The 144,179-nt window shown below is 47.5% G+C and overlaps 1 protein-coding gene across 1 annotated transcript; it reads left to right on the top strand.

The window, feature by feature from the left end:
• Window positions 1-38,896: 38,896 nt before the first annotated feature.
• Window positions 38,897-143,912, top strand: LOC147736556 (N-acyl-aromatic-L-amino acid amidohydrolase (carboxylate-forming)-like). Its single transcript, XM_086953302.1, has 7 exons — window positions 38,897-39,002; window positions 61,285-61,537; window positions 61,998-62,193; window positions 65,567-65,660; window positions 71,786-71,893; window positions 95,642-95,751; window positions 143,357-143,912. Exons 2-7 carry the CDS (start codon window positions 61,305-61,307, stop codon window positions 143,552-143,554), a joined length of 939 nt encoding a protein of 312 aa, XP_086809428.1. The 5' UTR covers window positions 38,897-39,002; window positions 61,285-61,304; the 3' UTR covers window positions 143,555-143,912.
• The last annotated feature ends 267 nt before the right edge of the window (window positions 143,913-144,179 follow it).

The raw sequence follows: 144,179 nt of genomic DNA, 5'->3' as shown, positions 1-144,179 counted from the left end.
GTTTGCGGGTGGCGTTCTTGAGGGCGGTCATGTGTTCTGCTGTCTGGTCGTGGCGGCAGGCTTTCTCGAGGGTGCGGCAGGTTTTCTTGGAGTTTTTGAGTTTGTTGGTAAACCACAAGGCTTTCCTGCTGCCGGGTCTGCTGGGAGGATTCTTCAGTGGTGCGAGTTCGTCGGCGCAGTTGATGAGCCACTGTGTGAGGTTGCGGGCTGCTTCGTTGGGGTCCGTCGTGTTGGTGGGCGGGTTCTGTCTGAAGGCGGTGGTGAGCTGGTCGGCAGTGATCTTACTCCAGCTTCTGCGGGGAGCCTGTTGAGGGTGGTGGTGAGTCGTGGTTCTCCTGAAGCTGAAGTGGACGCAGCTGTGGTCTGTCCAGTGTAGTCCGGTTGAGTGGCTGAAGGAGATGTGCTTGCTGGAGGAGAAGATGGGGTCGAGCGTGTGGCCGGCGTAGTGGATGGGGGTGTTCACCAGTTGCTTGAGTCCGAGGTTGGCGAGGTTATCCAGCAGGGGGGTGGTGTTGCAGTCCTTGTTGTTCAAAGCAAAACCAAAGGGGATGATGGACAAAGCGTTGACAATACAAGCACTCACCCCCAGTCAACTGATCTGGGTTTAATCCATCATCATTCTCTAGTTCACTCCGCCACCCCAGTTCTGACATGGCCATATGCAAATCAGTCTGACCGTGTGCCTCATGGGAACAGTCCAGCCCGAAGTGCTAGGCTATGTCTTCTCTGGACCGGAAACAAGCATCCTGGGACCTTTTTCGGGTTCATAACCCTCATCAGCCAGGCTATCTTGAATCCAGTGGCTAAGTGAGCAAGGGACCCACGTCTGGGCAAACCATGCCAACTTAGGGCAAACAAAGCAAACCTAAAGGGGATGTTGGACGGAGCGTTGGCAATACAAATAAAAAGACAGGCCAATTGCGGGTAATAAAAAAAAAAAGCACACGCACAAGTGTGTGTTCAGAGCTCAAAAGGCCATACTAAATGCCTCGCAGGTCAGCGCATGCGCTGGCTCAGGTGAGACCTAAAAAAAAATACCCCTGGTTCTAGTGGCGTCTGCCACCCTTGGGGACAGATGGGTCTAAGACTTAAGGCTGATCTGCTCCCAAGGGGGGCAGAAATGGGCAACATAATTGCTCCCCAAAGGGGAGCGAAGCTTCCCGAAGAGGCCGCTCCCCACATTGCAGCTGTTGAGAAATCCCTAGTGTGTAGTGGCTTCTTCCCCTCTTGGGCAAAGATGCGCCTAAAACATATGGTCAATCTGCAAACGGCCAACATAAATGATCCCCCAAAGGAGAGGGGGGTGAGTGACCCTTCCCAAGGGGCCGCTCCCTGCAAAGACAAACCCGGTGTCTAGTGGGCATTCCTGCTGCATGATAACTCCCCATGCGCAATAGAGCAGCAGGAATGCCCCAATAGACTTTGGAGGAAAGGAAAACCCTTTCCTTGCCCCCAATGCCTCTTTGTTTGAAACCTCTACCCTCCCTAGGGAGAAACGGACCTTCTCCCGTCGATGCGCTGGAAGCAAATGGCTTCCAGCGCATCCAGTTGCATCTAATGACACTGTGTGCGATGCATTCTGACGACATTAAATGACAGTTCTGATTCTGTCTGCCGACACAAAATTGCTGTCAGAATCTGTCTTTTGCGGGCCTGTTGCAGGCCCCCCTTCACCCGGAGGCATCCGATTGTGATTCGTGGAGGCGCACAAGGGACCCCTCTTTCCAACCATGCACAATGTGGCAGACACCTTGGGGTACCCAGCACAGGGTGCAAGGTTTTCCACAACCCCCCCTTTTTTTTTAGTAGAAGCCTGTGTTCTCGTGGGAGCCTGTGTTCTATTTCGGAACACAGGCTCCCATTGAAGTCTATGTTAGTCTGATCAAACGATGTTGGGAAGCATCATAATCGGTTTTTCTGGCTTGCAGGACCCAATTTGTTCGAGACTAATTTGTTGCCAACAGTTTCTGAAATGCATCGTAATCGGCCCCTTAATGTGTCCCCAGGGTCTTCTTTGGGGAACTTTTGTATTCTAACTGCCATGGCTCACTGGTTAGAGGCGGCAGACCCGGAAGCAGAGGACGGCCCGGGACAAGGGTTCAATTCCCGACGCGGCAGGGTCGTGGACCAGGGTCAGCGGACTCGACAATTCTCGCCTCGGTGCCTACTCTAACCAGGGATCACACTCGGCAATTCTGGGCATTAGCTTGCCTCATCTCTACAACGGCCCCCCACATTCGCCGGGGATGCCTGGCTTCACCTTGGAGACACCCAGTATGGACCATCTCACAGTGATAGCCAGGATGGGTTCCCCAGCGGTCTACAGCGCCACGACGCCTCAGGGCAGCAGTGCGCTTTACAAGAACACATACATTACATTACATTACAGGAAGGAGATCTTTCCCCTGATGAACAGACTCTGCCTTCAGAATTTGAGAACTCCATTTCTAGCGCAGTTAATGAGGCTCTCAAACATATTGATAAACAGCTATTGGTGTTAGCGGCCGGTATCCTGTAACCCCTGGGAGGGAGAGAGATCGTCCATGACTTGGAGAACCCAGATAATATAGGTCCCATGGGGCCTCCACAGCTAAGAAGCTGCTTTAATTCTAATGGCAAGTATATTAAAAAGCCGTACCAACATATTTAATAATAGCCAACATGAAATGTGCTTTAATTACTGTTACATCATTCAAAAAGCCAGTAGCATCTGGCACGATAAAGCGGTCTCTAACACTTTTTACATCTACTAATTTCAAATACTCCCCATATCATAGCTTAAAAGTTGGAGCCCGTTAACCATCACAATTTATTCAGGGAAGCATTCTCTCTTAAAAATGTTTACTATAGGCTCAAATACACTGCTAATAGAGACACGATTCACAAACCTAACGTCTTTTATCAGAGCGCTGTACATATGATTGAATAAAAATAAATAAGCATAGACAAGTATATCAAGAATGAAAGAAACAATGGACTCTTTGAACAGATCTCAACATACACATCCGTCATTTCAATTACTAGGCACTGGTCTAGATTCTTCATGGAGAATTTTTTAATGCAACTCTTAAACCGTTCAGTTCCAGGAGCAATGTTTGAGTGGGGCTCTTCTGTGCTTGTTATGGTCAGCACACATGGTGTGGGTGTGTGTTCACATATATATGTACTATCTTTCCATACTCATGCTTCCCATCAGGTACATTCATGCCTACCTGTCTGTATGTGTTGATTGTGTTTGCATAGTTTAGTGGCTTGTGTGAGCGGAGGTGCAGAAGCTGTAACTAGCAAGGGTGAACCCTTCTCACGCTGAAGCAATGTTTTAGCCTTGTTAAACTGTTTTTAACACCATCGCTGATAGAGAGATTTTCCGCCGGTGCTGAATTGTTGGAAATCCCATTGTTCTAGACGAGCTCAGCTCGTCATCAGCACAGCTCCACTGTGCCTCATGACGAGCTGAGCTCGTCATGAGCATCGAAGGGGTTAAAACGTATTGGTGTGTTTTTAGTCTGCGTTTAACTGCGCTGACACGTACGTACTTCAAAGCGTGTACTGCTGTGTTCTTGTTTGCTGATAACAACACAGAGACGTATTTCTGCGCTGCAGCTCCACGCATATTTTACTGCTGCTGGTACTATTAGCCTAATCACCACACCGCTGCGTTGAAGGTATGTCTCCTCCGGCACGATCCCCGGTCCGCCACGGTAATTAATCACTGATTGAGTAGAGGGACGTGACTTCGCCCCTTATCATTCCACACTTTTGGTGAGGATTATGGACACTTACAATATCGCTATGGTGTCGTACGTGGACGACACACAGCTTGTGGTGACCCTTGCACAAGACTCCGGTGAGTCAGCTTTACAGTTCTTATCCTGTCTCAAAGATCTAGCAGCTTGGATTTCGAACCACTGCCTTAAACTGAATGGGAGCAAGACAGAGGTCATGATTGTTGGGAAATAACCCTCTATCTTGGACACAGCCTGGTGGCCCCAGGTACTGGGGCCTATCCCAGAGCCCAAAACTGAAGTAAAAAACATGGGTGTGTGGCTAGATCCTAAACTCTCCTTTGAGTCCCAAACTAGAAAGGTGGCAGAAAGATGCTTTAGCACTCCGAAGAGGCTAAAAAAAAAACCTAGATATTCTTCATGTATCAGCTAGGAAAACCATAGTCCACACCATGGTGACCTCGCAACTTGATTATGGGAACGTCATGTATCTGGGTGCATCTAAAGTCTACATGAAACGACTCCGCCTTGTTCTTAATCTACCGAGGCGAGCATCATCCAAACAAGCTCTGGACGCCCTTAATTGGCTGCCAACTGAGAAAAGAATTCTTTTTAAGGCCATGCGTTTCTGTCATAAGAGCCTGCAGGGGCTAGACCCAACTTCCTCACCCCTTACAATCCTGGTCGACAGCTAAGATCTACAGGAGTACAGTTACTCAAGATTTCCAGGATAAGGAAAGCGAGGATGGGTGCTCGATCCTTTGGCTATCTAGCGGCCAAGAACCAGGGACTCTATAAATGTATTATTATTATTATTATTATTATTATTATTATTATGCAGCTTGTTTGATTTATTCATGTACCCTACCTGGATGTGCATATGTACCTCTATATGCAGTTTAGTTGTATTTGATACCTTTTGAGTTGCATTTAGTGCATTCGTAACTAGATGTAGGTTGTCTAGGTCCACATGTGTGCCTGCAGTATTACCCTGTATGTCATAGCACTCTACTTTTTCTGGCCATTTTGTTTAAATTTCTTTCTGTCTTTATTTTTTTACCTTTGTCCTATGCTATTTAGCATCAGCAACAAGCATTGGCAAAGCCTCAAGGTCAGCTATTATCTTTCAAAGGTACTGTCTACTGGCTTTGCCAATGTTTGTTACAGAAAGACATCCAAAATGGTCCTCTCCAGGATTCTGGTATCTCATTTGTTGATGCTGCAGCATTCATAGAAGGGAACAATACAGAAAGCCAACTAGCCTTGATTCAGGGTATTTTGTTTACGAGCAGTTGCAGGACATCCACTGCCAAAACATGGTAGCATGAATTATCCATGTTTGCAGCTCCCCCTTCTCACCCACGCAGCATCCAGACAATATACATTCCACATGCTGAAACTATTCTATAAGAACGCACTCCCAATCTCCATCGAAGCTAGCTTCTCCTTAGAGGAGTTCAAAATAACCTTTGAGTCTGTCACTCGGGACCAGAAATGGCACACATTATCACTGTGGCTAACTGTGGAATGTAAATATGTAACCATAACTCTAGCCAAAGTTGATCATTATATCCATTAAATAACATAGGGCCTGCGGCGATGGTTCAAAGTACTCCGTCGAGCTGATGGCGTTTCGCCCGCCGTATTTAGATGTTGCGGTAATAGACAGGAGACCGCAGCAGTATGTTCCCATTGTGCCGGCTGTGTCCATGGTGGTTTGGAGATAGATAAGTACTACTTATTTTCATCTCAATACACATATATGTTGTGAATCTGTAAAGATTTATATGTAGGTAATGTGTAATGGCCATTTGGTAACATATAGCATTGCACACCAACAACATACACACCCTATTAAATGTACACCCACACCCACCACAAAAGCCTACCTTATATACCAGCGACAACGGGGAGGGGGGCTGAGCGCCATGGTCATGTAGCAGCAATTTTGGGATCGGCCAGGAGGCAAGGAGATCGGCCAATAGTTCGCAAGATAGGCGTATCTGCTGCAGGCTTTTTCACAGGTGGCAGTACCTTTGCTTGCTTCCACATGTTGGGAACTGTGGCAGTTTTTATTGATGCATTAAGAATCAAGTTAGCCACAGAATTAATGAAGTCAGTTCCTGGCACAAGTAAATAAGGGAGGCAGGGATCCAAAGGAGAGCCAGATTTAATGGCTTTCGATGCCGCAGAGATAGTGAAATAAGCTTTGTTACTCCGCTTTGCCTCAGAAAGAGGAAACGTGCCGTCTTGCTGGTTATGACACAAAATGGGTATTTTATTCCAGATCACTCTTTTCCAAGTTGGTCTATGTAAACCTCTTAGTGTCTGAGTTTGGCAGAGATGGTACTGCACCGCAACAGTGGCATAGTACCCTCTTTACCAAAGTGAGGATCTGTTCGTCTCACTATGGGTCGGGCAACACATTATTATTTCAATGGTGGAGACTACTCTGCCTCTGAAATACACCCCCAAAGACCCAACAGAGTAATTGTCATCCGATGTTTGCCTTTAGTCCGCCCACTCTATATAGGGTAGGTGGACAAATTATCAGATTTTCACTATTTATCCGTGTCCGTTAAAACCTAGTGATAAGGGGCAATAAAAACTGCAAAGTGGATCCCTAACCATGGGAGAAAACTTAAATGGTGAGGGGGTTATTGCTGAATTTATTTCCAAAAACAAAATCCCGTTTTGGAATTTTGTTCGAAAATAAAATAAAAATTGTAGAAAGTTTGATGTGTGGCCCTGTAATGCTGAAATCCAAGAGATGTTCACTGGGCGGCAGACATATCCAAATTTGGTAGGCAGAGTACCATTGCCAAGGCAGAAGTAAAGTACTCTGCCATGGTACATAATCCGCCCGCCGAAGTCTAAATCGGGCCCTTAGTCTGTTTACTGCCCTAGGCAAAGACAATATCTTCTTGTACAATGTTCTAATAGGCTTACATCGAGGCCTATTAATTTAACACAATTAATCAGTCTCTGGTCAAATGAAACAGCAAGGTGAAAGGCTGTAGAGGTCAGTTACAGAGACTAGAGGTAAGCCACAAGGAGTTGCATAAGCTGAGGCTAAGTCTAGAAAGAGTGACATACCTCCCTGGCTGAGGAGGTGCCTCTCAGGCGGGTGAGAATGGATAATCAATTGAAGGCTTACCTGCAGGCCTGGGAAGCACTGAGCTAGTGCTTCATAGGGAATGAGGTGAGTGAGTAAGACCACTGTGGCCCTGAAGAGAGAGCGCGCGGTCTCTATTGGGCGGAGGGAGGGGGGATGTAGGTTGAATGGTGTGAGGACAAGCCGTGTGAGGGACTCTGTTTTAAGCTGAGTAAGGTGGCACCTCGCTGTGCTTCATTGTATGATTCCTTGCATTTATTACGTTGTACACCTGTAATCCACCAGAGATTCACATGTAGTACTGATGCACCATGTACATGGTCGTTGTGCTGATTTGGGAGAAAATAACAACTTTTTTTTTTTTAGGTCTTGCCTAGGCAGCGCATTCGCTGTCTCTCCGAGACATCAAGTAATTAGTATATGTGGTGAAACTCCACCGATTGGCTTTTTATTGGTTTGTTATCTTGTCTGCTTCAATCTCTTTATTACAATAGGCTAAGGTGGTTTTTAGTTCCTCCTTTATTTGTTTGGGACCGCCTATGCAGCACCGCCTAACTCCTGTAAACATGCTGCTAGTGGAATGAAGTATTTGTCTTGGAACTCTTGTGTTTTTTTTTTGTTCCTTGCTTATTCTGCTAATGCACGTTTTCTTTGCATTGGTGACCTGTGAGCGTTAATGTTTTTGTGTGGCGATGGAATGGCAGCACATAATCTGTGTATATTGGGAGGGGATGTGCTTTAAAGGACAAATCTTTTAATGTAGGAGCTCGGCAACCAGGCTTTAGTGTCCGATTTTGTGCAACGGAAACTTAGTTGATATTTCGGTTTTACTATTTTATATTCTTTGTACTTTGTTTGTAGTACTTGATTTATATGGTAAATTGCTTTAAGTGTGCGCAAATGGGTTTTCTAAATGTGTGCCTTTTATCTGTATTATAGCGTATTTTGATATATATGCTGTGCGGTCGGCTTCCGAACTGTTTCTGTTTAAACTCGAAGTTCAGCTCCAAATTTATTGTAGTTGCATGACAAACACCAGAACATATGTAAATATATTTAAAGCATAAAAAGCTGGAGCTGCATTTAGGCAGCAGCCTTAGCCATGTACTTTTTTTAGGTCTCAACTATGCATCGCTCATGCGCTGCATAGGAGGACCTTTAGCCATCACTCTGCTCTTTTTGGAAGCACATACTCTTGCTTGTGACGGCATCCACCTTGCAGGAGCGATCAGGGAGGCACCACATGTGACAAGCACGAGTATGTGCTACCAAAAAAAAGCAGACTGCGTGCGCACGCACTCATGCACCACTCCCGGGCTTGTCTGCATGTTGGAATAACAGCTGCTTTGCCGCTTGCGGATTCCTACTTTGACGCCTCTCATTCAATTTCTCTTTCCGCCATAGCTCTGCTTCTGAATGCCCATAACGCGATCCTCCGTAAGGGTCAATCTGCACTCTCGAATTACCATAATTGTTTTTGGAGTGAACGTCGCTTTCTAACCATAAGCGGCACGTTATTCGGGTCATATTTTTATGTCCGAGTTTTATTGTGACTCAGTAACTCTTCAGTATCAATGATACTGACCCGTGCCCTCTCCAGTATCAGTTTACACAGACAACAGCGTTTAGCTGCTGTCACGGGCCGCGCACGCTTTCAGCGTGGAAACCGTGACGTAAACCATTCATGGTATTTTTACAGTGGGCTGACCACTTCATTCAAGACAGCAGCTGACTACTGTTACATCGAGGGAAACTATTCAGGTAAGCTGGTTCCCTGGCACTTACATTCTACCATCGTAGAGTGTTTAATTCCCTATGTGCACTTGCAATGCTTGCATTCTTTTTTAAAAAAAATAAAATTGTAATCTAACTTCATGGCGGCTCTCTCTCTAACTCTCTCCCTCTACCTCTCTCTCTCTCTCTCTACCTCCCTCTACCTCTCTTTACATCTCTCTCTACCTCTCCCCCTCTACCTCTCTCTCTACCTATCTCCCTCTACCTCTCTCCCTCTACCTTTACCCCTCTCTCTCCCTCTCTCTATACCCCTCTTTCTCTACCCCTCTCTCGCTACCTCTCTCACTACTTCTATCTACTTCTCTCTCTCTTTCTCTCTCTCTCTCTCTCTCTCTCTCTCTCTCTCTCTCTCTATCTGCCTCTCTCTAATTCTCTCTACCTCTCCCTCTCTCTCTCTGCCTCTCTCTAATTCTCTCTACCTCTTTCTCTCTCTCTCTCTCTCTCTCTCTCTCTCTCTCTCTCTCTCTCTACCTCCCTCTCTACCTCTCTCTCTCTCTCTCTCTACCTCCCTCTCTCTCTACCCCTCTCTCTCTCTCTCTCTCTCTCTCTACCTATACCTCTCTCAAAGAAGGCTGCAGTGTCTACGTGGGATGCGATGGACTAAGTAGCAGCCGGAGCCTGATAGCACTGCATGTCCTTTAAAAAATAAAAAAAACAAGCATTGGCATAGCCAATAGGTCTCCCCTTTGGGACCTCATAAGTGTTTAGTTCTGCAGCACAATATCCTTGGTACAACAACATCAAGTGTTGCATGGCTAAACACTTTTAAGGTCCCAAAGGCGAGACCTACTGGCTATGCCAATGCTTGTTTTCCCTGAGTTTTATCATCCTGTTGTTTTCTGTAGGCTACTGATCTGCATTCCACAGATGCTGTACATGAAAAGATTACGATCTGTACAACAAGGCTTCTTTTCAGTTCATTAGCTCGTCCTAGTTTCCTTTCGCAGCTGTAGGACACATGCTAAGTTTTCACCCAACTGCAGACTTTTAGGCTCCTTTTTTTTCCAGAACAAATGCCAAAACACTAGGATTTATTCAAACCGCTACACAAGTCAGCGTAAAAACAACATTTTTGAGCTGCACCTATGCAACTTTAAGCTTATACTCCAACTTTATGGCACATTTATAGCTTTTATTTAAATTAGGCAGATACATTGCTTTGGCTCAACTCAACATATTTTAATGTCCTTCAGTAAAATAAACAAGCATTTCGAATGCAATAGGTCTCACATTTACATGAGTCTGAGCTATTGACATTGCATATAACAATGCCTTTTAGTTTTGCTTTCGTTTTTAAAACATAAATAAAAGGCATTGTCATGACAATGCCAATAGCATAAACTCGCGTAAACGTGAGACCTATTGCATTACAAATGCTTGTTTTTTTAAAGAAACCGTGGCATAGCTTAATCTGAATTTTACAAGTAGCGATGCAGCTGAGAAATGTGGACTTCTAACTAGAAAGTGGGGGTTTGTTTCAGCAATTGACAGAGCAAAATGAAATTGAAAATCCCTTTATTATTTATTTTTTGCAAAGTTATTTGATATTTTCTAAATAACATTTAATTCACTATTCATTGAAAGCGACATTATGGCTTTTCTTATGATAAAGTCTCAGTCAAAGCGTCACACATAGTCACTGAAGTAGAATAAACAGGCCCACTGAAATCATGGAAATGTTGCATATTACCAAAATGAACTTGGCAGCTAATATGTGCGTTACCTGTTCATTTGTCTATTCCTAGTCCGCATGTGGCTGCCTGCTTGTTTTATATATTTTAGTTGGTGTTTTTACTTTTGCTCTTATTTGATCTTATTGATTTATTTGCATTATCCACAAATTCTTCTGTTTTGCTCCTATTGGTGACTTGTTTGGTCCTTGGATTGAAGAGCATCCCCATCCGCCCTTCATCTTACAGAATACTTATGCGCGTTTAATAGTAGTGTATGTTGTTTATATTACAATACCTTCTGTTAATTTGATTGCTTCATATTGTTCAGTATGCCTATTGGTTTATTGTTGTGCACCTGTCGTTATAGTCTGTTTAACATGCTAAATGTCTGTGCTTTAATGTGTTGGTCAGAATTTGTCTCTCAGCGTCTGATGACAACCCGACCACTCCCCAGCTCACATCTACTACCACTCAGTCAAATGCTAAGAGCATAATTAAATAAAGGAGGGAAGGGGGAATGAACATGAGCGAGTACAGCGAGAGGAAGGACTTTATAGTTTATCAAGATGAGGCCTCTCTGAGTTCAGGTTTTGGAACAGGGTTTTCCCAAACTGGTATTTTTAAAGTTTGGAAGGTGCACCATAGTATAGTAGATAAAGCACAACTGTATATATTAACTCAATTAATCAATCAACTTATGCACGTAAATAATTAGTCTGAAATAATCATGGGCCACTTGAAGCCTAAGTCAGTATGGGAAAGGAAGCCTTTCCGACTGACAGTACAAGCCCAGGTTGGTGGCCACGGTGAAAGCAAGGTGAACGAACTGCAAGTGGTAATGTCAGCTTAATAATGGAAGGTGCCAGATACTACACAGTGATACATGGGTTAGGGAAAAACTGTCTGAGGAAAAGGGGCTGTCACTGAAGTTATGACTAATTATGGTTTAAACCAAGGATGCCTTCTTGCATCGCTGCTCTTTCCCATTCGCATATCTGACCTAGCTGCAATGGTCCAACACAACCATGGAGATATCCCCAAAATAGCCAACATAAAGATACCTTTTCTAGCCTTCTCAGATGACCGAGTCATCCTCACCATTACACACTTGGGTTTACAGCTACAACTGTCACAACTTCATATCTGCTACATTGACAACCTTCAACTAAACAACATGGCAACAAAGGTTATGTCAATTGGCCTAGCTTAAATTGGGTCACAGGTACATCAAAAATTGAGCACACATATATAATTAACTTGGAATCATTGTGAATAAAAACCTTAACTGGAACCAGTAACATCTGCGCCATAAAATGTCTAAAGCAACAGGAGCAATAAAAAATATTTCAGATAACGTATTTACGGAGGAGATGAATTTCCCATTTTTTTTGGAAATCTAATACTATAGGTAAATTTGAGTTCTGCCCAAAATCTTCAATCTAAGATCGGCTTTATAGTTACACTGCTATCATTGAGACCAAAAGTATCAATCAATCAAAGTAATAACTGGGTAGTCATTCAGCTGCTATCAATATTTTAAAATCAATAACTAACAACAAATTGGTGATACAAAATTCGTAAGTAGTACTGTCTGAAAGTAACCTAAGCACAGTTTCATCATCTTACAACATACCTGATTTGAAGGAACTAATAAACATGTGTGAATAGCTTGCGAACAGTTTTTGAAACCGGAAATGAAACACTTTTTTCACGTTGGATTCCGAGAAATCTTTAACATACGAAAACAGTAATTACACATCTGGAACCTACCTTTGTCAGCACCAACCATAGTTGTTCTTCAATATTTAGACAAATGCAAAGAAAGCCTTTTTAGGTCTCGCCTAGAGCGCAGCGAGCAAGCGCTGCTCTAGGAGAGGGCCTCTTGTCATCGCTACAGCTTTTCTTGAAGCTCCTGCGGGTGGTGCTCACATGCTTTTGGGCTTTGCCTGCGTCTTTATAAAAAGACAACACGCAATTGGACAAAGGTGGGTGCATGTCCCACCTTTGTATCCGCCCATGGCCTACGGCTTGCGAGAGTGAGTAGTAGCGCCATCTGTTTTCAATTATCGCGGCCACGTCTTGCGCTCGGGTTAATCGTAAACAGATGGCAATCACGCTTTCACTTTTGCCGCCCGCGGCCACGCTTGTCCCTCTCTCTGTGACCCCACTCCCTATTACCTTCGCTCGCTCTGCATTCTCGTGTCTATTTCTCACCCCCATCTCTACCTTCCTCACTTGTGACCGCTCTCTTTAACCTTGTATTATGTATTCCTCTTTTGGTTTCAATAGCACTTGCTCTTCACTCGCCCTCCACCTATGCTGCTCGCATCTCTCTCTTACCCTTGACCCCCTCATCTCTGTCTGCCTCCCCCTGTCCTTTCACAGCAGCTCTCCCCTCACCCACCACCTCTCCCTTTTATGTTCTTTGAAGGCCAAAGTCACCGTATGCGTTCCTTGTAGTCATGCTCTCGCACCCCAGCTCCCAGCACACCCACCTTCATTGTACCTTCTACTTCCGTGCTATCCTTCTGTATGGTTTACACTTCGATGCCCTCCCTTCTTAATTTTATTTATATATATATATATATATATATATATATATTGCATACAACTTGTCCTGTCGCAGCGGGAGCGCAGTTACAGCCGGTGCTTGCGATGGGACCAGGGCAGTGTCCCAGATTTGTATTATAACCAAAGAATCGCCGCACTCGCCTTGGTTTTCAGTTTGCAGTTTTATTATTCAAAACGTGACAAAACACCTACGCGTTTCGAACCGTAGTTCGTGTTCACGGTAGCCAATTTATGTAGTCCCTTCATTGTTTTAATACAAATGTGCCTTCGTAGTGTACATGATCCAATGTTTCTGTGGAAAATCCTATATTGGCAGCACCACTTGTTCCCTGAAAATACGGATTTTGCAGCACATCCGTGCAATCCAGAATCATGACAATTCATATGCCATCGCGAAACATCTTGCCCATCATGACAACAGAACATGGCAGGATGTGAGATACTTTGGTTTAGCCATGATCGCACCAAATGAAAGAGGTGGCAACCGTATTCAACAACTGAGAAGACTTGAATCAAAGTTGATCATGAGGTTTAAGACCAAACAACCTGGAGGCCTCAATGGCGATGAGGAACTTTATGTACACATATGAAGGACATTATTTAGGATCCTTATGATCAGCCAAATTGGGACTCTCCTTTTTCACCTCCCTATAATATGTAATTTGTATGTTTATTTAGACTTATCACTGACACTGTAACAGAGTTGCATTATGTTATTCGTTAAGTATTCATTTGATCCTTTAACTTTGCCAAATTAATTTTTCACAAAGACAGTCATGGGTGGACGCTAACATTGGGGACGTAGGGCACTCAGCCCTTTATTCAATATGGAGCATCTCCATAGAAGCTACACATCATGTGAGCCAGCCCCCCGTAAATCGGGTGGCCGACTCAATACGCACGTGTCATCATGTGCGTCACTAAGCGTAATTTGCCCTGGCTAACAGAGGGCCCGCTTTGAGATGTTGTAGCACCAAAAGTCGCCCCAATGCAGCGAATCCTCATGACTAACACTGTAAATTGTGTTGGCTTAAACAAAGAAGAACTACATGTCCCAGCATGCCCCAAAACTTAGGGGCGTGCCTTATAGGCACATTTGTATTAAAACAATGAAGGGACTACATAAATTGGCTACCGTGAACACGAACTACGGTTCGAAACGCGTAGGTGTTTTGTCACGTTTTGAATAATAAAACTGCAAACTGAAAACCAAGGCGAGTGCGGCGATTCTTTGGTTATAATATATATATATATATATATATATATATATATATATATATACATATATATATATATATATATATATATATATGTATATATATATTACCTACTGGCGGTCGCCAGTAGGTATATATAGTTAGGATTTTTTCTCTATGGGATTTTTGAAAATTCTATGTCTAATAACTTTGGCGTTTGTGGACGGAATTGGCTGAAATTTTCAGGAAAATGGAACATTTTGTTTCTGAGCAGCCCCTGACAATTTGGGGGGGTTTCATCAAGGGGGGGCCAAGAAAAAAGGGGGGTCCCAAAACGCGTTTTTCCCATGTTAATTTCCATAGGGCGGTTGGCCTCACTTTTAGCTCGAACGGCTGAATGGATTTGCACGAAACTTGGCAAAATTGTAGGGACTGTTAGCCCGATGTGCCTTTGCTAGGTCTCAATATATGTGCTCCAGTGGATTTTGAGTAATTTAGGTTCAAAAAAAGATATATATCTGGGCGGAGCCTAACCACACATCTGATCTGATTGGCTGTCAGCACTTCATCCAAGAAGTGTTGGCAGCCATCTTGGGACCAATATACATGATAGCACCTCATTAAAAAGCATTGTAGTTAATAGAGGGTTTTAGGACTTTAGTTACATTATAAATCATTTGTTGATGGTACCATACTCGTTTTAGGAATTGTGGTGGGTTCTAAGGTGATTTTACCATGTGAAAAAACCTTCTGCTGTGATATCATGAATATTGTTTGAAAGAAAACTAATATCTCATGATTTACCCACAGTGGTTTGGAAGGGGATCTATTCGCTAAACTGAAAGCATATTTTCTGTAAATTCACATTATCTTTCTCAGTCATGTGAAAATGAAGTCTGACATTCTCAGTAAAACATGTACATCCAACAAGGACAGAGACTGTCAGTTAATTCCTTTGTGTTCTACTGCAGCCTCCTAGAGTGTTCTAAAGAACAACTAGAGCGCTAACAGTCCTACTTATTACAAAGGTATGGCACACCTGAAGCCATCTTGATTGGAATAAAGTGGTAACTCTTAAAACATTTAATTTAAAAAGAAACAACATGAGGGGGTATATTTTGCCATAGAAAGTATGATTAGTGCTGCAGAATGAAAAATTAGGGCACATTTTGAGTGACTTCTCAAATCCTTTTCTATTTCATTAAAACATTCTGACATGCAGTCTCCCAAAATGGCCACCAGAGACAAAAGAGCCCAAATGTAGCCCAAATATCACCCAGATGTAGCCCAAGTATAGCCCAATGACAGAATGTCCCAGAGTGTTCTAAAGAACAACTAGAGCGCTAACAGTCCTACTTATTACAAAGGTATGGCACACCTGAAGCCATCTTGATTGGAATAAAGTGGTAACTCTTAAAACATTTAATTTAAAAAGAAACAACATGAGGGGGTATATTTTACCATAGAAAGTATGATTAGTGCTGCAGAATGAAAAATTAGGGCACATTTTGAGTGACTTCTCAAATCCTTTTCTATTTCATTAAAACATTCTGACATGCAGTCTCCCAAAATGGCCACCAGAGACAAAAGAGCCCAAATGTAGCCCAAATATCACCCAGATGTAGCCCAAGTATAGCCCAATGACAGAATGTCCCAGAGTGTTCTAAAGAACAACTAGAGCGCTAACAGTCCTACTTATTACAAAGGTATAGCACACCTGGAGCCATCGTGATGGGAATAAAGTGGTAACTCTTAAAACATTTAATTTAAAAAGGAACAAAATGAGGGGGTATATTATGCAATAGAAGGTATTATTAGTGCTGCAGAAAGAAAAATTAGGGCACATTTTGAGTGACTTTTCAAATCCTCTTCTATTTCATTAAAAAATTCTGACATGCAGTCTCCCAAAATGGCCACCAGAGACAAAAGAGCCCAAATGTAGCCCAAATATCACCCAGATGTAGCCCAAGTATAGCCCAATGACAGAATGTCCCAGAGTGTTCTAAAGAACAACTAGAGCGCTAACAGTCCTACTTATTACAAAGGTATGGCACACCTGAAGCCATCTTGATTGGAATAAAGTGGTAACTCTTACAACATTTAATTTAAAAAGGAACAAAATGAGGGGGTATATTTTGCCATATGAATTATGATTAGTGCTGCAGAAAGAAAAATTAGGGCACATTTTGAGTGACTTCTCAAACCCTCTTCAATTTCATTAAAAAATTCTGACATACAGTCTCCCAAGATGGCCACCAGAGACAAAAGAGCCTAAATGTAGCCCAAATATCACCCAGATGTACCCCAAGTATACAAGTAATCAAAAGAAGAGTGACCAATACAGGTAAGGAGTATAAAAAGAGGTGGGTGTCGCACGTGAAGTCTGAGGCCAGTTGTTAGTGGTCCGATGGTAGGACCAAATTTCAAGAAAAAATGCACTGTTTTTTCAGGAAACCCTCACTCACCCTAGTGGTGACATGCTTCATCATCGGGTCCACCGGGAGAGATCGAGTACCTCCCCGGTGTGCTGCGACGCCAGGAGACTGCGGAGCAGGTTTTTTTGTGTGAAGATGAAGTGTGAAAAATTATAAGGTTTAAAAATGTCAGAGGTTGTACCAAAAAAACTTTATTCACTGGTCAACCTGACATATTAAAAATAAGATATGTGAAGGGAAACTAGCCAATTACTTTATACTGGTGTTTACCCTGTAAAGAAGGTCAACATGTTTCTGCCCATTTATGTGTGTAAATTTACTGGGCTTTCATCAGGACCGGTAAGAGAGTGTGCCAATGACAGGAGGGGCACGCTAAGGCCCGCCCTGCCAATGGTCGTGAAAGTTAAAAATAGCACTATGTGTAAAATTGGTGCACAAAGAAAAAGAAAACAAACTCATAAGTAGTGGGGTTTTACCTCTTTTGTGAGGAACCTAGGAGTCTGTAGGAAAAAATTGACAGACAGACAAATACAAACATAAACACAGAGATATCGAGTCATTGGATTGTGCATATGTACAGTGGCCATAAAGGGTGACTTTGTGGCTTGACACGTGCTAGCATACATATCAAGGGCCGTGGCCGGTATGCCTTGGTTGCGTAGTTGAAATCATGCCAAAATCCGAGGTGGAGGGACCTCAACTAACGCCGATTGAAACTGTTCAGCGCAGACTGTTGCATATATGTGGTATAGCAGCAGTGGCTAAAAGAGCAGACTAGACAATTATAAGTCTGTTTGTGAGGAAATACAAGATATATCTTGCTACCTATAGTGGGGTGTCAGGGATTGAACCCCGAAGGAAAACAATGCGAGAAACAGCGTCCCGGTGCAAAAGCGCCGTGACACTGCTGGCCGTGGTATATACATTACCCAAGCACACAACATTCAATACAGAGTATAGGATAAATGTCCTCACTTGTAAAGAAATAGATCCACGCCCCATAGAACACAGGAGGGGGGTGGGAGCGACAATGGCACACCCTGTAATTGAGGGAGAAAGGGAAACAAATACACACAGAGGAGGATTTTAGAACTGGCAGGATTCCAAGCATTCAACTTATCTGGTTAGAAAGGAGTCTTCAGAGTAAGGTCTCTTACGCCCGCAACGCTCGGCACCCGCTCGGCACCTAGCTTCACCCTCGCTGGATCTCGTGGATCCATTGCGGTGGGCGAGCGAGGCGTATGAAGGGCGGTGGCCGAGAGCGGACCAATCAGGCGCCTGGGTCGGAAACGAGGCTTGGAGCGCAAAGGACGCTGAGCCAATGAGGGAGTAAGGGGCTCGCGTCGTCTCGCGAGAGAATTCGGAAGCGAGGCTTGCAATGACACGCAAGCCTCGAGTTTGAGAAGGGCGGGACCCGCCTGGTTTGAGCCAATAAGGGCGTCGGGTAGACTCGCGAGTGATTTTGAAAGCGAGGCTTGTATATGATACGCAAGCCTCGAGTTGGAAAAGGGCGAAATACGCCTTGTTTGCACCGGAGGTTGGAAAAAGTGATAGCTTAATCGCGTCTGGATTGGCTGGGGTGACAGAGAGGCTTGAAACTCAAGCTCAGGTGGAACACAAGCTTAAATTACAGCGTGGCTGGGATATGTATAATGCGGTATGCGCAATGCCCAGCCAAAGTTACCAAATTTCCGATGAAGATGACTAAAACCACATAAGTCTAGTCAGAAAAGCTGAATTGAGTAGGTAACATGGTTATTGACATGAGGGTGTATTCAAGTAAATCCAAAAGGCGTAGGTGTGAATAAACCACTTGACATGTGTGGTCATGGTATCTGCATTCAAGAAGAAAGGGAAAAGTTTAATGTTTCAGGACACTGGTCCACGGAATTTGGTCATTAAGCCCATTTATATGGGTGCTGAGTCGATAGACCCAGCGTTGCTCTTTTTCGAATAGAATATTTTCTCTGTTTTTCATACAGTTGACCTGTTCGATCACTGTCCAGGTCATGTCATTTGGAGTGTGGTTGGTTTGCAGGAAGTGCTCACTGAGTTTAGTGGTGATTTTTTTGCATCTAATGTTGCTGCGATGTTCGCCGATGCGTGTCTTGACTTTCCTGGTGGTCATCCCTACGTAACGTTTCGCGCAGGGACATGTGATCAAGTAAATCACGTTTGTTGAATTACAGTTAGTGTGGGATTTTTGTGTCCACACTTTTCCTGGTTCCAAGTTGAGTTGTTTTGAGTGAGTGGTCAGATGACAGACACTACAGTCTGTACATGGAAAATGGCCTGTGATTGGGGGAAGGTGCCAAGCGTCAGTGACAGACCTGGTTGCTGTGTTTGCACTGGGGGTTGTTAATGGTCTTGTATGCACCAAGGCATCTTTGATGCTTCTGCCTTTTTTAAAAGAAAAAAGCGGTTTTTCCCAGTTGCTGAAATTGCTGCTGATAGTTCTCCAATTTCTATTGATGGATTTTTTCACTGAGTCTGAGAGGGTGCTGTAGGTGGTTACACACGTCAGTGGTATTTCCGTGGTTGTTCTTACATTGTCCTCTAGTAATCCCTCTCGAGGTTGGTTTCGTGCTCTGGTTTGGCTTTTTTTCAATATTCCTTTAGGATACCCTCTTTGTGTTAGTTTGTCTGTTAATTCCTTGGCCTGTTCCTTGTAGTCGGTAATTTTACTACAATTTCTTCTCAGTCGAAGGAATTGGCCATAGGGCAAGTTTTCCCTTAGAGGTCTTGGATGGAAACTCCTAAAGTCAAGGAGATTGTTTTTTGCCGTTGGTTTGTGGTGAGTCAAAGTCGTAAAAGTAGTGCCCTCTATTTTGATTACCACATCAAGGAAGACGATCGATTCCCTACTGAAGTTGCTAGTGAACTTTAAGAAAGGATCCAGAGTATTGACCCATTCCAGGAACTGTATAAGACTGGCTTCTGTTCCTGTCCATAATAAGAGGATATCATCAATATACCTCCTCCATAATCCAATGGAGGAGGCATAGGGGTTAGTGGGTGGTAAGATATGTTTTGTTTCATAGTCATAGACATACAACCCCGCTACGCTAGGAGCGAAGGTACTCCCCATAGAGGTCCCTGTGCATTGTAAGTACAATTGGCCTTTGTACTCAAAGTAATTTTCTTTGAGTGCCATCCGTGCACATTTCAGGATGAATTCTTTGGGGGTGGTGTAATCCCAAGTCTCTTTGTCTAGTGCTTCCCCTAGTACCCGTAGTGTGTCTTCCTGTGGGATACTGGTGTACAGACTCTCTATGTCCATTGTTACCAATATTACTGTGCTTTCGGGTAGACTGGTATCGTTCAGTAATTTAAGTAAGCTTTTGGTATCTTTTAAGTAGGTGCTGGAGTTCTGTACTAATGGTTTCAAGTAGTGGTCACAAAAGGTGGATAAGGGTTCTAGAACTGACCCGATCCCTGATACAATCGGTCTGCCAGGAGGAGGGTCCACATTTTTATGTGTTTTGGGCAGGGTGTAAAAATAGGGTATAGTTTGTCCCCCTGCCATGAGGAATGCTGCTTCATGCGGGGAGACCTGACCTTCAGTCTCCGCCACCTGTACTAGGGCCCGAATTCGTTCCTTCATTTCTGTGGTAGGGTCTGTGTTGAGGAGCAAGTAATTTGTTCTGTTATTCAGAAGTGTCATGCAGGCCTTATCATATTCAGTGGTGTCCTGAATCACTATCCCTCCGCCTTTGTCGGCGGGTTTAATGGTTATTTCCTTGTTGTTTCTCAGGTTGTCCAAGGCTTTGTATTCCACAGCGGAAAAATTGTGGAATCGTTTGGGTTCTTCACAATTTTCCAGGTCTTGTATTACTGCCTGTTCAAAGGCGGTAATTGCCGCGGGAGTCGTATGCGGAGGTGGCATAAATGTAGATTTGAGTCTGAAGTTTGTGTCAAACTCTTCTTCTTCCGTCAATGGCTGATCCTTAGATTCAAAGAAGGCCTTTAATTTTAATTTCCGAAAGAAATGTGAAAGTTCACAATGCAAGAGGAATTTGTCGGGACGACTGGTAGGGACAAATCCCAAGCCTTTTTCCAAAACTTTAGTTTCCTCTTGGGTTAGGACTTTTTTAGAGAGGTTAGTGACCAAGCTTACACTGCGCTGGTGCTGGCTGTCGCTGTTCTGCTGCGGGTGTGTTTCCCCACTGCGTCCTCGTCTTCCCAGGTCACTTGTGTGTTGCCTCTGTTGCCTCTGTTCCGTCCGCGTCCTCTCCCGCCCCTCCCTAAAAAAGGCATCGGTGGGTGGTTGAGGGGAAACTGGGGGTGCATGTACGGATTCCAGTTCATCATGGGGAACTGGGGTTGTTGGTAAAACAACGGTACAGGACCGTTGTTAGGCTGGCCATAGTTCTGCCATCTAGGTTGTTGGTTTGGGAAGTTAGATCTACCCCTTCCTCCTCTCCGTCCTCTTTGTCTTGGACTCTGATTGCTATCTGTACTCCCTCTTGAGGAGTTGCTATCGGAGTCATCTGATTTATTTGTGTCCTTTTTTGGAACACTGTAGTTTGGATCGGAGTAGGGATATACGTTCTCAAATTTAAATTTTTTGAGGTCTTTTTGAAATTTTGTGAGTTTCGCCTGCATCAGGTTGTCCTTGTACTCCGTAAGATCTTTATTAATTTCATCCAACTTCTTTTTATAACCCGTTATTGTAGTTTTATATTGGGCTTCTGTTTGTTGGATTTCAATTAGCAGAGTTTCGGATAGGCGTAGTGCTGTCTTGATAATAAGTACCAGCCAGTCTCTGGTGCAGTGCCAGGCAATCATGGCCCAATCTCTTCTAAATGTGGCGTCATTGAGAAAAATCCTCGGGGCATTCGTAACTAGTAGCCCTTTGGGCGCTGAATTAGAGGTGAGATACTGTTTCAGGATAGTACCATGAAGTATAGTCCTTATTCGGTCGCGCTTTAGTTCAGTGAGTTGTTCCCATTCCGCTGTATGTGAAATAGCCTGAGCTATTGCTGGATCAGCGAACATGTTAGGATCTGCCAAAAGTTCGTCTATCTCCTCCGTAGAGAAAGTGAGTCCCAAATTTGCTGCCATTATTAGTACAAAATATAAAGAATTTTTATATTTGTAAGAAAGAGAGGTGTATGTAACAAGAGAAAACTCTCACTGCTGTGCGCAGCTAAATATGTTTCAACAAAAGGAGAGAAAGGGTATTTAGGGCACTCTTAGTCCCCAAGCAATATACAAGTAATCAAAAGAAGAGTGACCAATACAGGTAAGGAGTATAAAAAGAGGTGGGTGTCGCACGTGAAGTCTGAGGCCAGTTGTTAGTGGTCCGATGGTAGGACCAAATTTCAAGAAAAAATGCACTGTTTTTTCAGGAAACCCTCACTCACCCTAGTGGTGACATGCTTCATCATCGGGTCCACCGGGAGAGATCGAGTACCTCCCCGGTGTGCTGCGACGCCAGGAGACTGCGGAGCAGGTTTTTTTGTGTGAAGATGAAGTGTGAAAAATTATAAGGTTTAAAAATGTCAGAGGTTGTACCAAAAAAACTTTATTCACTGGTCAACCTGACATATTAAAAATAAGATATGTGAAAGGAAACTAGCCAATTACTTTATACTGGTGTTTACCCTGTAAAGAAGGTCAACATGTTTCTGCCCATTTATGTGTGTAAATTTACTGGGCTTTCATCAGGACCGGTAAGAGAGTGTGCCAATGACAGGAGGGGCACGCTAAGGCCCGCCCTGCCAATGGTCGTGAAAGTTAAAAATAGCACTATGTGTAAAATTGGTGCACAAAGAAAAAGAAAACAAACTCATAAGTAGTGGGGTTTTACCTCTTTTGTGAGGAACCTAGGAGTCTGTAGGAAAAAATTGACAGACAGACAAATACAAACATAAACACAGAGATATCGAGTCATTGGATTGTGCATATGTACAGTGGCCATAAAGGGTGACTTTGTGGCTTGACACGTGCTAGCATACATATCAAGGGCCGTGGCCGGTATGCCTTGGTTGCGTAGTTGAAATCATGCCAAAATCCGAGGTGGAGGGACCTCAACTAACGCCGATTGAAACTGTTCAGCGCAGACTGTTGCATATATGTGGTATAGCAGCAGTGGCTAAAAGAGCAGACTAGACAATTATAAGTCTGTTTGTGAGGAAATACAAGATATATCTTGCTACCTATAGTGGGGTGTCAGGGATTGAACCCCGAAGGAAAACAATGCGAGAAACAGCGTCCCGGTGCAAAAGCGCCGTGACACTGCTGGCCGTGGTATATACATTACCCAAGCACACAACATTCAATACAGAGTATAGGATAAATGTCCTCACTTGTAAAGAAATAGATCCACGCCCCATAGAACACAGGAGGGGGGTGGGAGCGACAATGGCACACCCTGTAATTGAGGGAGAAAGGGAAACAAATACACACAGAGGAGGATTTTAGAACTGGCAGGATTCCAAGCATTCAACTTATCTGGTTAGAAAGGAGTCTTCAGAGTAAGGTCTCTTACGCCCGCAACGCTCGGCACCCGCTCGGCACCTAGCTTCACCCTCGCTGGATCTCGTGGATCCATTGCGGTGGGCGAGCGAGGCGTATGAAGGGCGGTGGCCGAGAGCGGACCAATCAGGCGCCTGGGTCGGAAACGAGGCTTGGAGCGCAAAGGACGCTGAGCCAATGAGGGAGTAAGGGGCTCGCGTCGTCTCGCGAGAGAATTCGGAAGCGAGGCTTGCAATGACACGCAAGCCTCGAGTTTGAGAAGGGCGGGACCCGCCTGGTTTGAGCCAATAAGGGCGTCGGGTAGACTCGCGAGTGATTTTGAAAGCGAGGCTTGTATATGATACGCAAGCCTCGAGTTGGAAAAGGGCGAAATACGCCTTGTTTGCACCGGAGGTTGGAAAAAGTGATAGCTTAATCGCGTCTGGATTGGCTGGGGTGACAGAGAGGCTTGAAACTCAAGCTCAGGTGGAACACAAGCTTAAATTACAGCGTGGCTGGGATATGTATAATGCGGTATGCGCAATGCCCAGCCAAAGTTACCAAATTTCCGATGAAGATGACTAAAACCACATAAGTCTAGTCAGAAAAGCTGAATTGGGGTATATTTTACCATAGAAAGTATGATTAGTGCTGCAGAATGAAAAATTAGGGCACATTTTGAGTGACTTCTCAAATCCTTTTCTATTTCATTAAAACATTCTGACATGCAGTCTCCCAAAATGGCCACCAGAGACAAAAGAGCCCAAATGTAGCCCAAATATCACCCAGATGTAGCCCAAGTATAGCCCAATGACAGAATGTCCCAGAGTGTTCTAAAGAACAACTAGAGCGCTAACAGTCCTACTTATTACAAAGGTATAGCACACCTGGAGCCATCGTGATGGGAATAAAGTGGTAACTCTTAAAACATTTAATTTAAAAAGGAACAAAATGAGGGGGTATATTATGCAATAGAAGGTATTATTAGTGCTGCAGAAAGAAAAATTAGGGCACATTTTGAGTGACAAAAGAGCCCAAATGTAGCCCAAATATCACCCAGATGTAGCCCAAGTATAGCCCAATGACAGAATGTCCCAGAGTGTTCTAAAGAACAACTAGAGCGCTAACAGTCTTACTTATGACAAAAGTATGGCACACCAGAAGCCATCTTGATTGGAATGAAGTGGTAAGTCTGAAAACACTCAATTTAAAAAGGAACAACATGAGGGGGTTAATTTTGCCACAGAAAGTATGATTAGTGCTTCAGAAAGAAAAATTAGGGATCATTTTGAGTGACTTCTCAAATCCTCTTCTATTTCATTAAAAAAATTCTGACATGCAGACTGAAACATGCACTTTGAATACCAGCAGCAGACGTCCCTGGTGAGCAGTAGCTTTACTACAGTGATCTAATGTGCAACTAGAGTGCTAACATTCAGAATTTATGGCAAATGTGTGACACATCTGAATGCCTTCTTGATGGAACCAAAGTAAACAAGCATTGAAAATGCAATAGATCTCGCCCTCGTTTAAGTTAAAGCCATTCTGTTTGTAATGAGGTGGCTTTTTAGCTTTGCTTTTATTAGTGTTTTTTCAACTTTCATGTAAATAACATGCATCTGTATGCATATAAGTATATGTATGCATGCATTTATGTTTGTATTTATATAGATATACAGATGATATATGTTTATATATGTATGTATATATATATATTCACTGAAAAAACCATAGGCTATAGACCATATATAGTTAGGAATTAGCATTTACAAAACCTTGAAAATTCACTGAAAAAAACATAGGTTATAGACCATATATAGTTAGGAATTAGCATTTACAAAACCTTGAAAATTCACAGAAAAAACCATAGGTTATAGACCATATATAGTTAGGAATTCGCATTTACAAAACCTTATTTTACTCACACAAAGCCATTGAAATTCCATATATAGTTAGTTGCACTAACTATATATCGCGCACCCGCAATCCACTGCTGATGATGTCACATATTACATCATTCATGACATGGTCAGTGACATCACTGATGACATCACTGATGACATCTCAAATGACATCACTGATGACATCACTGATGACAACATCCAGTGACTATGTTTCTGTAAAGTTAAAATATGTCTTACATATTGAAGAATGAGTGGATGTATAAGTGTCTGGATGAAGGATTTAGTAGGTGCATGACTGACTGTATGAGTGAGTGATTAAATGTGTCTCACTGAGTGCATGGGTTAGTGACTAAACTGTCTTAATTTGTGCATCATTATGTCTGTTGTTCTGTAAACTGTTGCATGTGTTGATAAGTAGCTATATGAGTAACTATATGGGTTATTGATTGGTTGCCCAAGTATTTGTATGGGAGACTGAGTGTGTGTGTGGGTGGCTGGGAGGTGTATGACTGTGCATAGATGTGTGAGCAGTTGATTCACTAGATGTATGGTTTCAAAAGTGCATGTGGAAACAGCTGTATGGGCGGTTGACTGTGTGCATGAGTGTATTGGTGAGTGAATGGATATCTCAGTGCTACATGTCAAAGTAAGTACATATGTAAAACACAGTACATGTGAGAGTTGACATATATAAATAACTGTGCATAAGAGCCAGTGAATGTGTGAGTGGCTGTATGGATCATTGTGAACTTGTATCAGGGATTGTATAAGAGAGTAAATATGTGTTAGTATGTGTTTGAATAAGTAAAGTTTGTATAACTGTATAGTTGAGGAAATGGAGGTGTGATTGATTCTTTGCATGACTGACTAGGTGTGTGAGTAACTCCATGGATGAGTGACAGTCTGTGAGTGTCTGTTTACACTGATTGTATCTAAGGTTATATTAGAGTCTGAAGAGGTTCATCGTATTATCACATGAATGATATCATCAGTGATGTGATCAGTAATGTCAAATGAGATGTCATCAGTGATGTCATCAGTGATGTCATTTGAGATGTCATCAGTGATGTCATCAGTGATGTCACTGACCATGTCATGAATGATGTAATATGTGACATCATCAGCAGTGGATTGCGGGTGCGCGATATATAGTTAGTGCAACTAACTATATATGGAATTTCAATGGCTTTGTGTGAGTAAAATAAGGTTTTGTAAATGCGAATTCCTAACTATATATGGTCTATAACCTATGGTTTTTTCAGTGAATTTTCAAGGTTTTGTAAATGCTAATTCCTAACTATATATGGTCTATAACCTATGGTTTTTTCAGTGAATATATATATATTTATATTATGTATGTATGTGCACAAAGTAGCCAGACTGCAACTCCAGTTCCCAAGAACGGAACAGACGACCAAAACGAATCCAATATAAGGCAAGAAAGATTTTAATGAGGCAAACTTAGCAGCAAAGCGAACTGACGCGTTTCGGGCGGATGCTCTTGATCACAGTCAAAATGTGTGTGTATATATATATATATGTGTGTATATATATATGTGTGTGTATATATATGTATGTATATGTGTATATATATATATATATATATATATATATATATATATATATATATATATATATATATATATATATATATAATACTCCTACTCCCTCTCCCTCTCCCTCCTTCCCCTCGGGCCTCGGTTCTCCCTTCACCGTAGTGCCCCACCCTCTCCCTCATCTCACAGCCTTGCTCCGGTCTGTCACTCGCGCTCTCTTCTCTTGGTGTTTCTGCACATCTCTCGACTCTCCTCAGTAACTTCCACCAATCCTCCTCTCCCTCCTTCTGCTCTCTCCCACTCCTGTATCTACATCTCTGCTCCTTCGCACCAGCCCCCACTCTTCACCTCAGCTTAGTGCTCCCCTCTGCCTGTCACCCTCCACCGTCCCCCAATCACATAGCCTCTTCTTTCTGCCTACCCCCTTCCCATCCGTCCTTCTGTATTGCACATTTGGCTGTATTTTCAATATAAGATTCGTACATACATTTCCGTGGTATACTGTACATTTTGAAATGTTAATGCTAATCATATAAGGGCTCCGGTGGCCGGCCTATCAGTGGCAGCACCAGTTAATCTCTGGTAAGGCCGGCTCTGACCTAGGGCAGAAGCTGGCCGCAGCCGAGCGATGCTTATGTAATTACACCGCGAAGTGTGTAATCACCGCCCTCATCCCCGAGGCCTCCAAATTAGCCGGCCTCTGTGCCGGGCTGCCAAGTGCTCGCCACCCCACGCTGCCGCCGTAAATGGAGAGACACCTATTAACGCCAGCACGGCGCCAACTGTTGCATGCCTAAACACTTATAAGGTCACAAAGGCTAGACCTATTGGCTATGCCAATGCTTGTTGCTTTTCAGATTCTTGAATCTCCCCTTCAACCAATTTGATTGTTCCTAGAATTAAATGCCAAATGGAAATGTTACTTGTTGCCTACGTAATTTGGCATGGGATTAAATTGAACATCCATTTTGGTTTCGCCCAGCAGTCCTCGAGATACGCAGGAAATTCAGAAGGACGATTTTCTGTGCGGAAGAAATCAGAGCTATACCCGAAGCAATTTCTTTCGGCTTTAGGGCCACATCAGACAATCATTTTAGGCATACTACAATTTTTTTTAGAATTGGCGATGACATTTTATGAGATCAAAGTGGATGGATATTTTCCACCTGGTATATACTTAATTGTACTCTCTTTTACTTAATTTTGTATGTGTTGATAGGTATTCTCCTTTTGAATAAGTTTCTGTTTGTTTTATGTATGGTTTAAAAAAATAGCTTTAACAGTAAAAAAATTTTCACCATCACCTTCTCAATGCAAAGTCATGTCTTTAGTAAAACCGCTGTCTACAATGCCCTGGAAGTCCCACTCGCTGATCTCCATTCTGCATATCTTTTTAGAAGCCATAGTCATCATAGGCTGGTCCGTGGAGAAGTGTGGCTCAATGGTTAGAGCGACAGACCTTGATGCAGAGCACTGGCCAGGGACCAGGGTTCGATTCCCGCCTCGGCGGGATCGGGCTTAAATTCCTCTGAGCGGATATTCTCGCCCCAGTGCCAAATCTAAGCATGGGCCCCACGCTGCAATAAGGGGCAATAGCATGCTTAGTCTCCACAACGGCCCCCGATACACAAGGGATGCCTGGTTTCACCATGGGATGCCCAGGAGTGGACACCTCACAAGGAAAAGCCAGGAGGGGTTCCCTTGTGGTAGGAGTACAAGCGCCGGAATGCTTACGGGTTACTGTTCGCGCTATACGAATACAACACATTACATAACTAGCAGAAGTACACCTTCAATGCTGTAAATCAGAATAGAACCATTGTCTCAAGAACCTTGCTCATTCCAGTCAATGAGTTGGCTTTGAAAATGCTTGTTGTTACTGGCCACCTTGGTATTTTCATTTGATTTATTTTGTTTAACATACATATCCCTTCACTAAAGGAGGCCACCCAGCTGCTTTGCTACATTCTACAGGGTTTTCGTCAGAATGTATCAGCAGAATAAATTAGATTGTTTTTTGCCTGATATTTTTTTCATCTGGTTTTGTATTCCCCGTTTCTCTTTGGAACGGTTTGGAATAGTGTTTGAAGATGCAGTTTTCTGTTCTCGTCTGTTTTTCTTCATACCGATTTATTCTGTTTGACTTAAAATCTCTTCTTCTTCCAAAATGGTGCAACAGTTGTTTTATTTTTACTTTGTCTGTGGTCTGTTTGCATGCAAGGAGAACTTCTACAGCTACCTGTATACTAATGGAGCACACTACAGCTGAGGGGAAGCGGCTGGGTTTGAACTAGGTCAAGGAGCCACACTACAGCGGAGTGGAACCGACTGGAGTTGAACTAGGTCAAGGAGCCACACTACAGCTGAGTGGAAGCGGCTGGGGTTGAACTAGGTCAAGGAGCCACACTACAGCGGAGTGGAACCGACTGGAGTTGAACTAGGTCAAGGAGCCACACTACAGCTGAGTGGAAGCGGCTGGGGTTGAACTAGGTCAAGGAGCCACACTACAGCTGAGTGGAAGCGGCTGGGGTTGAACTAGGTCAAGGAGCCACACTACAGCTGAGTGGAAGCGGCTGGGGTTGAACTAGGTCCAGGAGCCACACTACAGCTGAGTGGAAGCGGCTGGGTTTGAACTAGGTCCAGGAGCCACACTACAGCTGAGTGGAAGCGGCTGGGGTTGAACTAGGCTAAGGGACCAGGAGCTACACTACAGCTGAGTGGAAGCGACTGGAGTTGGACTAGGCTAAGGGACCAGGAGCTACACTACAGCTGAGTGGAAGCGACTGGAGTTGGACTAGGCTAAGGGACCAGGAGCTACACTACAGCTGAGTGGAAGCGGCTGGAGTTGGACTAGGCTAAGGGACCAGGAGCTACACTACAGCTGAGTGGAAGCGGCTGGGGTTGAGCTAGGTCAAGGAGCCACACTACAGCTGAGTGGAAGCGGCTGGGGTTGAACTAGGTCCAGGAGCCACACTACAGCTGAGTGGAAGCGGCTGGGTTTGAACTAGGTCAAGGAGCCACACTACAGCTGATTGGAAGCGGCTGGGGTTGAACTAGGTCCAGGAGCCACACTACAGCTGAGTGGAAGCGGCTGGGTTTGAACTAGGTCCAGGAGCCACACTACAGCTGAGTGGAAGCGACTGGAGTTGGACTAGGCTAAGGGACCAGGAGCTACACTACAGCTGAGTGGAAGCGGCTGGAGTTGGACTAGGCTAAGGGACCAGGAGCTACACTACAGCCGAGTGGAAGCGACTGGAGTTGGACTAGGCTAAGGGACCAGGAGCTACACTACAGCCGAGTGGAAGCGACTGGAGTTGGACTAGGCTAAGGGACCAGGAGCTACACTACAGCTGAGTGGAAGCGACTGGGTTTGAAGTAGGTCAAGGAGCCACACTACAGCTGAGTGGAAGCGAATGGGTTTGAAGTAGGTCAAGGAGCCACACTACAGCTGAGTGGAAGCGACTGGGTTTGAAGTAGGTCAAGGAGCCACACTACAGCTGAGTGGAAGCGACTGGAGTTGGACTAGGCTAAGGGACCAGGAGCTACACTACAGCTGAATGAAAGTGTCTAGGGTTGGAGCAGGTCAAGGGATCAGGAGCTACACTGCAGCTGAGTGGAAGCAGGGTGGGGTTGGATCAGGTCTTTGGACCAGGAGCTACACTACAGCTGATTGGAAGTGGCTGGAGTTGGACCAGGTCAAGGATCAGGAGCTACACTACAGCTGAGTGGAAGCAGGGTGGGATTGGACCAGGTCAAGGGATCAGGAGCTACACTGCAGCGGAGTGGAAGCAGGGTGGGGTTGGACCAGGTCAAGGGATCAGGAGCTACACTGCAGCGGAGTGGAAGCAGGGTGGGGGTTGGACCAGGTCAAGGGATCAGGAGCTACTCTGCAGCTGAATGGAATCAGGGTTGGGTTGGATCAGGTCAAGGGATCAGGAGCTACACTGCAGCTGAGTGGAAGCAGGGTTGGGTTGGAGCAGGTCAAGGGACCAGGAGCTACACTGCAGCTGAGTGGAAGCATGCTGCTGTTGGTGCAGGTTTAGGGACCAGGAGCTACACTATAGCTGAGTGGAAGCGGCTGGGGTTGGACCAGGTCAGGAGACCAGGAGCTAAACTACAGCTGAGTGGAAGGGGCTGAGGTTGGACCAGGTCAAGGGGCCAGGAGCTACACTGCAGCTGAATGGAAGTGGCTTGAGTTGTATCAGGTCATGGTATCAGGAGCTACACTGCAGCTGAGTGGAAGCAGGGTGGGGTTGGACCAGGTCAAGGGATCAGGAGCTACTCTGCAGCTGAGTGGAAGCAGGGTGGGGTTGGACCAGGTCAAGGGATCAGGAGCTACTCTGCAGCTGAGTGGAAGCAGGGTGGGGTTGGACCAGGTCAAGGGATCAGGAGCTACACAGCAGCTGAGTGGAAGCAGGGTGGGGTTGGACCAGGTCAAGGGATCAGGAGCTACACTGCAGCGGAGTGGAAGCAGGGTGGGGTTGGACCAGGTCAAGGGATCAGGAGCTACTCTGCAGCTGAGTGGAAGCAGGGTGGGGTTGGACCAGGTCAAGGGATCAGGAGCTACTCTGCAGCTGAGTGGAAGCAGGGTGGGGGTTGGACCAGGTCAAGGGATCAGGAGCTACTCTGCAGCTGAGTGGAAGCAGGGTGGGGTTGGACCCGGTCAAGGGATCAGGAGCTACTCTGCAGCTGAGTGGAAGCAGGGTGGGGTTGGACCAGGTCAAGGGATCAGGAGCTACTCTGCAGCTGAGTGGAAGCAGGGTGGGGTTGGACCAGGTCAAGGGATCAGGAGCTACTCTGCAGCTGGGAGACGCAGACTGAGATGGTCTATGATTACCCCAGATCTGCAGTATAAAGACATCAAAGTAATATGTGCAGATAAAATTAACACCTGTATTCAAGAAGGGTCACAACCTAGAAAGGTGCTTGGGGCGTACCAGTCACTTTCAGATAATGTCTCTAAGCTGCTGTCGGTACCAGCTAAAAATGAAGCTAATGTGGGCCCAAAGGGGTTTAACCATGATTGCACCAAAGCAGCAAGCAACCTTAGGTTGGCATTAGTAGCTAAACCAAGAGAACAGGTGACTGTCCAACTTTGCCGGAAAGAATATAAGTCTACTATAGCCAAATGCAAGGAATCCCTAAGGGATGAAGCCTGGAACGAGATTCTGGATCATACTACCCTAAAGAGTATCTCCAGATTTTGGGCTGTAATGAAAAAGCCTTTTCTTGTCCAGGAGATCGGCGATGGCCTTGAATGCCATATACCAAAGGGGACTGGGAAGTGTACTTCAAGCAATTATATTGTAGTTCGATGGAAGAAATCCCTAGCCTGGCACCTTGCACTAATGGAAAGAAGATTAGCATTGAGAGGGATGAAGTTCTTGAGGGTATTTTGGGACTAGCAGTCGGGAAAGCACCCGGACCCGATGGAATTCCTCCGGATTTATTTAAGTCTGAGCCTTCTTTTTGGGCTCCTATTCTAGAGTCTGTATTTAATGCCGCGGTGCAAAGTGGTTGCCCACAATCCTGGGGGGGTCTCCACAATTGTCCCGGTTTTCAAAAAGGGAGACCAATGCAGTCCACACTGTTATAGACCCATTTCGCTCATCGATTCTATGGTAAAAATAATAGGAAGGATACGACTGCAGAGACTTTCAGACTGGGTGGTGGAAAACAACATCATGTCCATCTCCCAGTATGGATTCTGCAGTGGTCGCTCTGCAATAACCCAATGCCTCAACCTATTCTTAATCCTAAGTAAATACACAGTGGCTCATAGGGGTACCATCCACCTCGCCTTCATGGACTTGTCCTCAGCCTTCGACTGTGTGAACAGGCGGAAGCTGTGGCAGTCCATGAGCGCGAAGGGGGTACACAGTGGTATTGTTGACTTTTTGTTAGATCGCCACAGCAATACCAAAGCTAATGTAAGATACTTGCAAGACCTGAGTGTCACAAACAATTTTGATATAAGAAAGGGTGTCCGTCAAGGATGCATTTTGGCTCCCTTTCTTTTTAACTTTTATATTAATGATCTGGATAGCGTTCTACAGGAGGTGCCGGCTGACTGCAATAGAGTCGGTCGGCGGGGTATTCCAGTTCTTTTATATGCAGATGATGCAGTTTTAATATCTAGGACTGAAAGGGGCCTTCAAGCTCTTTTACATGCTTTAAGTCCTTCATGACAGATAGAGACCTAATGATTATTAATTATAAATCATTTATCATGCAAGTAGGTCAACAACCCAGAAGAAATTTTCTATTCAAAATAGATGAAGCAGTAATCCCGATATCAAAAACATTCTTCTATCTTGTGGTCCTTTTTGATAATAAATTAAATTGGGGCCCGCATCTACTTAAAAAGAAAGGAGAACTGGTCAGCGTGAATGCCTCTATTTTTAATTTTGCCTCGAAATTGGGGAAAAAAACCTATTGGCGCCATGCTGCAACTTTATAATGCTAAATCAGTGGCAACGGCCATTTATGGTAGTGAAATATGGGGGTATGTCGGTGATGAAAACTCCTTTATGAAGCGTCTTTTGTGCGTTCCCTCTGGCACATCCAACCTTGCAGTGCACGAAGAATTGGGGACACAATATATATGTGATATCTTTGCGCTACGCCCACTGATTTGCTGGATAAAACTATGGCTGAACCCTGATATCCCATTGAAACACCTGATAGTGAGGGACTGCTTGTCTCAGGACATGGCACCGGCAATCCCATAGGTAAAATATCTGAAATCCAGTTTTTCTAGACTGGGGCTCCTCGATTTGCTTGAAAATCCCAGTCAGATTGTCAAGGGGGACCTGGAGGTAACTAAACAGGCCTTCCTCATGGTCAGGAAGACACAGGTACCCCAGAAGCTGAGTGTTAGAAAATATGTTATGTTGAAAACGTGTGTAACTACTGAGCCGTATCTATTGGGTTCCCTGTCTTCTCATGAAAACTTTTTATTAACCAGGTTCAGGTTGAATCTTTTTCATCACCTGCTTGTTAGGCCAAAAACTGCTAATTTATTTTAATAAGACTGCAGCTCCCTGCGGCTGCGACGGAGAGTCTCCGCAGGATATGCTGCATTTTATATTTTTATGTAGTTTTTATGATTACCCCCGTAAGCGCTATCCTGACTCTTTTAAGAAAGCCTAATTTTACTCAGATCAGACCGGCCTTGATGTATTTACAACTTTTGCACAATGATAGTATTCTCCAAGTGACTGAATTTTTAAAATTAACTGTTAAATTTAGAAAATGTATGGATCTGTAGTGGCCCTCATGTAATGAATGTATCCAATCTCCTGTATTTTATGTAATGAAGAAACTATACCCTTGCACCTTTTGCACTTTATCATGATATGTGATTTTAACAAAAGTATTATGAATTGTGAGTATTACTGTATATGCACTTTTTATGGTTTTGAACAAAAAACAAAATAAAGTTTATTTGATTGATTGATTGATACTCTGCAGCTGATTGAAAGCAGGCTGCTGTTGAACCAGGTCAAGGGAGCAGGAGCTATACTGCAGCTGAGTGGAAGTAGGGTTGGGTTGGAGCAGGTCTTGGGACCAGGAGCTACACTACAGCAGAGTGGATGTAGGCTGCAGTTAGAACAGCTCAAGCGACCAGGAGGAAGTCGATCATGTCCCGCCTTCAGCTGGGATGCCACGGAGGGGCAGAGGAACAGAAGCGAAAATGTAATGTATTATTCTTGAGAAGTAGATAAGGTAGATGCCATTGCTTGATGACATGTTGGTTGAAGGGCAGGTCTTCAGATTATTGCCTTATTTGAAATCCCCAAACTACGTTATGTGAATCTATTAATATCCTTTTGGTAATATCTCTCTATGATAGAACTCTATATACGTTTTCATTTCAGTGTAGTCTAAAAGTTCTTTCACTATTTCCTTTTTTTCCAAGTCTTCACAGTTGTGTTATTTTGGAAGTCTGGATCGGCCAGGATATTTTTTTAGGTTCTTGATGTTCACTTCATTCCAATTGGTTGGGGAAGGCTGCACAGGATCTTCTGTGCTCTCTTCCTCTGCTTTGAAAACTTAAATTGTGCATTCTTTGTTGATTTTCATCAGGCTGAATGTTCTAGTTTAGTTCTATTCTGTGAAACTGTTGTGGTCTAGTGTTCCTCTTATATTTTAGTGACCTCCTGCACCTCAACATTTTTAAAAATAAAATGTCAACATACATTCCAATTTAGTTTGTTTATATCATTTATCTCTACTAACCTCTCACCATATGTGATGCTGCAATTGCTCTGATATTTGTTATATTACGTTTGTTTTGGCGTGTTTGTGAGTAGGATTTTGTATTTTCTCAGTTTGTAGTCACTTTCACTGTTCTTTTTCTTTTTTTATGCCAGTGAATGCACATTAGCAAGATTTGTTTTGCAGTTTTTTGTAGCACAAACCCAATCCAACGACATTTGAGCACCTTACAACAGAACCAGACTGCTTACACATATTTTAAGGCCAAGGAGATTAAGTTAATTACACAGAATCACAAAATGCTGTGCGGAGACCAAGATTGGATCCCTGACGTAATATCGATGCACACAATATCAAAACTCAAAAATATTGGAAAATAAATACCATTAGCAAAAATATTGCCTTCCCATACTCAACTAATAAAACCACAAATGATGAGAACAGAAATATCAATGTTACAAATATTGATTTTTTATTTATATCAAAAATGCAAATATCAGAAAAACCTTTCTAAAAATATCTTCTCGCACAATATTGACTACAATATTATCATCAAAATCATTAACAAATATAAATAAACTACTTTTTTCCGTTAAATAAATAATTACAATAAACATTGTACAACATGTTTAAAATAAAAATGTATTACATCACCAAAATAATTATAATCCACCACAATGAAATAAAGAACCAAATCCATAACAAAATAAGCAAAAACAAATCTTTGCATAAACTACATTTGTGTGTGTGTGTGTGTATAAGTGTGTGTATGTATGTTTAAGTATGTGTATGTAAGTATATGTGTGTGTGTATGTATATTATTATTAGTATTATAACTTGTATAGCGCAAAGAATCATCCCCAGGGGGATCTCTCGGCGCCTTGGGGGCACAGTCCTGGACACTCCAGCCACTAAAGCCATTAAAACATCCATGTTTTCAACTGTTTCTTAAACTGCCCCAACGTCGTGCATGCTCGGATCTCCTCCAGTAATCTATTCCAATGGAAGGGGGCGAGATGAGAGAAAGCACGCCCACCCATTTTAGATTTACTGATCTTGCACGGGCATAGTAATTTCTGATTGCTCGATCTGAGCTGGCGACCCGGGACATAGGGAATTTCCTTCTTCCTTAAGTATGTATATCTGCTCTAAGGGGGCCTCTCAAGCCGGATGCCATTGCGGCAGTGGTGTGTTTTCGAGAGAGGCAGCCCACAAGTATCCAACGCACATTGGTCTTGCTCACTGGCGAGAGATCATTCTCTCCTTGAGTAGATAAAGGTGTGACAATTTTGTATATATAAAAATAAAAGTAGGACTTGCAGGTTAAATGCACATGACATTTTACATAGCGGCCATATTAGGATGGTCATTTTAACATCCAAAGTATAATCAGTAATTGCAATAGAGCAGTGCACCCAGCTTGAGTTGCTGCTAACATCATAAAGCATGCAAAGTAGAACATATTGGTGTTTAGCACAAAGTTCATACCCTCACATAATCAGATACAGCCCAGTGGGCAATATTGTCACCTAATAGTCGTGCCTGATTGTCATCACTTCAACACATAAGGTGCTGAGTGATATTAATATCATCTATGAAACCTCGTTTAAACCTTGTTTGATAGCACAAATTGTATAGGCTTCAGTTTATAAATTGAATCCATAAAATAGACACACGTAATTTCCAAATTAAATCACGAAAATGCAAATATGTATACATAAGTGTGATAAGCCTATCCAAGGTTGGAAATGTGTCCATGTTGATAATTAGCTCACCAATAAGACAATAAAAATAGTACATACATTTTTCAATAATAATACTGGTAAATGTAAACTGCATACTCCGGATCAAGCCCAGGTGGGCAAAATACCTAGGGCCCGATTCACAGAATGAATGTAAGACTCAATCCTAAACTTACTACTATTTTGGTATTCACAGAATGCACTTACTACTTTTGGCATTCACAGAATGCACTTACTACTTTTGGCATTCACAGAATGAACTTACTACTTTTGGTATTCACAGAAGTTAGGATTTTTTCTTAAGACAGACTTAAGACAAAATCCTAACTTCTGTGAATACCAAAAGTAGTAAGTCTTCTGCCTTGTGGCTCACTACTAGTTGGGGATAAAGTCTGTTTTGCTCCAGAGTGTCCATGGGGGCTAACTACCTCTCCTGTTACCTCCAGTAAGTCCCACACTATGGGAATGCTGAGGGGTCTTTGGAGGCCACACACCCTTTCTCCACCACTTTGTAAACACACCTCCTGGTGCACTGCTGGTTGGGGGATGAAGTCCCCCTGGCAGCTAAGGTTCCTTGGGAACCAACTTCCCCTCCTGTTACCTCCAATAAGTGCCACAGAGCGGGAATGCTGGGAGGTTGTCAGACGCCACTCGCCCTTTCTCCGCCATTCTGCAAGTGCACCTCAATGCGCAGCTGGTTGGGTGATGAAGTCTTCTTGGATGCTGAGAATGCTTGGGAGCCAGGAACCCCTTCTATTACCTTGAGTCTCAAACAGCAGGATTGCTGAGAACTGGTTGTAGGCCCGCCCCCTTTCTCCACCACTCTGCAAACACAGCTACTAGTTAAAAAACCATAGTAATTCACTCAAAAAAACAAAGGTTATACAGATGTTAAAGTTCGGCCCAGGTTTCACTTGTAGAAAACGAGTCAAATTCAGCAGTTCTAGTTAACTATAGCACTCTCACAATGCACTGCTTATGGCCTCACATATTATATCACTTGAGACATGGTCAGTGACATCACTGATGACATCACTGATGACTTCTAGAATGACATCACAGATGATGTCGCTAATGATATCATCCACAGAATCACTGATGCACCGTTTCATACCCCCATAGAACCTTTCATACTTCCACTCCCACACAACCAATTACAGACCAGTACCAGTAGTTACACACCCACTCACTGATTCATAGATCTACATACACACACGCCCACACATCCACTCATTGACCGACCCATATTGCCACTCAATCACCCACTCACTCACTAATACTGCCACTGACATATCCACTCATACAGCCACTCACACAATGAGTCAGTCACCCACAGAGCTACTAACACACCTAGTCACTCACCCATGCAATCACACAGCCACTTTCTCACCTGTACAGATACACACCCACTCACTTGCTCATACAGATACTAACATGTACTCACTCACCTATAGAGTTACTGACACAACCACACACTCCCCCATACTGCCACTCTCACATTCACTCACCCATACAGTCACTCATAAACCTTATCACTCACCTATACTGCCTTTCACATACCCAGGTACTCACCCATTTACCACTGGCACATCCACTCACTCAACCACAGCTATGCAAACACTCACTCACTCTTCTGACCATCACACACGTACATACTAACCCATGCACCCACTGACTCACTCACTCACTCATCAGAACAGGCAGTCACACACCCCCAAACCGCCCCAGACAGACAACCATGCAAGTAAGAGTGAGGAAGGAGAGAGAGAGAGAAGTGTGAGATGGAGAGAGAAGCGTGAGATGGAGATAGAAGGGTAAAGTGGAGTGAGAGAAAAGTGACGCATTGTGAAGGATGATGTCAAGAGAGAGGGACACTAAGATTAGGTAGAAAGGGAGGAGGGTGAGGTGAGAAAAATCTACCATGAAGTGGAGAAAGAGAATGGTGCAGCAGGGAATCATTTGGATAAGATGGATAGAGGCCAGCATGAGGTGAAGAGAGTGAGGTGGGTGGAGGTAGAGGGTGAGGTGAGCAGGACAACAGAGTGAAGTTAGGAGAGAGGAGGGAGAGACACCGAGAAACGAGGGTGAGGTGGAGAGAGCAGAAGGGATCAAGACTGTAGGCACAAACTGCTAGAAATACACAATTAAGCGAAAAGACAGACCCCGGCAGCAGGTGGTATGCAGCTCACATCCATGCAAGGCCATCCCACACGCTCAGCCCCTGCACTCACACACCAGGAGTCCCTGGCCCGCCCATGCCTCTTCGTGGCCCTCCCAGATCGACCCTCCTGGCGCTGCCTGGTTCCAGGTGCGTTTTGTGGTGATCTGGGTGTATCCAAGCCATCCGAAGCAGCTTCCCTTCGAGTGCCTGCCTGGGCCCAGCTGTGTTTGCTTTTGTGGTGTTAAATGTTAAGCAGTCACAAACAAGCCCGAGGCAGGCACAGAGCAGCCGGACTTTGGGCACAGAAAGAGGCGGGTTCACTCCAGACGGGGCGGATCTCTGCTCTCCTGTGGGGGCGGGTCTGTCCCTCTGGGGGGGGGGGCGGGAGCTGCCCGAGCCGGCACATCGCACCAGAGCGAGGGCACCTCCTGCTGAATCACGAGAGACGAAGGTAAGTTAATGAACTTATGCAAATATCTCATACCACGGTGTTGAACCTGTGTACCAGTACCTGTCACCCAGGTGTCGTCATGCGCTAGAACTGGCGTCAGCTGCACACATCACAGACAGGGCTGCACCACATGGGCGTAGAAAGCGTGGGGGTGCGGGGGATATATCCCTAGATTTTGTAGTGGGGTGGCACGGGGGACGAGGGTGGAGGAGACAAGTGGACTAAAAAGACGTTGCCATCTTTCTTAGTGCTTTGAGGTGCAGAATTCTGTTATCAAAGTCTTTGACGTGCCTATGGCCCTGCACTTGACCTTTGACCTTCCCTTTTGTTGTGCTTTGAAACTCCGGATTTTTTTCTCACCTCGCCCTGGAAGCCCGGGCTGCCTGCAGTCTGCACCTCCAGGACAAAGGGACAGTCTAAAGGAAGTTTGTCGATTGCTCTCGGCATCCTGCCCCTCCACAGCCAGACCCTACATTTAATTGACTGGTTCACACTGCAATTCAGCCACTCAAAGGCTAATGTTTTGTTAAATGTTTCTTTGAACAGTTGAACCTCAAGTTAGCATCAGACATAGTCTAAGCACACATCTTGGGTTATGGTGTGTCAGATGTGCTGGTCTGTCCTAATATTTACACAAATATTAATTTAAATATCACTAGTTTGTCTTATTTCTTTCATAGCACAACTCAACCCAATCCAGGGTGTGGGAGAGCTTTACATCACACATACACATAATACATTTACAATAAATCAGGTGTGTATATCAATTTACAGGATGTGTTGCATAAGATAGTGAGGGTTGCAAGGTGTAGGAGTCGCATGTCCTTTCCTTCATAGTTCACTGTGCTTTATGAGAAGTATTACAATTTATGAACTGCAAGTAACGAAAATATCTCTGTGTTAAAAGCAATAACCCACTTACCCATCCACACAAAATATAAATCCGTCATCTGTGTGTCACATGATGTGCTTTGGTGGGGATATGGTAATAGGGTGACCAGAATTTTAATGCCCAAAACAGGGACATTTCACAAAAATAGAAGAAGGACTACAATTTTACTTCAAGCGATGAGAGCGCTCCTCACCAGAGAATTACAGAACAGGCTGTAAGAACATACAGAAAATGCAATTTTTACGCACATTAGCTTGCCTGTTAATTAAATTGCTTTCTTCAAACAACTGCTAACTATCCCTGCTTTGTAAAACTTAAAAAACACCTCCCACTGTTTTCAGTCGACCCTCGCCAAAAACGGGGACATGAGCTAAATTTCTTGAAATTGGCTGAGACAGCTGGTTAAAAACAGGGACCGTCCTGGCAAAACAGCGACGCCTGGGCACCCTAATAGTAACTCTCTATGATACTTTAATTCAAAACTGGGACTATCAAAACAACTGTCTCTCCAGCAAGTGCATTAACCTCCAGAGTTATCATACCATCATTATTGTTTCCTGAGATTTACTGGGTACATAAATGTCTATGCAGCAGGGGCCTTTTAGATATTTTAAAATGCAGACTTTGAACCAATTAAGCAGAACAGATTTACTGCCACGTTTCTCTTTGTTGTCAATTTCTTCCTGGCATAGTTTTAATAAGTAAATATGTGTAACTAGAGGCCTAGGTCTTGCTCCGATGTGGCATCACTTTTTTTTAGCACAACTGTGACCAAAATCGAATTTGTTAAATATTGGAATACACTCAAATGTACGCATAATAGCCCTGCTTAACATATGTGAGGTCTTTGTTTACATTTTTAAAATATTTTTTTATAGCGCAAACTCTACCCAAAGGTATCAGAGCGCTCTACATAAGCACCCGTTACACTACAGACACATGCATTAATTATTGGTAGGCATGGGGAAGATTAAGTGATTTGTCCAGATTCACTGGATGTTGAGCGTCCCTGCCGAGAACCAAACCCGGTTCCCCAGTTTCGAGGTTGGCTGCTCTAGCCGTTAGGCCACCTCCTCTCCCTTAGAATATGGTGTCATTTTTCATGATATCACTTCCTGTGGGGTCATGGGTTGTGATGTCATGCACTGTGATGTCACTTACATACCGCCTAGCTTGGTAAGTGCCCCACTTCTTTTAGAACTTGTGCCCTGGTAGGAGAAGTATAATGGAGAACGCTTCCCAGCCGAGTGGTCGCTCCCTTTGGCTCCGGTATCGTTTCCTAACGCTTTGTGCTGATATCTGTGCTCATTCAATTGCCTGCTGTGCGCTGTGTATGCCGCTTTGCATATTGTTTCATTATTGTGTCATTTCACATTGCCAGCGCGACTTTGCTGCTCTTTTTGACTTTTCCCCCAAGCGCCCTCCATTTTGTTGTTGTTGTCCTGTTACCTAGCCCGCCCCGCCTCCCAGCTGAGACGCCCTCCCACAAAGTTAAAGAGCGCTCCGTTACCTAGAAGCGCCGTGACTCACTCTACGCTTCCCAGCCGAGTGGTCGCTCCCCTCCGGTATCGTTTCCTAACGCTTTGTGCTGATATCTGTGCTCATTCAATTGCCTGCTGTGCGCTGTGTATGCCGCTTTGCATATTGTTTCATTATTGTGTCATTTCACATTGCCAGCGCGACTTTGCTGCTCTTTTCGACTTTTCCCCCAAGCGCCCTCCATTTTGTTGTTGTTGTCCTGTTACCTAGCCCGCCCCGCCTCCCAGCTGAGACGCCCTCCCACAAATTTAAAGTGCGCTCCGTTACCTAGAAGCGCCGTGACTCACTCTACGCTTCCCAGCCGAGTGGTCGCTCCCTTTGGCTCCGGTATCGTTTCCTAACGCTTTGTTCTGATATCTGTGCTCATTCAATTGCCTGCTGTGCGCTGTGTATGCCGCTTTGCATATTGTTTCATTATTGTGTCATTTCACATTGCCAGCGCGACTTTGCTGCTCTTTTCGACTTTTCCCCCAAGCGCCCTCCATTTTGTTGTTGTTGTCCTGTTACCTAGCCCGCCCGCCTCCCAGCTGTGACGCCCTCCCACAAAGTTAAAGAGCGCTCCGTTACCTAGAAGCGCCGTGACTCACTCTACGCTTCCCAGCCGAGTGGTCGCTCCCTTTGGCTCCGGTATCGTTTCCTAACGCTTTGTGCTGATATCTGTGCTCATTCAATTGCCTGCTGTGCGCTGTGTATGCCGCTTTGCATATTGTTTCATTATTGTGTCATTTCACATTGCCAGCGCGACTTTGCTGCTCTTTTCGACTTTTCCCCCAAGCGCCCTCCATTTTGTTGTTGTTGTCCTGTTACCTAGCCCGCCCCGCCTCCCAGCTGAGACGCCCTCCCACAAAGTTAAAGAGCGCTCCGTTACCTAGAAGCGCCGTGACTCACTCTACGCTTCCCAGCCGAGTGGTCGCTCCCTTTGGCTCCGGTATCGTTTCCTAACGCTTTGTGCTGATATCTGTGCTCATTCAATTGCCTGCTGTGCGCTGTGTATGCCGCTTTGCATATTGTTTCATTATTGTGTCATTTCACATTGCCAGCGCGACTTTGCTGCTCTTTTCGACTTTTCCCCCAAGCACCCTCCATTTTGTTGTTGTTGTCCTGTTACCTAGCCCGCCCCGCCTCCCAGCTGAGACGCCCTCCCACAAAGTTAAAGAGCGCTCCGTTACCTAGAAGCGCCGTGACTCACTCTACGCTTCCCAGCCGAGTGGTCGCTCCCTTTGGCTCCGGTATCGTTTCCTAACGCTTTGTGCTGATATCTGTGCTCATTCAATTGCCTGCTGTGCGCTGTGTATGCCGCTTTGCATATTGTTTCATTATTGTGTCATTTCACATTGCCAGCGCGACTTTGCTGCTCTTTTCGACTTTTCCCCCAAGCGCCCTCCATTTTGTTGTTGTTGTCCTGTTACCTAGCCCGCCCCGCCTCCCAGCTGAGACGCCCTCCCACAAAGTTAAAGAGCGCTCCGTTACCTAGAAGCGCCGTGACTCACTCTACGCTTCCCAGCCGAGTGGTCGCTCCCTTTGGCTCCGGTATCGTTTCCTAACGCTTTGTGCTGATATCTGTGCTCATTCAATTGCCTGCTGTGCGCTGTGTATGCCGCTTTGCATATTGTTTCATTATTGTGTCATTTCACATTGCCAGCGCGACTTTGCTGCTCTTTTCGACTTTTCCCCCAAGCGCCCTCCATTTTGTTGTTGTTGTCCTGTTACCTAGCCCGCCCGCCTCCCAGCTGAGACGCCCTCCCACAAAGTTAAAGAGCGCTCCGTTACCTAGAAGCGCCGTGACTCACTCTACGCTTCCCAGCCGAGTGGTCGCTCCCTTTGGCTCCGGTATCGTTTCCTAACGCTTTGTGCTGATATCTGTGCTCATTCAATTGCCTGCTGTGCGCTGTGTATGCCGCTTTGCATATTGTTTCATTATTGTGTCATTTCACATTGCCAGCGCGACTTTGCTGCTCTTTTCGACTTTTCCCCCAAGCGCCCTCCATTTTGTTGTTGTTGTCCTGTTACCTAGCCCGCCCCGTCTCCCAGCTGAGACGCCCTCCCACAAAGTTAAAGAGCGCTCCGTTACCTAGAAGCGCCGTGACTCACTCTAAGCTTCCCAGCCGAGTGGTCGCTCCCTTTGGCTCCGGTATCGTTTCCTAACGCTTTGTGCTGATATCTGTGCTCATTCAATTGCCTGCTGTGCGCTGTGTATGCCGCTTTGCATATTGTTTCATTATTGTGTCATTTCACATTGCCAGCGCGACTTTGCTGCTCTTTTCGACTTTTCCCCCAAGCGCCCTCCATTTTGTTGTTGTTGTCCTGTTACCTAGCCCGCCCCGCCTCCCAGCTGAGACGCCCTCCCACAAAGTTAAATAGCGCTCCGTTACCTAGAAGCGCCGTGACTCACTCTACGCTTCCCAGCCGAGTGCTCGCTCCCTTTGGCTCCGGTATCGTTTCCTAACGCTTTGTGCTGATATCTGTGCTCATTCAATTGCCTGCTGTGCGCTGTGTATGCCGCTTTGCATATTGTTTCATTATTGTGTCATTTCACATTGCCAGCGCGACTTTGCTGCTGTTTTCGACTTTTCCCCCAAGCGCCCTCCATTTTGTTGTTGTTGTCCTGTTACCTAGCCCGCCCCGCCTCCCAGCTGAGACGCCCTCGCCCCTCCCCCTCCACCATCCATATATGACAGGAGTTCCCGCGTGCAGCGTCCACGCGCAGCGTCCGCGCCCAACCCGCGCCGAAGGTGCGCCAAAGGTAAGCCCGTCTACGCCCGTCCGCGCCTGGACCGTGCCCAGCGCCAGACCCCCTGCCCCTCGCGCCGCCCAGCCCTCCCGCATCACCTACGATGCCGCCTCCCTCCTAGCCCTTAACCCCGGCCGCGCTCCCAACTGCGCCCAAGCCGCCCCTGGACAAACCCATGGACCTTTCTCCTGCGTCACCTGCAAATTCAGCGGCACTGTCAACATCTCCGCTACGCCCACAGCACAGATCCCCCGACCCCAATCACCTTCAATGCATCCTTCTCAACACCCGCTCCGTCCACAGACATGCCATTGACCTTTGGAATCTACTAGACACCATTTCTCCGGACATCGCCTTCCTGACAGAAACATGGATGAATGCTTCCTCCGCACCCGACATCACCATTGCCATCCCTGAAGACTATAAGATCACTCGCAAAGACCGTACCAGCCACACAGGAGGAGGAATCGCGATCGTCCATAAGAAATCAATCCGCATCTCTACCAGCTCTGACGCCAACCTCGCCAACTCCGAACACCTCCACTTCCAGATCCACATCGACCCCAAGACCACACTTAGAGGCACCCTCCTCTACAGACCACCAGGACCCCGCGCAAAATTCAGTGAAGACATCACAGACTTCATCACCCCACACGCGCTCCCCTCCAAAGAATACATCCTTTTGGGAGACCTCAACTTTCACCTTGAAAAGATCAACGACCGCAACACCACCACCCTCTTGGACAACCTCGCCAACCTCGGACTTAAACAACTAGTCACTTCCCCCACCCACATCGCAGGTCACACTCTCGACCCCATCTTCACCTCCAGCAATCATGTCTCCTTCAGCCACACTATGGAGCTCCTCTGGACTGACCACAGCTGCGTTCACTTCACCTACAACAAACCAAAACCCAACATCCACCTCCAACCTACCCTGCAAAGAAACTGGAACAAAATCACCACGGACCAAATCTCCGCATCGCTCCTTCAAAACACCCCAGCCCTCTCCTCTAACGCTAACGAAGCCGCCGCCAACCTCACCCTATGGTTATCCAACACCGCCGACACCTTAGCTCCACTGAAAAAACGTCAAAGTAAACCTGGCAGCAAGAAAGCCTCATGGTTCAACGATGATCTCAAGAAGTCCAAGAAACTCTGCCGTTCCCTTGAAAAGGCCTGGAAAAAAGACCCAACCACCAGCACTAAGGACGCCTTCAAAAGCGCCACCTGCACTCACCACCAACTGATCCGAAAAGCCAAGAAAACAGCATTCAAGGATCGACTTGACAACAACGCCCACAACAGCAAGGAACTGTTCAACATCGTCAAGGAATTTTCCAATCCCTCGGCCAATTCCAACGACATCACCCCCTCTCAAACCCTCTGAGACTCCCTAGCCTCTTTTTTCCACAACAAGATTGCAGACATCCACAACAGCTTTGACAACCAACCCGGAAACCAACCCACCCCACCATCTGCTGACCATCTTCCCCCCGTGAACACCCTTAACGCCTGGAACCCAATCTCCACTGAGGACACCATCCGCCTGATGAATTCCATCCACTCAGGATCCCCCACAGACCCATGCCCTCACCACATCTTCAACAAAGCAGACTCCGTCATAGCACCGCACCTCCGAGACGTCATCAACTGCTCCTTCAACTCCGCTACCTTCCTAGAAGACTGGAAACACGCTGAACTCACCGCCCTTCTGAAGAAACCAACAGCGGACCCCACCGAACTTAAAAATTACCGCCCCATCTCGCTTCTTCCATTCCCAGCCAAAGTCATCGAGAAAGCCGTCAACAACCAGCTCGCCGCCTTCCTCGAAGCCAACAAATCCCTCGACCCCTCACAATCTGGCTTCCGAGCAAAACACAGCACTGAGACCGCCCTCATCGCAGCAACAGACGACATTCGAACCCTACTGGACAATGGAGACACAGTCGCCCTCATCCTCCTCGACCTCTCTGCAGCATTCGATACAGTCTGCCACAGCACCCTTCTACAACGCCTCAATAACATCGGAATCCAAGGAAAAGCACTTGAATGGATCACCTCGTTCCTCACCGGAAGAACCCAGAGAGTCCGCCTTCCTCCATTCAAGTCCGAAGCCTCTGAAGTCATCTGCGGCATACCTCAAGGATCCTCACTCAGTCCCACCCTCTTCAACGTATACATGAGCCCCCTCGCGGCCATCGCACACCAACACAACCTCAACATCATCTCTTACGCGGACGACACTCAATTGATCCTTTCTCTCACCAATGACCCCAGCACCGCCAAAACTAACCTACACGAAGGAATGAAAGAAGTCGCCGAATGGATGAAACAAAGCCGTCTGAAACTGAACTCAGACAAAACAGAAGTCCTCATCTTAGGCACATCCCCCTCTGCTTGGGACGACTCCTGGTGGCCGGAAGCCCTCGGAAAAGCACCCATCCCGACAGACCACGCACGGAACCTAGGTGTCATCCTGGATTCTTCACTCTCAATGAACAGACAAGCCAGCGCCGTATCCTCTTCCTGCTTCAACATTCTTCGCATGCTCAGAAAAACATTTCGCTGGATCCCCTCCGAAACAAGGAAAACAGTCACCCATGCTCTGGTCACGAGCCGACTGGACTACGGAAACACCCTCTACGCAGGTACCACCGCTAAACTCCAGAAGAAACTCCAACAAATCCAAAACGCCTCAGCCAGACTCATATTAGACATCCCACGCAACGAACACATCTCTGGTCACCTTAAAGACCTCCACTGGCTACCCGTCAACAAGAGAATCACTTTCCGACTGCTTACCCACGCACACAAATCACTCTACGACATCGGACCAGATTGCCTCAACTCTCGACTGTCCTTCTACACCCCCTCCCGCCAACTACGTTCTTCCAGCCAAGCCCTCGCCACTATACCTCGCATCAACAAGACCACCATGGGAGGCAGATCCTTTTCATACCTGGCTGCTAAAACATGGAACTCACTCCCCGCTTACCTTTGCCTCACCCAGAACCACCTAGAGTTCAGAAAGCAGCTTAAAACGTGGATATTTGACAAATAATCCTCCTCCCCTTCCTAAGCGCCTTGAAACCCTCTGGGTATGTAGTGCGCTATACAAATCTTTTTGACTTGACTTGACTTGTGTTGGTGGTTGAAGGAGACTATGGTGCACACTCTCAGGAGTGACACACCTTGCAATAATCTTGGCAACCCTTATGGTGATTTTAGTGGTCTTTGATAACGGTAGAAAGCACTTGAAGTGGTAGCTGTGGAGAGCAGCCTTCAGGCTTGTCTTGAAGGAGTGTAAAGCAGATTATTTTACCAAATTTAATAGACAGTGTAGGTTAAGTGAAAAAGAACCACACAGTGTTTCTAAAAATAAATCTATGTATTATGCAACACGATCACTAACACACTGGTATTTCTCCCCCCAGAAATATCAACCATACACACAATAATACTTCAAATTAATCTGGTAAGTAGCACAAACATACACTGGTCTCCAGGGGGATACCAAACAATATACTAAGAAAGTGGAATGTGAACTGCAAAGGAGAACAGGACTTGGACCAGAAGACTCATAGGAGCTGGGGACACAAGGAACCACCCAAGGTAAGTACCCAGGAACCCCACAGAGGATGTGTGCTGAGTGGAAACATAGCTGCATGTCCAATGGAAGTCAATTAAGATGTCACATTGCAGTTTTAAAGAAGAAGGGCCCTTCCCTTCGGACCCCGAAGAAATCCTTTGGAAGACGGGAGGTTGGAGAGCAACCCTTACCGTGGATGCCCCAGGAACCAGGTTACCTGCACCAGTGAAGCCAGGTGCATGGAGCGAAGGGACCTCAGAACCAGCCGTAGACGACAATGGAAGACTTCGAAAAAGATGCCTCGGGAGAAGCCTGTGAAGGAGTCTGAATTTTTGAAGAGGAGATCCTGGAAGCAGAGGGGACAGAGTCTATGCAACTCTTAAGTGACCAGGAGGCACGTAATCACAATGCCCACTGATGTCGGGAGGTTCAAGAGTGAAGATGGTGACCTTGTCACTGCAGCTGTGCGGACCAGGAGACGCTGAGGAACACCAGGAGCCATGCATGAGCATGAGTTGCAACCGTTGATACCAGCAAGGTTCTAGGGACTCACCAAGTGTTGGAGAGTCAGTGCAGGCCCGAGCCCATTGAAGCAAAGGATTGCCCTTAAGAAGACCCACAGGCTGAAGGCACAGGAGTCGCAAGAGAACCTCGGGCAGCTCAGCAAATATGGAGGGACAGAGGATGCTGATCTTCGAGGTATGAGGTGCAGTACGCTGGAGCTTCTTGTAGGCCGAAGATCTCTGGAGTTCCGAGACAACACGCCTTGGCTATGGCAAGCCAACACTGCGCACAGAAGTGCCTGCAGGGTAGTGACTCCTTCACTCCAAGGGAGATTACTTTGGATGTCCTTGATGCCCACAGGCCTTCTGGAGCACCTGGATGAAGCACAGACACAGATGATGCAAAAGACTTAAAGAACAGCGAGACCAGGAGCAGCAGGATTCTTCCTTGGCGCAGTTTCAGTTCCACTCGAAGTCCAACAAAGTCCAAGTGTCCAGATGGTCAAAGAGTGTTATGGTTTCAGAGTTGAATCTAGTTCCACGATTAATCTGAGGACTCACCCATAGGGGTGCTCTTAACCCTTTGGACGCTCATGACGAGCTCAGCTCGTCATGACCGTTGGAACGCTCGCACGCTGGGCTAATTCCCCTGCTGTGCAAGCGTTCTAAAGAAACGGGTGTGGTCATGACGAGCTCAGCTCGTCATGAGCACACGACGACCATGGCTCATGACGAGCTGAGCTCTTCATGAGCACCGGGGTGCTGTGCGCGCCCCCCCCCCCCCTCCCACCAGCACAGCGAGGGAATGAGCCCTGCATGCAAGGGGTTAATTACTTTTAGGGAAACGGTTGGAACGACTCGGAGGTCCCTCCAAGAGGAGGGGCTGGACAGTTTCTCATTAGAGCATGAACCAAGGGTTCATGAACTTGTTCAAACCAGAATATGCAAGGAGGGCACCATATGTGCCTGTCAAAGCAGTCTGGTGGCGCTGGGAAGGTCCCCACCCCAGCCCAATAAACTAAGTCCTGTCTGGGAGGTGGTGACACCTCCGTGTGACAGGAAACCTATTGTTCTACCTTTCCCTGCTTGAGCTGAGCTCAGCAGCAGGAGGGCAAATTTGTGTCTGTGGTCGGCAGCAGCACTAGCTTGCTGGCAGACCCCGAAAGGCTGTTACCTGGAGTACAGGGGGTCTTCTAAGAAGCCTCCCAGTACATCTGATCATACTTCAAAGCACCAGGTTTGGTGCAGGCATTATATAGTTGGACATCTCATAACGACTGATGTCCACTATATACCGTAAAATGACTGACCCCACTTGCAAAGCCTGGAGAATCGACTCTGGGGTTTGTAGGGGTGTCCTGCTCATCCAGGGGAACCTTCACACTTGTAACCAAGCACCCTGCCTACCACAGGGGTGACTTGTAGGATTTAAGTGGAGAAGTGTGGCTCAATGATTAGAGCGGCAGACCCTGATGCAGAGGTCTAGCCCGGGACCAGGGTTCAATTCCCCGCCTCGGCGGGTCTTGGGCTCAAAATTCCACGGACCTGATAATTCTCGCCTCGGTGCCTATTCCAATCATAGAGTCCCACTCTGCAACTCTGGGCAATAGCTTGCTTAATCTCCACACCGGCCCCCACAATGCTAAGGATGCCTGGCCTCCATCTTGGGGGTGCCCAGGGAAAGCCAGGATGGGTTCCACAGCGGTATACGTACAAGCGCCTTGAGACCCTTGCGGTTGAGTAGTGCGCTATACAAGTATCAAATTACATTTTTAAGTGCAGTGACCTCAGATAAAAGGAAACTCTAATACAGGCTGCAATAGCAGGCCTTTAGTCAGATGCCAAGTGAACTCCCATGGGTGGCACAATACATGCAGTAGCCCATGGGAGACCCTGATGTACCTATGCCCTAGGTACCTTAGTACCATATACTAGGGACTTATAAGGGTACATCAGTAGCCAATTATGGATGTACCAAAGTACTTAAAAAAGGCAATTTAGGGGAGAGAACAGTAGCTGGTGCCTTGATTAGCAGGATCTCAGCAGACTACAGTCAAAACACACTGACACTAGGCAAAAAGTCGGGGTAACCATGAAAGCAGATCTTACTTTCCTACACAGCCCCCTCCCAAATTTAAGGATGAGAGACTAGCCTTGCCCATTTGAATCTTCATTTTCCAAGTGGAAATTCTGGAGAGTCCGTCTGTGTTAGCATGGTTACTCACAGGTCTATGTTCCACTGAAAAGTCCTTTCCCTGTAAGGAAATGGACCACCTCAAAAGTTGTTTTTTTCCCTTCAGCTGTTTAAGCAATAAGAGGGGTTTAACGCCCGCTGAACAATGAAGTGAGAGCCAAACAGGTATTGCCTCAACTCCTTCAAGGTCCAGTCCATAGCAAAGGCCTGCTCTCAATAGCTGACCAACGCTTCTCCCTGCGGGTCAATCTTCTGCTTACAAAAACTGCATTAAGCTGTGATTGTACTGCACCGATCCCTAGCTCAGAAGCATCTGTCTGGACAATGAATGATTTGGAATAATCAGGACTTTGCAGAATTGGAGCAGAGCACATAGCTTGCTTCAGGTCAGCAAATATGCTATTACAGGATAGCTAGGGGGGAACCTCCCCTCTTTCCCTACATTCCTGAAAGGGCGGAAAGGCACACTTGAGGGACAGGTCGCTAATACTCTACCGCAGGGAGAGCGTCCCCACAGGAGAGCGGGGAACCCCCCCCACGGCCCTGTGCGGAAGGGTGCCCGGAGGATCTTTCCTGCGCCGCTGGGATACCTGAAAAAGGTTTCTGCGGGTGGGCCTGGGCGGTTGCAGCCGCAGCTGTGCAGGACGCTGCTCCTGCCCCCGTGCCCCGGTTACTGCAGACTGGTTCCTGCGGCTGAGCTCCTGAAGCCTTGTTCCTGCGACCTCGCCTTCTCCTGCCGATCGCCTTCTGCAGATGGCTGGGGCCCCGGGGCTGCAGGTAAAGCTTTACAAGCAGCCGCCCTTACATTGTGGGTGATAAGAACTGATTCAGGGCACGGTTTTGGCCTGGCTGACTTCTTTTCTTACAGATCGTTCTCAGCGAGTTCAACTCGCGGATCTAGAGTCCGAATCAGCTGGGCTGACTCAAGGAGTACCTCCGGGCTCGGCGCTATCACCTCTGCTCTTCAACAGCTATTTGCAGCCTCTATTTGAAGCTTTGAACCAGATGGACTGTAGGGTCTATAATTACGCAGGCGACACACAAATTCTGATGTAGGTGGACCAGTCATCCATGGCTTACTTGAGAATGCAAGACATTCTCAAGTTTACTATTAACTGGATGTCGGCTGACTCACTAAAAATAAACCCGGATAAAACCGAAGTCCTAGCAGTCACCGCAGCTTCAAATCCATGAAGTGATTTGTTCTGGCCGGCAGAGCTGGGGCCTTTTCCGGAATCTGCAGTGGCAGTAAAATGTTTGGGTATCAGAATTGATGTCCTGCTATCTATGACACAGCAGGTGTCGGCTGTGGTGGGTACATGTGTTAGCCTGCTGCGCCAGCTCAGGAAAATATCCTCACTGCTGTCTTTCTCTACTCTTAGACTGGCGGTGTCTGCCCTGATTCTGGCACGTCTTAACTACGGCAACTCTCTATATTATGGCCTACCCTAAAATCTTCTGGCTAGGCTTCAGGTTGGAATGAATGACGCTGCCAGATTATTCTACAAAAAGCCCAGGTGTACTCAGGCCACGCCCTTACTTCAGGATTTACACCGGCTTCCAATTACCGAGAGTACTAAGTTTAAAAGCCTCTGCATAGCACATAAGGCCATCTATGGCTCAGCTCCTAGTTATATCAAGGACCGACTGATTAACTATGTGCCAAGGAGGGCCTTTCGGTCGGCTGAGGCATGCAATTTGGTCTGTCCCCGGTTCAACCTTGCGTCTATGGGCGGCAGAGCCTTTTCTAGTACCATCCCTCAAGCCTGGAATCGTCTTCCAGTAAAACTCCGGAAGGAAACTAATCTCCTCCCTTTTAGGAAGAATTTGAAGACTGTGATTTTCTTAGAGGCGTGGGGGCCCCTCTGAGCTGGTGGTTTTGTGTTTCTCACCAGTGGTGTGTGTCCGTGGATAGCGCTTAGATACCCCTGGGTGATAATGCGCTCTAGAAGTTCATAATAACATAACATTCTCATGGACGGACAGCAGGTTAAGCATAACAAGGCGGCGCTGCCGCCTGGACATTTCCGCGTGAGGGGGCGGCCCACTGGTAAAGAGGCGCTGAGCCTTCCCATTGCTCTTCGCACCACGGAGCCCCCTGGGTGACGCGCTACTGACCATCACCACAGAGACTAGTGATTGGGGACCCACAGCATTTCCAGATGCCCGCTCGGGGCCGAGGTACCGCGCCACAACACAGAACGTGCGGCTCCGGCCGAGAGCGGTTGCAGGGGGAACGTGCCACCGCCGAGCCGAGCGAAGGCCTACCTCGCCAAGGAGATACAGCACAGTGGACATCGGGCCGGCCTTGGCTTCGGCCGAACGGTGAGAGAGCCGCGTGGTCTGGAGGAGCTGGGGGCTGCATAGAGAGTGAGGCGTCGCCTTTTGCCCTGCTCTTCCCACTACTTCACGACTCCTGCCAGCGCCGGTGCCGTAAGGGGATCAGCTTCTTCTTTACCTGCTACTTCCACTGCCGCAACCTAGCCACGAGGGGGGACGGCTGAGTAGAGGATTACAGCCCCCTGAATCCTCTGAGTTTGTGCCCCCTGTGATATTGTTGCTGAGAGGTGCTTGGACAAAAGGTTCTGTTGTTGTGAGTAGTTTTCTTTCTGTCATGACGCAATGCACTAAATGCAGGGCTGGCCAATTTCAAGTATGTAGGGGGTTCGTGGGGACTTTGTACGCCTTCCTTACACGAGCAGAGTCCGTATTAACCCACGAGATTCTGCTCACAGGAAAGAGACTTTCCCTGGACACTATAGTTGCACACAAGAGATCTTCAATAGGAGGACTTGGTAGGGCTAAATCCCCCGTAGTTGTTCCCCCCAGAAACCCAGTCACCGTCTGGCAACAAGGCTGGTATGTCTTGCCTTGGGAAAGGGGAGGGGGCGAGGGGGGGTTGTGTACAGACTGCTTTAGGGGTTATGCAAAGCTGTGCAACTGCTCATTGTATGGAGCTGGGGGAGCCCAGTGTGAGTGAGATATTGAACCAAGAAACTGTTATCTCGCCCCAGGCATCTATCACAAAACCAGTAGCCCCTCCTATAACACTAGAGGCTCAGTCTGTATCTGTTGATAGGGATGGAGAAGTCATAACGAGGTCCAAAAGGAACCAAAACGTTATCCCGGCAAAGGTTGGTGAGGCACAGTCCTCCACTTGTAAACCGCTTCCTAGGTGCCAGGGGGGTGGTACTTCGCAAAAGCCCAACTCTAAGTTAAAATCTAAGCCCAGAGCAAAGAAGTACACCGCTAAGACACTTCCATATGAAACCATATTGATGGGCAATAACCAAGGGTCAACAGAGCCCATGATCTGTTCGAGTTTAGTCTCCAACCAACAGACTGGGGAATGTGATAATGATCAGTGGAGTAGATTGGAGTTGTTAATCTCTGTATTTCTTGCCCATATTCGCAATAACCTACGTTTGATAGAGGATAAATTATCCAGGCTTGAGGATCTGATTAGTTCACCCGCTAGTGATGTTAATGTGGATGTGGTAGTGACGTCTCACCCAAAAGATGTAACAGATAATAACAACTTCCTACCAATATTGCAAAGGCTTGATCAACTAGAATCTACTGTGGCTTCTATGTGCACATTGGTTGGGAACACAATTTCATGCTCTGGGGTAAAATCTAAAGATTCAGTCGGGGTTCAGCTCGTAGTGGGCACTCTGAATCAAGAGAGAGGCCATCAATTAACCGTAACGCTGAACCGTTCAGCTTAGTGAGGAATGGTGTAATGTGAAGCCATGCTAGTGTAGCCGTGCACAAGAACAGAAGGCCCGAATGTTCTAACCATTTGGCCAACAAGGATCCGCCCCCTAGTGCTAGCATGCAAGGTCCCTTTTCTACAGACATTATTGTTACTAATGGGAACAATGGGCACAAAAAAACAAAAAGGGCATATATGAGCAAGCATCCACACTGTTGTCCCCAAATAGAAAAGTCTCTAATACCCGAGATGATAAGGGAACGCTACATCTTCCTCCAGAGTGCGGTCCTTATGTAGCAATCCTTGTGAATGGTCCTCCCTTGAGTAATGTGCAAGTTGAATCCCAGTCACAGTTGAAAAACAAAGTTTGTTATTGGCTCTCCCAGAACACAAGTTTTCTAAAGTCAGATTACGGGGACATTTTATTTGTGAGGCGAGTTAACTGGGTGGGCCCTCTTTGCAAGTCTCACTATGGCGATTGCATTGTTATTAACTGTAGATCTCCACACATTACAGGTCGATTGCTGGGGTGGGGGACTTTTTCTACTTCTCAGAGGTCGGATCAAGCGATAACTATCTTACCGCTAGGTTTCTTTTATAGACACTGTGATAATAGAGGGAGGAACTTTGACGCTACCGAATTGGATAGCGCAATGCCCCGTGCATCCACTGAGGTACCACCCCTGGAATTGAGTAATAGGTATTATCCCTTGAGCAGGTTAGATTCCCAGGATTCCACTCTCTGTTACAGTCACAAGAGGTTGGACCCTCTCTAGAACTTCCTGTTATCTCTGGTACTACTTCAGCACCACACATTTGTGGTAACTTAGGTTCTTGTGACCAAGTTACTAATACTGTGCTCCTTCCCTCTTATTGTGATCATGAGGGGCCAAAAATTTTAGTAGACCACCCACAGGAAATGTTTCTGGTTGCCGTGATTTAATGTTCTTATCTTGGAATGTAGCGGGGCAAAACACGAAGATAATTGACCTAGACTGGGGTAAATTATTGACGCTTTTGACTTCTGTTTACTACAGGAAACCTGGGCAGAAGGGTGTGTCCATAGGGTTGCTTTCACCACATATAGTATAGAAGTGATACAGCCTCCTGTTGGTAGCCCAGCGGGTGGCCTCCTGATATGGGTCAAAAATTCACTGATCTATAAAGTAAAGGCCCTGCATCTTGGTTGTCCCGAGCTACTTAGGTAAGGGGTCCGAAACAATTATACTTTTCAATATATACAATCGGTTCCACAGCCCACATAGACTCTCAGGGACAATAACATTATTGGCCAAGTACCTTGATTCGACCATGGGAAATCACCGGCTGATTGTCGCCGGAGATCTTAAAACACCTTTTGAACCAGTGAATATATGCAGGATCTCATCCATGATGGGGACGAGGCTAGGGGGGTTGAAAAACTTCAGATTCCACCCATTAACCTCTTAAGCGCTGCTGACGGCCAACAGTCGTCACGAGCACTACCTCCCCAGTGCTGCGCACGACCATTGGACGTCCATTCAGCACTAGTTCCAATGGACAGCGCAGCACTGGGGAGGGATATTTGCGAAGCAGCTAAGGTGTTAAGAAAATTACAAGGGTGGGGCAACAAGTACTATTGTTTACTATTGCCTATGGTGTTAGAGCCTGTAATGGCAGAACAGACTCTGATAGAGTAACAGGTCATACTTTTAAGAGGGGGGCATCTAAAACACAATTGATTATATCCTTGTTGACCTAGATCTGTGTTCACTAGTTAAAGATATGGCCATTATTTCTAGGGAAGATAGTGATCATAACGCTCTGGTGCTTACAATGTCGGGATGAGTTACCCAGTGTAGGCACCTTAGGTCGGAGTCTGCACAGGTCATTACAAATAACAACAATAGGAGAGTTAAATGGCAATGATCTTAGCCGACTCAAACTCTCTTCCCCAAATATATTCTCTGGTGGAGTGGTCTCTTAAAGATCTAAGTATCCCCACAATTGGTTTAGGGGCGGTCATGAGTATTTTTCATGAATTAACTTCGAGTTTAAAACCTGTTTTTTTATGAACAAAGTAACAGAGTTAAGCAGTAAATAGCACCCTGGTTCAATGATGCATGTAAAATAGCTAGGAACGAGTTAATGGCGATGGTTAAAACAAAATCCCATGCAGAAATCGTTAGTGGCAGGAGGTTATATAAACTAGCCCAAAACAAAGCAAAATGGGACTGGGAGTATGAAACTTGGAATTTGCTTTTAGAAGCTGCTAAAAACAAGAATAGTCAATACTTTTGGCTCTTATTGGCAAAGGGATCATCTAATCTGGTAGCAATAACTGACTTTTATATTCAGCCCCACGTATGGGAAGATTACTTTGGGGCTGCTGTTTTGATCCTTGTGAACAGACAGTAGCTGATGTTGACAATACCACCCTTGCCGAAACAATGATGGCCATCAAGTTCCTGCAGAGTAGTAAAGCACCGGGTCTTGACAAGCTCCCTCCCGGGAGACCTGTTTAGGGCTGAACCGTCTGTCTGGGGTCCATTGCTTCAAAGGTTTTAAAATACTATCTTGAAGGGGGGGCAATTCCGGAGAACTGGCGTGGCGCTGAATTGATCCCTATCCACAAAAAGGGCGATAAAGGGTCACCGGGGAATTACAGGCCCATCAGTCTTATTGATGTAACGCAGCTTTTTTTGTGTAAAATCATCTTGACCAGAATCAAAACTGGATAGAGGACAACAATGTTCTTTCAAATCCACAGGCAGGATTCAGGGCCGCAACCAGTACCACGGACCACGTTTTTAGGTTTCTCCTGTTAATCTGGAAAGAAGTAACAATTAGAGGAGGTCACCTATATGTAGTGTTCGTTGACTTAAAGACCACCTTTGATTCTATTGACCGGTCCCAACTTTAGCTACTACTGAGCTCATTGGTTTCCAGCATATTGCTCAGACTTTTGGTTAGGTTACATCAATATACCTTCGCCAGGGTCAGGTGGAATACTGACGCCATAGCTTTCCAGAAGGGCGTTCGTCATGAATGCGTTATTGCTCCTACACTGTTTATCCTCTATATAAATGGCCTAATAGGAGAACTTTTTAATTGCGATGGTGACCCCCCAAAATTGGCTGGAAAGGTAGTGCCCTGTCTGCTTTTTGCAGACAACACACTGCCTACTGCCAGAACACCCTGTGGCATTCAAAATCTTTTGAACAAATTTGCCCTAGTTTGCAAAGATAAGGGTCTAGAAATAAATGGGCTGAAGACCAAATATATGGTCTTTAATCCATATAAGTCTAATAAGAGGAAACTTACCCTGGGCACGCATAGTCTGGAGCTGGTTGGTTCTTTTGACTATCTGGGTATCCGTATCAACGATAGGCTGGCATGGACACCGCAGATAGAAAAAAGTATTGCGACCCTTCAGCATGTTGATTGTGCTATAGTTCAAAGACCAAGAGCTTCCCTTTTTCGGCCAATATCTCCTATTATTGAAATTCATAGGGCTAAGGGTCTAGGTGCGGCCCTCTATGGGGCCGAATTGTGAGGGTTGGAAAACATGACAGAACTAACTTGTGCTGAAAACAAATTTTTGAGAGCCATTATGAATCTCCCAGTGAATACACCACTCCTGCCACTTAGATTAGATCTTGGCCTAAAGCCTATTGACCATTATGCCACTTTGAGGTCAATCCTGTTCTGGATCAGGGTGTGGATAAGCAAAACAGAGGTGCCCCTGAGGGAGGCTTTGGTAGAACTGACTGCTCTTCATAATCAAACAGGCCGCATCAAGTGGTTTAGTAAGATCAAGGTTTGGTTTACAAAAATTGGGTTGGTGCAGCTCTGGGAAGACCCAGGGTCTATGACTAAATTTACAATCCCTTCAGTCAAAAAATGGTTCTGGGAACTAATGATCTCAGAAAGGGTTGACCGGTTTGCACATGGCACTTTGACTGCGGGGTTTTTAAATATTAAAGGAGTATTTGCGTTTGAAAGGTTTATGGATGATAATGAACCGCCCCAGGCTCGAGCTCTGTATGTTCAGTTTAGATACCTTTGAATGCATTGAAGAGTTCATGGGCAAACCTGTCTGTTAACCCATTGTGTCCTTTATGCCATATTTCACCTGAAACCACTGAGCACTTTTTTTTCTGTTGTTCCTTTTACGCTGAACTTAGGAAAACTTGGCTGGTCCCTGCATGCCATATTTTATCTTTTAATTGTCCATTGGAAGCTAGGCGTAATTTTAAGTCTGATACCACAAGCTGGCTTGTATTTGCTGTTTCGAGTTTTTTAATGTTTGCGTGATAGAAAAGGTCAAAAATGGGTAAACTGGTTCTTGTGTTGTAGCACTGTTAACATAACTCCAACCAGATTCAGTTGTATCCTTGTTCAGAAGCAGGCTCTTTTATTATGGAAAATGTATAAGAAACAAAAAATGCCTTCTGTCCACTGAACTTTCTAATGTCTTCTTTTGGAGGTGCGATCATTAAGGGATGTCACTATGGACCCATAGCCCTTAACAAAACTCCTGTAGTATCCTGTCAGGCCCAAGAAAGCTTTGACCCGAGTCTAGGAAGTGGGAGCAATCCAGTCCATGATGGTCTGAATTTTGCTCACCATTGGTTTAATTGCCACTATGCGATAACTCCAGCTAATTAATACACAACCACGTGGGCAATACGCAAGTCAAATGCACCAGTTTGCATGTAAACATGTCTAGGTTAGTCCTCCAACCACACCCCACCAATGTATAATATCTATCAACAACAAAGCATCAAATATACTCAAGCTGCCTGCTTTATACTGAAAATCAAAAACATTCGGCTCATATCTCTCAAAGTCCGGTATGGGTGAGGTACAGTAAGTTGGTACTGAAGTCGGCGCTCACAGACTTTTAATATGTGCGTGCTTTGGGAGATGTTTTTTGCCACACTGTAATGTATAGCAAGAAAACCGGGGGCACGCACACAAAAAATATCTTGGGCATCAAATCTTAACTACACAATGACACACTGCACGCCTGCGCAACATGATGATTGCTTGCACGCTACTTACACAGACCGTTCGTGAATTCAGCCTAATTTCATTGTCTGTAATTTAAAGCAGCCGTATTGGAGCGAGAGGAGCGCGTATTATGTAAAGTGATCTAAGATTGGTGTACCTCAGCCAATCCTAGTACGCTGCACAAAAATCAGAAATGCTCATTGGCTCACAGACTTTTAATATGTGCGTGCTTTGGGAGATGTTTTTTGCCACACTGTAATGTATCGCAAGAAAACCGGGGGCACGCACACAAAAAATATCTTGGGCATCAAATCTTAACTACACAATGACACACTGCACGCCTGCGCAACATGATGATTGCTTGCACGCTACTTACACAGACCGTTCGTGAATTCAGCCTAATTTCATTGTCTGTAATTTAAAGCAGCCGTATTGGAGCGAGAGGAGCGCGTATTATGTAAAGTGATCTAAGATTGGTGTACCTCAGCCAATCCTAGTACGCTGCACAAAAATCAGAAATGCTCATTGGCTCTAGAGTCCCCCACTTGCCTCTGCAGTTGAGCAATATTGTTTATAAATACTGTTTGTCATGGACGGGGCAAGTTTGAACTGGATGGTGACACTCTGTCTCGGCCCGGGTAAATTATGCTGTTTCTACACACAATTCAGAACTGAAAGGGAAGGTGCAGAGGGGCAAGTGGTGAATGGTTGGCGAATGAGTGATGTTTGGAACCTGGTCACGCAGACCCGGCATTGATCACTGATGAATCCATGCACATAATGTTTCCCAGACAATTCTGTATGCTCTAACAGTCTGTATTTCTGACAAAGTGGAGCTGTAACAAAATCATGCACTTTTATCTAAGTCTCTGCACCTCCATTGAGCCCTTCTCACTCAATCTTTCTTTGTTGTACTTGACATGTAACTATACGTAGTGTAGCTGTTTTGTAGGCGGAAAAAGGTCCTGCGGTTTTAGCAATAATGTAAGTAGGACTGTTTGAGAGTAGGACTTTTTTTGGGGACATGCAGGTAATTCGTTCTGAGCTGTTAACAATGGCTAGCGATGCGGAAGAATAGATAAGAAATGCGGATGGCCGTTGCGCGCGTGCACGCAAGCTTGAGGCCAGGAAAAGCCTGTGGGTAGCACTTTGAAAACCCCGTGCTAAAAGTCGAGCAAGCAGTGCATGCGCTGCTCTAGGCTCGACCTAAAAACAACAGAAGTTCATTTCCAGAGAAAGGAGCTACACCCAACGCTTCACAGGCAAACATGGAAACTTCGCAGTGGCTGAGTGCAGCTGAGAGCTCTGCTGCAAGTGGAAGAAGTCAAAATCTAGAAGGCAATCCTTTGATTTCCGACCTGCTCAATGATGTGCCCTTCACTTTAGCACCACATGTTCTGCAAGTGCTCAGCACCTACAACAGCTTTCCTGATAAAATCCTCACTGCTTGTATTAATGACAATTTATCAAGATTTTTGTATGATTTCACTCTTGAGAATTCCGAGCTGTGTGAACCATGATGTGGCATGTGTTTCTGTTTAGTCTAGGATCCTTTAAGCACCTTCATTAGAAATGTGTGTGACATGAGCAATTGACCTGTCATTTTCATGTTTATTGTATTGCGAAATGTTTATGTGCCCTTGTATTTGTAAGTCTGAACTGTTATATTGAGAGTACACGTGCAATCTTAAATTGTGATTAAAGCCTTCATTGTGCCTTGTAGATAACTTCTAAAGCAACTTCTGGACAAGTAAAAAATCAAAATATAGGCTGGAAAAGAGGCACTGAGCTAAATAAAAGCGACCTGGCAAGTGCTTTGGAAGGGGCTGTGTAGTCGTGAGGCCAAATCGAAAAGAATGAGGAGAATACAATTGAAATGGAGGCATCCGCCTCACTCACGCCCGAACTCTGTTCATTTGCAAAACCACTACAGCTAGGGATCAGCTGACTGTGTGCATTATCCTAGAAAAGGAAGGCTGCTTATTTATTTGTTTGGCAGTTTTTCCCCAAGTGTAGGATAAAGCACATAGCGCCAGGCCACCCGTGGGTAACAGCGCGCTCTACAAATTTCAATATCATTAACTTATGAGGTGACCAACTTTTTTGTTGTTGTTGTTGTAGGGTCCTACCCAGCTCGTAGGATGACATCCCAGGTCGTCTTGAAGCCACTGACTCGTGTTGTCGTGAGCGGGGGCACACATGGTAATGAAATGTCGGGGGTCTTCCTTGCCAAGCACTGGATTAAAGACCCTTCTGAGTTGTGCCGTTCCACCTTCAGTGCAACTGCATTTATCGCCAATCCGCGTGCCACGGAGAAGTGCGTACGGTACACACAGCAGGACCTGAACCGCAGCTTCAAAACGGAGTTCTTAGAGTGAGTACTTTTCTGTTTCTCTTGCTTTCTCTAGAAACCTTGCTACTTCCCCTTTGGTCTCATTCCTGGGGTGACCTACCTCACTGAAAGACGCCCTCTTCGCCACAGGAGAGAGACACACATGCACATACACAGCACCTACATGCACACAACTGCACATTTACACACACAGCACACAACAGCACATTCACCCACACACACCTGTGCGTACATACACACACATGCATCCCACACCCACGCTTGCGCACACACACACACTCTCACTCACTCCCTCCCCCTCACCAATAGTACACAGCCCTCAATGGACCTGTGATAGCCCAAACTGCTCACTGCTTGACCATTTATGCCTTAGATCTCAGGCGAAGCTTAACTCTTTAATATTACCCCAAAAGACATCTACCCCAAAAAACAGGTACTAATGAGGACTCTATTCCCTGATCTTCCACGTCCCCCCTTGCAGTGCTCCAGATTCCCAAGACGAGCCCTACGAGGTGCAACGAGCAAAGGAACTCAACAGAATCTACGGTCCGAAGGGCTCTCCGGAGGCTCATGACTTGATGTTCGACATGCACAACACCACCTCCAACGTGGGGGCCTGCATCATGGTGGAGAGCCCCCAGAACCCCTTTTCAGTCCACCTGGCAAACTACATGAAGGTAGGTTTTACTTTTCAAAAGTATAACATTACAGCACAGAAGCAAAGCATATGAATCACAAAACAATGGCATTTACAGTAACTCTTCCAAAACACACACAAACATCATAAAGTTGTCACATTTGTTAAAAAAATTCCAAAATGTCCAATCAGTCTTGATAATGGATCAGGCTTACAGTGGTTCATGGGTAGGCATTCTGTTGTCTATGCAGCATATTGGCTTTACATGTCCATTCTAGGTTCATTGTCAATGACCGTCTTAATCCAGCGGGCAGGACATCCACCGCGTCTTAACGGGATACCCTGTCTGCTAAATTCTAAATCAGGTCCTATGTCTTTAACACTTTACTATTCAATCTCTAAAACTAGTATAATGCAATAAACAAGGTCACTTGACTCAGTTACAGAACTGCAAAACTAAGATACTTTTCAGCTGGTCTTCCCCGCCGCTAACCGAGTTATCTTAAAGAAACGCATCTTGGAATTCTCTTTATCAATAATGTTTGATCTAATTGGGCATTTGACCTGCTCATAGATCCTCAGATGCAGGACTATGTTCTGATACTGACCATACATGGTGAACACTCTGCTCCCTGTGACAAGAGCCTGGACATCTTCTGAGCAGTAAACCTCAGCTTCAATCTGACTCTCACAGGTGATCTATTGTGACCGACCAGATCCTCTCACAGGCTGAACTGCTGGATCCAGTTCTGACAATACACTAGACGACTAATGAAAACAGAAACTACTACAGTCTTGCTTTCAGGAAATCCCTTCCACGTGTTTCATGTGTCCTGACATTTTCGCCGCCTCATACACGAGGAGTAGATTTATTTCCATAGGTGGCAGAAGCAGCAAGTGAACCGAGGCCAAATAGGTTGCTGTGCATAGTCTCACTTTAACCAGCAAGACCCACAGACTTAACCCCTTAAGTGCTGCGTCGGTGCGTTGGCCGACGGCAGCACTACCTCCCCAGTGCTGCGCACGACCATTGGACGTCCATTCAGCACTAGTTCCAATGGACAGCGCAGCACTGGGGAGGGATGTTTACAAGCATCTATGAGGTTAATACAGAGAAGAATGCAAAGCCACCGTCCATCTATCTATGTATGGCAGCACAGTAGATGAAGTGGCCTGATCGTGGCTGAAGTGCCCGATTGTGGCAGCTCGAAAAATCTGTATGCTATACATAAATGATCAAAAAAACATATTTAATGCTGCTTTCTATTAAAGAATGGTTTATTGCGAATCAATAGTTAAGACAAATATCCCAGAGCACTGCTCTAGAAGCACAGAGCTTCCAGAGCACAGTTGTCCAAGCACAGTACCAAAAGGAAGCATTATAAAGATAGAAACAATTGAAAAGAGAAGAATGCAGCTAACAGAGGGTAGTAAAGCCAAGAGTAGACACTGAAATAATCACCAGTAGTCGAAACCAGCCAGGAAATCTCCGAGTAGAAAAGTCAAAACATGTTAATGTATCGGCACTGCACAATTTAGCTATTGGTTAAAAGCACAGCACTCACTAAAAACAAAAAATACATATTAATACAAGCGGCAGTGAAAGTGATCTCGCAAGCGATCGCTATTGTGAAAAAAAAACACACCCGCGAAAGGTGCGTGCGTGCTCGCCACAGCGAAACATTTGTTTTCAATGATCGCGCCCGTGTCTGGGCACAATAATTGAAACCACATGGCCTTTGGTGCGCGTAATAGACACCAATAGGACATGGGCAGAAGTGCACCCTCCCATGGCCTATTGCGTGCCGGATATGTAAAATACACGCTTGCAAAGGCCAATAACATGCCACAAAAGGAAAAGCACACGCTTGTGCGTGTGCCATTTCTAGGGCAGTCTCCTAAACCCCATTTTTAGCTCCTAAATTTCTTGCGCTGCTTCTAGGCGAAAGGCCTAAAAAACGAGGCAAAAGCAGAAGGCTCTCAGAAAAACGGGAGAGAGGAAGGAGAAGTAAAGAACGAGGCAAAAGCAGGAGAAGGCTCTCAGAAAAACTGGGAGGAAGCAGAGCGGTGCAGCAGCATGGGAGAGCTGGCCCTGGGAGAGCTGGGCCTGGGAGTCTCTGTGTGGGCGGAGAGGATGAGTAAAAATGTACACATGTCAAAGTTGGTGGAGAGTGATTTTGTTTGGCCCTTGGCATTTATCAAGTTCTGGAGTAAAGTTAAAAACTCAATCTATCCCCCAACATCTTTTCACGCCTTATAGAGAATTGAAGGCTCAGAAGAAACCTGTTCATGGGGAAAAGGGGAAGGGGACAGAAAGGGAGAGACCCTGGCTCCTACGGATGATTGGTAAGATAAATCGGGATGGAACAGCAGAACCTGGACCAGTGCCAACTGGCATCACTTTGAGAAACAGATTCCAGCTACAACTCTCCTGGCTCCAGGAATCTTGCCACAGAGCCGATGGAGGCATCAGTCCTTAATTTGACCCGGTGGTTTCCTGTACTCGGCACCACCACTCAATTGTCAACACTAGCACTTGGGAGATTCTGCCACAAGGTGGCAGTGTCTAGCTAATTTACGTATAACCACAAGAACAGTGAAGTATTAATTAAATATACATTAAAAATTACTATTATCTGCCTCCCAAGCCATTCTTATAGCTTTGGGGGTGTGAAATAGTCCAAATTGTCACGCTTGTAGGAATGTGATGGTTAGTAGTTGTGGTGTTAATCTCATTGGCACTATAGCAGTGGGAATGTGTGGTGCAAGCTATAGTGGTCTCTTGACGAGAAACCTGGCACTTCCATTATTACAAATAAAACACTTGGAGGCATTGGACACACAGATACAGAAGGATGGTTGACGCCTGTGAGAGTGAAAAAGCACTCGGGAATCAATAAGGGGATAAATCCGGGAAGCTGAGTGCAAACTGAGCATCTGTGAGGGAGACGGAGCAATTGTTGAATTCCAACCTTACATTTGCTGATCAGGAAAACGTATAGCGGTGCTGTTTTTAAGGACCCAGAATGGCAACTAGTTGCGGCCAGCCAAACAGTGTCTACTGCAGTGTGAGAGGCCTACTCTGATGTGGAATGGCCTGTCCTGCTCTGGTGAATGCATCTCTACATTCCTTCCTTCTTAATGTGTCTTCTCCTTCTTCTCCTGCTACTATTGGTGAGTGTCCCACTTGTTTATACACTGAGTGCAAGACAGTCTTCTTGTTTGTATCTGGGAACCCAACAGGGTTCTGGTGAAGACATCTCGCAGACTTCTGTGTTGGCCCACTTCTGGGCCCACATTAACACCACACATTGCTCACTAAGGGCCTATGACTACTTGGGCTATGCATTGCCTTTCTAAGATGTCATGATGTTTCTGCCCTCATTGATTCTCTGATTTTGTTTCCAAAATAGAACAATTTTGCGGACGATAAATGTACAATCTGCATTTACGATCTGGAAGGTCAGGAGACGTACACCATAAACTCCATCTGCAAGAATGCCATTAGTGAGTCCATTCTCAGGTTTCACTCTGGAAGGTGGGAGGATTGTCTGATGGTGCAAGACTGGTGACCTCGCAGAGGATATGAAATGTCCAGGGCTGAGCGGAGTGCCTGAGTGTGGAAGAGTGGTCACCTCACAGAGATATGAGTAATCCAAGGGTGAAGGGGGGTCTGATAGTGGAAGAGTGGTCACCTCACACAGATATGAGTAATCCAAGGGTGAAGGGGGGTCTGGTGGTGGAAGAGTGGTCACCTCACACAGATATGAGTAATCCAAGGGTGAAGGGGGGTCTGATGGTGGAAGAGTGGTCACCTCACACATATATGAGTAATCCAAGGGTGAAGGGGGTCTGATGGTGGACGAGTGGTCACCTCACAGAGATATGAGTAATCCAAGGGTGGAGGGGGGTCTGATGGTGGAAGAGTGGTCACCTCACACAGACATGAGTAATCCAAGGGTGGAGGGGGATCTGATGGTGTAAGAGGTGTCACCTCGCAGAGGATACGTGTTATCTGGGGCTTGGGGGGGGGGGTCATCTGGTTGAAGAGTGGTCATGTTGCAGAGTATATGAGTTATTCAGGGCTGGGAGTGGTGTCTAATGGTGGAAGAGTTGTCAACTCACATAGGATATGAGATATCTAGGATTTTTTAGGGGTACCTGTTGGTGTAAGAGTGGTCACCTCACAGAGATATGAGTTATCCGAGGCTGACAGAGGTGTCTGATGGTGTAAGAGTGGTCACCTTGCAGAGGATATGAATAATCCAGGGCTGGGGGATGCCTAAGGGTGTAAGAGGGGTCACCTGGCAGAGGATAAGAGTAATCCACGGCTGGGGGGGGGTGTCTGATGGTGCATAAGTGGTTACCTTTCAGAGGATATGAGTTGTCCAGGATTTGAGTAATCCACAGCTGGGAGGGGTGCCCGATGGAAGAGTGGTCACCTCATAGAGCACATGTTATCACGGGCTGAGAGCAGTGCATGATAGTTTAAGAGTGGTCACCTCGCAGAGCATATGTGATGTCCTGGGCTGAGAGGGATGCCTGATGGTGTAAGAGTGGTCACCTTGCAGAGGATATGAGGTATTTGGTGTTGGGAGTGGTGCTTGATGGTGTAACTTGGGTCACCTCACAGAGATATGAGTTATCCGGGGCTGGAGGTGTGTATGATGGTTTAAGAGTGGTCGCCTCACAGAGATGGGAGTTATCCAGCCTTGGATTGGCGCCTCTTGGTGTATGAGTGGTCACCTCGCGGGAAACATCCTTTACAACGCGGATGTTAAAATGCGTCACCATTACAATGCGGTTGTAACAACGCAACTACCCTTACATCGCAATGCCATTACAACACATGGCATTACAATACATATGCTATTACGACGCTTGCCTTTACAACAAATTTCGTTGTAAACGCATGTATGGTAAAGGCATACGTGTTTTACATGTAAGTATAAGATAAGTACTGGGTTTAGGGTGTGTTTGGGTTTTGGGGTGTAGCGGTATAGATTTTGGGATGCCAAGGTTAATTTTAAAGGTTCAGGGTGGATTTTGCTTTTGGGGTGCCAATGATAATTTTAATGCTTAGGGTGGGTATGGGTTATGGGGTAGCAAGGGTAATTCTAGATTTCAGGGTGGGTATGGGTTTTAGGGTGCCAGGGGTAATTTTAGGGTTCAGGGTGGATATGGGTTTTGGGGTGCCAGGGTTAAATTTAGGGTTCAGGGTGGGTTTGGGTTTTGGGGTCCCTGGGGTAATTTTAGGGTGTGTTTGGGTTTTGTGGTGCCAAGGGTAATTTTAGGGTTCAGGGTGTGTTTGGGGTTTGGTGTGCAAGGGTTCATTTTAGGGTTCAGGGTGTGTTTGGGTTTTGGGGTGCCAGGGCGAATTTTAGTGTTCAGGGTGGGTATGGGTTTTAGGGTGCCAGGGGTAATTTTAGGATTCTGGGTGGATATGGGTTTTGGGGTCGCAGAGTTAAATTTAGGGTTCAGGGTGGGTTTGGGTTTTGGGGTCCCAGGGGTAATTTTAAGGTGTGTTTGGGTTTTGTGGTGCCAAGGGTAATTTTAGGGTTCAGGGTGTGTTTAGGGTTTGGTGTGCAAGGGTTAATTTTAGGGTTCATGGTGTGTTTGGGTTTTGGGGTGCCAGGGCGAATGTTAGGGTTCAGGGTGAGTTTGGGTGTTGGGGTTCAGGGTGGCTTTGGATTTTGGGGTGCAAAGGGTAATTTTAGATTTTAAGGGGGTTTGGGTATTGGGGTAGAAAGGATAAGTTTAGGATTTTTGGGGGTATGGGTACTGGGGTACTAGGAGTAATTTTAGGGTTTTAGGGAGTATGGGTCTTGGGGTAGTAAAGGTAATTTCAGAGTTTTAAGGGTAAAAAAAAATATATATATATGTGTGTGTGTGCATGCACGCTGTCTCCTCATTCCTCATACACCAAGCAGCAGGCCGTAGACGCAATTTTGCAAGGTGTGTGAGGAACTACACGGAGGTTGAAGCAGTGATATATGTGTATATATATGTACCAAACTCCTGTCTATCGGATCTGGATTCCGACTTCCAACCAGGTACAGACTAGCCCTGGGCGTAGTGGGCGTAGTGGGGCTTCGCGGAGCTACGTGAAGTGGGCGAGAAACTACGCCCACCTCCGCACTCCGCGTAGCCCCACTACGCACCACAGGCCTCCCTCCCGCCCTCCCTAAATACGTTAAATTAAAAGTTTAAAATAATTAAAAGGCACTTACCTTGCCCGCCGCTGCCCGCCGCGTCCCCGGGGCTCGCTATCTTCATTGCTGCCGTCTTGTTTACTAATGCACATGCGGAGGCGGCCGCGCATGCGCATTTTCTCGTGAGAAATGCGCATGCGCGGCCGCCCGCGCATGCGCATTAGTAAACAAGACGGCAGAACGAAGATAGCAAGCCCCGGGGACGCGGCGGGCAGCGGCGGGCAAGGTAAGTGCATTTTAATTAATTTAAACTTTTCATTTAAAGTATTTAGGGAGGGCGGGAGGGAGGCGGGTGGCGGCCAGCTACGCTCCGTCTGCGGAGCGTGCGTAGTGCCGCCTGGCTACGCCCGCTACGCAAAATGCGGAGTAGGCGGCACTACGCACACTCCGTGCACGGAGCGTAGCTGGCCGCCCACCCATAGTACAGACCACACTGAAGCGCTTCAAATGATTGCAAGGTGGTTTATTGACCCCTGTCTTCAGCATGACGCGTTTCGGCTACGTCACTGTAGCCTTGTTCACATGACAATGGCAACCAATGGTTGTGATTAAATACTGTGCACAATCAGTGAATGGGCGTTAACAGCACAATAGACATAGAAAACACATTCTTAAAATTACACTCCGATTTAGTTCCTTTTAAATAAGTTTTGGTAAAAAATATATATGTGTGTATGTATGTATATATCTATGTGTATGTATGTGTTGATATATATATATATATATATATATATATATATATATATATATATATATATATATGAACAGAACCCCTCCTGAGCAGAGAGCAGAGGCCACAACAGGGAAAACCTTTGGAAGCAGCTTTATTTTCTTATATTCTTTTCAAATGGCGAATGCATTTCGGCTGCTGAAACAGCCTTCCTCAGCGCCCAATAGCAGGAGGTTCTTGGCAAGCTGCTGGTAAGTCCTGCCTCCTTAGTTATAGTCTCAGGTTCACTCCGCCCCTTTGTGTGTCAGCTCACCTGATGTGATTCCGGTATCCTTGTGGACTGCATTACCCAGAATCCAACATCTTGTTACCAGGTAGGTGACGTGAGGGGTATTTTGCAATTTGAATCTTGGTATTGCACGGAGGTGCACGGTCTCAATATCCGCACATAAGAACCAATGTCCCGCTACAAAATTCTTTTGAAGTGCGCTTCCTCCGGTGCCCGTTTGCCACTTCAACCTTTCAGTCCGGACCTGTGTAGAGGGGACAGCTTGCCGTTGCGCACCGTCCTGGTTGAGGTCTGAATACCTCAGCACTACTGCCCTCTTTAGTTCCGTTCTTCAAGGCAGACTCGGAAATTCCATTACCATGGAAGTAAGACGAAGGCACAGCCGTGTCAGGTTTTTCTCCGAGTCTTTTGAGGAAGTGGAGGCCTCTGTAGAGCGTCCCTAACAAATGCTGAATTTATGAACAGAACCCCTCCTGAGCAGAGAGCAGAGGCCACAACAGGGAAAACCTTTGGAAGCAGCTTTATTTTCTTATATTCTTTTCAAATGGCGAATGCATTTCGGCTGCTGAAACAGCCTTCCTCAGCGCCCAATAGCAGGAGGTTCTTGGCAAGCTGCTGGTAAGTCCTGCCTCCTTAGTTATAGTCTCAGGTTCACTCCGCCCCTTTGTGTGTCAGCTCACCTGATGTGATTCCGGTATCCTTGTGGACTGCATTACCCAGAATCCAACATCTTGTTACCAGGTAGGTGACGTGAGGGGTATTTTGCAATTTGAATCTTGGTATTGCACGGAGGTGCACGGTCTCAATATCCGCACATAAGAACCAATGTCCCGCTACAAAATTCTTTTGAAGTGCACTTCCTCCGGTCCCCGTTTGCCACTTCAACCTTTCAGTCCGGACCTGTGTAGAGGGGACAGCTTGCCGTTGCGCACCGTCCTGGTTGAGGTCTGAATACCTCAGCACTACTGCCCTCTTTAGTTCCGTTCTTCAAGGCAGACTCGGAAATTCCATTACCATGGAAGTAAGACGAAGGCACAGCCGTGTCAGGTTTTTCTCCGAGTCTTTTGAGGAAGTGGAGGCCTCTGTAGAGCGTCCCTAACAAACGCTGAATTTATGAACAGAACCCCTCCTGAGCAGAGAGCAGAGGCCACAACAGGGAAAACCTTTGGAAGCAGCTTTATTTTCTTATATTCTTTTCAAATGGCGAATGCATTTCGGCTGCTGTATATACTTACCTTAAGCACTTTTATCAAGTGTATGCCTTTTCCACGCATTCCTTTGCATTATAATGGTATGCGTGGTAAAGGCATATGTGTGGTTAAAGTTTGCGAAGTAATAGAAATGCTTTGTAACAACACTTGTGTTGTAACAACAGCGTTGTAATTGCATGCGATGTATCATCATATATTCTCACAACGCAGGGGATTTGAATAATCCACGGCTGGGAGAGGTGCCTGATGGAAGAGTGGTCACCTCATAGAGCACATGTGTTATCCATGATTGGGAAGGGTGCTTGATGGTGTAGGCGTGGTCACCTCTCAGAGATTCGAGTTATGGAGGAAGAGTAGTGACCTCACACTGAATGAGTTGTCTGAAGCATGAGGGGTACCTGATATCACCTCCGAGAGAATGACTTCTGGGGCATGAAGGTGCTTCTGATGTTGTTGCAGCTGTCATCTCATAGAGAATGGTGTGTCTGTTGCTGGGCGGTATGTCAGATAGTGTTAAAGCAGTCATAACTGAGGGAATATGAGTTATCCGGACAGGGAGAGATGTTTCAATATCTTTAGACAGAAGTAACTACCTGGGGCAAGCAGGAGAGTTGTATGATGGTGTAAGAACAATCATCTTACAGAGGATGCCTTATTTGGGACTAGAGAGAGGTCTAATGGTCTAAGAGCAGTTAACTCAAAAAGAATCATTTATATTGGGCTTTAAAGGTTGTCGAGTGGTGTAGACAAGTCACGCACAGGGAATGACATGTCTGGGGCCTGGGAGCAGTGCTAGGTGGTCTATCAGTGGTCACCCACAGACAGGAAGAGCTAAAAGAGATGCAAGTGCTATAAAATGATGCAAATAAGTGGCCTGTAGCTGCACATGGTGCACGTGCTGGTGTAAGAGGGGCTGGTTATCTCATAGCGGATATGCTTTAACTACAGTTGTCTAAGATACGGGTTGATGTAAAAGAGAATAGTTTTTTTGTGATATCCCACATGCTGTAAGAAATATTATATCACACTGGTTGTATGTTGACGGGCTGTGTTACTTCCCTTATACATGAGTGATTGTCTTTCTGAGGGATGCCTGATGATGCAGGAGATGTTGACATGCAGTGGGGGTCTTCGACACTCTAAGAGATAGTAGCACACACTTGTTAAAATACATTTCGTGGGTTGACTGATGTCTCTGAAGGTGTCACAATGTGACTATAGATGGTCCAATCTTCTTCTTCTCTCCCCAGCGCTTGAAGTTGGACCCCAGCCCCATGGTGTTGCCAGAGCAGAATGTCTCGCTCAAATGAAAATTCTCATCAGACATGGATTGGATTTCATCGAAAGGTTTAATCAAGGTTTGTAGTGGTAAAGAGAGACAAACCCTTGGTTTGAAATGGTAAAGAGATACTAACTCTTGGTTTGTAATGGTAAAAAGAAATGAACCCTTGGTTTGTAGTGGAAAAGAGATGAACCATAGACAAAGCCTTGGTTTCTAGTGATAATGAGAGAGGAAATCTTGGTTTGTAGTGGTAAAGAGAGGGGAACCCTTGGTTTGTAGTGGTAAAGAGAGACAGGGTTGAAATGGTAAAGAAAGACGTACCCTTGGTTTGAAATGGTAAAGAGAGACGGACCCTTGGTTTGTAGTGATGAATAAAGACAACCCCTTGCTTCATAGTTGTAAAGAGAGAGGAACCCTTGGTCTGTAGTGGTAAACAGAGAGAAACCCTTGGTCTGTAGTGGTAAACAGAGAGAAACCCTTGGTCTGTAGTGGTAAACAGAGAGAAACCCTTAATGTGTAATGGTAAAGAGAGGTAAACCCTTCATTTGTAGTGGTAAAGAGAGACATACACTTGGTTTGAAGTTGTAAAGAGAAACGGACCCTTAGTTTATAGTGGTAAACAGAGACAAGCCCATAGTACGTATTAAGGAGAGATTAATCCCCTGGTTTGTGGTGGTAAAGAGAAACAAACCCTTAGTTCATAGTTGTAAAAAGAGAGGAACCCTTGGTTTGTCGTGGTAAAGAGCGATGAACCAGAAACAAACTCTTTGTTTGAAGTGGTAAAGAGAAACAGAGCCTTATTTTATAGTGGTAAACAGAGACAGCCCCATAGTACGTAATAGTAAGGAGAGACAAATCCCCTGGTTTGTAGTGGATCCTTAGTTAGTAGTGGACACAGAGACATAAACGCTTGGTTTATAGTGGCAAAGTGAGACAAAACCTTGGTTTGTCGTGATAAAAAGAGACAAACCCATGGTATTTAAAAGTAAGAAGAGACAAATCCCCTGGTTTGTAGTGCTAAGAGAGACGAACCCTTGGATTCTAGGGGTAATAAGAGACAAACTTGTGGTATGTAATAGTAGTGAGAGAAGAAGCCTCTGGTTTGTGAAAGTAAAGAGAGACAAACCCTTGGTTTGTTGTGTGTAAAGAGAGACAAACCCTTGATTCGTAGTTGTAAAGAGAGAGAAACCCTTGGTTTGTAGTGGTAAAAGGAGACACAAACCTCTGGTATGTAATAGTAAGAAGAGTCTAATCCCCTGATTTGTGAAAGTAAAGAGAGACAACCCCTTAGTTTGTAGTGGTAAAGAGAGACAACCCCTTAGTTTGTAGTGGTAAAGAGAGACAACCCCTTAGTTTGTAGTGGTAAAGAGAGACAACCCCTTAGTTTGTTGTGGTAAAGAGAGAGGAACCCTTGGTTTGTTGTGGTAAAGAGAGAGGAACCCTTGGTTTGTTGTGGTAAAGAGAGACAAACCCTTGATTCGTAGTTGTAAAGAGAGAGGAACCCTTGGTTTGTAGTGGTAAAAGGAGACAAACCTGTGGTATGTAATAGTAAGAAGAGTCTAATCCCCTAGTTTGTGATAGTAAGAGAAACAACCCCTTAGTTTGTAGTGGTAAAGAAATATAAACCCTTGGTTTCTAATGGTAAAGAAATACAAACCCTTGGTTTCTAGTGGTAAAGAAATACAAACCCTTGGTTTGTAGTGGTAAAGAAATACAAACCCTTGGTCTGTAGTGGTACAGAGAGACCAACCCTTGGTTTCTTTGTGGTAAAGAGAAACATACCCTTGATTCATAGTTGAGGAACCCTTGGTTTGTAGTGGTAAAGAGAGATGAACCCTTGGTCTGTAGTGGTAAAGAGAGACTTACACTTGGTTTGTTGTGGTAACGAGAGACGAGTCCTTGAATTGTTGTGGTAAAGAGAGATAAACCCTCATAATTCTTCGAGGTTACGGACCGACTCTCTGTCACATTGTGCTTCTGAATTGTTGGTTTGTAGCGGAAACATCCTGCATCTGAGGAGTAAACTTTAGATTTCATGTAGCCTTAGTTTTGAGCCATCTCACTAATGACTTCATGGCACTGCATATTTATGTGGAAGAGGCAAGGGTGGTTGGAGGGGGGAAAAGCAAACAAGAAAATAAAGATAACAGAGCTCAACTGTTCCGGGAGCATACACTTTAGCTTTTGGATGTAAATCTAGGGTAAGGGGCCCAAGTGTCCTGGGACCATGTTTTATAATTATTGTAGGGTTCATCTGAGTAACGGGGCTTAAGGGTCCTTGTAATATACATTATAATTATTTTGGGGTACATCCTGAGGGGGCTGAAGAGTCTTGGGAGCATATATTTGACTTATTTTGGAGTACAACCTGGGTGAGGGGGCTCCAGAGTAACATGCATTTGTAGCTATTTGGGGGTAAATCCTGGGTGAGAGAGTTCTGAGTGTTGGGAGCTCACATAATATTTAGTTAAAGGTAAATCTCATGAGAGGATGCTAAACACTCCTTGGATTACAGCTATACTTATATCCAGGGTGAGGAATCTTAAGAGACCCAGGAGCATATATCATAAGTTACTTGGTAGTTAATCCTGAGTAACAGAGTTCAAGAGTTCTGGGGCATGTATCATAAGTTATGTGGGGTAAATCCTGGTTAACAGTGCCCAAGACCACCAGTGATCCTCAATTCTTCGTCCAGCCCTCAGAGAGTGCATTTGTATGAAATGATATTGCATTATGATGTATATCCTGCAGACGCAGTGTGATTGTATTATGTGTGTGCTGTTTCTATACATATGTCCTGATGTTACTCAGACACAGTTCTTTAAAGTAAAGAAAGCAGCCATGCAGGTCAGAGAAGACCCGACTGATCTGCTAAGTAATTTAAATCTTGAACAACACTTATTTTTACCTACACATGTGAAAGGCCATACGTTAGACCAGGTTTGGTCAATTGATCTATCAGCGGCGCATATTACAGTCTCTCCTTGCATATGGTCAGAACACCGATTAATTGAATTATAGCTATCTGGTCTTATTTCTTCAAAATCTTCCCCCTGTCCTGGACTTCTCTGCAGACATTGTTCCCAAGTTGACCAGGACCACTTCTTGGAATCCTTAACTACCACGCTCCCCTCTCCCCTCATGAAAGTATTGATAGTTATTCAGAGAATATCTCCAGCTGGTTTACAGCAGCCAAGAATGTACATGCTCCTCTTTGGAAATCAAAACAAGCTTGAAGCCATGATGCTTCCAAATAGTTCTCTGAAGGTTAGAAATAGAAAGAACACCCTTTGTTGTGCTGAACAGCAGAAACTTTGTTCATCCGGCAGGCTAAGCCCGCCTTTTTCTCCACCAAATTTCTGGCCTCCTAGAATAAGCTCAAAAACTTTCTCAGGGACCTTCCCTGTCTCCCCATCCTTTTAATTTATACATTTTCCTTTGGTGCACTCTCTAAAGACGAGGTAAGTCAGAGTTTATAATTATGCGCATGATCTCAATTTGTGGTTCACTATCAATCATTTCCTCAAATCCTTCGAAATCTTTCAATATGCTCGTCATCCTAGATTGGAGGACTAGCAGCCAACCTAAACTCAATTCTGTTAAGACAGATCGTCATCACCTACAATAAGTTGGACCTGTGGAATCCCTCTTTCTGGCCCCCTACGATGAGCACTCCCCCAAGCCCAAGAACTCTGTTAAGAGTCTTGGAGTCCTCACTGATGGGAACCTATCTATGAAACCCAAACTAGGAGCGGTCATGTCCTCCTGTTTTGTACAGCTACACAAAAATAAGAACATTGGCAGATTCCTTACATTTAACGCCTTGGTCTAGGTCATTTTGGCATTGGTCATCTCCAGGTTGAACTATGACAACTCTCTTTATCTTAACCTCCCTAAAGGCCTCAATTGTAGACTTTAGCTGGTCCAAAATCAGGCAGCTAGGCTTATTTTTCAACAGCCTAGATGTTGTCACATCACCCCTCTGTTGAGAAAGTTCCATTGGTTACCAGTTGAACAACGAGCCATGTTCAAGACAGGCTGTATTATCTTCAAATCCCTTTATGGCAAATGCCCTGCTTTGTTATCTTCTCAAATTAAAAAATATGGCCCCAATCACAATCTAACGTCCACTCTCTTGAATCTTCTTACAATCTCCCCATTCAAAAAGAAGAAACTAGTGGGCTGTAGGTTTTCTGTTCTTGCCCCTCATATTTGTAATTCTCTTTCCCCAGAGATTAGATTCACTTCTAATGGCATGAGATTTCGGAAGCTTCTGAAGACTTGACTCTTCAGACAAGCCTGTGATTAAACCGTGGTAATGTTGTGTGCTGTCTTCTGTTGCATATCACCAAGAAACTTCCCCAGTGGCCGAGTGCTCTGTAAAATCCAGTAACATAACATAACATCCACTGAGCCCTCTGTCCATCTCTTTCTCCAATAGCTATTTAATAATCAACCATGCCAGTATACCCCTTCTGATGAGCTCTCTGCCCTCTTTATGCTTTGCTGTGTACTTCCTGCCCCATGTTCTCTGTGCTCATCTGATGTGCTCTTTCTCTGACCTCTGCTGTCCTCTCACAGTCCTCTCTGTTTTACTCTCTCTACCTACCTCTTCTGTGCTCCTGCCTCCCTGTGGCTTTTTAGCTGCACATCCTTTGCTGTGCTTTTGCTGACTTCCCCTCGACATTGTGCTCTCTTTCTCTGACTTCTCTCTGTCTCTCACTGGGTTGTAAAACGTTTTTTGGTAATTACTTTGCACTTTTAATTGTAATAAAGTGTAGTTAGTTTTCCGGCAGCTAGTGTTGTCAGGGAGGGGCACTACCACCCCTTCAGGCAGCTATCAATAGTACAGCAGGTGCAGAGGTAAAGCAACTAAGAGTCTCAGCGGCACAGTGAACCCAAATACGCAATCAGATGTCAGGGGGCACACCAGCCTTCCTACCACCTGGCCCACAGCACCATGGCTTAGCTTCCACTGAACTGGGCAGTATTTCCTACTCTGGAAGGTCACCTTCATGAGGTTCCATTTGTAAGTATTCGGATGTGGATGGAGGCAACTGGTAGTTCTCAAGGACCACAGCTCTGGGTGCTAGATCCTGCTCGGGGGTCACCCAGTCTCTTTCTACCTGTGTAGAGAGCCCCTATACCTTCCATAATTGAAGAAAGAAACATGACTCCCTGCCTCACCCTAATCTGGAGCCTACCGGAGTTTGCTCTGTCACTGCAGTGAAGACTGGAGGAGACGACAATGGCGCACTCTTCATAATGCCTGTATTCCCAGATTGATGACCCGCCACACAACTCAACCAAAAGTTGCGTCACTCCCTTACATACAGGGAGAGAGCAGGAAGAGCACCATATCCACTCTCAGACGTCCATGCATCGCCATACATCTTTGCAACTGGAAGGGTAACCTTCTAGTACAGCATATAATGCTTAGACTAACTTTAAAACTTTGTCATCTTTTGTAGGTGTGCTGGACAGTGCAGCCCACATGCAAATTCAGAAAAGAAAGGAGAAATTAAATTATTTCTGTATTTAACACCTGCATTATAGCATTATTTTTTGTCTACTAAATGTCATTAGATCGGGTTTTGCATCACAAACCAATTGGTAGTAGCACGAGAACGCCAATGTACCACCCATGTAATGCCTTCATGGTGCAGGGTAACGCAAAGCAGTGCTTTGCGTTGCTCTGCGTTACTTTGTTGCTTGAACGTGAAATACCATGAAAAAACAATAGACAAGAGGCATTTGGCAAAACAGGAACAGTTTGTTTAATTAAAAAGTGCAGCTGGGAGAACAGTTGCAGGCACAGGGTCGGAGGACTGTTTCAACTCACAATTGATCTGAACTGGGTTTTATACAATTCATGGAATGCCATGCAATAGTTCTGGTGGTCCTTTTCTTATTAGGGCATGCGAAGCACTGTCTTTGGAGCCATAATGAATGTATTAGAGGGGGAATCCAAGCGGACACAATGTAGCCAGTAGATAATGTGCCCAGATGTCTGGCATGGGGAGCGCATGATTACTGCATGTACAGTGTGTGCTGTGTCCTGATTGGCTATGTGTTCCTAACTTTATGTAGCATCTGATATTATGGTGTGTTGGGAACGCTTGTGACCCTCCGGCCATTTGACAGACAGCCCGGTGGCAGTGGGCTCGTTTGCTGACATTGAGGGAGTTGAGAGAGAGAGAGAGCACCTCTCTGTACTTTTAGCATTCCGCCCCGCTGTATGCGAGCGGCGGCGCTTTCACGCAGCGTATTGTCTTTTAAATTGAATTTTTAACCTCACCTTTTGTTGTGCAGGGCTCTAACCTTATTTTCCGGTTTTCAGAGGCGAGTGGCTGGCTGGGGGCTGTTTGTTACCTCGGGCTCCCAGTGGCAGCGGGCGCCATCTTTGATTGGGATTCAATTCCCATGAAGCTTCCCTGAGACTCCACCCTCGTCCTGCCCCTATTTAGGAGGGCGTTTCACTCCTCTCTCGGTGTTTGACAGACAGCCCGGTGGCAGTGGGCTCGTTTGCTGACATTGAGGGAGTTGAGAGAGAGAGAGCACCTCTCTGTACTTTTAGCATTCCGCCCCGCTGTATGCGAGCGGCGGCGCTTTCACGCAGCGCATTGTCTTTTAAATTGAATTTTTAACCTCACCTTTTGTTGTGCAGGGCTCTAACCTTATTTTCCGGTTTTCAGAGGCGAGTGGCTGGCTGGGGGCTGTTTGTTACCTCGGGCTCCCAGTGGCAGCGGGCGCCATCTTTGTTTGGGATTCAATTCCCATGAAGCTTCCCTGAGACTCCACCCTCGTCCTGCCCCTATTTAAACGGCCATAATGTGTCAGCGCAGCGGACGAGCGCAGCGGGCGCGACGTAGGCGCGACGTAGTTGCGCCTGAGTTAAGCCCGTCTGCGCCCGTCCGCGGCAGGCCGGGGCACGGGGCTCGTCACTCTGCTCCCCGCATCATCTATTCCCGCTCTGCCATTGTCTCACTGCACAAACCTGTATTCCCTCCCCCCGAGGCTTCGGTCAAGCACACCGCATGCGGTTTGCCCGTATCGAGGAAATCCTTTCCTGAGCTCATTCTTTCACCCCCTATTCACAGGCCCCCGGCCCTGGCAGGCAAACCTCGCTCTTCTACCTCGGTACCTGCCCCTAATTCCCCCCTATCTGTGATGTACCTGAACACTCGGTCTCTGGTCAGCCATAAAACTGACATCTTCTATCTCTTAGGATCGGAACAGCCTGACATCTTGTTCCTGTCCGAGACCTGGCTCACAGATGATTCCTCCCCCGATATCCTGGCGGCCATCCTCCCAGGATATTACATACTGCAAGCCAATCGCCCCTCTGGCAAAGTGGGCGGCGGGGTCGCAGCCATCATTAGCCACTCAATCAGGTTTTCCCCTATACCTATCCCCAGCATTCCTATGACCGACTGTCTTGCTCTCAGGCTGGAGCAACCTGGGTCTTCTCTTGTATGTGTCCTAGTTTACCGTCCCCCTCAACCCATGCCAAACTTCTCAGTTCAGTTTGGGGAGCTCATCTCCCAGCTGACTATCAACAACACTAATGTTTTGGTTCTCGGCGACTTCAATTATTGGCCATCGGACCCTCACGAAACCCCGGGTTCTCTCGCCTTTTCCGACCTTATGCTTGGCCTCAATTGTATTCAACACATACACACACCCACACATGCTAAAGGTCATATTTTGGACCAGGTATGGACTTCTTCTTTAGACATCTCCACTCCCCTTGTCCTCCCCTGCCCCTGGTCAGATCATCTACTTATCACTTTCTCCCTTGCTAAGCCTCCCCCGACCAATATTACCCGAGAATCTAATTTCCTGGCACGTAATTGGAACAAGGCCGACCTCAACAAATTCACTTCCCTCCTGAGCTCATCAGCCCCTTCTACTACGGGACCCCCCACTTCCATTGACTCTCAGTCTGATAATCTTATCCAATGGCTTGTCTCCGCCGCTGACTCGGTGGCACCTCTAAAACCTGTTAAGATGCGGCGCAGTCACGACGCCCATAGGTGGTTCACCGAGGAACTCAAGGCACTGAAACTTAGTCTCCGCCAGGCCGAAAGACGCTGGCGTCGAGGATATACTCCCGAGACAAAAGCTGTCTTCTCTTCTCAGCTGAGGGAATACAAGTCTGCTATAGCCCGGGCTAAATCCAGCTATTTCTCCAATAAGATTTTGAACTCTACTAACAAATCTAAAGACATTTTTTCTATTATTGAGGAATTATCTAACTCGGCGAGAGTCACCATTGCCCCGCTTCCCTCCCAGCCTCTGTGTGACTCCCTGAATCAGTTCTTCGTGGACAAAATTGTTAAAATCAAAACCAGCATTTCTGCTCACGTTTCATCCACTTCTTTCCCCCCCAGCACTTCCTTTCACCCCATCACCCACACCCTATCCCAGCTCCCCCTCATTCCAGAAGAGATGTTTCTCTCCCTTTTGCTCAAAGTTTCTTCTGGCTCCCCAAGCGACTGTTGCCCCCCCTCTGCCCTGCGAGAAGCTTTTACTTCCTGCCCGGACCCCCCTTTAGCCCTCTTAAACAACTCTTTAACCTCGGGGGTGGTCCCGGGTTCCTTCAAACGGGCAGAGGTGGTCGCCATCCTGAAAAAACCCACGGCTGACCCGTCCACCATGAGCAACTATCGCCCTATCTCCCTCCTTCCCTTCCTTAGCAAAGTCCTGGAGTCCCATGTCACTCAAACCCTTACTTCTTTTATTGAGGACTCTTGTGTTTTGGACCCCCAGCAGGCTGGGTTCAGACCTGCGCATTCCACAGAAGCAGTCATCCTCTCTGTGATGGACGAACTACGCAGGGGCGCCGACTCTAACACCTGTCAGGCCCTGGTTCTTCTAGACCTGTCAGCCGCCTTTGACACGGCCGACCACGATATTTTGGTCGACCGTGTCAGAGAGGCTGGCATCCAGGGCACTGCCCTGGATTGGGTGCGCTCTTTTCTGACTCACCGCCATCAAGCTGTCAGACTGTCCCAGTTTTCTGCCTCTCAAGTCGAGCTGACCTGTGGTGTCCCGCAGGGATCCTCCTTATCCCCTCTCCTTTTTAATTTATACCTAGCCCCGCTTATCCGTTCCCTCCGCCAATTCAATGTCTCCGCGTTCAACTACGCGGATGACATTCAACTGGTCTTCACTATCGACTCCAGTGACCAATCCATCTCCACTTTCCAAAACACCCTCTGCTTCATCAGCGATTGGATGGGCACAAACCATCTGAAACTTTACCCCGACAAGACTGAGCTGGTGCTTGTCGGGGGGCCCTCTAATCCCTGGCACTCTTCCTTTTGGCCTGCCAGTCTGGGCAGCCCCCCTTGCCCTGTCAACTCAGCAAAAAGTCTGGGAGTTGTCATAAGCAACGACCTTTCTATGACACCCCAGATCAGCGCTGTAGTCTCCTCCAGCCATTTCCAGCTCAGGAAAATACGCAAAATCTCCCGCCTACTTACCACCGATGCCCTCACTTTGGCCCTGCTTGCGTTAGTCATGTCTAGGCTTGACTACGCAAATGCACTTTACGTAGGCATTCCTGCATACCAACTTAGGAGACTCCAGCTGATCCAAAATCAAGCTGCCCGCTTGATCTATCATCAACCTAGAGATCAGCACGTCCAACCTCTCCTAAAAAGTCTCCACTGGCTTCCGGTTTCTGCCCGCTGCAACTTTAAGCTTGGTTGCATCATTTTTAAATCCCTCACTGGTCATGGTCCCTCCTTCATTTCTTCTTTGCTTCATCCTTATGTTCCCTCCCGCACTCTTCGGTCATCTCAATTGGCCTTACTTTCTGTCCCCAGATTCAAGCGGAAGAAACACGGTGGCCTCAGGTTTTCTTTCTTAGCCCCGTCTTTTTGGAACACCTTACCTCTTTCTCTTAGGTTGCCCTCCCCCTACACCACATTCAGATCCTCCCTCAAAACTCACCTTTTCACTGTAGCTTATTACTAGCCGTCATTCTGTGTTATGTTATCTTCTGTCTCTCCTCCCTGCTCCCTCTGTATAGCGCCAAGAAACCCAATGGTGTTAGCGCGCTCAATAAGTTAATTTAACATAACATAACATTTGTGCTTTATTGGGGCCAATCTCCCTGGACCATTGTAGTGTCGCTGCGCCTATCTGTGGAATTGATCTGGGATTTCCTGTTAGTGTGTTTGTCTGCTGGCTACATGCCACCCAGCCAGTGACCTGTCAATCGGTGACCTCGGGCCTGGGTCTCAGACCCTGCCTGAAAACGTGTTTCTGAGTCGGGGTTGACATAGAGTTCATAATGGGCAAATTTGTCAAAAAAGATGCAATACAATACACATGAATGTATTGTTATTCTCATTGACATTGAATTTCACAATATTAGCATTACCCCCTCTAGTTGAATTTTCAACTACACTATATAACCCACACTAAATGACAGTTACAGTGACAATGACAGTTGTTCTTTAAGCTTCCTTTGGACAATAACTTTCCTTGTCCCTTGCATTCTACCCAATTTGAGGACTGTGTTTTTGCAGACGGAAAACCCCAACTGGACGAAACCACACAAAAACAAGAACACTATGAAAACAGGCAACAACGACATGGACAATCCGGAAAGCCATCAGGGGAGCCAGGAGAATCAATTTCGGGAACAACTCATGCTCAGGGGTACCTCCCTCCTCATGCATATTTCTTTGTAAACGATTCAGAGCTTGGATGGCAAGAGTCAAAGTCCTATTATCCATGTTGCTTCCTGGGATAAACGTGCAGCAGGACACACCAATCTTGGCACACATCACTCCCTCCACCGTGGTCAATAAGTCTACACATACTGATGCTGCATCGCCAGGAGATGGATTGCTGTCAGTTCTTCCTTGATCGATTCAAGGCCGAGCTCAGTGCTGGTCATCATTTTATTCTGGTTATCTAGAGCCAGCGGCCATTGGCTTTAGTGTCCATGGTCATGAAGGGTATTGACTCCCCTGCTGATATTTGTGAGTACAAAAACATTCCAAAAGAACTCAGGACTGTTCTCGTACAAAGCCCAGGCAAAATATTCTGCAATTCTTTTTTCATGAGCTTGATGCCACAAGGTCATCTTCTTCCTTAGTGGGTGCTGGTACAAATCCAATAGTTCTTCTCCGCGAATGACCAGGGTCAGTGTGTGTATGGTTACGGTGGGAACAAAGTCTGCAGCATCCAGGGACGAACTGAATGTAGGCAAATTCGCCGCACTACCAGCACATATCCAGCATGGACGGGCCCCATTGCATATCCAGAATTTTCAGGATCATGCCACAGTTTTCATTCATGCCCAGTGGAAATGTTCCTTTACTTCTGAAATACAAGGAATACAGTGTAAGTTTCCGTCCAGTTAGGGGGTGTCCCTTCCCTTCTTGCCACATATATCCATCCAACTCGGTATCCCAGATTTCCTGCCATGGGGTGCCTATGTTTTTCTTCAACCCTCCCGTATGAGACGCGTCTCCCTTCGTATCATCAAACTGGGGGACCCACACAGGGCCATGTCTAGGGGACACTTGTTACTAAAGAAGACTGCCCCAGATACGCTAAGGGCCAACCTTGGATCACAAATGGAGGCAGGAGCAGATGTGTTTGTGCATTGAGTTGGGTGTTCGGTTTTGTTACCTCCCAAGAATCTCTTTTCCGGGAAGGCTTGAGACCAAACAGTATCCTCTTCTATGGTGCCCTTCCTGCGCAACCTGTCTAGCTCCGTTTCAATATTGCTAGGCTAGGTGAAAGTATAGAGCTGTTGGTTTGGTTGCATGTCTGGTTACATTCACTACCACTCTGTGGGGCTCTGCCTCCTTGAGTTAGATTTTGGCCCTAATTTCGCATAGATATGTGGAGGAGGCATTTTTTTCGGGTTCTGCATCTTGGGAGAAGTAAAGTCCGTTTGCGCCTACAGAACGGAGTATCCGCTAACAGACGTAACACAACCTGGCTGATGTCTTAGAGCCCACGGTTATCATGTGCTGGTACCACGTGTTGTGTAAGAGGGCGCTGTGTAGTGCATGTGGAATGCTGGTTTTTGGATTGGTGTATTTGTAAGTGGACATGAGAGGGACAAACTGAATGTAGGCAAATTCGCTGCACAACCAGCACATATCCGGCATAGAGATGCCCCATTGCATAGCCAGAACTTCTGGAATTTTTCTCCCACTAATAGGATTCTTGAAAGAAAGAAGAGTGACCATATTTAACTACGCTGACGACCTCCAACTTCTGTTAAAGATTGACAACTCTCCCCAGTCAATCTCTCGCTTTCAATCCACCCTGACATTCATTCACCAATGGATGGATCATAATCATTTAAAGCTGAACCCCAGTAAAACTGAACTGATACTGACGGGCGATGCACACAGACAGTGGGGCCCACATTACTGGCCAAGTAACCTAGGCTCCCCCCTACTCCCACCACCTCCTCAGTAAAAAGCCTTGGGTTCACCATTGGCAATGACCAGTCCCTCAAAACGCACATAGGTACCTTGATTTCCACCTGCTTCCTGCAGCTACAGAAAGTAAGGATGATAAGCAGGCTACTATCTCAAGCTGCGTTAGTCCAGGTCGTGATAGCCCTGGACGTATCTCGTCTTGACTATGCCAACGCCACGTTCCTGAAACTCCCACTTGGCCTCACTAGGCAACTTCAACTGGTACAAAACCAAGCAGCAAGACTAATATTTGAACAACCCAGGTGGCAACATGCTTCCCATCTCCTTAGGAAACTGCACTGGCTCCCTATTCCACAGCTCTGTGCTTTTAAAGTTGGCTGCCTGGTGTACAAATCCCTAAACGGTCACAGCCCCAAACTCATTGAAAACCGCATCTCCCGATACACTCCCTCATGCAACCTCCGCTCAGCCCATCTCCACCTCCTCACAGTGCCGACCTTTAAGCTGAACACAAAAGATGATGGATGGAATGTTGCACAATGGCCAAACATTCACCCCCAGTCAAAGATCTGGGTTTAATCCATTGTTATTGTGCTCACCAAGCCACCCCAGTTCCGACATGGCCATATGCAAATCAGTCTTGACCCTGTGCCTCATGGGAACAGTCCAGAGCGAACTGCCAAGCCATGCCTTCCCTGGACTGAATCAAGCTGAAGCGTCAAGGGGGATACACTTTTAGATGTGTATTTCTGTGTTGATGGGGCAGCTGAAAAGGTGGTGCACTTGGAGGTTTGAATGTAGAATTGTTTGGCTCGGAACTTAGGTTAGGTTAGGTTAATGACATTTGTTAAGCGCATGGTTGCACAGAGAACAGTGCGTCCCCGCGCTGACAGCCCTATCTACATCTCATCAGCTGGATCACAGAAGGAGTGCTTGGCCTGCTATGCTGAATTTAGTTTGGGGAAAAGGTGGGTTTTCAGCCTCTGTCTGAACCTGGTTTCAGACAGCTCCATCCTCAAGTCGATGGGTAGGTTATTCCAGTCATTGCTGGCATGGTGTCTAAAGGAACAACCTCCCATCCTAGCTCTATATATCCGAGGCACCACTAAAAGCATGCTGCCCATCGACCTCAGGGGACGTGAGGGGCGATAGACAGGAAGCAGGTCCTGGAGATATGGAGGTGCTTTTTTGTGAGCTATACGGTGGGTTATACACATGGTTTTAAATTTGATTCGTTCCTTTATTGGGAGCCAGTGGAGGGAGCGTAATGCATGAGCAGTTTTGGTTAGTTCTGAGAAATATAAATGTAATTTGTCTCCTAGTGCTTGGGAGCTTGATTCAGAGTTTAGTTTTGGCTGGGTTTTTGGGGTGGGCATCCCCATCAATCTGTGTTTCTCAGTGCGAATAAGGCTAGGGGCAGGCAGTGGAGCCACTTTTTGTTAAGGCAGCACAAATGTTGCCTTTGAGCCTAATTTATGTGTTATTACTAGCAGGGTACAGATGTGGTTGAATATGATGTTGACAAAATGTTTTCAATTGTCTGACCAGTTGACGGCTGGTATCCCCCACTGGGGTATTACTTCCTTGAAAAGGATAGTTACCGCTTTCTTAGCGCCACAGTGCACGCATGGACCGGCTTTGATCAACAATGAGTACGGGCAGACTACTACAATCCGGTATCAGTAGTTATCACATCGATCAATCATGTTGATTAAGTTGATATGCAACTCCTTGAAAGGCCCAGTTGTTTTTGGGATTGCTGATGATACGACCTGGGATGTAGGTTTGGGCGAATATAACTGGCAAATGATGCATTTGTTCAAATACATTGTCACGGTTTCTGTAAGGTTAGGGAAAAAATTGTTCTTATGAAGTTCTGCTATCATGTTTTCTTTTGCTGTGTGTGCTGGTAGGTGTAATTGGGGCAATGCTATTTTGACCAGACTTTGAGACATGACTGGCTTTCCTGTGGGGGTATGTCGATTAATGAGGTTGTTTGTGGTCTGCCTGCAGCCCCGGGCTTCTCATCACTCTTTCGCATCAGGCAACGCGGTATACACCCGTTACAACGCAACTTTTACTCCGCACTACCATTACAACGCAGGCATTACAACGCATACCATTACAACGCATTGCGCTGGGGGGCGCTCTAGGATAAGAGGTAAGTTTAATTTACTATCCAACACCTTCCCTAGGGTCCACGGGGACTGGAGTTAGAATAGTAAATTATACTTACCACTATCCAGCACCTCAAAGCGCTATGCGTTGTAATGGTATGCGTTGTAAAAACCGCGTTGTAATGGTATGCGGAGTAAAAGTATGCGTTGTAACGACATACATCCGGCAACGCTGTTTCCTGTAAATCCCTTGGCTACAGCCCTGCTGATTCTGTTCAAGGCTTCTCCTGAGGGGGGTTTGTAAGGGAAGCACAGGTGTCTCCTCAACCGCTCCGTAAGCTGCCCTCTTTGCAAACTGGCCAGGTAATGCATTCCCTCAGGATACAAAATCCTTGCCTCCAGTATGAGTTGCGCTCTTCACCATGGCCATGCGTTCAGGTAGGGTCAATGCATCGATTAATAACTCCAGGAGGTCCATGCGTACAACAGTTGTACTGTCTGATTTCACGAAACCTTGCCTTTTCCACCTCCCTATATTAGAATTGTAGGAAGCTGGCTCTTTATATGGTATACCAAAAAGAGGTATACCGTACAAAGAATCCAGGTATTCTCTCACCGGTGGACAAGGCCTTTCTCTAGCAATCCCAAGGTGCTTTTCAAGGGGGTTGTGTGGTGGAGCAGCCTTAAGCTTATCAGAGAGGAGCGTTAGATATCTGCAAATACACTCAATAGTCAATAAATGATGCACACAATTCAATAAGGAAATACACAACTATATATAAAATTAACACATATCTTTATATGTCAGGAACCAGAATCAATACGATAAGGTAAGTATGTTTTTCAAGAGGAATAATTTTACATTTAAAATATCGAAAGTGCATTTTTTCCAAAACGGCAATGCTATCCTATGGTGGGGGGGGGGGGGGATAACAAGTATGGCATTCAGGTACAGGACTTACAGGACTTACAAGACCAATCTCATGGACTTAAGGGGAGAATAGGACAGTGTCCAAGGCAGCACCCACAGGTCACCTCAGGCAGCACTAGGGCAGCCGGGTGCAGAGGTTCTTTTCAGCATCAGATGTCCATTTTATCCTATTGGGGAAACACATGTACAGCATTTGAACACTTTGCAGCAACTTAAAGGACCAATCCTCTGTATTTAAGGTGAGTATGGGGCAAGGTCCAGGGCAGCACCTCAGGTGGCACTGGGGCAGCCGGGTGCTGAGGTTGTATTGTATTGTATTGTATTTATTATTTGTAACGCGCAACTGTCACCCTACGGGTATCCTGGCGCCCAAACAGGAAGTAGTCAGATGGTACTACAATACACTAGCTGTCAAGACATGTAGAACAGCCACCGGATCTATTAAATAAAGTCACGGGGATTAGACTTTGGCGAATAGCCATGTTTTCAGGCTCTTTCTGAAACCCAGTAGGGTGCCAATTTGTCTGATGTTCTGGGGAAGCTCGTTCCACAGCCTAGAGGCAGAGATGCAAAAGGCTCTGCCTCCCATCCTCGACCTCCTGATCCTGGTAGTAGCTGCCAGACTCTGATTAGAGGAGCGCAGGGATCTGGAGGGCCTATACCAGGAGAGCCTTTCCTGTAGAGGGATAGGTCCCGTGTTGTGCAGGGCTCTGTACACAATACATAAGGATTTAAAAACAACTCTACTCCCGATTGGCAGCCAATGTAGCTCTCTTAGCGCCAACGTAGTGGAGGAGCTGCGAGGTCTTTTAAGTGCCAGCTTGGCCGCTATAGACTGGACCCTCTGGAGCCCCTGTAGGATGTATAGGGGGGGCCCCTAGATATAGAGAGTTACAGTAGTCCAGTCTGGCCAGGATCACACTCCTAACTACTAATGGCCTGGACTCATCAGGCAGAAGGGGCAAAATCTGTCTGAGTGCTTTCAACAATCCAAAGCAGACACTGATGGTTTTATTGGTCTGAGAGGTCATTTGGAGATCCGCATCAAACAGTACCCCTAGATTGCGCATGGTTTTAACTGGGATACAAGGTTCAGCTCCCGGCGCAAGCCTGATCTCGTGGGAAGGTTGTTGACTCAGTGTAGCTGACGAGCAATAGACAACCTCTGTCTTCCCCTCATTAAACTGAAGGGAGTTTATGGTCAGCCACCTGGAGACCCTGTTCATGCAGTTCTGAAATGTCTCCATGCTCACCGCCTGTCTTCCTTCTAAGGAGAACACCAGTTGTGTATCATCGGCATAGTTTATCAAATCTATGCCGAAGGATTTAATCATGGGGATCAGGGGCTGCAGATAAAGATTAAAGAGAATAGGGCTGATCGAGGAGCCCTGAGGTACTCCGTGACTGACCAGGGACTTGGGAGATTAAAAGGGTGCTAGGGTCACCACCTGTTGTCTACCTGTCAGATAGGATTGTATCCACCTCAGGGCCTTGCCCTTCACGCCCAGTTTTTCCAGCCTACTTAGCAGCACTGCATGGCTAACCGTGTCGAATGCGGCCGACATGTCCAACAGCACCAGGACTGAGGAATTGCCATTGTCGGCTCGCATTCGAAGGGTGTCCAACATGGTTGCCAATGCAGTTTCTGTTCCGTGGCCTGGGCGGAAGCCAAATTGGTCCTTATCCAACAGGCAGTTGTCTTCCAGATATCCTAACAGGGAACTACTGACCACCTTTTCCACAATTTTTATCGGGTAGGGCAGGAGGGATATGGTCCTAAAATGCGCCGGAATCGTAGGGTCCAGCGAAGGCTTTTTGAGCAGGGGAATAACCACTGCCTGCTTCCATGCATCCGGCACTGTGCCTTCCTCAAGAGATTGGCGACAAATCTGATGCATCCAGGGGAACAGCTCTGGCCCATATTCCTTCCAGATCCTGTGCTGAAGGGGGTCTAGAGGTGACCCAGATGACACATTCTGGGCCAGACTGAAAAAGAGCTCCTCTGTAAGAGGGGTGAAATTTTCCAGTGATGACAATATTAGTAGAGGTTCCTCTTCTTCTGCCTGTGCCACTGCATCTTTGCAGCTGTCCCTTTCCTCCTTCAGCCCCCCCACAATTTTAGCAATCTTTTCCTCAAAATAGATCGCAATCTCATCGCATAGTTCTTGAGTAGCGACCACCTTATTACTCGTACAGGTGGGATGTGAGAGATCCCTTATGAAATTAAAAAGGGTTTTGGTACTGTTAGGGGACTGAAGAGTAGTAGTGGCATAGAAGTGTGCCTTGGCTTTGGCGATGGCTCCTTTATATTTTGCCTGTTCCACTTTCAACAATTTTTTATCCAACTCTGAATAGCATCTACGCCATTTCTTTTCTGCCTGTCGGCGTGCATTGCGTAGGGATTTCAGCTCCTCATTAAACCAGGGAGCAGATGGTTTCTTCTTATTCTTTATAATTTTCAGAGGAGCAAGTCTATCCAGGGTCTTAGTGATGTGATTACAATATTTATGATAATTCAGATCTACCGATTCCTCTGGATCATAGGAAACATTGCTCTTAAAAATAGGCTTTGTTTTATCCTTTGGTAATTTGGACCAATTCCGTCCCTTCCTATAAGTCACCGGGCGCTCATTTCCATTCCCCTCCGTGGGTATGGAGATCTGGAAGTAGATTAGGGAGTGGTCAGTCCAGTGCTGAGGTAGGATATCAACCATCCTAGTCTCAGTCGGGTTGGCGAAGACCATATCTAGGATATGTCCCCCTGAATGGGTTGGTTTCTGTACCAGCTGATCCAGGCCCCAGTTTCCACAGTTGTCCTTCAGATTCCTCAGGTGACTCCCCAGGGATCCATTATCCCAAAGATTAAAATCTCCCAGGATCAACATTCTGGAGTGGGACAAGGCAAGAGCAGCAATGGTGTCAAACAACGCCTGGTATTGTGTTTCCGCACCAGGTGGTCTGTAGCATATCAATCCAGTCAGGATCCTACCTTTTGGTTCTTGTAGGGAGAACCCCAGTAGCTCTACCCCCGCCACCCCATCGATCTGTAGAGGGGAAAAGTCCCACTTATCTTTATAGATCACTCCGAGCCCTCCTCCTCTTCCCAGTGGCCTAGGTTTATGAAATAGTTTGTACCCTTCAGGGCATGAAAAGCCCAACTCAACAGAGGTGTCCACAGTAGTCCACGTCTCCGTTATGAATAGGGCATCCAGGTCCATGTCATTTAGCAACTCTGACACTTCCAGGTGATGTTTTACTAGGGATCTACTATTGATCAGCCCACAATCCAGCATTACAGTGGACTGTGGTAGGGAATTTTGGGGTATTCCCTCTACACTCTTACCTATGGCCAAAAGCTCGTTCCTAGAATACTTGCAAAAGGCAGCGGTCTTGGCCCTAGGACCGCCCGGAGCACGGACGGGCACAGACGGGCTTTCCTCTGGCGCTCCTCCGGCGCGACGCTGCGCGCCTGCATACTAATCTTTAAGTAAGGTGTGGCTAAGGGCACTCGCAAACACTAGAGCGCTAGCCCCTAGAGCATTTCAAGCCTACACCCAAAATGGCGGTCGGGAGTGAGGCAGCACTAGATTCACCCGAATTAGTGAGTCCTGTGGGGTCTTTGTTGCTTTGTGGGCAGTGCGAACAGAGGGGGAGCTAGGGGGACAATTAAAAGTTCACACAGATCAATAACACAATCAATTTTTAAAATTTAAAAAAAAACGAGCAAGTACTTCTAAATATATTTTTTCTTTTCAGCATCGGGGACCCAATGCTATCCTACGGGGATTGGTTGGTTGAAAAGAGGCTGAAGGCTTGAACTGGGAAGCCAATTGGTCTGAACCACAAGAGGGGCTCACGTCTCACCATGCTTTGGGGCACCTTTGGTCCTCTTCTCCACAGGCAAAGGGCGACTGGTGTAGAGGTGTTCTCAGTTGCCAGATTTTCGTCACCGGGAGCACTTGCAGTAGAGCGAGCCTGCAAACAGGGGCTGCAAGCGGCGGTGGGAAGTTCACAGTGGGGAAAGTCCAGGGTGGGCTTTGACTCTGGAGTGCCAGGGGACTACGCTGGCACTGTTGGCCCACTTCAGCTTGGGCTAGCGGCACAGGTGCAGTGGTGCTTTCTGGCGTCGGGTTTTGGCAGTCCAAAGTCCTCTCAGCTCACTTTGAGTGCTTGCAAGATCCAGTGAAGCAGTTCCTCTGCTCCGTAGGAGCCCTGGATATTGGCAGAAGTGCTGGCAGTTCTCCAAGGCTTTTGGAGGCACAGCAGTTGCAGTATGAGTTGATTTTGGGACAATCGTTAGCAGCAGTAGACAGGCCAGCAGGGTTGGCGTCAAGTCATTTGCTTAATCCACAGTTCTTGCTTTTTGCGGCTACTCTTTTTTTTTCTTATTTGGTCAGGAGGAACTGATTTCCTGGTGCCATGGTTCCCCTAAATATTACATTTGGGGGCTTCGAGAGTGTAGTGGAGTAGCCAAGGGGCTATCCTATCCCTATCTCTTTGGGACACTACACCCCCTATATGACCACTTCCTGGGGTAGGTGGTCATAACCCTGTCACAGAATTCCTGGTTTTGCCATCACCAATATGGCTAACTTTGAAAAGTCGCCTCCACTTCAGGTAGCTTACTTTAGGGGAAGCACAAGCCTGAGGCTGAACACACCTATCTGACTAGATAATTCTCATCCTGTCCAAGTGCTAAATGGTGCTCGACAAAGGGCATTTACTTCTCCTCCTGTGAGAGAAACGAAATTCACATACAAAAGGCGGTATGTGCTTTGAAGCTCCCCTGCCTTGGAATGTTAATCTGCAGGTTGTCCGGTGGAAGCAGGCGAAAATACACCCTGCCAAAAGCAGGCCTGGTCTCTGGCCTCATAAGTGTCAAAGGTCCCCACCCTTGGGGGGCGGTGGGGGTCAGACACTCGTCTCTGGTGGCGGGCTGATGAAAGTCAGTCAGTCAGCTAGCATCGGGGGCTTGTAGGTTTTCAGGGGGTACCACCTAGATGCCCACTGTGTGCATTTATTACTAAATCTGACACTGGTATCGGTGTGGGTTTGATTCATATGAGATGTTTGATACCAAACATCCCTCTTTTCAGTGAAGCCAGCATGTAGCTCAGGAACTCATTTTCACCAGTGTCCCGTACATACATGTTTTAGAATGGTTTATTTGTTGTGTAGCGGCAGAAATGGAAATGACCAGCACAGGGGTGTATCTGCTCCGGCCGATATGCCCTCAAATGTAATATAGGGCACCCTGCCTTAGGGCTATAAGGCCTGCTGTAGGGATAAGTTACAAATATTATGTGCAGTGTTTGGGGACATGGCACACAAGGATGTGTGTCATGGCGTGTTTTTACTTTTGTCTGCACCAAGGCACTCAGCCTGCAGTGGCAGTTTGCATGATCTTTATGAGGGGTCCTTTAGGATGAGGCAATTCATGCTGCAGCCCATGGGTACCCTCTTTAGTGCCCTAGGCACCGGGGCTACCCATTACTTAGGGACTTCCAGAGGGCACTAAAGATATTGTGAATTAGGAAAAACAATTGTACAGTTTTGGGAAAGAGATCCTTGCACTGATTAGCAGGAACCCAGTGCATTTCCAGTTAAAATCACATCAAATACCAGGCAAGAAGTGAAGGGGCGACCATGTCAAAAACTGGACTTTCTGACAAAATTGCACTGTGGTAGTGACATAGGCTGAGTCTGAGTAATTCGTTACCGTGTTCCCCATACTTTGGGTTAGGGCTTTAATCAGTGTTTTCAGCTCTGCTGCCTGTGTGGGTTGTATGTTGCACAATCGTTGATCTCCTCCCACTCCTGAACTTGATGGGCTAAGAAGGTGGGCGGTTAACTAGATGAGACTGTACTAATTTTGCTGATGGTCTGTAGACCATCAGTTCGTACCCTGAGACATGTTGCGTAGTCAGCACGCTCCTGCTTTTTTGTATGACAACAAACACAGAATGCTCGGCATAAAGTGTCAGCAGCCCCCCTATTACAGTGGGGTGATTTTGTCAATGGCGAAAACTGAAGCCGCCAGAGCCTGCTCACGTGGAAAGTGACCCTGCATGACTCAGTCTAAATGCCCGCTCAAGTGTGCCCCAGGGGATATTTCCGTGTCAGAACTGCTGACATGACTTGGAATAAAGATGATGGCTTTGTCAAAATTCCATTAGCCCGCTACTAATGCTACTGTGACTAGGGGAAGCTCTGCGTGGTACAGGTGAGTCTGAGAGTCTTGTCGATATTGTGTCCTGGATAAAGATAAAACAAATTCCTTGTGGAAAAAAGGGAATCACTCGAGAGTCACCGGCCGCTCTTGGCCAGCCACAAGTTACACCTAATCTCCCAGGTCCATATCTTTTTCCCTAAAAGTCCTAATCGCTCCCTGTATCACACCCAGGGGCCAAGCGTACCATCTGTATCACTCCCAGTGGACCTAGCAGCCAACCTCTCTCACTTCTTTCAGATACCAACGGTGTTAAGAAACCAGTGGCACTGAGAAAACCTTTTAGATTGAGAATAAGATTGAGTAGCATTCTCCACTCAATCAGGATAGCTTTACCACATAAATAGCGCTGTGGGAGCCATAAAGGGCTATACAATAAGTATTCATATAAACCTTCACCTTTCCTAACGTGCTGACTATCGAAAAAAGGTGATTTCTGAAGGGATCGCCTTTAAAGCCACCTTACTACTCCTCCGTTAGGACATATAAAATACGTAATATTCTATATTTCAGTCAGTTGCAGTGTGCTCAGGTTATCTTTTTTTGCTTGTCTGTAGTTTGCCATACACCACATGTTTGCTAAGGTTCCGATGTCTTGCCTTCTGTGACAGCTGCTTCAGGACGGACCTCTGCCCCATGGATTCAGCAGAACTTTCAATCAATTGCGGTGTCCACTCACCTTTCTTGATACGAAAAGGTGAATCCGTATGGGCGTATTGGCTGCAGTCGGGTTAGAGGTTTCAATCAATTCTAATGGTAGCTCACCAAAATGTTGCTTGAACATAGAATACCTTAAAAAAACAAGAGAGAAGAGGCATTTGGTAAAACAGGAATAGTTTATTTAATTAAACAGTGAGGCCGGGAAAACAGTCACAGGCATAGGGTCTGAGGACTGTCTCAACTTATAATCGATCTAAACTGGGTTTTATACAATTGACTAAATGCCAAAAAATACCTCTGGGGATCCAATTTTGGTAAGGAATGTGAATCTCTGTTTTTGGAGCCAAATTAATGTATTTGATGAGGAATTCAGGTTCGACCTTGTGTGGACACAATGCGGCCAGTGAATCACATGTCCAGATGTCCGGTATGGGGAGCGTGTGATTACTGCGTATACTTTATGTGCTGTGTCCTGATTGGCTATGAGTTCTTAACTATGTGGCATCTGACTTTATGGTGTTTTGGGAACACGAATACCCTTCCAGCCATGTGTGCTTTATTGGGGCCAATCTCCCTGGACCATTGTGGTGTCCCTGCACCTATCGGTGGGATTGATCTGAGCTTTCCCATTTGTGCATTTTTATGTCGGCTATGTACCCCCTCACCTGTGACCTGTCAATCAGTGACCACAGGCCAGGGTCTGAGAGTCTGCCTAACTACAAATTTTTGATGATGTGCAGCTCATAACGGGCAAATTAGTCAATTAAGATGCAATTTCGTTTTTATATATGAATGTATAGTTATTCTCATTGTCATCGAATTTCTCGGTATTAACCCCTTTTAGGCAACTTTCAAAGTATATCCAACAAAAAACGTTTTGTGCTGGTTTGTGACACTTTCGTGATGCAAACTCAGTGCAAAAGGTTTATAAACTTGGCCCTATGTGTCCTAGTGGCTGGAAATGGCGGTCTGCACATATACTCCACAGGTTGGATCCCACGGCCCCTACATAATGGGAGCGGGTATGAACCCTGAGCAGCAGCACTATGTTTCCCAGTGCAGGTTGTGGCAGTCTTGCCTTCTCCTGCACTGTCACCGGTCCAGTTTTCTTTCTCATCCCTGTAGTTTAATCAGGACTATTTTTCCCTCAGCGCCTGGTTTCTCCTCCCACCTTAATATCATCCTGTATATCTCCCTACTTCTTTCTCTTTTCCTCTGCTGTTTTGCAATTATTTATTCTGCTGTGTTTCTCATATTGCATTCTTTACTTTTACTCTCCCTCCTTTCTCTCATCTCTCCCTTCTCCTTTTCTACTTCACTCTCTTCTACCCCACTCGATTAGTTCTCTTTTTCTTCTGTTTTCCTTTCTCTCATCCCTTTACTTCCCTATTCCTTCTAACGCCTCTAAATCTCATTAATGCAGTCTCCTTTGCAGTTTTCACTTATCTTTTCGCTCATTTTCCAGGAGCAGCCTTCCCAGCCTTTGAAATGGAAGCCTATGTGTCCATCAGCCCTGAGTACTTCCCTCGACACTCAAATGGCGAGATCTCTGGGTTCATTCACCCCAATTTTCAGGTCAGTCCAGTTTGTGTTTATTATATGTTTAATGTGAAAATTTGGTTTATGCTGCAAACAAGGACACACACAGGTGATGATAAAACTTGCAGCTTTAAGAATGGCATGTGTGGCAGGTATTAGTTATTTTTAATGTATGTTAGGTTAATAAACAACAGTGGGGCAGCAAATCTCTAAATTACACAAACAGCACCACCATGTGGCAGCAGTCATACGTGCCGGTGTTGAAAATTAAGTGCTGGTGCCCAGCCCCGGAAGCAACCAGCTCAAATTAAGCACTGCTTCCCAGTAAGAAAGAGTTACATTGCCTAACAGAATTGTGTCGGTGAAGTTTCCCTCTTTGGACTCACATCTAATGCAAGTTGTGCCGATGCTGCGTCGCATCCACCATTGTTTTAATTTAGTCACATATACTCTCTGTAGATCTTTGAACTCTTCTAAGCAATAGCTTTAGATTATCGTTGATTCCCTAGGCACCATGAATGCAAATGTCCAGTCATCATCCATGTGTGGGCATTTTAAATCCCCTCACCCGTGCTGTTAGGTCATTGTACAGTTGCTTTGTGTATGAGATACAGTTAGGTCTGTTCCTAGGTGAAGCTGTCGAAGGCCTTTTCAAAGTCTATTAAAAGAACTGCAAGGGGTTCACTTGGTCTGTCGTTTACTGTGAGAGCATTGATCACTCATCGGATGTCAAATCATGTTGGCCGGCTGGGCACAAAGCCACTTTGTTCCATATGCACAGGGTTGCCAATAACCTAGTAGGTGTTTTGCTAGGACTTTGGCTGAGATCCTGGCTCTGGTGTTTACCAGGCAGATTAGCCTACAAGAGCTGCAGTGTTCTCTTGGATGGTCTGGTTTAAGAATCATTGTGAGGTGAGACTTGCACATATCATTTGGGACGACATTTGATTCTTCCGCATTTAAGAAATGGTCCAGGAGAGTTGGGGTGATGGAGCATGTCAGCCCTTTGAAGAATTCTGCGGGAAATCCATTGGGACCCAGGGTGTGAACAAACATTAGTTACCGCACTGTTGATATGTATGAACAAGCATTGGTTAATGCAGTGGACCAGACTAGTTGCATTCTCATTGCCTCCATCACCTCTTCCACCTACCTGACTAAATGGAAACATGCCAAAGCCCTCAAAATGGGTATTTCACTACATCACTCCCTGAGTTTTCTGCACCAGGGTCGCTGTGTTTCCTGACATTTTATGCCCTGGATCAGGAGTGATGGATCCCAGCAGATAGCTCAGTTTGTATCAGCCCCACCAATGGATGTATTACAACATCTGAGCCACTAGCAGGCGATAATCAAGACCTGGCTGTTCGAATAAGCCTCCAGGGCCTGTAAGTGCCTGGATAACTCGTCGGGTGATTAGCCGAGTGTTATGATCTACTGTTGCCTTTCCCCTTGCCTATGTATCTCTTCCTTACTGCTCAGCCAGAATAAGTTTTGGTGTGCTTCGAGATGTCTGGAATGTTGGATGATTGATGATGCCGTGGAATGCATGGGTGCCTGGTGAGGTTGGGAATGTCAGTTGGAGTTGCAGGCTGAGTAGGAGAGAGGCTGGTCCTGGTGGGGCATCACCTGGACTTTACATCTTCCAGTAACTTATCTGAAGCGTTCATCTTATCAATAAATCTACAACATACTTATATACCACTTGGCTACAGAAGATCTTTTATTTACAACACCGAGCTGTACAAATCCTGATTGATTGATTGTTTGAAAGGCCTACAGCAATTCAAGCTTTAACGTAGAATTACCTACATTTATAAAATGCACGTCTAAATCTTTGAGTTTGGGGTGACATACATCTTGTTTACATGTTCTTCTTCTTCCATCCCTACAATACAAAGCAGAATAACATTATCCATGTATCAGTGCACTGCCCCCGGTGGTTGCTTAGGTGCACTGCAGTTTGACTTACATGTACGTATGTATATATAAATGTATGAATGTATGTGGCATTGTAGAGCATGAACTTAGTGAAAGGGCAGTGGAGTCCTGTACACGGTGGAAGACTGGCATAAAATCAACAATCAGAGGAGAGGAAGCTGAGTTATTGATTGTTAGCAGATTGTTATGTATTGGTATTTATGAGCTGGGTCTTCAACTCTTTCCTCAGTTGGAGCAGCGTTGCAGCAGTCCTGTTGGAGACAGTAAACATGTTTCTATAAAGTTTGTCTTACTGCCCTTTGCAGCAGGCACCTCTGGGGTCAGTTCTGTCAACTTTTCACAAATCACCTACACCTCATCCAGTGTGGCACATTTTTCTATCGGGGGTAAATGCAGACTTTGACTAGGCGGTGAAATGTTGTAAAGGCGGCACGTTGCTAGTTAGCGCAAAGAGACCCCTTGGGGTGTATAAGTGCTTTAGTAAAAGCTTTGTTACCATCCAACACAGGGCAGTCCTACGGTGTCTGTTCTCTCAGTGGGGCCAGTGAGAAGTCTAAAGGTTTTTAAGAGACCTTGTAGGTCAAGTGCTCTTCAAGTTCACTGTTTGAAATATAAATTTGCCCTGTGAGTTAGTTAGTTACTAAATTAGTTCACCTTTTGACTTTAGTGAAACCCTTTAAACTACCAAAGAGAGAAGGATTAGACCCTGGGGAAGAATTTTTCGTGTCCTCCTATAGAGTCAGACCCAGTGCTTAATTTGTAAAAAATATAAGTGCCAGGGCTCTCATACGGAGCTTTCCCCTGCCAACGCTGCCAATGATAGTCACAACACAACTACTAACCTTCACACTCCTACAAGTGTGACAGTTCGGACTATGTCAATCAATCAATCAATCAATCCTTTCATTTGTAAAGCGCATTACATACCCTTGAGGGTCTCAAGGCACTAAGGTGGAGTGGGGGGGAGAGGGGGGCTGCTACTGATCGAAGAGCCAGGTTTTGAGGAGTCTTCTGAAGGCCAGCAGGCCCTGGGTCCTCCTGGGTCAGACCCCCAAATCTTTAAGAAAGACTGGGCCGGCAGGTAATAGTCATTTTTCATGTATATTGAATTATTAATTAACTGTTGTTTGGTCACCTCTAAATTAGCCAGCCAGTTCCACCTTGTGGCAGACTGTCACAAGCGCTGGTGTTGACAAATAAATGCTGGTGCCGAGCACCGGAAACCACTAGTTCAAATGAACACTGTCTAGGCCTTGACTCCAGGACTGAGAAAGAAACATCAGCTGACCCTGAGGAGAAAGAAAGTCCACTGAGAAACTCCTACATTAATCAGAGGAGCTCATAAGGCTCAGAGGAGCCTAATAGATATTGGGAGGGCCACTGATGCTGCCTGGCCCAGCCCTCAAAGACCACATTGGTAAGGCGAGGCGGTCATTTGTTATCGGTCTCTTTACCTTATTGTGACAGGCACCCTATTTGCAAGGGAGGAGTCTGCAGGGAGAGAGGGAAGGCTTAAAAAAAGACGCTGGGTTAAATTGCTACATTTTGGGAGCCTTACTAGGGCACTCTTCCTTTGGGGAGGCTCACCAGGGCACTCTTCTTTTTGGGAGCCTTACTAGGGCACTCTTCCTTTTGGGAGCCTTGCTAGGGCACTCTTCCTTTTGGGAGCCTTACCAGGGCACTCTTCCGTTTGGGAGCCTCACTAGGGCACTCTTCCTTTTGGGAGCCTTGCTAGGGCACTCTTCCTTTTGGGAGCCTTGCTAGGGCACTCTTCCTTTTGGGAGCCTTACCAGGGCACTCTTCCTTTTGGGAGCCTTGCTAGGGCACTCTTCCTTTTGGGAGCCTTACCAGGGCACTCTTCCTTTTGGGAGCCTTGCTAGGGCACTCTTCCTTTTGGGAGCCTTACCAGGGCACTCTTCCTTTTGGGAGCCTTACTAGGGCACTCTTCCTTTTGGGAGCCTTACTAGGGCACTCTTCCTTTTGGGAGCCTTACCAGGGCACTCTTCCGTTTGGGAGCCTTACCAGGGCACTCTTCCGTTTGGGAGCCTCACTAGGGCACTCTTCCTTTTGGGAGCCTTGCTAGGGCACTCTTCCTTTGGGGAGGCTCACCAGGGCACTCTTCTTTTTGGGAGCCTTACTAGGGCACTCTTCCGTTTGGGAGCCTCACTAGGGCACTCTTCCTTTTGGGAGCCTTGCTAGGGCACTCTTCCTTTTGGGAGCCTTACCAGGGCACTCTTCCTTTTGGGAGCCTTACCAGGGCACTCTTCCGTTTGGGAGCCTCACTAGGGCACTCTTCCTTTTGGGAGCCTTGCTAGGGCACTCTTCCTTTCCCTGTGTCTCCGCAACCAGTGAGACCTCCAGGACTTCGTGTGTGTCCCTGCAGCTCAACCACCCACAACCAGCCTACTGTATGAGGTTACATCCCACCCGCACCACTGCAGACACTGCCACTTGTGTTGTTTGCTGTTCACCATGACTCTTTGTTACAGATTTACTTTACTTTTGTAGCACAGACCCAAAGTATTGTGGTGGTATTTATTTTCAGATGTAAATTAGGATTTGTGTTGCAAAGTTGGCCAAAGTAACATAAAGTAACGCTATGCGCTACTTTGACACTGCCACTTGTGTTGTTTGCTGTTCACCATGACTCTTTGTTACAGATTTACTTTACTTTTGTAGCACAAACCCCAAGTATTGCGGTGGTATTTATTTTCAGATGTAAATTAGGATTTGTGTTGGAAAGTTGGCCAAAGTAACATAAAGTAACGCTATGCGCTACTTTGCATCAAGTGGGCGTTCCAGGGGTGTTCCCAGGCAAGCACCTTTAGACCCTGAAACAAATTTCTATCTACTACTAAATGTAGAAAGGGATATACATAGCCTGCTCGAGACAGGCTCATTGAAAGAGGAATGCTTCACTCTCTGTAATTTTCAAGCTTTGCATGCGTACTGCATTGTACAGCTTACGTACACATTGGGAAAAGTATTAGAGCAAAGTTTTTGTACTGGGAAGATTTCCTTCCAGTACAACAGCTATGCCTGAGCGAAAGGACACAACTTTGCACTATGATGCAAGGGTGTGTGCATTGGTACATGACAGCGTAAAGTGTCAGCACTGGGGGAGAGCAACATAGTTCTGTATCTTTCACATAATGCAGTGTAGCAACGTTGGTTGCTGCTGTGCACATTGCATTCTATTTTAGTAAATGTCCCCTTTTTTCAATACTAATCTTGTGCGGTACTCCAGAAGGGACACCTCGCTCTTACACTGGCCCGATCCTTCTAGGACCCCTGGCAGCATCTGCATCATCAGATGCCACCAAGCTGCAGAGCCTGCCGGCCTGTACAAAAAGTTAACCCGACAAGCAGTACTTCAACCATGATCCGTCCTGAAAAGGTAGGTACTCCCTGTGCCCACATTTTACACCTGTGCTGAGTAACACTCAAGCTAGCACCTAATCGAAGTTGGCTATTCTCACATTTTAATAGAAATGTTGAACTGGGTCACTGTTGAATTTCTAAAAAAGTATTAACCCTGTCCATGCTCATGACAAGGTCAGCTCGTCATGGGTGTTACCTGCGCTGTGCGTTTGACGAGTTGACCTTGTCATGAACATTGGGGATCATGCATATGCAGCACAGGAGGGGAAAACCCCGTAGCAGCCAAGGTATTAAACTTGTGATAACAGAGAAGCAGCTCTTTGTTATGCTCCCTGTGAATCAAGCGACAATAAGTTTCCAGTTGACCCTGCATTCCAAATATCAGCGGCGCCTCCTCTGCTATGGCGGAGGAGCTTTGCCCCCTTCCCCGAAGCTTCAAAAGTTAAAAAATAAAACTATAATAAAACAGGTTTATTATCTTTTATTTTTCAACTTCTAAGTGCCTCATCCTGGGGACGGGGCCATGGGGGGGGGGGGGGGAGCAGTCACATGGGGGAGTGGAGGCCACTGCTGTCAGTGCCATCTCAGGCTGGCCAAAACCACATGCGCACTGAGCTGTCTCTAACTCGAGCTATGTTGCTTCGTTGGAGACATCAGGCAGAGGCTCCCAGTTTTCCTGGGAGGGCAAAGCAAAGGCGCTGGGGCCAATCCTGAAGTTGTTCTCACGCATGAGAGCAGCTTCAAGATTGGCCACAGTATCCTCTGCCTACAGTGGAGCCACAAGAATAGTAGAAGACGGCGATGCGGTGGGCTACAGGTGGCAGGTATGTTTTTCCCTTCTTTATCTTCTTTCAACCCCGCCTGGCTACTCTGCCCTAACGCCGGCGCTACTGAACATCATACGGAGCATATGGATAGGCACATCTCTTTCTTACGGGTGAGAGAAGAGGTCATGCCTTTGACCTCTCCTTTTGAGTAGGAGCTTCTTCTTGCAGGCCACTGGCAACTAACCAGTAGGGGGTGTGAGAAGTTGGCCTGATATATAGTGTTCACTATTCTAGTGAGCACTTTGTATCAGTCCAAACAACCCTTACTGATGATTGGTTGTACGTCAACCTTATAGACCAGCTATCCTAGTAGCATGGATACGAGCAGTCTTCGGGCTAAACTCTAGAGGGCGTGTTAAGCCAGCTGTTATACCATCACATATACCCCTTGAACACCAAGTGAAAGGACACCACACAAGTGTTATGAAAATAAACAGTGTATTTATTTAGATCACAACAGCCCTGTACTCTTTATGAGGACAGGGTACTAAGCACACAACAAAACTCTTACGAAAATACTTTAAGTTGCACAATTTACACAAATGCCTGAGGGGCACGAAAAACCATATACTACAAAAGTGGAATGCGAAATTACTAGCAGGTAAGTACTGGACTAATAGGCTTTGGAATCGCTAGGACTTGACTACTGAACCTTCAGATTACTAGTAGGAGGCCTAGGGGACTCGGGTGCAGAGTGTGCACTCTCACGCGGGATGCGGGACAAAGTCTATGGAGGCTAGTAAAAGCAAAGTTAGTGTTCTCGGGCGAACCCGACTAGTTAGGCTGAAAACGAAAAAGGATCTGGAACCTTGGATAGTGAGGCTATGCTGGGGCACTGAAATGCCGAAGTTACCTAGCCCAGGGGCTGCGGATGCATAGGTCTGGAAAGACGTCGGGAATCCTCGTTGCAGTCTATGGAGCCTGAAGAAAGAAGTTGATGGCAGGCGACCAGTGTTGAAGTTCGAAGTGATCCAAGCCTGGATCGAAGATAGATGACACCTGAAAGCAGAGGGGACCAAGTTCTTAATCACTAGCCAGTGATTGTGTGGGCACCAGGATGGCACCGGGCGAAGTCACCTTGACCAGGTGAGTGGGCGACGCTGGGCTCTGCAGTCTCACAGACCAGGAGGCGTTGTCGGCGACCAGGATGGAGGTGCGAGCTGTCCCACGATGGTTGATGCTGTCGACGTCGCTGGACCCAGGATTGGGGCAACAAGTCTTGGCAAATTCAAGCCCACGCGGTGGACCTAAAATGGCGTCTGGAGTGGACCAGGAGGGTCCGGGGTGCTCCTCTTTTGGAAGGGAGCAAGGGCCAGTCTGGAGCAACCAGACCAGCAGTGTTGTCGTCGTCGGTCGTCGTCGGGAAGGCCACAAGCCAGCGGGCTAGTAGCCAGACAACGCGGTGAGCAGCAAAAAGCAGAAGGGCCCCACGCAGATCTCGTGGATGCTGGGGGGCTGGACTTCAGTGCTGGAGCTGCTCAGGGTCGGGGCTTCTCGGACCCCAAAGCACTCACCAGAGGATTTCTCGGCGGTTGTGCTGGATAGAAGTCGTGCAGTTCTGATGATGGCCGGTCCCTCGAGATCTCGTCGCACCTACGGTTCTCAGCTTAGCTGTAGAGGTAGGTAGAGGTCAGAGGTGCCAGGGAAGCCAGGTCTCGTCATGCTGGTCGGTCGGATTCCGGAGGAAGGACGTGCAGCAAACCGCAGTGTTCTTAGATGGTGCCTGCGGATGCTGGGTGACTACTCCTTAGCCACAAGGGAGAAATCTTGAGAAGAAGTCAAGAGTTCCTTTCGTAGAAAGTAGTTTCTTGATTCAAAGATGATCTAATTTGGAAGGGTCCCCGCTCCTGCCTTTATCCTAAAGAAAGGGGTGGGTACGCGACTAGGTCCTGCCCTAGGGGTGGGACCAGGAAGGGGGGTGGTTACACCCCTCGCCCATGCCGGACTTTCCCCAGGCCAGGGACTGGTGTGTCCCTGGAACTGGTTCTAGCCGGCAGATGCATAGTGAGCACCGGGGTGCCACTTGCAGTCACCTTCCTGTAAAGCCCTGCCTACCCAGGATACACAAAACCCTGTCTGGGATGGTGCTAGCACCGCCCCTGACAGGAAACCCTTTGTCCAAGCTCCCCTCGCTGGAAGGACTCCCAGCTGCAGGGGGTCAGACTCGTGTCTGTGGTGGCAGCATCCATTTTGTGATGCTGAGGCTCGAGTTAACTTTCACAGTTACATACATGTCGTGTCCCTCTAGCAGGGTGGAATGCTAACCCCGTCGCCAGAAATGGCGAGGGGTTAGTATTCCAATTCGTATGACACCTTACTCGACATGTTTTGATAAAGCGATACCAGAGATAGCATTTAACCGCGAGGATTATAATGCACTTAAGAGTATATGGTATGCGTTATCATGGAACAGCTATTAGGACTTGGTTCTGCAAGCTGCAAACGGGCTCAGCTCATGCCAGAGCACCATCTCCCACGATTCCAAGCACTCTGCCTTCAGGATTGTCAAGGCCTGCCATAGGAGTAACTGATAGGAATCTGTGTGTCCATTTTAGGGTTAGATATAGGTATACTATATCTAAAGCAAAGGGTGATTACACCACCTTGCCCCAGCTGTCGTGCAGCCAGTTGTGTCAGATTTAGATGGCCATCCAGGGGTGGCATAATACATGCTTCAGCCCCTGGTAGGCCCTGGGTACACCTATGCCCTGAGTTACAGGGTCTGATAAGGTGGCCCAGTACCTATTGGATAATGCACCTAAGGTACACGTGTCAATTTAGTGAGAGAACAGCAAGGCTGTGGGTCTGATTGGCAGGCCCACAGCCAGAGAAGTCGTAAACCAGTGAAGCAAAAAGCAAAAATCTGGGGTGATCATAGGATTGCAGACCCTACTCTCCTACAGGGGGAACCCAAAAAACACCTCTCTGTTCTGCTGAGGAGTTTGTTGGCTAATACCAGACACACGCACACACTTCAACACACAAGTACTCACATATACACCCACCCATCACACACTCACATACACACATATACCCACCCATATAAACCCCCAACACACATTCTCTCTCTCTCTCTCTTGCCCCCCCTCTCTCTCTCCCTCTCTTACCCCCTCTCTCTCTCCATCTCTCTCTCTATCTCTCCGAAACACATCTCTTTACTTATGGCACAGTCATGCTAGCCACTTATCTCTCACACTATGGAGAAAGGAGGGGTGCCAGTCAGGCAGACATTCATCAAGGGTGGTGTTAGACGGACCGGGAGGGTCGGCCGAGGATAAGGGGAGAGGTCTCCGGGGAGAGCCGTCTCCGACGATCGTACAGACAAGTAACTTCCCCCCCACAGACGGACACCACACTAGGGCAAAGTTCAACGATACTTTATAGGCAATTCTTTAGGTACGATGAATGGTACAAGGAGGTCTGGACTCAGGGGTCCCCTCGATTCTGGTCTCTGGTTTGGGAGAAGGGTAGCGGGACAGTCTTGTTATCAAAAGATGGAAATAGCTCTCAATCCTCGAGCTCGGCGTTCTAGATGATCGGGCCGCGGCGGAGCCAGCAGGTCCCGAGATGGACGAAGGAAGCGACGGTCCGCGGCGGAGCCAGCAGGTCCCGATGAAGATGGTAGTTACAAACGGTCCGCGGCCACGCCAGCAGGTCCCGACGACGATGAGGGTTTCCGAAGGTTACGAAGGTTGCGGCAGCGCCAGCAGGCAGGACGATGATGCGCAAGGCAGAGCTACGGCAGCGCCAGTAGTCCGTCAAGGATGAGTTCTTCTCTGCGTCTCTCGACTCCAGGATACAACTGCCTTCCTGCTCTGGAGCTGCCCCAGTTATAGGGCTGGTGCCCTTTGATGTCCGGACCCTCGCACTTGGAGGTCGGGAGGTCCGGGATGAGGGAGTCCAGACACCCGGCAGGGGGGTGGAGCCAGCGCCCGGGGAGGCGATGGGCGAGCGGCACTTGGCGGGGGAGAACCATCGACGCCTCTTTCTCCCATTGACTTGCCAAGTAGCCCGCTCACCTCCTGGGTGGATGGTGGTGCCGGGATGTCTGAGGCCTGGCTAGGCCCAGGGTTGAGGTCGGCCGGGGGCCAGGCGGCCTCGTGGCGGAGTGTCCAAGATGGCGCCCAGGCTGGGCGCGCGGGCCAGTAGTGGGTCGGGCCCACGAGGTCGATATGTTCAGGGGCCGGGGTCCCGGAGGGGACGGAAGACGAGCAGTGGTGGTGTGTGGCCCTTGTGTGTCCGGGCTCGGGCCTGGTCGGGCCGAGGGGGGAGCGGCCCTTCATGTGGCCTGTCCAACATGCGTCCCCCCCAGCTGAAGGCGGGGAGAGTCACCCATCCTCTTGGGGACTCTCCTCGTCGAGGCGGAAAAACCGGGACAGGCCATCCGCGTTGGCGTGATCTGGCCCAGGCCGGTGCTCAACAGTGAAGTCTATCCCTTGTAGGGAGATGGACCAACGTAGTAGTTTCGGGTTTTCCCCCCGCATCTGCATCAGCCACTGCAGGGGTCGATGGTCGGTCTGCACCCGGAAGTGTGTGCCAAAGAGGTAGGGCCGGAGCTTTTTGAGGGCCCATACCACAGCGAAGGCCTCCCTCTCTATGGTGCTCCAGCGTTGTTCTCGGGGTAGGAGTCGCCTGCTGATGAAGGCCACTGGCTGATCAAGGCCTTCGGTGTTCACTTGAGACAGGACTGCCCCAATGCCATGGTCGGAGGCATCCGTCTGGACGACGAACTCCCGGCTGTAGTCGGGGGCCTGGAGCACAGGAGCGGAGCACATGGCGGCCTTCAATTGTTCGAAGGCTGTTTGACAATCCGGGGTCCAGTTGACTTTCTTGGGTTGATTTTTGGACGTGAGTTTTGTGAGGGGCCCCACTATGGTACCATAGTCTTTCACGAACCTTCGGTAATAGCCCGTGAGGCCCAGGAAGGCGCGTACCTCGGTCTGGGTGATGGGGGGCTGCCAGGACTGGATGGCGGCAATCTTGAGCTGCAGAGGGGCCACCAGACCGCTTCCCACCTGGTGTCCGAGGTAGGTTACGGACCCCTGACCAATTTGGCATTTGCTGGCCTTAATCGTGAGGCCAGCCCGCTGGAGGGCCTGTAGCACCGCTCGGAGGTGGTGGAGGTGCTCGGGCCAATGGTGGCTGTATACAGCGATGTCGTCTAGGTAGGCGGCGCTGAATCCTTCGAGCCCTGCCAGGACCTGGTTGACGAGCCGCTGAAATGTTGCTGGAGCATTCTTCATGCCAAAGGGCATGACCTTGAAATGGTAATGGCCATCAGGGGTGGAAAAGGCAGAACGTTCTTGGGCCCGGGGTGTGAGGCCGATCTGCCAGTAGCCCGCCGTCAGGTCGAAAATACTGAGGTAGCGGGCAGCTCCCATGCGGTCGATTAGTTCGTCTGCCCGGGGGATGGGATGTGCGTCTGTTCGGGTGACCGCATTCAAGCCCCGGTAGTCGACGCAGAACCGGAGTTCTGGTGTGGTGCCGGGAGCGGCTGCTTTGGGGACCAGTACTACAGGGCTGGCCCAGGGGCTGTCTGAGGGCTCGATGACCCCGAGCGTGAGCATTTTGGTTACTTCTTCCTGGATGCAGGCCCGTACCCGATCTGGCACGCGGTAGGCCCGGTGGCGGATAGGGGGGTTGTCCCCCGTGTCCACGTCGTGCACACACCAGGAAGTGACACCTGGGGTGAGGGAAAACAGGCTGGCGAACTGCAACAGAAGGTCTCGACACTCCTGGCGTTGTTCCCGGGTGAGGGCCTCCGAGAGTCGGACCCCATCCACGGAGCCGTCTTTCTCCCGAGTCCGTAGGAGGTCAGGGAGGGGCTCGGAGTCTTCTTCGGCCCCATTGTCTGTGGCCATCAGGAGGCTGAGTTCTGAACGCACAAAGTGGGGTTTCCGTCTATTAGCGTGGAGGACCCGGAGGGGGTTCCGGGCAGATTCCATGTCGATGAGATAGGTGGCAGGGCCCTTGCGCTCGACTACTTTGAAGGGCCCCGTCCATTTGTCTTGCAGGGCGCAGGGTTCGGTGGGGGACATCACCCATACCTGTTGCCCAGGTTCAAATTCGATGGAGGAGGCATTCCGGTCATACCACTTTTTCATGTCCTCTTGACTGGCCTCTAGGTTGGCTTTTGCCAGCTCTCGGAACCGCCGGGTCTGGTTGCGGAGGGTTAGGAGGTATCGGAAGACATCTGGGGGGTTCTTTAGAGGGGGCATCTCCCAGCCTTCCTTGACTAGGCTGAGCGGCCCCCGTACTGGATGTCCATACAGCAGTTCAAACGGGCTGAAGCCGAGGGACTTCTGGGGGACCTCCCGATATGCGAAGAGGAGGCACGGCAGCAGCACATCCCACTGGCGACGGAGGGGCTCTTCCAACCCCCCAATCATCCCTTTGAGCGTGCGGTTGAACCGCTCAACTAGTCCGTTTCCTTGAGGGTGATAGGGGGTCGTGAATCGGTAGGTAACCCCACACTGTTGCCAGAGGGACTTCATATATTTGGAAATAAAGTTTGTGCCTCTGTCGCTGACGACTTCTCGGGGGAAGCCCACACGGGAGAAGATTCCCATCAGAGCCCGGCCGACTACCGGGGCTGTCACAGTCCGCAGGGGAACAGCCTCGGGGTAGCGGGTGGCGTGGTCCACTAGCACCAGGATGAACCAATGGCCTTGTTTTGTACGCGGGTCCAGGGGCCCCACAATGTCTATCCCGACCCTCTCGAACGGGGTGGTGACCACGGGAAAAGGTTGCAGGGGGGCTTTTAGTTTGCGGCCGCTCTTTCCACTGGCTTGGCACGTGGGGCAAGATCGGCAATGCTGGTGTACATCGTCCCTCATTTTGGGCCAGAAGAAGTGGGTCACCAGGCGGCTGTAGGTTTTATCTTGACCCAGGTGTCCAGCCAGGGGGACATCGTGGGCCAGGTTTAGCAGAAAGTCTCTAAAACGGAGGGGCACCACTAGCACTCGGCTGGCCCCCAACTCCGCGATTCTTTGTTCACTGTATAGCAGATCATTGTCCCAGTAGATCCAATGTGTTCCGGAGGTATCCCCTGCGCTTTGGGCGAGGGCTTGTTGGCGGAGTCCCTCGAGGGAGGGACAGGTCTTCTGTTCTTGGCGAAACTGTTCTTGCGTGGGCCCCCCCTCTTGAGGCCACTGGTCGAGGTTAGCGAGGTCTGGAGGTTGAGCTGGTTCTGGGGGGACGTCACGGTCGGTGGTTTCGGCTGGGGCGACCGGAGGCGGAGGCGCCGGCCATTTGGGTTCCTCGGGTCGGGGTTTGGCACGGGCGGCCATGGACCGGGTGGTGACGCATGCCCAGTCCGGGATGCCTAACATCCCCAGGTGTTCTCGTCGTTCTACGGCTGCCCACGGAGAGCTTTCAAGGTCATTCCCCAGGAGGCAGTCTACGGGGGCATCGTCTCGGACCGTTACTTTCAACATGCCGGAGACCCCTCCCCATTCGAAAGGGACGCAGGCCATCCGACACAGACTCTCTGAGTTATCGGCTGAACGGACAGGGCAGAGAATGTTTGGTAGGAACTGTTCTGGGGCCACCAGGTGACAGCGGACGGCTGTCACACTGGCCCCGGTGTCACGGAGGGCTTCGGCCCGGCGTCCATTGATGCTCACCCATTGGCTGTACTTCTGGGTGTTAGCGGGTAGGGGGACCCGCGGGACCATGTCTTTCCCCCCTAAGCAGGCTAGAGCCATGGCGGCTGGCTCCCATTCTTGATGCTCTTGCTCATATTCTTCTTGTTCCTCTGAGATCTGTTCCTCCCCCAGAGCAGCAGCGGCTACTTGGCGGGGTCTTGGGCTCTGATACTGGGGGCAGTTTGGGTCGTTTGCATAGTGGCCGACTCGTTGGCATCGATGGCACGTAACATTGGCTCGATATCCCGGTCGCGCCGGGGTGCTGCCCCGGTTGGCCGGGGGGGTGGTGCTGGTAGCGGGGGCGACCGGAGCGTTGTCTCTTCCGCGTCCTTGGCCTCCTCCTCCTCCTCGGGGACGGTGCTGACCGTTGTTGTTCCGGCTCTGTTCATAGGACCCATTCCGGCCCACTCTGGTGATTTCCCACCGGTCAGCTTCGGCTGCGAGCTGCCGGGGATCGGTCAATTTGCTGTCGAGGAGGTGCTGGCGAAGCTCAATGAAGCAATTGTTCGATAGATGCTCCCATACCATGAGATTGAAGAGTTGTTCGTAAGTTGTGACCTTGCTTCCTTTGATCCAGCCCTCGAAGGCTCGGCTAAAATAGTTTACATAGTCCACCCAAGTTGTACCCGGGATGCGGGTGCAGTCTCGGAACCTCTGACGGTACATCTCGGGTGTGAGGCCATAGCGGGTGAGGAGTGCAGCTTTCATATGGTCATAGGAGGTCATCTGGTGGTCCGGGAGCTGTAGCAGGGCGTCGCGGCCCTCATTGAGGAATCTCCCCCATAGACCGGCTCCCCAGTCGCTTCTATCGATCCGGTGGGCGGTCATAGCGATTTCGTAGGCCTTAAACCATTGCTGGATGTCGTCCTCTCGGAAGTATTCTCGAACGACATCCTTGGGGATGTGTACCTTTTTCTCTGTTGCCCCTGGGGTGTGGGGTTGCTCGGGCACCCCTCCTTCTTTATTCTGCTTGCGTAGGTCGATCTCAGCTAATTTTCGCTCGTGTTCATATGCCAATTTCTTCTCCTCGAGCTCCCTTTGTCTCTGTTTTTCCTCTCTTTCTTCTCGGAGACGCAGGTGCTCTAAGTTTATTTTTTGTTCGGCCAACTTAAGTTCAACATCCATTTTGAGCCGGGCCATTTCCAGCTCGTGTAGTCGGGTTTTTTCTCGTTCCTGGATCTCGTCTTGCGAGAGACCCGTTCTTCGCTCCTCAGGGGCCGTGGTGTTTTTTTCTATTGCTACGATGTTTTGATCGGGGGTTCCGGCAGCCCCGGTTTCTGCCCAAGACTCTAGGGCATGCTTGAAATCGTCTTTGGTACTTAGACCGGTGGTAGCGATACCTAGTTCGATGCAGAATTGTTTTAATTCACGATGGCTGTACTCGTCCAATTTCTCCATCTGAAATTTCTCGGTGGATCCGCTTTCTTTGTTTGACATCGTGATTTGGTCGTGGGGTGAGCTACTCTCTGTACGATTATGCGGTGATTCGGATCGCGCCGCTGGCCACCAATGTTAGACGGACCGGGAGGGTCGGCCGAGGATAAGGGGAGAGGTCTCCGGGGAGAGCCGTCTCCGACGATCGTACAGACAAGTAACTTCCCCCCCACAGACGGACACCACACAAGGGCAAAGTTCAACGATACTTTATAGGCAATTCTTTAGGTACGATGAATGGTACAAGGAGGTCTGGACTCAGGGGTCCCCTCGATTCTGGTCTCTGGTTTGGGAGAAGGGTAGCGGGACAGTCTTGTTATCAAAAGATGGAAATAGCTCTCAATCCTCGAGCTCGGCGTTCTAGATGATCGGGCCGCGGCGGAGCCAGCAGGTCCCGAGATGGACGAAGGAAGCGACGGTCCGCGGCGGAGCCAGCAGGTCCCGATGAAGATGGTAGTTACAAACGGTCCGCGGCCACGCCAGCAGGTCCCGACGACGATGAGGGTTTCCGAAGGTTACGAAGGTTGCGGCAGCGCCAGCAGGCAGGACGATGATGCGCAAGGCAGAGCTACGGCAGCGCCAGTAGTCCGTCAAGGATGAGTTCTTCTCTGCGTCTCTCGACTCCAGGATACAACTGCCTTCCTGCTCTGGAGCTGCCCCAGTTATAGGGCTGGTGCCCTTTGATGTCCGGACCCTCGCACTTGGAGGTCGGGAGGTCCGGGATGAGGGAGTCCAGACACCCGGCAGGGGGGTGGAGCCAGCGCCCGGGGAGGCGATGGGCGAGCGGCACTTGGCGGGGGAGAACCATCGACGCCTCTTTCTCCCATTGACTTGCCAAGTAGCCCGCTCACCTCCTGGGTGGATGGTGGTGCCGGGATGTCTGAGGCCTGGCTAGGCCCAGGGTTGAGGTCGGCCGGGGGCCAGGCGGCCTCGTGGCGGAGTGTCCAAGATGGCGCCCAGGCTGGGCGCGCGGGCCAGTAGTGGGTCGGGCCCACGAGGTCGATATGTTCAGGGGCCGGGGTCCCGGAGGGGACGGAAGACGAGCAGTGGTGGTGTGTGGCCCTTGTGTGTCCGGGCTCGGGCCTGGTCGGGCCGAGGGGGGAGCGGCCCTTCATGTGGCCTGTCCAACAGGTGGTAGGTAGGCAGCCAACCAAACCTGGAGTGTGGAACGAGTGATCCACTGTCACATCCAGCTGTCATGCCAGGCCCACACAATGGTATTCAGGAAGTAAGGCTCTGTTGGGATGTTACCCACTCCCTGTCTGCCTAGTTTTGTACCCTTTCCCCATCTCGCAGGAGTCTCAATATAATTCATTCTTTGTGGTCATGGGGATGGTAGTCACTATGTAGGTTCAGCCTTGGTTGCAGGGATTTCTTATTGATTTAGCATTTTTTAGAACAATCCTGCACAATAGGACACTGCTGTCCAGGCCCCAGTGTATGTTCTTTGCCCCATAAAACATGGTAAATTAGTTCCTCCCCAATTGAAATATTTAACTTCAATTGTATTATCAATGGTTCTCACTTGGCTATAGACCTTTTTCAAATTAATTATGTTTCCCTATGTATAGCAAGTGCACTAGTAATATATAGGGGTCCACCTTTTTTCTAAATTCTAGGGGCTAAGCCTTTCCACTACCTTGGTGTCCACCAGCCCAGGCCCGACTAGCTATAGTGTCTCACTCGCTCTCCTACACACTCACAGAGAAGAAAATGATTAGAAACCCTAGAACACAACACTCCTGACTCTCTCAGGTATTGCGGTAACCCTTTCACTCTCGCTCTTGTTTTTGTCCAAAATAAAGTCTGACAGAGACACAAAATAGTTTAGAATATTTATTTCAACGATCGTGTTCTATAATGCAGTATACGTGCCGCAACAAGCCGACAAATGCATAAGGCAAATATTGTCAGCATAGCAACAAGGCCATATATCTTGAAGGGAGATGTCATAATGAAAAGACAGCAGAGAGAAGACAATTCAGCCTAACCTCTGTCCGCCTTGCTAGAAATGAGTATTATTATCTAACAGGTTTTTTCATCAGACCCCATTCCTTATCTACATCTCTTCTCCCTGGAAAGGTCCCTCTCCAAGTGTCTGTTTTTCATGCGTGGATTCCACTTAATATCAAATTTACTAGCCTCCCCCTAGCTGTACTGGCATGTTGTCGGAGTGCTAGGGCCTGACCAGAACAGAACAAGGGACATTTTTTATCAACCTTGCTCACAATGTTCAGACTAAACTCCAGGAACTGGCAGAGAACTAACACAGCGAACATTTCCTATGTGAAAAGTACAGACAGCAAAGTTGCAAAAATTAAAGCAGCTAGTAATGTGTGCAAGCTGAATCATGGCTGATGGGTTCATGCTAACATAGTGATGTCGACACTGTCCCCACCGGCCGCCTGACAGTACCCAGGGCACAGTTACACTAGGGGTCTCCTATAGGCTGCAGTATGTATTGTGCCACCCATGGGAGTCCACTTAAATCATGACCACAGGCCTGCCATTGCAGACTGTGTGAGTTGGTGCTTACACCTCTCGCAACCGATATAAGTTCCCTTGTACCTGAGGTCACTTCACTTAAAACCTAAAAGTCACCCCTATGGAAGGCTCTTCAGTCCTTAGGGCAGGGTAATTGATTAAGTGTCAGGCTGCCCCTGCATAAGCAGGACACCGTTACAAACCCAGAGTTGATTCTCCAAGCTTAAAAGTGCGGTCATTACAAAATTTCTAGCTATATAGTTGCTGCACCAAACCAGGTCCTGTTTGGTATAAAACATGTTGGAATCATACCCGAACACTGATTTGAGTGTTGGAAGAATGATCCCATGTACTAGGGGGCCCCTTACGGACCCCCCCTGAACTCCCGGTAACAGCCTTTCAGAGTCTGCAAGCAAGCTAGTGCTGCTGCTGACCACAGACATGAGTCTGCGCTTCTGCTGCTGAGCCAAGCTCAAGCAGGGGAAGGTGGAACAAGACTTCTGTTGCAGGGAGGTGTTTCCCACCTCACAGACATGATTAAGTATATTGGGCTGGTGTGGGGGCACTTGCCAGCGCCACCTTACTGCTTTGAAGGGCACAAATGGGGCCTTCCCCGCATACTCCAGTTTTAGCCAGTTTAGGAACCCTTGGTTGGGCGTGAAACCGGACAAAGGGCAGGGGAGTATCCTCCCCTCTGTCCAGCCCCTCCTCCGGGAGGGACCCCAAGTCATCCCAACCCTTTCCTTAGGGTACTTAAGGGCTCCACCGTGGGTGGGTCTTCAGATTCTTCGTGGGACCGGACTCAACCCTGATTTTATGTCACTCTTCAATCGTTTGACACTTGGACTTCAACTGGAACTGAGAGTGCACCAACGAAGACTCCTGCTGCTCCTGGTCTCACTGTTTTTGAAGTCTTTTGTGTCATCTGTGTCTGTTTTTCATCCAGGTTCTCCAAAAGACCTGTGGGCACCAAGGACACCGAGAAAATCTACCCTTGGAGTGAAGGAGCCACTACCCTGCATTTGCAGGCTCCACAGCAAAGCTGTCCGGTCTGCTGCTCCTGATGTCCCACAGACATTCCGAGGCTCAGAAACACAAGTACCTGACTTGTCTTCCATGCACTTTTGGAGGACAGTATCCCTCGTCATGGCTGTTGGGACCAAACCCTTGTGCACTGCATTGACTTGCTGTTGCCAAGGCTTGTTGGCTCTGCACTCCAGAGATCTTTGGGGTACAAGAAGTTCCAGCCTCCAGCACCTCACTTCCTGAAGAACAGAGTGCTCCCTGCATCCCTTGCATTGTGGGGCTCTGACTTTTTGGACCTGCTTCAGGTCCTCTTGCGACTCCTGTGCCTCTGGCCTGTGAGTCCTCTCAGGGTTGTTCCTTTGCTTTTAGAGACATTATGTTAATTGAGAATGTTTGTTTACTTACAGTTACCCCTGATGAAGGGCATGTGTAAGTCCAGAATGCATTGGGTTCAATAAAAGAACACTGGTTAGAACCTACCAGGCTTTTCAATTGTGTTCTTTGACAAGGTCTGGATGGACGCACTGAGAGCATTAGAAGTGTGTGAAATAGTATGGCAACATACACATGGCTCATTTACAAAAAGTGATGAAATGACGAAGAAAGTACGGATTATTATGGTGTAAATGTTGTGGAATTAAACAGTAGAAGATGGTGGAGATAATCAGAAAATGCTGTTCCTCTGGGTTGGGGCGGAAAAGTCATGTTGTGCTCTCCCCGGTACCACTTTGAGATCTTTCTATAATTATCAAAGACCACTAAAATCACCATAAGGGTTGCCTGGATTAGTGCAAGGTGCATCACTTGAGTAATTGTGCACCATATACTAAGCCAGCCTCCTACAATACCTCAGGAAAATACACAAATGCATTGAACCCTAAATGTCACCTCTGGACAGCTGCCATTATAATGTCATCCACTAGAGTGATAAAGAAACCATGGCTTCAGGCCGACCTGTACAGCCCGACTACTACAGCTTTTAAACTTTTTGACAGGAAAGACTCCTACTTTTACATGTAAAATACTTCACCCCAAAACCACACAATAGGGTGTATAGTATTTAAAAGTGGCACATGCAGGAATTTAGTGTTTGTAGGTACGTAAAGGACAAGCCAATAAAAGTAATTTTCATTGTTAGAGCGGCAGCTGCACTATGAGAAACACTAAAGTACAGATAAAATAATAAGTTAGCTAACTTTATATTAGATTTAGCTACAAAATCAATTAAACCGTTATTTTTAATATTTACTAAAAATCCTATTTATTGATAACGTTGGATTTATAGTAAATATTAAAAAAGTTACACTTACCTGCCTAAACCTCCAAGCATTAGCTCCCAGCTAGACCCTATCAAAGCTTGGGGTGAAAACTGCTCCCAGAGAAGGATTAAAGACTCAAGTCTTTTGATCGGAAAGCCTGAGGCTGAGAAATGTTACTCCTGTCTTCCCAGGAAGAACAGCTGGGGATGGTGGAGAAGTGTGGCTCACTGGTTAGAGCAGGCAGACCCTGAAGCAGAGTTCAGACCCGGGACCAGGGTTCAATTCCCGACGCGGCAAGGTCTTGAGCTCAAATGTCCATGGACTCGATAATTCTCGCTTCGGTGCCTGACCTAATCATGGGTTCCACTCTGCAACTCTGGGCATTAAGCTTGCTTAATCTCCACAATGGCCCCCCTGCGGCGGGATGCCTGGCTTTCACCCTGGGGATGCCCTGTAGGGGCTATCTCACAGGGAAAAGCCAGAACGGGTTGTCAAGGCAAGCGCGGAGATACCCCTTCGGGGGTCGATTCAGGCGCTATATAAGAAACATAATAATAATAATAATGGTCCAGGAACTTTATTAACTTGAATGGGACCAGGGTGAGGCCTGCCCTTTCAAAGTTAAGTATAAACGGAGACCTGAGGAAAGAAGGCCCTTTGTTCCTTAAATCCTCTCTCCAGTTTTGCACCAGGCTGACATTCTGTCTCCCTTTAGGGATAGAAACATTCTCCCATGTTAGATTTGCATCAGAGTACTGTGAGATGTGGTGCAAAAGTGGGAAGGGTTGCCCTTGGGACCGTTTTCTACAATTTTTAGGGAGTGACCGGAATCCACTCCTACAAGTCAGAGTCAAGTCAGAGAATTTATATAGCGCACTACATACCCAGAGGGTCCCAAGGCGCTTAGAGAGGGGAGGAAGATTACTTGTCAAATATCCACGTTTTAAGCTGCTTTCTGAATGCTAGGTGGTTCTGGGTAAGGCAAAGGTAAGCGGGGAGTGAGTTCCATGTTTTAGCAGCCAGGTATGAGAAGGATCTGCCGCCCATGGTGGTCTTGTTGATGCGAGGTACAGTGGCGAGGGCTTGGCTGGAAGAGCGTAGTTGGCGGGAGGGGGTGTAGAAGGACAGTCGTGAGTTGAGGCATTCTGGTCCGATGTCGTAGAGTGATTTGTGTGCGTGGGTTAGCAGTCGGAAAGTGATCCTCTTATTGACGGGTAGCCAGTGGAGGTCTTTAAGGTGACCGGAGATGTGTTCGTTGCGTGGAATGTCTAATATGATCCTGGCTGAGGCGTTTTGGATTCGTTGGAGTTTCTTCTGGAGTTTGGCGGTAATGCCTGCATAGAGGGTGTTTCCGTAGTCTAGTCGGCTCGTGACCAGAGCATGGGTGACTGTTTTCCTTGTTTCGGTGGGGATCCAGCGAAATGTTTTTCTCAGCATGCGAAGAATGTTGAAGCAGGAAGAGGATACGGCGCTGACTTGTCTATTCATTGAGAGTGAAGAGTCCAGTATGATGCCTAAGTTCCGTGCGTGGTCTGTCGGGATGGGTGCCTTTCCGAGTGCTTCCGGCCACCAGGAGTCGTCCCATGCAGAGGGGGATGTACCTAAGATGAGGACTTCTGTTTTGTCTGAGTTCAGTTTCAGACGGCTTTGTTTCATCCATTCGGCAACTTCTTTCATTCCTTCGTGTAGGTTAGTTTTGGCGGTGCTGGGGTCATTGGTGAGAGAAAGGATTAGTTGAGTGTCATCCGCGTAGGAGATGATGTTGAGGTTGTGTTGGCGGGCGATGGTCGCGAGGGGGCTCATGTATACGTTGAAGAGGGTGGGGCTGAGTGAGGATCCTTGTGGTACGCCACAGATGACTTCAGTGGCCTCGGACTTGAATGGTGGGAGGCGGACTTTCTGAGTTCTTCCGGTGAGGTGATCCATTCAATTGCTTTTCCTTGGATTCCGATGTTATTGAGGCGTTGTAAAAGGGTGCTGTGGCAGACTGTGTCAAATGCTGCAGAGAGGTCGAGGAGGATGAGGGCGACTGTGTCTCCATTGTCCAGTAGAGTTCGAATGTCGTCTGTTGCTGCGATGAGGGCGGTCTCAGTGCTGTGTTTTGCTCGGAAGCCAGATTGTGAGGAGTCGAGGGATTTGTTGGCTTCGAGGAAGGCGGCGAGTTGGTTGTTGACAGCTTTCTCGATGACTTTGGCCGGGAATGGAAGGAGCGAGATGGGGCGGTAATTTTTGAGTTCGGTGGGGTCCGCTGTGGGTTTCTTCAGAAGGGCGGTGAGTTCAGCGTGTTTCCAGTCTTCCGGGAAGGTGGCGGAGTCGAGGGAGCTGTTGATGACGTCTCGGAGGTGTGGTGCTATGACGGAGTCTGCTTTGTTGAAGATGTGGTGAGGGCATGGGTCTGTGGGGGATCCTGAGTGGATGGAATTCATCAGGCGGATTGTGTCCTCAGTGGAGATTGGGTTCCAGTCGTTAAGGGTGTTCACAGGGGGAGAATGTTCAGCACAAGGTAGGGTGGGTTGGTTTCCGGGTTGGTTGTCGAAGCTGTTGTGGATGTCTGCAATCTTGTTGTGGAAGAATGAGGCTAGGGAGTCGCAGAGGGCTTGAGAGGGGGTGATGTCGTTGGAGTTGGCCGAGGGATTGGAAAATTCCTTGACGATGTTGAAAAGTTCCTTGCTGTTGTGGGCGTTGTTGTCTAGTCGATCCTTGAATGCTGTTTTCTTGGCCTTTCGGATTAGTTGGTGGTGAGTGCGGGTGGCGTTTTTGAAGGCGTCCTTGGTGCTAGTAGTTGGGTCTTTTTTCCAGGCCTTTTCGAGGGAGCGGCAGAGTTTCTTGGACTTCTTAAGATCATCGTTAAACCAGGAGGCCTTTTTGCTGGCAGGTTTGTTTTGACGTTTCTTCAGTGGTGCTAAGGTGTCGGCGGTGTTGGATAACCATAGGGTGAGGTTGGCGGCGGCTTCGTTTGCGTTAGAAGAGTGGGCTGGGGTGTTTAGAAGGAGCGATGCGGAGATCTGGTCTGTGGTGATTTTGTTCCAGTTTCTTTGCAGAGTTGGTTGGAGGTGGTTGGTGGGTTTTGGTTTGTTGTAGGTGAAGTGAACGCAGCTGTGGTCAGTCCAGAGGAGCTCCGTAGTGTGGCTGAAGGAGACATGATTGCTGGAGGTGAAGATGGGGTCGAGTGTGTGACCTGCGATGTGGGTGGGCGATGTTACCAGTTGTTTAAGTCCGAGGTTGGCGAGATTGTCCAAGAGGGTGGTGGTGTTGCGGTCGTTGATCTTTTCAAGGTGAAAATTGAGGTCTCCCAGAAGGATGTAGTCTTTGGAGGGGAGCGCGTGAGGAGTGATGAAGTCCGTGATGTCTTCACTGAATTTTGCGCGGGGTCCTGGTGGTCTGTAGAGGAGGGTGCCTCTGAGTGTGGTCTTGGGGTCGATGAGGATCTGGAAGTGAAGGTGTTCAGAGTTGGCGAGGTTAGCGTCAGAGCTGGTTGAGATGCGGATTGATTTCTTATGGACGATGGCGATTCCTCCTCCTGTGTGGCTGGTACGGTCCTTGCGTGTGATCTTATAATCTTCTGGGATGGCAATGGTGATGTCTGGGGCGGAGGAGGCGTTCATCCATGTTTCTGTAAGGAAGGCGACGTCCGGAGAGATGGTGTCTAGTAGATTCCATAGGTCAATGGCGTGTCTGTGGACCGATCGGGTGTTGAGAAGGATGCACTGTAGGTGGTTGGGGTCGGGATTCTGTGGAGTGGTCGTAGCGGAGTAAATGTCGGAGCCACTGAATTTGCAGGAGTAGCATGAGAAAGGTCCATGGGTGTGTCCAGGAGCTGCTTGGACGCAGTTGGGGGCGCGACCGGGGTTAAGGGCTAGGAGGGTGGCGGCATTGTAGGTAACGCGGGAGGGCTGGGCAGCGCGATGGGCAGGGGGTCTGGCACTGGGTGCGGTCCAGGCGCGGACGGGCGTAGACGGGCTTACCTTTGGCGCACCTTCGGCGTGGCCGAAGCGCGTGGACGCTGCGCGTGGGGGCATCAGGCATTAATGGACAGTGGAGGGGGCGGAGCGTGGGAGGGTCAGCTGGGAGGCGGGATCAGAGAGGCGGGTCAGGGGAGAGAGAAAAACACAAGATGGAGGGCGAAAGTGAAACTACAAGCAGCAGCGAGGGCACAACACAATGCTCGTAAACAGGCAGCCAAAGGCTCTAAATTCCAGCACAATACCTCTGCTAAAGCGTAACTCTAGGACTATCAACCTTGGAGCACAACACAGCTAAGAAGTGCACGTTATGAGCACAGAGCGCCAAACACAATTGAAGTACCAGGATTCTAAAGCGCCAGGCGATAATCAGCTTCGAAGCGCTAATGCTGACTTTTAGATAAACGCGGTAAGCTTTACAGGCAATGAGGCACAGAGCGAGATGTAGAAAATTAAACTACAGCAAGCACAATTCAATTTTGATAAATGGAGTACTGAGAGCGCAGCGCGACTAATTGCTTCAGAACGCGATGATTTAATCAATAATAACGATACCAGGCGCAGTCAGGAATACTCGGCTGCGAAGGGCTTCAGCTGCGATGCAGGTGATGTTAATCAAAATAATCTGGCAGGAGAGCGTGAGGGAGCAACCGTTCAGGAAGGAATCCCGGCGGTCACAGCTAGGTACGGGCTGGGGAGAGACTGTTCTTCGTGTGTGGGAGGGTCAGCTGGGAGGCGGGATCAGAGAGGCGGGTCAGGGGAGAGAGAAAAACACAAGATGGAGGGCGAAAGTGAAACTACAAGCAGCAGCGAGGGCACAACACAATGCTCGTAAACAGGCAGCCAAAGGCTCTAAATTCCAGCACAATACCTCTGCTAAAGCGTAACTCTAGGACTATCAACCTTGGAGCACAACACAGCTAAGAAGTGCACGTTATGAGCACAGAGCGCCAAACACAATTGAAGTACCAGGATTCTAAAGCGCCAGGCGATAATCAGCTTCGAAGCGCTAATGCTGACTTTTAAATAAACGCGGTAAGCTTTACAGGCAATGAGGCACAGAGCGAGATGTAGAAAATTAAACTACAGCAAGCACAATTCAATTTTGATAAATGGAGTACTGAGAGCGCAGCGCGACTAATTGCTTCAGAACGCGATGATTTAATCAATAATAACGATACCAGGCGCAGTCAGGAATACTCGGCTGCGAAGGGCTTCAGCTGCGATGCAGGTGATGTTAATCAAAATAATCTGGCAGGAGAGCGTGAGGGAGCAACCGTTCAGGAAGGAATCCCGGCGGTCACAGCTAGGTACGGGCTGGGGAGAGACTGTTCTTCGTGTGTGGGAGGGTCAGCTGGGAGGCGGGATCAGAGAGGCGGGTCAGGGGAGAGAGAAAAACACAAGATGGAGGGCGAAAGTGAAACTACAAGCAGCAGCGAGGGCACAACACAATGCTCGTAAACAGGCAGCCAAAGGCTCTAAATTCCAGCACAATACCTCTGCTAAAGCGTAACTCTAGGACTATCAACCTTGGAGCATAACACAGCTAAGAAGTGCACGTTATGAGCACAGAGCGCCAAACACAATTGAAGTACCAGGATTCTAAAGCGCCAGGCGATAATCAGCTTCGAAGCGCTAATGCTGACTTTTAGATAAACGCGGTAAGCTTTACAGGCAATGAGGCACAGAGCGAGATGTAGAAAATTAAACTACAGCAAGCACAATTCAATTTTGATAAATGGAGTACTGAGAGCGCAGCGCGACTAATTGCTTCAGAACGCGATGATTTAATCAATAATAACGATACCAGGCGCAGTCAGGAATACTCGGCTGCGAAGGGCTTCAGCTGCGATGCAGGTGATGTTAATCAAAATAATCTGGCAGGAGAGCGTGAGGGAGCAACCGTTCAGGAAGGAATCCCGGCGGTCACAGCTAGGTACGGGCTGGGGAGAGACTGTTCTTCGTGTGTGGGAGGGTCAGCTGGGAGGCGGGATCAGAGAGGCGGGTCAGGGGAGAGAGAAAAACACAAGATGGAGGGCGAAAGTGAAACTACAAGCAGCAGCGAGGGCACAACACAATGCTCGTAAACAGGCAGCCAAAGGCTCTAAATTCCAGCACAATACCTCTGCTAAAGCGTAACTCTAGGACTATCAACCTTGGAGCACAACACAGCTAAGAAGTGCACGTTATGAGCACAGAGCGCCAAACACAATTGAAGTACCAGGATTCTAAAGCGCCAGGCGATAATCAGCTTCGAAGCGCTAATGCTGACTTTTAGATAAACGCGGTAAGCTTTACAGGCAATGAGGCACAGAGCGAGATGTAGAAAATTAAACTACAGCAAGCACAATTCAATTTTGATAAATGGAGTACTGAGAGCGCAGCGCGACTAATTGCTTCAGAACGCGATGATTTAATCAATAATAACGATACCAGGCGCAGTCAGGAATACTCGGCTGCGAAGGGCTTCAGCTGCGATGCAGGTGATGTTAATCAAAATAATCTGGCAGGAGAGCGTGAGGGAGCAACCGTTCAGGAAGGAATCCCGGCGGTCACAGCTAGGTACGGGCTGGGGAGAGACTGTTCTTCGTGTGTGGGAGGGTCAGCTGGGAGGCGGGATCAGAGAGGCGGGTCAGGGGAGAGAGAAAAACACAAGATGGAGGGCGAAAGTGAAACTACAAGCAGCAGCGAGGGCACAACACAATGCTCGTAAACAGGCAGCCAAAGGCTCTAAATTCCAGCACAATACCTCTGCTAAAGCGTAACTCTAGGACTATCAACCTTGGAGCACAACACAGCTAAGAAGTGCACGTTATGAGCACAGAGCGCCAAACACAATTGAAGTACCAGGATTCTAAAGCGCCAGGCGATAATCAGCTTCGAAGCGCTAATGCTGACTTTTAGATAAACGCGGTAAGCTTTACAGGCAATGAGGCACAGAGCGAGATGTAGAAAATTAAACTACAGCAAGCACAATTCAATTTTGATAAATGGAGTACTGAGAGCGCAGCGCGACTAATTGCTTCAGAACGCGATGATTTAATCAATAATAACGATACCAGGCGCAGTCAGGAATACTCGGCTGCGAAGGGCTTCAGCTGCGATGCAGGTGATGTTAATCAAAATAATCTGGCAGGAGAGCGTGAGGGAGCAACCGTTCAGGAAGGAATCCCGGCGGTCACAGCTAGGTACGGGCTGGGGAGAGACTGTTCTTCGTGTGTGGGAGGGTCAGCTGGGAGGCGGGATCAGAGAGGCGGGTCAGGGGAGAGAGAAAAACACAAGATGGAGGGCGAAAGTGAAACTACAAGCAGCAGCGAGGGTACAACACAATGCTCGTAAACAGGCAGCCAAAGGCTCTAAATTCCAGCACAATACCTCTGCTAAAGCGTAACTCTAGGACTATCAACCTTGGAGCACAACACAGCTAAGAAGTGCACGTTATGAGCACAGAGCGCCAAACACAATTGAAGTACCAGGATTCTAAAGCGCCAGGCGATAATCAGCTTCGAAGCGCTAATGCTGACTTTTAGATAAACGCGGTAAGCTTTACAGGCAATGAGGCACAGAGCGAGATGTAGAAAATTAAACTACAGCAAGCACAATTCAATTTTGATAAATGGAGTACTGAGAGCGCAGCGCGACTAATTGCTTCAGAACGCGATGATTTAATCAATAATAACGATACCAGGCGCAGTCAGGAATACTCGGCTGCGAAGGGCTTCAGCTGCGATGCAGGTGATGTTAATCAAAATAATCTGGCAGGAGAGCGTGAGGGAGCAACCGTTCAGGAAGGAATCCCGGCGGTCACAGCTAGGTACGGGCTGGGGAGAGACTGTTCTTCGTGTGTGGGAGGGTCAGCTGGGAGGCGGGATCAGAGAGGCGGGTCAGGGGAGAGAGAAAAACACAAGATGGAGGGCGAAAGTGAAACTACAAGCAGCAGCGAGGGCACAACACAATGCTCGTAAACAGGCAGCCAAAGGCTCTAAATTCCAGCACAATACCTCTGCTAAAGCGTAACTCTAGGACTATCAACCTTGGAGCACAACACAGCTAAGAAGTGCACGTTATGAGCACAGAGCGCCAAACACAATTGAAGTACCAGGATTCTAAAGCGCCAGGCGATAATCAGCTTCGAAGCGCTAATGCTGACTTTTAGATAAACGCGGTAAGCTTTACAGGCAATGAGGCACAGAGCGAGATGTAGAAAATTAAACTACAGCAAGCACAATTCAATTTTGATAAATGGAGTACTGAGAGCGCAGCGCGACTAATTGCTTCAGAACGCGATAATTTAATCAATAATAACGATACCAGGCGCAGTCAGGAATACTCGGCTGCGAAGGGCTTCAGCTGCGATGCAGGTGATGTTAATCAAAATAATCTGGCAGGAGAGCGTGAGGGAGCAACCGTTCAGGAAGGAATCCCGGCGGTCACAGCTAGGTACGGGCTGGGGAGAGACTGTTCTTCGTGTGTGGGAGGGTCAGCTGGGAGGCGGGATCAGAGAGGCGGGTCAGGGGAGAGAGAAAAACACAAGATGGAGGGCGAAAGTGAAACTACAAGCAGCAGCGAGGGCACAACACAATGCTCGTAAACAGGCAGCCAAAGGCTCTAAATTCCAGCACAATACCTCTGCTAAAGCGTAACTCTAGGACTATCAACCTTGGAGCACAACACAGCTAAGAAGTGCACGTTATGAGCACAGAGCGCCAAACACAATTGAAGTACCAGGATTCTAAAGCGCCAGGCGATAATCAGCTTCGAAGCGCTAATGCTGACTTTTAGATAAACGCGGTAAGCTTTACAGGCAATGAGGCACAGAGCGAGATGTAGAAAATTAAACTACAGCAAGCACAATTCAATTTTGATAAATGGAGTACTGAGAGCGCAGCGCGACTAATTGCTTCAGAACGCGATAATTTAATCAATAATAACGATACCAGGCGCAGTCAGGAATACTCGGCTGCGAAGGGCTTCAGCTGCGATGCAGGTGATGTTAATCAAAATAATCTGGCAGGAGAGCGTGAGGGAGCAACCGTTCAGGAAGGAATCCCGGCGGTCACAGCTAGGTACGGGCTGGGGAGAGACTGTTCTTCGTGTGTGGGAGGGTCAGCTGGGAGGCGGGATCAGAGAGGCGGGTCAGGGGAGAGAGAAAAACACAAGATGGAGGGCGAAAGTGAAACTACAAGCAGCAGCGAGGGCACAACACAATGCTCGTAAACAGGCAGCCAAAGGCTCTAAATTCCAGCACAATACCTCTGCTAAAGCGTAACTCTAGGACTATCAACCTTGGAGCACAACACAGCTAAGAAGTGCACGTTATGAGCACAGAGCGCCAAACACAATTGAAGTACCAGGATTCTAAAGCGCCAGGCGATAATCAGCTTCGAAGCGCTAATGCTGACTTTTAGATAAACGCGGTAAGCTTTACAGGCAATGAGGCACAGAGCGAGATGTAGAAAATTAAACTACAGCAAGCACAATTCAATTTTGATAAATGGAGTACTGAGAGCGCAGCGCGACTAATTGCTTCAGAACGCGATGATTTAATCAATAATAACGATACCAGGCGCAGTCAGGAATACTCGGCTGCGAAGGGCTTCAGCTGCGATGCAGGTGATGTTAATCAAAATAATCTGGCAGGAGAGCGTGAGGGAGCAACCGTTCAGGAAGGAATCCCGGCGGTCACAGCTAGGTACGGGCTGGGGAGAGACTGTTCTTCGTGTGTGGGAGGGTCAGCTGGGAGGCGGGATCAGAGAGGCGGGTCAGGGGAGAGAGAAAAACACAAGATGGAGGGCGAAAGTGAAACTACAAGCAGCAGCGAGGGCACAACACAATGCTCGTAAACAGGCAGCCAAAGGCTCTAAATTCCAGCACAATACCTCTGCTAAAGCGTAACTCTAGGACTATCAACCTTGGAGCACAACACAGCTAAGAAGTGCACGTTATGAGCACAGAGCGCCAAACACAATTGAAGTACCAGGATTCTAAAGCGCCAGGCGATAATCAGCTTCGAAGCGCTAATGCTGACTTTTAGATAAACGCGGTAAGCTTTACAGGCAATGAGGCACAGAGCGAGATGTAGAAAATTAAACTACAGCAAGCACAATTCAATTTTGATAAATGGAGTACTGAGAGCGCAGCGCGACTAATTGCTTCAGAACGCGATGATTTAATCAATAATAACGATACCAGGCGCAGTCAGGAATACTCGGCTGCGAAGGGCTTCAGCTGCGATGCAGGTGATGTTAATCAAAATAATCTGGCAGGAGAGCGTGAGGGAGCAACCGTTCAGGAAGGAATCCCGGCGGTCACAGCTAGGTACGGGCTGGGGAGAGACTGTTCTTCGTGTGTGGGAGGGTCAGCTGGGAGGCGGGATCAGAGAGGCGGGTCAGGGGAGAGAGAAAAACACAAGATGGAGGGCGAAAGTGAAACTACAAGCAGCAGCGAGGGCACAACACAATGCTCGTAAACAGGCAGCCAAAGGCTCTAAATTCCAGCACAATACCTCTGCTAAAGCGTAACTCTAGGGCTATCAACCTTGGAGCACAACACAGCTAAGAAGTGCACGTTATGAGCACAGAGCGCCAAACACAATTGAAGTACCAGGATTCTAAAGCGCCAGGCGATAATCAGCTTCGAAGCGCTAATGCTGACTTTTAGATAAACGTGGTAAGCTTTACAGGCAATGAGGCACAGAGCGAGATGTAGAAAATTAAACTACAGCAAGCACAATTCAATTTTGATAAATGGAGTACTGAGAGCGCAGCGCGACTAATTGCTTCAGAACGCGATGATTTAATCAATAATAACGATACCAGGCGCAGTCAGGAATACTCGGCTGCGAAGGGCTTCAGCTGCGATGCAGGTGATGTTAATCAAAATAATCTGGCAGGAGAGCGTGAGGGAGCAACCGTTCAGGAAGGAATCCCGGCGGTCACAGCTAGGTACGGGCTCCCTTCGCCCGCCTCCCTCCCACCAACCACTGACTAGGAAATTTCACAAAAGTGTCACCTAGTGCACAGGTCATAACACTTTCTGGACCTGTAGAAAACCGGAAGATGAGTATGCCTGCTGTTTGAGACCTATGTGGAAACCTGAAGGTTGGTCCTACTTCCACTTGTACCCAGGACTAAGAAGGGGACTGCAAGGGTCAGATGGCTGACCTCCTGTGTGCTGAAATATGGGTTTGTGCAGTGCACACCTACATTTTAAAGCTAAATTAGAAAATCTTATAACCTAAATAACCAATGTTCAAAAGGGCGTGCTTGGCGGGATGGAGGATGCTACCCTCTGTGTTAAACTATAGAAGAAAAAAAACCTTCCAAATGACTATTGCCCCTTGACCCTAACCGCACAACGAATAGCAAACTTCCGTTTGCACCAATTAATCAACAGTTCAATTTCCATTCTATTTATTTATTTATGAAATTTATAGAGCGCACAAATACGCTAGGGTGTCTCAGCGCTTGGATAGAGTGATAGCAAGGTAGATGGTTACTGACTAAAAAGCCAGGTTTTTAGTTGTTTGCGGAAGGGTATTAAAGAAGTGGTGGTTTTTAATTGACAGGGCAAGAAGTTCCACAGTTTGGCAGTAGTGATAGAGAAAGAGCTGTCACCCCAGGTAGCTTTTTTTGTTTTTGGGACCACTAAAAGGTTAGCCGTGGAGGATCGTAGTGCACGAGCTGGTCTGTAGGGACATAGGCATTGCTTCAAAAAAGCGGGACCTGTAGCATGGATGGTTTTGAAGGCTATGCATGAGGCTTTAAATTTAATTCTATGTCTCACCGGTAGCCAATGAAGTTGTCGGATGGTTTTGGAGATAGGTTTGAACTTGGGTGTACCTGTGATTAGTCTTGCAGCTGCGTTCTGTACCAACTGTAGTTTGTTAAGTACCTTGTCTTGAGCATTGACAAGAAGTGCGTTACAATAGTCAATGCGGCACATAACCATGGCACTAACCAATGTTTTTATAGTGCTAGCAGGGAGATAGGGTAGGAGTTTCCTGATCATTTTTATAGTAAAGAAGGCGGAAGAGACCGCTGTGTTGGCATGTAACATGAATGACAATTTGTTGTCGAAAATCATCCCTAGGTTTCTAACCTTGGTGACTGGGGTGGGAGGAAGTCCAAGCTCTTCTGGACACCAGGTGGGGGACCAGGTTGGTGTAAGATTGCCAAACACCATTACCTCGGTCTTGTCCGAGTTAAGTTTGAGGCAATTTTCGGTCATCCAGTTGCTTATGGCAAGCATTCCCTGATGGAAGTTGGAAACTACTTTCAGTCCGTTGTTGTTAACCACCAAGACAAGCTATGCATCATCAGCGTATGAAGTTACCGCTAGATCATGGGCTTTAATGATCCTCACCAAGTCAGCCACGTAGATGTTAAAAAGTGTCGGACTTAGCGAGGATCCCTGGGTGTAGGAGAGTAGGGTCTGCAATCCTATGATCACCCAGATTTTTTGCTTTTGTTTCACTGGTTTACGACTTTCTCTGGCTGTGGGCCTGCCAATCAGACTCACAGCCTAGCTGTTCTCTCACTAAATTGACATGTGTACCTTAGGTGCATTATCCAATTGGGACTGGGCCACCTCATCAGACCCTGTAACTCAGGGCATAGGTGTACCCAGGGCCTACCAGGGGCTGAAGCATGTATTATGCCACCCCTGGATGGCCATCTAAATCTGACACAACTGGCTGCACGACAGCTGGGGCAAGGTGGTGTAATCACCCTTTGCCTTAGATATAGTATACCTATATCTAACCCTAAAAATGGACACACAGATTCCTATCAGTCACTCCTATGGCAGGCCTTGACAATCCTGAAGGCAGAGTGCTTGGAATCGTGTGAAATGGTGCTCTGGCATGAGCTGAGCCCGTTTGCAGCTTGCGGAACCAAGTCCTAATAGCTGTTCCATGATAACGCATACCATATACTCTTAAGTGCATTATAATCCTCGCGGTTAAATGCTATCTCTGGTATTGCTTTATCAAAACATGTCGAGTAAGGTGTCATACGAATTGGAATACTAACCCCTCGCCAATTCTGGCAACGGGGTTAGCATTCCACCCTTCTAGAGGGAGTGAAGTAGTGTGGCTCACTGGTTAGAGGCGGCAGACCCGAGAGCAGAGGACGGCCCGGGACCAGGGTTCGATTCCCGGCGCGGCAGGTTTCTGGACCAGGGTCAGCGGACTCGATAATTCTCTCGCCTCGGTGCCCACTCTGATCAGCGATCACACTCGGCAACTCTGGGCATTAGCTTGCCTCATCTTCACTAACGGCCCCACCAGACCGCCGGGGATGCCTGGTCTCACCCTGGAGATACCCATTAAGGGACCATCTCTCAGGGAAGCCAGGAAGGGTTTCGCAGCGATCGAAGCGCCTTGGGACCCTCCGGGTAAGTAGTGCGCTATATAAATGCCTATACATTTACATACATTTACACACAACATGTATGTAACTGTGAACCCCGGTTAAAGTTTAACTGAAGCCTCAGCTCCACAAAATGAATGCTGCCACCACAGACACGAGTCTGACCTCCTGCTGCTGGGAGTCCTTCCAGCGAGGAGAGCTTGGACAAAGGGTTTCCTGTCAGGGGTGGTGCTAGCACCATCCCAGACAGGGTTTTGTGTATCCTGGGTAGGCAGGGCTTTGCAGGAAGGTGACTGCAGAGTGGCACCCCGGTGCTCACTACGCATCTGCCGGCTAGAACCAGTTCCAGGGGCACACCAGCCCCTGGCCTGGGGAAAGTCCGGCATGGGAGAGGGGTGTAACCACCCCCCTTCCTGGTCCCACCCCTAGGGCAGGACCTAGTCGCGTACCCACCCCTTTCTTTAGGATAAAGGCAGGAGCGGGAACCCTTCCAAATTAGATCATCTTTGAATCAAGAAACTACTTTCTACGAAAGGAACTCTCGACTTCTTCTCAAGATTTCTCCCTTGTGGCTAAGGAGTAGTCACCCTGCATCCGCAGGCACCATCTAAGAACTCTGCGGTTTGCTGCACGTCCTTCCTCAGGAATCCGACCGACCAGCACGACGAGACCAGGCTTCCCTGGCACCTCTGACCTCTACCTACCTCTACAGCTAAGCTGAGAACCGTAGGTGCGACGAGACCTCGAGGGACCGGCCATCATCAGAACTGCACGACTTCTATCCAGCACGACCGCCGAGGGATCCTCTGGTGAGTGCTTTGGGGTCCGAGAAGCCCCGACCCTGAGCAGCTCCAGCACCGAAGTCCAGCCTCCCAGCATCCACGAGATCTGCGTGGGGCCCTTCTGCTTTTTGCTGCTCACTGCGTTGTTTGGCTACTAGCCCGCTGGCTTGTGGCCTTCCTAACGACGCCGACGACATCACCGCTGCTGGTCTGGTTGCTCCAGACTGGCTCTTGCTCCCTTCCAAAAGAGGAGCACCCCGGACCCTCCTGGTCCACACCAGACGCCATTTGAGGTCCACCGCGTGGGCTTGAATTTGCCAAGACTTGTTGCCCCAATCCTGGGTCCAGCGACGTCGACAGCATCATCCATCGTTGGACAGCTCGCACCTCAATCCTGGTCGCCGACAACGCCTCCTGGTCCGTGAGACTGCAGAGCCCAGCGTCGCCCACTCACCTAGTCGAGGTGACTACCATCCGGTGCCCTCCTGGTGCCATCTGACTACTGGCTAGTAGTCACGAACTTGGTCCCCTCTGCTTTCAGGTGTCATCCATCTTCGATCCAGGCTTGGATCACTCGAACTATCTTCACTGGTCGCCTGCCAGCAACTTCTTTCTTCAGGCTCCTGGTTCGTCTACCAGGATTCCCGACGTCTTTTGAGACCTATGCAGCTGCAGCCCCTGGGCTAGGTAAACTCGGCATTTCGGTGCCCCAGCATAGCCTCACTATCCAAGGGTCAGGATCCACTGTCGTTTTCGATCTACCTTATTGGGTTCGCCCGAGAACACTAACTTTGCCTTTACTAGCTCCCATAGACTTTGTCCCGCATCCCGCGTGCGAGTGCACACTCTGCACCCGAGTCCCCTAGGCCTCCTACTAGTAATCTGAAGGTTCAGTAACGTAGTCCTAGCGATTACAAAGCCTATTAGTACAGTACTTACCTGCTAGTAATTTCGCATTCCACTTTTAGAGTATATGGTTTTTCGTGCCCCTCGGGCATTTGTGTAAATTGTGCAACTTGAAGTATTTTCATAAGAGTTTTGTTGTGTGCTTAGTACCCTGTCCTCATAAAGAGTACAGGGCTGTTGTGATCTAAATAAATACACTGTTTATTTTCATAACACTTGTGTGATGTCCTTTCACTTGGTGTTCAAGGGGTATATGTGATGGTATAACAGCTGGCTTAACACGCCCTCTAGAGTTTAGCCCGAAGACTGCTCGTATCCACGCTACTAGGATAGCTGGTCTATCAGGTTGACTTACAACCAATCATCAATAAGGGTTGTTTTGAATGATACAAAGTGCTCACTAGAATAGTGAGCACTGCATATCAGGCCAACTTCTCACACTGGGGAGCACCACATAAAATCATTTTTAATGATTGAAACCTTTGTTTACCATAAACATTCCCTAACCGTTAACACAGTCTGTAGTTGTTGAACTTACTAGTTAAATTCATTACCAAATACATCAGCATATCAATTAAAAAACACATGTAAATGTACATAACATATTTCAATTATCCTTATTTTTGAAACAATGTTGTTGCTGTTGCAAACCCCAATGCATTTCGGAAATAACTCCCTTCTTCGGGGGAACTGTAAAAGATAAACATAATATTCTTTAGCACAAAAACGACAGAAAGTCACCATATTATACTTTGATCAAAGCCACATTTCAATAAACGGAGCCTAGTGATGTTACCAGCACCAAGTGAATCTTGCTGAATCAAAAAAAGTGTAGACCTCCTGTGTGGCCACAAGGACACATCAAGCTGCAAGAGACATGTTTCCTGAAGTAGCCATTGGGACTGGATTGGTTCTTGCAGGTGTTTTTTACTTGAGTGAGTCCTGGCTCTTAAGAGCAGTTCCTGAGGTCCTGGGAACTTTAGAAGTGTCCAAGAAGAGCTACTCCAGAAACTCTGAAAAGTTGAGATTTTGGTTATGTTTGGACTTCCCAGAACCTTAGAGCCATCATGGGTGCTTTAGAAAAAAAGTCATGGGATACGGCTTAAGGAGAACTCCTCTGGAAGATTTTGAGTTCCATAAAAAAAAAGTCCCAAAAGCATCTGCCCAACAAGAAGACCAAGACCTCTGCACTGCAAAATGTAAATTTCTCCTGCTCTGAGCTTTTCCTGCCAAAACCAACAGCTTTAACAGGACAATATCTAGCACCTATGCAACTTGAAAAGGACTTTTGGTTGGATACAGTATACAGCCTTGCCCCACTGGAGGCAAAGCTCCAGAGACAGAATGTCAAATCTGTGACCGTGATAAACCCACTCGGCGGTTTCGACCCACGCACCATTGCGATTTGCCTGAAAACACGCCTAGGTCCTGGTCACCCATGAACAGTAAATTCTGTTTGACACTTTACATTGGCCTTGTGGCCTTTTTCCTTAAATCTGTAAAAAATCATATCTCCTACCCCCCCTAATTGAATTTTAGTCACTTTGGTGTCGTTTCACTCCTGGCATTGTTCTCTGTTTTCCTAAAAAGGTTGTGGGGTTTTCTTGTCTTGTCCTATGACCTATAAATGTATTGGTAATGGTAAATACTTCACACATTTTCCTCTGTATAGCCTGTCTGCTCTGTGCTGTAGCGACCAGAGGACTGAGCTCAGGTTTAAATGAATGAAACCGGGAAGGATTATGGAAGAGGTGGTGGTGTTGGAGGTCCCATTTGAAGCACAATGGTATCTGTTGTTTGTCCCTGGGATGAGACTTGGCCTAGACACAAAAAGCTACGGTTGGCACCTACCGAGGGTGGCTGATTGGGAAACTGATTTGGATTGGTGCTGGTAATCCGAACATATAATATATTTGAGCAGAGGGTGTCTGCGTACATGGGAAAAGGTATGGGGAGATTGGCAGGCTTATCAGGGTGTTTAAGAAGGAATATTTATTTACAGGAAGAGAATATTGGTATAACACTGTTATGATGATTCCAACAAGTGATAGTTGATTTGACCATTGTACTCTTGATTTACTGACTGATGATGTTCTGTGTGATGTGAACTATATGTACTGTTGAGTGAGCACTGTGAAATAAAAAGATGTTTAATAAAAATAAATTAATGGAACTGTTTTTCTCCAGACAAGTTAGAAGCGTCATTACTTGTGGTGGACTCACATCCACCCCAATTAATAACCCACTTTCTTATAATTTACCATAGACATTTAGTCCATTTTGAAGCTCCTCCATTTTTTGGCACAAGTGAATACTGAGTAACATCCAAATATATGAGTTGATCAGGTTTACTTATGGCAGTGCTTAATTTGAGCAGTGTTTTCGAGTGCTCAGCCCCGGCACTGAATTGTCAACATCGGCGCTGGTGGCAGTCTGCCACAAGGTGGCACTATCCGGCTAATATAGAGATCACTGCAACGACAGTTGATTATTAATTTGATTTACTTTAAAAATGACTATTACCTACGCCATTCTTATAGCTTTGGAGGTGTGAAATAGTCTGAATCGTCACACATGTAGGACTGTGATGGTTAGTAGATGTGTTGGTAATATCATTGGCAGCACTGGGAGGAGCAATGTGTGGTGCAAGCTGCAGTGGCCTCCTGACGAGAGGCCTGACACTTATGTTTTTCACAAATAAAGCACTGATGGTGTCCATGATAGGACAAGAGAGTACAGATGTGGGGTGTGGCTTGGAAGCAGAACATGGTGGACGAGCTGTAGATAAGCTCCGTCCGCCTAAGCCAATTTGCGCTAAAATCCGCGCTATACCCAGACCCCAAGAGCTAAATCTTGCATCTCCTCCACAGAAGACGGTACCAAGTGTTGCTGGGGCTCAATTAATCTGCGCAACCGTCCCTCGGGCGGAGACACGACGGTGAGAGCAGGGCCAGGTGGATGCGGCCTTTGTCGGGCAGACACGATGCAGCACTGGGCTGGGCCTTGAGGTGACGCATCGGAGGCAGTGCTACCTGAGACTTCACTGGAGGAGAAGCGTCTGGCGGTCGTCAGACGGCGACGGACCTGGCCTTGCCTTGAAGGTGCTGCCTCTGGCCCCCACCGCAAAGAAGTCGATACAGCAAGGGGGCCTGTGGACCAGCGCGGTCATCTAGCGTTTGTCCCTGGGCATGGTGGGCTACCATGAATGAGTGAAGCGGTTGGGATGCTGGGACCAGGCGGGAGTGTCTGCCACATGACTGGAGACACCTACAGGTAGCGGCGTAGACTGGCCCAGAGATAATAGCACAGTGCAGCATGCTTTGGGGATGCCACCACACATAGAGATCAGCCGGGACCAGGCACCCTAGACTCGGCGCCTGGCAGCCTGAAATCAGACAGTGTACCCATAGTAAGACCAATTAAGGGAGATCTCCGCACTCGATGCCAGACCCATTATAAGCTCCCCCCCAATACCAATGCACTGAAGCCGGGATAAGAGACACTATGAAGGGGAGTGCAATATTTAAGAGCCATATAAGTCAAAAGCCCGGGCCCGGTGGGGCGAACCGGTTGCTTAAGGCCCTGAGAACTGGTTGGAACATGCCAGGCTGGGTTTGCTATCACGCCATAACCCAATCAGCTGCGGGCCATTAATCCTAGGGAGTAATAGTGAACCACAACATACCTGCTGGGTGCTGCGCACCCACGACTGGCGATACCAAAACATCCTCTCATTGGATCCTGGGACACGTCGTCAGGCAGCTGCGGCTTTGAAGTGAGTCCTGCTGGGGGGCTTCCAGGTCGGGGGTCCGGCAAGTCCGGTGTCTTTAGGGGGCCCACTTGGCCGACTTTCTCAGACTGCGGAGGCGGCCGGGCTAGGCCTGGAGCGGCTTGTCATCCTGGAGGCTGGGTTCCGTGTGGCCCGGCATGGGATCCTGCCGCATTTGCGATCTACAGAAGAAGCAGCACACAAACAGTTCTGGGGCCTGGACCGCAGCAGCCAAGCCGCAGAAGTTAAACCACCTCTGCACATACGCCCCTTTCACTTTATCATGGTCAAGGACAAATCGGGAAGTGCTGCCTCAAAACATAGTGCTTTGGACCATTACACTACACCTGTGGAAGACTCAGGAGGGGATGGGGCAGGTGGCCCTACTTCAGACAATGCAACCATACTAGCAGCAATTACTCAGTCGCAGGAAGTTCTTGAAGCGAAGATTGGCGCAGTGGGATACGAGGTCTCATTCCCACGTTAAGATCTCCGCAAGGCAGTTGACCGCATCACTGAAGCTGAAACCTGAGTCTCAACTGTAGAGGACACTGTAACGTCCCCCCAAAAGAAGGTGAATAAGCTCACAGTGGTGATGCAGGAACTGGCATCTCATGTTGAAGAGGCAGAGGGCCCATTGAAATAACTTACGTCTGGTTGGTTTTCCAAAGGGCTGTGAAGGCCCGTCCTTGAACAACTTAATTGTGAAGTGGCTCAAGTCCTTGTTGTGGAAGAATCAATCTCTGTCTGTTTTGTTGTGGAGAGACCCCACCGGGCACTGATAATGAAGCCCTCACCTAGTAAACGTCTGCGACAGGTGATTGCTAAGTTACTTAATTATGCAGATCGAGATGCAATACTCCAGTTTGCGAGAACCAACAAGGACTGATTGCCCTTCAACTAGCATGAAATCATGATTTTCCCAGACTATACCAGGCTCGTGCAGCAACAACCACCATCCTTTGTGGCCGCAAAATGTAGACTAAGGGAACTCGATGTTTCTTTTATGCTGCTATATCCTTTCCGGATTAGAGTAATATACAACTCAAAGTTCTTTGACTCTCCGAAGGCGGTGTTTTCCTGGGCACTCACCGCTGCCGTTCGCTCAGACTCCTCCCAGGGCACGCACAGAGGCAGGCAGAATAAAGGCAATTCGAAGTGAAGGCACAGATGCCGCTCTAATTGGCGACTCCAAGACCAGGAAGAAGCGACAGAATAATCACTAATTGAAATGGACATAGGGTTGTGCGGCTCGGCTGGAGGCTAAGAGTCTTGCTCTTAAGTTAATAACTTTGGGGTCCATTATACTGGCTTATGGCCACACACGACCATGCCCCAAGACATTTGGAATAATGTTTTATAAGGTTGGGACGTTTGGTCAAACTTGACGGAGTTCCCTGGGTTTCCCCTGTTGGGGTCCTAGCGAGGTCTCTGCTGCGACAGATACTCCTTGTTTATGGAAGTATAGGGGTGGGGGAGGGGGTATGGGTGTTGTTGATTATATTTTGTTTGTAAAGTTGCAGACGCTGACTGAGCACTAAGATCATAGGCTGACGTACTAGTAATTGCATAGATGGACTACACGTCTGTTAGATGGTGCACCACACGCCTAGCCCTCAATTGGAATGTTAGGGGGCTCCTGAATAAAATCAAGAGGGGTGCAGTGCTTTGATTAGCAAAGCGCTGCAAAGCGGACATACTTCTACTCCAGGAGACCCGTCTTCTGGGGAACAAAACCCCATGCATCAATAGATTTGGTTACACTACAGTATACCATTCTGTGTTTGTACCTGGCTACCTAGGTACGGCGGTCCTCATACACCGCCACGTGCCACATTGTATCTCTAACCTGGGGGGAGATACACCATCATTACAGGTACAGTGGCCGGGGAGCAATTAACCATAGGGAGTATATATGCCCCACCCCCCATGGGACAAACATTCTCGGAAAAAGTCACACTGCTGTGGGGGGGAACTTCTGGTCAGCCTGACAATCCTTGGTGGGGATTGGAACGATGGGGTGACACCCCAAGATTGCTGGTGGGCCATAGAGCAAGAACCTCTCACCAACAAATCCAAATTGAATTCTCTGGCCACTACACTTGGGTGGTCAGACACATGGTGTGCTTTTGATCCCTCGATGAGCAGGTTCACGTATAAATCGGTGCTACACAATACACTGTCACAACTTGACTACATATTCCTCCCTCATAGCTATATCCATAGGGTATCACACACGTCCACCCTACCCCGGGGACTCTCGGATCATTCTTGTTCAGCTCAAGCTACGCCGGAAAACACAACGTGCCCCTTACCGCTAGCATATGTCCCCTTGGCATCTTAGAGACCCTAATTACCAGTGATGTCCTTCAACAGGCTATCACTGATTACCTCTTGGCCAATTCAGACCCAGCCCCGTCCAGAATTATCCTGTGGGAGGCTCTTAAGCCCTGGGATTCGGGGTATAGATATAAGTTCCCGAAATGGTGAAAAGCGTAAACGACTAGCCCAAATACTAGAACTTGAGGATCGCAAGTGGCGACCTGGACTGCCCCAGGATCGCGGCGTAATCTTCTCTTAATCCAGCAACAAATACATCAACTTCTCACCAATGAGGCACAAGAGGCCTGGTTGTCAACACAACAAAGGATATATCATCGGGGCAACAAGTCCAGTAAAATGGTACATCGACTATGTCAAGCCAAGATGGTCCCTATTCTTTTGCCGATACTGCGAGATGCAGACGGGTTGTTATGCACCTCCCCAGAGTCAGTAGTTCAGGTCTTCGCGACATTTTATGCCTTGCTCTACCAGCTATGGGAGCTCATATCAGAAGGTCTCATCGACGAATTCCTGTCAGATATCCCCCCACATACTTTCGGATCAGTTAAAGGACCGGTTAGATGCCCCCATCAAACTAGACGAGCTAAGAGCAGCATTGATTGACACCCACCCTGGTAAAGTGCCTGGTCCCAACGGGCTCCCTAGTACCTTTTTGCGGCCACATATGACCACGTTGGGCCCACACTTCTTAGCTGCATTACAAGAGGCGCTTGAGCAGCACATTCTACCCACAGACTGGTGGCATACGGAAATCGTAGTATTTCTCAAAGCTTGTCTCCCCTCTCCGAATGCCTCCAGGTTTAGAGATGGGATGGTGGCTGTGGCTGAATGGATGGCTACCAACTGCTTGCAACTAAATGCCAACAAAACTGAGGTTTTTTTGGTTGGGAAGAACGCGAGCTTGTGGAGCGAGCATTGGTGGCCAACTGTTCTGCGTGACATCCCCATTTCAAAGGAAGTGGTAAAAAATCTGGGGGTATGGATGGACTCATCCCTTAGTTTTCAGGTCCACACCAGGAAAGTGGCTGGCACGTGTTTTGGCCTTCTGCGGGGTCTTAAGCCCCTTTTGAAGTTCTTTGAACCATCGCCACGTCAGCTGATTGTCCAGTCGGCCATCTTATCTCGCCTGGACTATGCCAGCTCCCTTCAAATAAGGGCAAATAAGGCTGAAATACTTCGGATGCAACGTGTCCAAAATGCTGCCGCCAGAGCCTTAGTGGGACTCCCGCGATTCTGCCCCGTTGTCGGCATCATTCGGAGACTCCATTGGCTCCCAATGGAGAAGCGTATTCAATTTAAGGCGCTGTGACTCTCCTTTAAGATTTTGAAATGTGCTATGCCTAGCTTGTTGAGTAACTTGCTTACTCCCTATGTCCCCCCTTGCGAGCTGCATTCTGCGGGGCAGCACCTGGTTATTGTTCCACGGGTAAAGCGCTGCCGTGCTGGGGGGGGGCGTGGGGGGGGGGGGGCGTTCTTTTCACTGCCTGGCATCTAGGGCTATGGAACTCCCTGCCTGTGCAGATTCGCAGTATAGATGTCTGCTTGTCTTCAGGAAAGCCATTAAAGCCTTTCTCTTTCCTTTAGTTTAGCTCTGGTGGCTGTCGGTTCGACGCTGTTTTCAGGTGTTGTGTTTGTTCTACCTCTGATGCTGAAAGCGCTGGGACGCCCCTGTGCGCTATACAAGCCCCAATAACATAACATAACATAACTCTCTAAGGTGGAGGTATCTCTTCAAACTCCTTTGCGCCTTACATTTTGGACCTCAATTTTTAGCATATATTCAGTTGCTATACACTGACCTCTCGGCCTCGGATCGGGTGGGGGCAATCGGTCTCCCCCCTTTTCCATCCACCAGAGCACGCAACAGGGCTGCCCCCTATCTGCACTGCTCTTCGCCCTGGCCATAGAGCCCCTGGCGGTATAGGTTCAACAGGACCCGCTGATTCGAGGGTTCGAGTGGTCGCAAGAATACTCTGACAGAATTGCACTCTACGCAGATGATGCTCTGTGGTCCTCCGGACCCCGTATCTTTCAGATCTTTTGAGTATTCAGGGAAACTACTGGGTTGGGAAGCAACCCCTCTAAATCTACACTTATTCCTGTATGCGAACACCATAAGCTTTAGACCTGAACCACGCAATTATCTCATGCTACAGATGGATGTAAATGCTTGGGAGTATTCATATCGCCGTGTCCTATGGCTTCGTGGACGCATAACATAATTCCTTTGCTCCCTGTGGTTCAAAGCGAAACTACAGTATGGTCCCAACAGCCCCTATCATTATACAGGCATTGAACCATTTTTAAAATGGTGTCCCTACCCCATTTATTATATCGGCTGCAGAACTTCCCATATAACATCCCCCCACTCTTGGTTTAAGTAACTTAAAGCAATTTTGAACAGGTTTCTGTGACAGGGTGGCACGATCTGGGTGGCACTCCATCCATGTACACAATTGACTTATTGGGGTGGCATTCCGGCGGCCGATATCTATGCATAGTATACCGCATCCTATCTCCCAGTTATCAACTAGTGGTGGTACAGGTCTCTGTCCGACCCTGCATATGCGGTAGAGAGGCTGCAATGAAGGACACCCCATTGCAGAAACTCCTATGCAGTCAGATTAAACTTGATGCCCTCTGCTCTGCCAGCCAAACTGTTATACAGTTATGGAGACGCACGGTGAAGACTACGGTTTGGATGGGGAGATTGACAAAAACAAGCCCCCTTTGGCAGGGCACTTACCTATGATCCGTCTCTGCCTTGGTTGGCTTTCGCAAATGGGACCTTTTTTGTAATCTCCACCTTAGGCGACATTATGCATGGCTGCATTCTTCTATCCTTTCAGCAACTATAAACCGAGTTCCACATACATAAATGTCAGTTCCACCGCTACCTGCAACTGCAACATGCTCTTAACCCCCATATCCGTCGTTTGGAGTCCCTACCAGAATTCAAGCGGTTAGACGGTTGTTTACTAATGGGGGACCTAGGGGCACACAAAATTAAGCAAATCTATCAGACATTCACCACCCATACAACAACACACTACACAGGACCAGAGCAGCCTGGGAAGTGGATGAGCCGACCTTGACAGACGATGACTAGACTGAGGCCCTGGCTAGCCCCCGACACACGGTGGTCTCCTCCAGATTCCGGCTCATACAATCTAAGTATCTCCACCGTATATACTACACTAGATCCCGGTTGTGAAAGATGGGAGTTATCCAGTCACCCCAGGGCCTTCGTTGTACCACAGAGGAGGGCTCCTTTCTGCACACGGTGTTGAGCTGTGAGGTGATACAACCATTCTGGACGAAGAAGGGGTCCTGCCTGGGCCAGGTGCTGGCCTGGACCATTCCATTTGACCCAAGACTGCTGCTCCTCCATAGCACGGAAGAAATTGGAGGACCTGTTCCTGGGCCTAACTTTGGCCAAAAGGGACAAAGCCAAGAAGTGGAAAGCGACCTCCCCGCCGAGTTTAGGGGATGGAAAAAGGCATTAGATAGATGCATGGGCGCCAAAATTGTAGCTTATCAAGCACAGGGATGTCCACAGAAGCACAGGAAGATTTGGTCCGGCTGGGCGACATATCCAGGTATTACCTTGCCCCCCCTGCCACATTCAGACCCTCCATAATTCCCCAAGAGACACATGCCACACAGTCGTACATTAGAGACCGATACGTTTAAAGGCTTTTCCTTGACACGCCAGAAGCATATGCAGTCACGAACAGTCGGCAGGGTTGGGTGTAGTGTGTTAATTATCAGGTCTGGTGTTTTACAGGCCAAGTTGTTATTGAAACTTAAAACCAGGTACGCTATGTCTTTTTCATCATATGTATTGTTCTCGCCGGACTCAGCCCCATTTGTACCTATAAAAACGAATACAAATGTGTTGTTAAAAAAAAAGAGAGAGTTCAGATGTTCGATCATTCTCTCTCATATACAGGATCTGGGAGATCCTGGAAAAACAGAATTGCAGGTATTTTTTGCAACATGAACAGCATTCACCATGAGAGATTTGGCATGTTGTGAATGTCTCTCGTTTGTACAGGAACAGATTCTTGGAGATAGCTTTCTAGAGCAGATTCCTACAAGTCCATTTTGCCCCTGAATCCCATATACCCAGCAGCAGTTCTGGGTTCTCACAGCATCAGGGTAGCTGCCTGTGTAAGTCTGCACTCTGGAGGGCAAGCCATGTGTATATCTACATTTCTCAGTTCTTTTGGCTTCAGAGCAGCACGTGAAATAAGTGTGTTTCTCCATTCTCACCACTAGATAGCAGGGCACGGCATAGTTGCTTGTTCCATTCTACAGGATTCAGTGGCATACCCGTAGTTTTATAGGTTTGAAGTTGGGTGTATATAGGGTTTTAAGGGGGCCGGCCAGATGCTGATAAGGGTCCCTATCGGGCTCTCCATTTTTGCCCTCACCCTCAGGGTGATAACAAATCTTTCATCTGTAGCCGTGCCCCCCTTCACTGCCTTTGTGCTAACTTCAAAGAGACTCGTTATAGTTCTTTGAATCTCATAATTTCAGAACTGAAGCATTTCCAGTATTATAATGCAACGAAGCCATAGTTGGTGCTTATTTAGCTTACTCAACTAACAACCATTGACAAAGCGAATTGTCCTGCCTTGTTGTAGCTGTAATGTTACTTTTCGCATTAGATTTTGGACCCTAGCTAAGCCAGCAGCCAGGGAAACCTAGCCAACCTAGGGCTATCCAGGGTGCCTCGACTAAGTGGCTCTCATCACTTTTCAGTACCCAGAATGCCTTGCAAACATCAAACGTTGACTATAAAAACACATTTTCCTCACATATCTGTGATGGAAGGTTCTAGAATCTTCAGGGAGCCACAAACTTCCTTGCACCCGGTATTTCCCCAGGTCTCCCAATGCAAACGGCAGAAGAAACACTTCCCCTGCTCCCAGGGCTGAAAAAAAAAGAAATCCCACTTCTGTATATGGTAGAGGGATTTCTTGGACGTGCACACTGGAGGTAACTGTCCCAGGCCCTTGGCAGTGTGGCAGGCCGGCAGGACGGAGCCCAGGGTGAGACCGCCCACCCCGTGGCCTGTCAGACCCTGGTCAGAGTTCCTGGACTTGACCGCACAGGGGAAACCTTCCAGGGTCCGCGGGACCCAATCGGGGACACTCTGCCACGAGGCAGGCCCAAGGACTGCAATCAGGGTAGGTGGCCCTCACCCCAGTGCCCACTGGGCCCCTGTCCTGGGCCACATGGCCCCTGGCTGAGAACCGCCATACCACAGTGGGTCCTGGGTACCCTGTTCCTAGTAATCCAGTGAAAGGCTACCCTTCTTTCTTGTAATATGTGTGCACCGAGTGACAGAGGGGATCAAAGGTATTCATGTGTCTGGCCTTCTGGAGCCCTGGTGGGGCTCAAGGAAGCAAATGAGCCCTGATTTGGACTCCTAGAGCTGTCCGGCCATCTGCCTGCCCCCCTAGTGGAAAGCATGGCGACCCTGCGGCACAAGTGCTTGGAGCCTCAGCTGGGGCTCAGGCATGGGGCTGCGAGGAGGGCCCTGACGGACCTCGAACCCGGGACCCGCAGGCACCTTATCAGGTAGTCTAAGTGAGGGAGGCCTCTCCAGGCCTGATGGAACCCCGTCCTGGGCACTTGACGGTGTGGCAGGTCGGAGGATGGAGCCCAGTCGGAGCTCCTGGACCAGGCCACGCATGCGAAGGCTCCCTGGGCCCAGAACAATAATAACGTCACTTGTTCTACTATTTGTGTTCCCTTAAATGTTGGACTCTATTTCAGCCAGCACCCAGGGCAACCTAGCCAACCTAGGGCTATCCAGGGTGGGCTGACTTGAGTGGCTCTCACCACTTTTTATTACCCATAATGCCTTACCATCTTACATTTTGACTATAAATAACCCATTTTCCTGACATATCTGTGATGGAAGGTTCTAGAATCTGCAGAGAGCCACAAAACCTTGCACCTTACATTTCACCAGTTCCCCCGATACAAATGGCAGGGGAAGCACTTCCCCCGCTCCCGAGGCTGAGAAAAAATGGAAACTCCAATGCTGTATACGGCAGAGGGATTTCCTGCACGTGCACAAATGACGTAACTGCTACACCCGCCACACGCGGTCACCATGGCGGAGGACGTAATCATAACATCCTTTGCACAGAAAGGGTTAATTACATCAGCAAAACCCCTTGGAGAGACCTCCCAGTTTTTTCATCCCACTTTAAGCCATGGGTGCATAGATGTAGGCTCTTGGACAATTGTAAGAACATGGTGCAGCATGAATCCCAACAGCCTCTCTCTGCCCAAATTAGTTTAGCAATATCAGGCAATGTGGATGGAATCAGGAAGTAAGGAAACGATGGCGCCCTAGGATTGGAGCATCACTTCCTGCTGCACAAACTCACCGGTTCTCATCCCAGCTCATATAATGACGAATCTCTTTGCATCTGACTTCAGGCACGCGATTTAGGCAGAAACTATTCTTACTTTTTGTTTGTTTTTCAGGACAAGGATTTCCTCCCTCTAAACCCTGGGGATCCCATCTTCCAGACCCTGGATGGGTCAGAGGTCATCTATGAAGGCGAGTCGACCATCTACCCTTTCTTCATCAACGAGGCCGCTTACTACGAAAATGGAATCGCCTTTTGCAAATCCAAGAAGAAGTGGATTTCTGTCCCTGCCATCCAAGCACAGCTGGACTGACCTGGGAGTTGCTGCAGGGGTGGGCAGAGGCCTCCAGCCTTTTAGAACAGAACAGCTCCTCTGGGGGGATACATGGGTACTTTGGGGTACAGGAATAAGGAAGAGAGCCAACGTGAGAGGATAGCTGTAGCTAGTCGAAGGGAACGAAGACCTCAAAGCTTCAGACCAAAGACAAGAGACTAGGAAGACATTGATGGGCAGCAGTGCTTAATTTGAGCCGGCGGTTTCCGGTGCTCGACACCAGCACTTATTTGTCAACACCCCTTATTGGAGTCTGCCACACAGTTGCGCTGTTTGCCCAATATATAGATGAGCACAGCAACAGTTGTTTGTTAATTAAATATACATTCAAATCTCTAACACTTGCTGCCCAAGCCATTCCTATAGCTCCGGGGGCCTGGAATAGTCTGAATTCTCACACTTGTAGGAGTGTGGTGGTTTGCATTTGTGTGTTGTCACTGTCATTGGCAGCTCCTGTAGGGGGCAATGGGTGGTGCGAACTGCAGGGGCATCATGACAAGGGCCCTGGCACTCATTGTTTTACAAATTAAGCACTGACAGTGCTTAATTTGAGCCAGTGGTTTCCAGTGCTCGGAACCGGCACCTAATCGTCAACACCGGCACT

This window comes from Lissotriton vulgaris, chromosome 1_2, assembly GCF_964263255.1.
Source record: "Lissotriton vulgaris chromosome 1_2, aLisVul1.2, whole genome shotgun sequence".
In the NCBI taxonomy this organism is placed as follows: Eukaryota; Metazoa; Chordata; class Amphibia; order Caudata; family Salamandridae; genus Lissotriton; species Lissotriton vulgaris.
This window is presented reverse-complemented; position numbering and strand designations above follow the sequence as displayed.

Bases quoted from the DNA above. Each gene is read 5' to 3' on its own strand.
- LOC147736556 (XM_086953302.1), top strand. From the start codon at position 61,305: ATGACATCCCAGGTCGTCTTGAAGCCACTGACTCGTGTTGTCGTGAGC. The intron at 61,538-61,997 runs GTGAGTACTTTT...CCCCCCTTGCAG, and splicing joins TTCAAAACGGAGTTCTTAGA to TGCTCCAGATTCCCAAGACG. The intron at 65,661-71,785 runs GTGAGTCCATTC...TTCTCTCCCCAG, and splicing joins CATCTGCAAGAATGCCATTA to CGCTTGAAGTTGGACCCCAG.